At 38.9% G+C, this 129,887-nt stretch overlaps 3 protein-coding genes and 2 long non-coding RNA genes across 7 annotated transcripts; 4 read left to right on the top strand and 1 right to left on the bottom strand.

Moving 5' to 3' along the window:
- The first annotated feature begins 9,924 nt into the window (after positions 1–9,924).
- Positions 9,925–18,380, top strand: LOC146390974 (obscurin-like). 3 transcript variants are annotated; one of them, XM_084923852.1, is made up of 13 exons: positions 9,925–10,101; positions 10,359–10,391; positions 12,541–12,813; positions 13,807–14,088; positions 14,441–14,731; positions 15,224–15,484; positions 15,736–15,984; positions 16,148–16,267; positions 16,520–16,582; positions 16,663–16,722; positions 17,051–17,113; positions 17,332–17,394; positions 17,506–18,380. In XM_084923852.1, the coding sequence occupies exons 1-13, from the start codon at positions 10,062–10,064 to the stop codon at positions 17,511–17,513; spliced, it is 1,806 nt and encodes a 601-aa protein (XP_084779978.1). In that variant the 5' UTR covers positions 9,925–10,061; the 3' UTR covers positions 17,514–18,380. The 3 variants fall into 3 exon arrangements, with proteins under 3 accessions (XP_084779978.1, XP_084779977.1, XP_084779976.1); XM_084923851.1 differs by having other exon boundaries at positions 16,160–16,267; positions 17,332–18,380; XM_084923850.1 differs by having other exon boundaries at positions 17,332–18,380.
- A 4,103-nt stretch (positions 18,381–22,483) lies between these two features.
- Positions 22,484–57,699, top strand: LOC146390973 (Fc receptor-like protein 5). The gene is made up of 25 exons (XM_084923845.1): positions 22,484–22,567; positions 23,162–23,194; positions 24,576–24,833; positions 25,249–25,515; positions 25,908–26,180; positions 26,916–27,182; positions 27,964–28,236; positions 28,796–29,062; positions 35,167–35,430; positions 35,553–35,831; positions 39,111–39,374; positions 39,497–39,775; positions 42,144–42,410; positions 44,429–44,728; positions 45,126–45,386; positions 49,407–49,655; positions 49,838–49,957; positions 50,070–50,085; positions 50,188–50,255; positions 50,874–50,936; positions 51,054–51,113; positions 53,556–53,621; positions 54,718–54,780; positions 56,803–56,865; positions 57,285–57,699. The coding sequence occupies exons 1-25, from the start codon at positions 22,531–22,533 to the stop codon at positions 57,290–57,292; spliced, it is 4,365 nt and encodes a 1,454-aa protein (XP_084779971.1). The 5' UTR covers positions 22,484–22,530; the 3' UTR covers positions 57,293–57,699.
- A 101-nt stretch (positions 57,700–57,800) lies between these two features.
- Positions 57,801–58,210, bottom strand: LOC146390972 (uncharacterized). The gene is made up of 2 exons (XR_014799868.1): positions 58,090–58,210; positions 57,801–58,002 (listed from the first exon to the last, which is right to left on the bottom strand). It is a non-coding gene; the product is annotated as an uncharacterized LOC146390972 (long non-coding RNA).
- Positions 58,211–60,240: 2,030 nt separating this feature from the next.
- On the top strand, positions 60,241–62,092 carry LOC146390971 (uncharacterized). Its single transcript, XR_014799870.1, has 5 exons — positions 60,241–60,348; positions 60,544–60,635; positions 60,812–60,874; positions 61,002–61,071; positions 61,153–62,092. It is a non-coding gene; the product is annotated as an uncharacterized LOC146390971 (long non-coding RNA).
- Positions 62,093–67,284: 5,192 nt separating this feature from the next.
- On the top strand, positions 67,285–128,262 carry LOC146390970 (Fc receptor-like protein 5). Its single transcript, XM_084923873.1, has 22 exons — positions 67,285–67,366; positions 67,726–67,761; positions 67,974–68,240; positions 68,790–69,056; positions 69,179–69,457; positions 98,781–99,047; positions 99,170–99,448; positions 115,971–116,234; positions 116,357–116,635; positions 117,414–117,674; positions 118,306–118,314; positions 120,516–120,806; positions 121,758–122,018; positions 124,096–124,344; positions 124,517–124,636; positions 124,741–124,756; positions 124,873–124,967; positions 125,211–125,279; positions 125,404–125,454; positions 127,398–127,460; positions 127,603–127,662; positions 127,782–128,262. Exons 1-22 carry the CDS (start codon positions 67,330–67,332, stop codon positions 127,787–127,789), a joined length of 3,528 nt encoding a protein of 1,175 aa, XP_084779999.1. The 5' UTR covers positions 67,285–67,329; the 3' UTR covers positions 127,790–128,262.
- The last annotated feature ends 1,625 nt before the right edge of the window (positions 128,263–129,887 follow it).

Genomic DNA, 129,887 nt, shown 5'->3' with positions numbered 1-129,887 from the left:
TTTGTAGTTTCTAAAATATATTTAAAATCTATAAAGAATATATCAAAAAATGTTGTTCTGGTTCAGCACTGATGATTTTGAGCACTGTTGAAAAGGCTGTTGATGGCACGTACGGTCCTTGAGTGTATATTCAAGTAGCTCTACATACAAAGTCTTTAGTTTCAGTTCAACCACACAATGAGTCATTTCCTGTGTTTGGGGTCAAACATAAAAATCCATCACAAAATGAGAACATTAACAGATCTATGTAGAGGTCAAAGGAGCCATTTCACTATTGTATATTTTAAACACATTTGAGCTAGCAGTAAAATAGATATGCATGTTTTCATGTAGCCTGAAGGAAACATTTTAACTTAATTCCTCTAATAAATAATGAAAAGAAAAAACAAATTAATTAAACAAAAACAATTTACTTAAAGTACGAAGTCTAAAGTAGAAACTCAGGCCAACAAAACACTTATAATCCTTCATAAGTTAGAGTTAGAAATTCTGTGATCAGTGAAAAAAACAAACAAACATATATTATCCCATTTGTATAAAGATGCAAAATATGTATTTTGTGAAACTGTAACAGGCTATGATGAATTGCAACAGTTATTTTATTCTGCACTTCTACTGTGTTGTATTGTATGATCAGGATTTGTGGTTAAGGAGATGACGTGATTATCATTGTCATCATCGTTATTATTATCTCAGTACTACTGTTTCTGATACATTATGTCTGCAGAATGTGTCTGAGGACTAGATAGATTTGCATGGGGATTGACTAACATTTATGTAGCTTTGGGCTTCAGAATGTTTATTTAGTATCCTTATTTCAGTTCCTCTGGTGACTCAAAGTCAGAATATTGAGGTTCTAATAGGGCCACTTCAATGGCTCTACCACCATCAACAACAGAGCATGGTAGAGTGCTTCAGAATGTTTATTTAGTATCCTTATTTCAGTTCCTCTTGCACCATCTTGTGTCAGTACAGAACGTGACATCACTGGGTGCTTGCTGCTAATACATTAGTTTATGTTAGTTAACTAATAACAGAACCAATAACTCGGTGCAATATGAGCAAACTAAAAATCTGTTTAAGGGGATCACTGTCGCTGTCCCTGCCTGCAACAATGAATTTTATGTTAAGAAACTAAGGATATACTGTCCACTTTCACTCACTGTCTCTTAAGGTCCTTTGTGATTTGTCTGGCCTGTTAAGCCCCAAAGGGGTTTCGGAGCTTCCTGCTCGAAAATGAAATGCCCAAAATTAATTGACTATTTCTCTGCAATTACAAACCCTGTGTATACAATCTTGGTATCAAAATAAAGCTAACACTTGTGAAATTTAATCAGAGGTGTAAATATTGCAGCAGATATTACTGTGTCAAAGTTACTGAGACTGGAAGACAGAAAAAGTAAGTAGATTTTTTCCTCTCCTAATTTATTTCTTTATTTTCTTTTTAGCATATAACTCTTTTAAATTATGCTTTAGTTGAGATTTTATTCCAGAAATTCGGTAACCAACATGTAAACATCATCTTTGCAAAGATTTAGGTTTCTAAACTGAAACAGTGAAAAATTACAGCACTGTCAATACATAAATATCCAGTCGTGCAAAGATGTCCAATTTTGGCACACATTGGACACCATGTTGAATTTTTTAGATATTAAAGAGCAGAAATGATTTAATTTTATTAACAGGCCTTATAAATGCATGTTTTTGAATATTTTTGAAGAATGAACCACACATTCACATAGCAATGGGCCTTTTGTGCCGTGCGCATGGAGCGTTTAATTGGCCTCTGAGGGGCTGTAACTTTGGTTTCTTTTGTCCAATGTGAATGATTGACACCTCTTTTTAATTGTTTGAGCCAATAGAATCACAGTAATGATGCCCATTCGGGTCACTGCAACCAATCAGAAGTTGCAAGGCCAAACCGCACATGGGCCCAAATTTACTGCATGTGACGTCTGCCCAGTCTCGTGTCTGTAGCTGGATTTAAAATGTTTTTGAGAGAACTGGCTCTGATGCGGCTATTTAGCCGTGGTAACTGCTGATAATCACGGGGCTATTGGCTACCTACGAAAATAACGGAGATAATCGGGATGGTAAGCCAATTCCTGTCTTGACGTCTGTTTTCAAACTATTGCTGAAATAGATGCTCCCGCTAAGTTCTTCTTCAGTACGGAGACGAAAAATGGACAAAATCACCTTATTCACTGTATTCAATCTGAGGATGGAAAAGAGCTGGAGATTATTTTTCAAAGCTTTATTTTCGCGAGTTTAGAGAAGATTCCGTGTCAAGTGAAGAGTTTCTTACAGTTTTTACTGAATGCTTAAACCCTAACTGTGATTCTTGTAGCACAATTTCTAAAACTATTAATAGTTATAGCAAAACCACTCACTGAGTGTGCAAAACTAAAAGCACAAACACTGCTTTGCACTCAGTTTGCAATTTTGTAACACACACTTTGCAAAACTGTAGGCACAACTCACTGCACAACACTCAATTACCACATTTCCAACACACTCCTAGCAAAATTATACACATGTATGGCTATCATTAACACTATTTTGCCAACTGTCTGGCACACTTACACATGTGAAAACTGTGTTAGATAAGTAGTCCACTTTGCAATCAGCCTAAGCACTATAAACAGGCCACAGGTAAGCTGTCTATGTGGAGTACAATGGAAGGAGCAGTAAGAGTGAGAAGAGTGAGAAGTACAGGAGGCCGAGGAAGAGGACGTGGAGGTGAAGAAGTAGGACGAAGAGGACGACAAGGACAAGGAGGAGCAAGAGGAGGACGAGGAGGGGGGAGAGGAGGACGAGGGGGGAGGGGATAGGAGGATGAGGAGGGGGGATAGGAAGGGTAAGAAGAGTAAGAAATAGAATTGCTGATGACATCAGAGCTACAATAGTGGACCATGTAATCAACTGTGGAATGACCCTGAGGGTAGCTGGCCAACGGGTCCAGCCTAACTCGAGCCGCTACACTGTAGCAAGCATCATAAGGACATTTTGAAATGGGAATCGGTTAGTACAGTCACTTTGCACACAGATCTGTAGCACTGCCATATGCCAATGAGAAACACAACAATACCATAGATGTGAAAATACTGAAATTGTTACGTTACAGAATTGCTAGATGACCAGATGCTGGGGGCAGAGGAAGCATGTTCACTGCAGACCAAGAAACCCATATAGTCAATATGGCTACTGCAAATAATCCTATACTTGGAAATAAACACTTGTGTTTGTGTTGATGTGTGTGAATAAACACCAGTACTTGAAGTTTGGATCCCTCTATGCTTATGGATCTGTGACAAAAGTATGAGCTCAAACTGACATAGCCTACCTTGTGCACAGAGTAAGCAAAAGCCAGATGTGTTTTGTATTCATACCATCAGTGTGCAGTTGGCGCATTGTGTGCTTAGTAGATGATGGCTTGTGTGTACTGTTTGATACGAAAACACCATTTTTACGAAGGTGTGAAGAGTTCATCTAGCTGTGTTCACTTTTGCAAGAGAACTACGATGTTTTGATAATTGGGTGACAGGTTTTCTTATTTGTGTGTAGAGTTTTGCAAAACTAGCCAATAGTTACAAAAAATGTGCTTAGGCAATCAGAAAAAACTGTAATAACTTGCCCGAGGTTTCAGAGCAAAGAAGAAAGGAGGGTTGGAAATGCTCGCTGGCAGAGTTGCTGTCAAGTGCCAGACTGGAGCCAACTGATTCTGAGTCACGCTTACAGAAGGCCTTTAAAATACAGGGAAGCAGAGCCAGTTGTTTATACTGAAATCTGCAAAATTGGATATAAACCAAATATAAATGTGAGGGGTAAGCGGTCGAAGTTCTCTTAGTCAAACTGATGGAGTGTTTTTATCATATGATACATGTTTAATGCACTAATGGAAGAACATGCGACACCATCCTGTCAGATGCCTTTGCTGGTTGGGGTCAGTGATGAATTAGGTGAGGAGGATTCAAGACTGAGCCAAGATATAAGTTGGAGCCCCTAATGCTGTGTGCCTTTGTTTGGTTGGTGTGTTCTCCTGAGGGGACAGGGTGACAGTCTGTATGACCCAGTAACTGACCAAAGGAGGCAGACAGCTGATTTAGCACCGACTTGAGCACAGGACTCCACTTGAGGTAACAAAGAAAGGCCGAAAGGCTGAGTATCACACTGGATGGGAAGCTATGGGATAGCAAGCTGAACGAAATGCCTGTTCTTTTGATTCACACATAGAATACGTTTGAAAGGAGGAATTTGTTAAGATTAAAATGATTAAATAAATTTGTTTTTTATGATTTTTATATACTCATTGCTATGTACTCATTTAAGAGTCGGAAGCTTCATTCAGCTCTATGACTGAATTGAATTTTTGAGATTGACATGTAGCGTGCAGAGGGTTTTGCAACATGCTTACACATCATACTAGTTAGCAGTCTTGTCTAAGCTCGAGGTGGTAGCCAGGGGAGAGAAATGTTATTTTCATCTGGATGTAGTGTTTTCAGTGGGAGAAACATTTGGTCATTCATCCAAGTGACGTCTTCAGTCTCAGCTGACACCAGGTTTCCCTAACATTATGAACAGTACATGTGCATAATGCCTGAAACCAGCCCACTGAATCAACAATGGGCTATAAGGTCAGTCCCTTGATCATTAATATGCGAATTGACATGACCATTGATCAACAATCACTGATCAAAGACCATTGATCAATGGCTATCAGTACCATTCACAGAGAGTCGGAGAATGGCTGCAATCACAGCATTGTAAGGTGGTGAGAGGTGAGAGGAAGGTCTTTGCATCCTTGCTTGTGCTGTTGCACCCGCAACCCAGCCCTGGATAAGTGGAAGAGGCTGGATGGATGGATTAAGGAATAATAAATCCATCTGCTTGACTGGGTGTTAAACATTTCCCACATCTGTGATGGTAAATGATAACGACTTTGACTTCAGAATGTATTATTTACATCATGGCATGTTGCGGTGTGATAAGTCTATTAAGTGAAGGAGGAGGAAGTATTATTTTGACAGAGTATCACTGAATTCCTTACAGAATGGTTATGATTGTACTGTGTGAGCACCAACATCACTGTACAGAGTTTGTTTGTACCTCTTCACTGCAGTTTGATTCATCAAGAGAAAGTATCGACCCATCTGTGACATTAAAAGGTGGCCATGAGTATAAAATGAAGGCGTGTGTGTTAGAGGAGGTAAAACATATTTTCAATGTCTGTGGGAAACTGAGGGCTTGCGATTTAATCAAAAATGTATAAACAAGCTTTTGCACAACAGCTTTTGTTGAGAGGGGGCTGAACACATACATACAGGCAATATAGAGATATTGTTTTTTGTCACTGGTGTAATGCAAAGAATGGTTAGCAGGAGGCAGAAGCTCTTCTTCAGAGTTTTTTTGTTTTTTTTTTAACTACACCCTTTCTGGGCTTCCTTCCTTTTAAACTCAACTCAGCAGCTACAAGCTACACTCAGCTTTACCGCAAACATATCAGCCTGTTTCTTGTTCAGAAATTTAAAATAAAACCACATCCTATTATGCTTCTGTAACTATTTTCAGATTATGCCCAGTGTTCTTAAAACCACTGTGCCTGTCATGTGTGCTGTGGATTCAATAGTATGTGGATAAATATACTGTAAAGGCTTGCACAGTACAGTTCATCCTCTAAGTCTGCATGTAACCGGCTATGTTTTGGCTGTATGGCTATATCTTCTGATCAGATATATTTAATTACACAGTCTAAAGGCAGCATTTTAATAACTGCATATAAAATAAATTGAATTGAGGATGGAGGCCCTAGATTAGACACTCTCAAGCTATTGACATTCAGTGGTATGTTGCTGTTTTGACAACACAAAACAACATACATTCATGGGAAACCTGCAGCAGCAACACAACAGACAGCAGCGACAAACACTATTACATAATCTGAGACAAAATTAGCATGCAAACTCAGAGATGGGTGGCTATTTGTAAAGATACAAATAGGTGCCAAACCAGCTTAAATGGCACATAAGATTTCACGTTCAGATATGTACAGCAGAAGAGTTTCAGGTCCGCCATCTGCAGGTGCGGGATGACATCGAGATCCGCAACACAAAGCCTGAGGTTAGCTTTGTGGCCTGCCTGATCAGCACTGTGCTTCAAACTGAAAGCAGTTTATTTCTTGTATCATCTATCAGTCGTTTGGAGAATTGTATTATTTATTCTTTTTCTGCTGCTGTGTTGATACACAGAGTGAGAGGATGAGACTTGATCTTGTTTCATAACATGTTTAACAAACAGAGCACAAAACAATGGAATTAAATTAACCTTTATATTTTTACTGATCCATTATTTAGCACATTGGTACAGCAGCACTCATCCCTGCTTTTGAACATTAAACCTCACTTTACATGTTCTTTAGAGAGATCCAAAGCGACTCTCAGGTTTACTCCTCTCTCCTTCATGATCAGCCACCAGATAATGATGATTATAATTAAAATTTTTATTCTTATTTGTTATCCTTTCCCCAATTAATCAAGATGTAAATCCAGTAAACAGTAAACACAATAAATGTCGTAATGCTCTTTTAAGCAATAAATTGCAAAAAAAGTTAAAATAAAAAAAAATAAAATAAAATAAAACTTAAATACAAATTAATGTTTAGGTTTAAAAAATATATATCAGAAGGTTCAATAAATGTTCCATTTAAAATAAAAAATAATTTTGTGGCAATTAATTTCATGATTCAAACTTGAAAGAGCTAAAGACAAATCTGGCACAAAATCAGGGTTTTTTAAAATACTCTTTGAGGTCATATTTTGAATGATGGAGAAATTTGCTCAACCTCAGTAGAAGATTTGGTAACTTTAAAGCTCTTGAATGAAGCCCAGCAGATTGTTTTTGACATATGTTGATGTCTTTGAATAAACGTCTTTGAAAATTGAGAATGTCGTACAATTTCTGACAGCTGTAAGATGTAAAAAAAAATCTAATAAATTCCAAGAAGGAATTCAAAAAAATTCTATATTGTTTTGTTTTGTTTTGTTTTTTTGTCACAGGCTTGTTTTTATCTACTGAAAGATTTCTGGGCGGGCCACCAAGGAAAGAGGAAATGCAGCTTGTGGTTTAAGTCAAAAGTCTTCCGTTCAGCAGATGTCATGCTTTATGTTATCAGCACACAGCAGAGAGTTAACAAGGAACGCAAGCCAAGAGCAGAGCGAAAATTTGACTTTGCTCTTTGTGCACATTTGTATATGATTTGCCTGTACTTGAATAATATTAATGATTTTTCTGAATTTATATTTAAAAAGGACAAAAACAACTGACTGTGAAATGTAAACTGAGCCTGGCTGACATGAAGTGTCTCTACTTTTAAACTACTTTTAAGCAGGACAATGATGCTGCAGCTCTGAAACCACAAAGACTAGTTTTTTATTTGAGTTTGGACAAAGGTCCCACACAGAGATTGAGTAGTATGATTAGGAAATAAAACTGTAAATAACATAAATAATTTAATCGAAACTAATATCTAAACTCAGTCAGGATTTGTTTTATTAAAAAAAATAACGGTATAGGTATACTATTCTAGCAATAGTCAAAAAAAAAATATTTCTGTATGCTTTGTTCTCATTGTTTACATTATTATTAAAAAATTATTAACTGAACTAATGAAATCAAAACAAGAAGCATCGCTGAATAATTTATGAACATGAAAATAGACCCTTGTTGCACATTATTGTCCTTTCAGATTCATGAGTTTTGAAACCATGATAGGATGGTAAGAATTACACTCAATATCACCCAAATAAACTAATGTGCTAATATTTTTGTGTGGTATAACTGTAAGTTACCACATACCTACAAGCTTATCTGTACCATCGCTTCACTAGGAAAAAAAAATCAGATAACTTGCTTTAGAGTGATAGCTGTTATCAGAGAAAGCTCGACTGCTGCACACATGAAACAACTCTAACCAACCATTCCCGCATGCAAGTAGTTTTATTAAAAACATGTTATATGAATTGTCTTCTCATTTATTAGGGTTGCATGATTATGGTCAAAATTATTTTCACAATTATTTTAAACAATATTGATGACTGATTGAACTGCTTTTATGTAAACATAAAACTGCTTTCACATTCATGTTGTGTCACATTCCTGTTAGTGTACAAAATACAAACACAGTTCTTAAAATGTCAGCACACTGTTGAAAATATAAGTAAAAAAACATAATGCTGTAATTTGCAAATCTCATAAATCCATATGTTATTCGTAATTAAACGTAGAAATAATATTAAATGTACCATTTCAAGAAAAAAGAATATTGGCTCGTTTTGAATTTTATGGCAGCAAAATTTCTCACAAAGCTGGGACAGAGACATGTTTACCATTGTGTTAAAATGTTTTGAATCTTGGATTGTCTCTAATCAAGAATTCAAAGATGAGCCCCCAATTCCTGTTTTTTAAAGTCACAAAAGATGTATGCTGTACAATTTCACCCTGGAATAAGAACAGTTCACAAAAACCATTAAAAGGACAAAATTACCATCACAGTCATGCCCACAATGAGTGGATGCGTATAAAAGTGTGTAAACATCTGCTTACAATTGTAACGTTTTTTGGACTTTTTTTTTCTTTTTTCTTTTAGTTGAGAACAGAAAGGGATGTAATTGAAATCATTATTACATCATCATCTTTGGTAACACGTTGGGCACTGTTATTAAACGTTCCCGTTTTTATTTTCAAACTGTTTTTAATTTTCTCATGCTTTAAAATTCAGTTATCTTCAGGTTGTCTTCAGGTTTTATGTCTTAATGCCATATGTTCCTTCAATAAGTTAAACTAGAAATTAGAAATTGAACTATGAATTTAAATGTTGCCTTTAGTTTGTGAAATATGCAAGTCTGCTGTTTCAGTTCAACCACACAAATTGTTATTTCCTGCGTTTGGGGTGACAAACAAATTTAAAACAGGAACTCAACCACAACATGATAAGATTTACAGATCTATGCTGAGGTTAAGGGAGCTTTGCTCACTATAGTACTGCATGATAATACCTGAGATCACAGTCAAACACAATATAAGCATACATATTTACATATTTCACTGAAAATACAGGCTCCAAAACTCAGTCTAGCAAAGGTGCTATTGTTATTGTTATTTCAAATAACTGAAATATTTGATTGACACATTTCAGAAAGATGGAAAAAAGAAGAAGCATTTGTGAACGACTAACAGCAAATCAGGTGGTATATCATTAATAAGCCATACTCATAAAATGAACCCAAGGACAATGTAAATATGAGGTCAATCCAGCTCTGAAACAGAGAGAGAAAACTTCAGACTAATCTATCAGTGTTAGGGAAAAAAGTATCAGGTCAGACAAGAAAAAAACCCAAAAACAAAACAACAACAAAGAAAAAAAATACGGTAACACTACAATCTGAAGATAAAAAGAAAGAAGCTTGTTGGATATTCGGAGATCAGATCAGACCCAGATACATTTGTACAGATGGCGTCCAGAACAGGAATTATTGTAAGTGAAGAGCACTGGAGGTACACAAGTGTGATGACAATGAGCTATCGGCGAAATGACATTTATAGATGGCAGCATAACTGTCTGTGGATCTACCAAAATACTAACTGATGACTCCCAGTGTCCAAGGCCTGCAGCATGATACAGAGGACACTTCAAAAATCACATAAGAGTTTCTAAAGAAGAATACTGAGAAAAATTATGACCTGGAGAAATATGTCAGCTGACAACACAAAAATAGAGAAATATAACAACACAAGAAACAAATGTTTATGCTTACAATAGACAGGAAATGAAAACACGTCACACAGCTGCTGTGGTCAAAGCTACAGAAGCTGTGTGAGGTTTGTATAAGAAAAGGAAGCTCAGAGGCCACAGTCAGAAGAAGAAGCTGAGAGCTCTGCTCTTGTCTGTATTAAATGCAGCTTCTCATCATTCTGCATTTTTTATTTATAATAAATACAATTTATATTAAGTAAACAGTCAGATTGAGATTGGCGAGGATCCGAGTGGGGCACGGCTAGATGTGAAGATGGGATACACTTTGCACTGCATAATGGGCTTATTATTGTGTAAGTACATTTCTAGCTTCGTTTGAATGGCACTAATTAATAAAAAAAAAAAAGCTTCTAATCTATGAGCATTATAGTCTATAACTGGTTAAAACAGTTTAATTTTATGATTCTTAAAGCAAAATGTTGCTGGTGCCTTTGCTCAGTTTAATCTGGAGCATTATGTTGGATACATGGTTGTTTTTATTGCTTTCATTGCTCGTCTCGTTTGATTTTCTGACAGTTTGATTCTGATGATGTTTCAATCTTTATTTTAGTGCTCAGTACACTCTTCTACATAAATGCTGATGGTGAGAAATTTCTTTTTCTTTGCTTTGCATTTATAGAATATGCATGACATTGCTTTCCAGATCCACACCTCCTGTACCACTCTAAATGATTTCTTAACACATTTTTATACAGTTTATATAACATTTTAAAATACTAAAATCTGATGCAGTTGCCAAAATTGTCAGGAAAAAAGACTATACATGAGATGGACAGATAACAAATAACATTAAATACAAATTTTCATTATGTTAAAATGTTGGAACACTTTAAACGTCCAGAACCAATTAAATTCCCTTTTGAACAGGCTCATAAATATTACATATTTAACTTTTCTGTGCAGTGTTGTTTCGGTATTTTCTTTAGTTGTGGGGAAATAAATAAAACACATAACACACAGATAAATAAATACAAGCAACAAAGTTTTTATGCTTCTATTTGGATTTGTAACTGAATATTTTTATGTGAACATTTGCTGTAAGGAGAATTTTGTTATAGAAATTATCACACATTACACATTCACTCAGTGATTTGTTTGGTGCTTCTAGCACTTCAAACAGAGGTGATCCAGTAATGCTGCACTAATGAATTAGACTAACTATTCACTTTAGCTAAAGTTATTAAGTTAGCTAAAGAGTTGGGATGCTGTGTAAGACATAAATAAAGCTAAAATACAAAGGTTTGCACACAGTTTTCCATGTTTCCCTACTGTAGGGGTCTCTGCAAGCATACAGAGGGGGTACTCTGAGAGGGTACAAGATGACAACTCTGGAATTCTACTAGAAACAGTCGATCATATTTGTTTGTCAAAGCTGAATTCAGGGCAAACTACGCTAAATTAGCGTTTTTAGCTAACAGCTACAATAAGTATAAAAGTTACCTTACGGCTATCATTTGTTAACATGACGCTTGTTCTTATACATGTAATACATTTATTACCAACCTGAGAGTTTATCCGCTGGTCATTCGACATGACGAATGACTTCTGAAGTCTTAATTCAGCTCAAGATGCTGTAGATTCCCGTCAGTAACACTTTCGGTCCGCTAGTAAAACGTAGTTCTATTAATCTGCGCTTGAACCGGAACCGGATGTAAGTTCCAAAAAAACTGAATTGTAGAACTGAAACTGAATGGTGAGAAGTGAAACTGAAATTATTCGAGAGCTGAATTTTTAAAGGATAAAATGCAGTTTCAAAGCAAATCAATTCATTTTCAAAATATAAAATTCAATTTCAATTTAGTGATGATCATTTTCAAACCATAAATTCAATTTCAAATTAGACTAATTCAAATTCAGTTTTCAAAAGCATTTATTCAAGTTACAATTCAGATTCAATCTGAGGACTTCAAATTCAAATTTAACTTATTCAAATTCAGTTTCTGATGGCACAGATTTCTGCCCATAACTATCTCTCACGCCATCCTTCTAAACAGACTTTCCTCTCTTGGCATCTCTGACGCACTTATTCTCACTCACTATTGATGACTCCACATTTTCCCTTCACCTCAGGTTAAGAGCCTTGGTGTCATCCTAGACAGTTTATTATCCTATAAATCTCACATCAATAATCTCACTCGTTCTGCCCATTTCCATCTATGCAACATTAACCGATTATGTCCTTCTCTTTCCACCCAGTCTTGTCCACAGTCTCATTACCTCCCACATTGACTATTGTAATTCTCTCTTGCATGGTCTCTCCCAAAAATCCCTCCATATGCTTCAACTGGTTCAAAACTCCACTGCCCGCATTATTACCAGAACCCCCTCCTACCATCACTCCTGTTCTTCACAAACTTCACTGGCTCCCTTTGAAATTCCGAATAGTAAAGAAAATTCTTCTGCTCACCTTCAAGGCCCGTCATAACCTTGCTCCTCCCTAACTTTCTAACCTGATAAGCACCACCTCTTCTGCCTGCTCACATCCAACTTGTTGTGCCTTCTTTCCATCTCAGCACCATGGAAACCAGTGCTTTCAGGCTGTGGGAATCTCTCTCTCTCGAAGTTGTTCTTTGTTTTGTCATTGTTCTATTATGTGTTTTATTCTATTGTTAAGTGTCGTTGGGTATTTGAAAGGCACTTTTAAAAATAAGTTATTATTATTATTTCTATAACAAAGTTCTTCCTGAAGCAAGTGAAAATCTGATATTTCTCTTTTCCTGTAACCTCAACAGCAAGTGAAGCCAGAGCCACACTGACAGCACAAAGTTCAATCATACCAGCAGGGGGCAGTGTGACACTGAACTGCTCTGTGGAGGGCTCTGCTGGCTGGAATGTTTATTGGTTCAGAAGTGATTCAGTCTCCTCTGAAATCCAGCTCATAAGAGAAGGTGAAACAAACAGAGTTATTAGTGTCTCACAAGGAGGTCTGTACCGCTGCAGAGGAGGGAGAGGAGATCCAGTTTACTACACAGAAGAGAGCAATGAAGTCACCATTACTGAAACCGGTAATTTCCAAAAGTGACAAACTGAAAGACCTGAATCTGTTTGTTCTGTTTCTAGAGCGGTCTGAGTTGAATTTTTAGTTTTCTGTTAAACTGAAATGGATCATTATGTGATCTGTGCTAACAACATTCTCTGTAAACTGTGAGTTTGTCTGATAAGAGAGACCCTGGGTTAACTTACCCTAACTCTGAGTTAGGTTACCAAGTTACCATGGTAACAGGCTATGTGACGTTAGTCCGCTTCTGACAGGTTTTCTTTAACAAACTCAGAGTTTCTCCATGACTCATCCTCTTCTGCTCCAGTTGAACCAGCTGACTAACACTGGGTTTCATTTCCTCATTCACAAAATCAAACCTCAGAGTGGAGCCAGTTAATCTGCAGTAGTTTGTGTTTTTAAAAGCGTGAAAATCAGAATTCAATATTAGTTTGCCATTTTGTGTACTTGTTGAGTGCTTTTACATTTATTCAGAATCTGAACATGTTTTCACTGAAAATCATCTATATCAGTGTCTCAACCCAGATAACTGTGACACTGATCCAGATCTGTCTGAAGGTGTTATAGGCTCTGTAATGGAACAGAAAACTGGGTCTGCATCACACTGCATTTGTACAGCAGTACGATCTAAAATGGATAAGAATGACAGATTCAGACTGGAAAGGACCTTCTTTTAACACGTTTGTCTGATGCAAATTTGCATTAAGACTTGGAAAGCTGCATTTTTGAGCTAAATGTGAAAGTTACTATCTGTGAACTCTGACTATTAATGGTAACTTTGTTATTCTTCTTCTTCTTCTTCTTCTTCTTCTTCTTACTATTATTATTATTATTATCATTATTATTATTATTATACAAATATATAAATAAATACATGGGTCTGCATCAGATGCTATTCACAAGGCAGGAAAAATCCAACACAGGACACAAAATATCTAAAAGCAATTTGTTTGTGCAACATTTGTATTTTGTGATGTACTTTTTCCTGTCACCTCAACAGCAAGTAAACCCAAAGCCAAACTGACAGCACAAAGTTTAATCATACCAGTAGGGGGCAGTGTGACCCTGACCTGCTCTGTGAACCCATCATCATCATCTGGATGGAAATACTACTGGTACAGAGAGGAGAAATCCTCTGAACCTCTGACCACACAAGATGCAGTTTTCCACTCAAATGGACAAATCAGTGTCTCACAGGAAGGACTCTACAGGTGCAGAGGAGGAAGAGGAAACCCAGTTTACTACACAGAGGACAGCCAGTCAGTCAGGATTGGGAAAACTGGTGAGTTTGTATTCACCAACATGTTAAATAGATTGATGACTGAGGATTACTATGAAGGAAAAACAAAATTATATTTCACGGTAACCTCTTTGGCATTGTAATAATGCTCTTATTGGAAATTGTTGAACATGAACAGTCATGTAAAATGTCGAGTCCATGGGAACTGACTAAAAGTGCTCTCTAGTCAAGTAAAATATATTAATTTTCATAAGAATACAAATATGAAACATAAATATCACAGATTAACAGAACATAAAAAAGGAAAACATATGGGGGAAAAAAACACTGAGAAAAGCATTGAGAAAAAAGTGGAGAGTGAGCCTGACGAAATATTATTCATTACTTTCAACAGGATCTGTCCTCACTGTGTCTCCATCATGGCTGAGTCCTGGAGCCTCAGTAACTCTGAACTGTGAGGTTGAACATCCGTCTGCAGGATGGAGCTTCTACTGGTATAAAGCTGTTCCTGATCTATCAGAGAAATCCTCCAGTTATGAGCTGCTACCTGATGGCAGTGGGACTGCACAGGACTCCTACATCATTCATGGACAGACACACACAGCAGGATATGTGTGCAGAGCTGGAAGAGGAGACCCAGAGTATCACACTGATCACAGTCAACCAAAGTTTGTCTGGTCTGCAGGTCAGTTTGTTTGTCTTATAACCAGTGCAGCTGTTGTTTACCTCCAAAGGTCACCCAAAGGAGAATTGAATCTTTTCGTTTCTGATTGTGATTAAAGTCTTTATTTAAAACTTGTTTAATGTTTAGCTCAGTGAAATAAGTAGGCGACCCTATATGCCGTGTGGCTAGGCAGCAGTCTGACCTGTGTCCCTTTGCTGCTTGTCTTCCCCTTTCACTCTCCCTGCTTTCCTGTCTCTCTACACTGTCACTATCAAAAAAAAGTAAGAAGCTTTGTGTTTATTAATTGTAATTATTTTCACTTAGATAAAAGTGCATGTACAGATAAAACAGCCAAAAATACAAAATTTTTAAAAAAAGATCAAGAGAGAACGCTAACTAGTTAACTGCTCTGACAAATATGAGGAAAACACTGACAGATAAGGAGATTATAATTGTTGCCATTAAAAAAAAAACATCTGTGAGCTTTGTCTCTTCACTGCATGTTGTTTCCAGATGTTCGTTCAGCAGCGTCTCTCACAGTGAGTCCTGACAGAGTGCAACACTTCACCTCTGACTCTGTCTCACTGACCTGTGAGGGAAACTTCACTGAGTGGAGAGTGAGGAAGTTCTCTGAGGACGGCCGACTGTACTCTGACTGTAGGAGAATGACTGGATCCACATGTAACATCAACACATCAAAGTCAGATACTGCAGTGTACTGGTGTGAGTCTGGATCAGGAGAGTTCAGCAGTGCAGTCAACATCACTGTACAGAGTATGTTATTATACATTTACTTCTTGGATTTGGATGATTTAAATGTCACATAAACATTTGTCCCAGCTTTGCTGTATGTGAAGTCATTTCATGTGGGAAAAATATGACACATACAGCAGTTTTTAAATTTACAAGATCAGGTCTTGATGATGAGCATTTGTACAATCTGTTCTTATTATTGTTTGTCAGCTTTTTCTAAAAGTGTGCACCAGCTGATGTGACTGAAACAATTGTGTGTGATTGTGTCACAGATGATGGTAATGGTCCTATCCTGGTGAGTCCTGTTCATCCTGTGACTGAGGGAGCTTCTGTTAGTCTGAGCTGCAGTTTGAGAACACAAAAAATACTTTCCAATGTGTTTTTCTATCACAATGACAAACTTATTCAAAATGATCCCCGAGGGGAGCTGAAGATCTCTGCAGTGTCAAAGTCTGATGAAGGTTTCTACAAGTGTCAGTACTCAGGAAGAGAGTCAGCACAGAGCTGGATGTCAGTTAAAGGTGAGCAGGATCAAAACATCTGATACATTTTTCTAAACCAATGACTGAGAAGGAACGTTAGATTGTCTGATTTAATTCTCAAAATCACTTGGCTCCATTTTATGAATGTATTTATTTATAAAATTATAATTTATTAATAATTGATTGCTGTTTGTTGTTACAGTAACTTTGTCAGGAGCTGACAGCTCTTCATCTCCTGTGTGGTTGATTGTTGGACTGGTTTGTGGAGTCTCTCTCATTATTATTCTCCTGCTCTTGTTGTATCGCTGCAGACAGTCCAAGTGTAAGAGCCTCTTCTTTTCACTCTGTATTAGAGAGTTTATTTACTACATACACTTTAATTATTCACACATATACTAATACTACTGTTATCTTTATGTAATCACACAAGTTGAATACAGTGAAATTGGTGTACTCCAGTTTGAAAAGCACGCAACAGCTAGATATGAAAAAGATGTGAGATTTAAGAAGACTATCTCGTGATATGTTTATAAACATTTAACTTTTTCTTTGTCTTTTCTTTTTTTTATTGCAGTTCCAGATGAAACCCAAGATGTCACATATTCTCTCATTAAGCTTAAAGATTTTGAAAAGAGGAGTATGCAAAGCACACATTGTGTGGGGGAAAAAATTGTATTAATTATTTTCTTTTGTGAATTAATCTGATCATCTTAACAGGGAAGCATCACAAACCAGAGGAGTGTGTTATTTACTCTGAGGTGAAGACAGGAGCTGCAGGTACAGTCACAACAGTCTCATTCCGTGTTTGTACTTGAACGTGTCATCACATCATTATATTGCAGGTAATTATAGGTCAACATGGAGTTTAGTTATTCACTTACTAATCAGTGTTTCAGCTTTACTGAATCACAGCATCCACAGATTCTGACCCAGACCTCAATCACAAAACACACACATGCAAAGCTGAAGTGTCACAGGCAACAAATGATTTCACTTAGATTTCTTTCACTGTAGTTGCAAAAAGTTTAAAGTTCATATGTATCCAACATGTTTGTATCATATCTGTGCTGAACAAATGTGTGCTGAGCTCTGACGTCTCTTTCAGAGGACAGTCTGATGTATGCTGAAGTCAAACAGCCCAAAAAAGAAAAAGCCAAGAAAAACAAAGGTGAGCAAAGTCTGCCATCATCTCCACTGAATATTGTTCAACATGTTTATCAGCTCTTAAAATGTAAATCTGTTTATTTTAATATTTATATTTAGGTATTCACAACAAGCAGCTGATTAATAAAATATATCAAACTCTATCTTTGCATTAGTGGAGACATCCAGTTTCCTCCTGGTTAATGATATTATTGTTCTCAATGATCTTCTCTTCATTCACAGGAAAATCAAGTCCTGCAGCTGATGCAGCAGTTTATTCTGAAGTCACATCAGGAAGCTCTCTCAGTAATTCTGCTGCCATGCAGGCTGATTTATTCTTCACATTATTAAATGTCTTCAGCTCATAATATCTTTACATGTTGGAAATCACTTTGTCTTTTTGTGCTTGTCTTACAGGTCAGTGAGGAGAGCTGTAGCAGCAAAGCCAAGAAGAAGCTTTTTATGAAGCCACTCTTGCTCCTCTGATATTTTTTATTTAAATCTATGCTCTCATTTTTATGAAGATTATATATTTTTAAAATACACTTTTTAAAAAATATATATATTCATTGTTAAAGGTTTTGTATAAAACTTTGAATGTATCCTGTTCCAACAGCTGCAAAAAAAAAAAGTTTGAAATATGTGATCATATATTTAGTTTCTTATATAGCGCAACTTAAAGTCAGAGTTGTTTGCCATGACTTTTGTTGCCATGAAAACAGGATACTGCTGGACTTCAAGTTTGCTCTGTCCATTTTACTTTAGTTATTTTGTTTGTCCTGTCTTAGTTTTATTGTCTTTTGTTATTCTATTTGAGAGGGATTTATCTTTTAGCTCTTTTTAGAGTCATTTTATATATTGTGAATAAAATAAATGTTTTTATTTGCTACTCTTTTGGGTGTAAAATACCTTTATTGGTTACTTTCTATTTTGCCTCTGGCTTGTTTTTATCAACTGAAAAGCCTCATGATTTCCCCAAAATGGGGAAACTAAGCATGTGGTTTCAACGAAAAGCCTTCTGTTTATGAGATGTCTTTTTTCATGGTATCAGCACACAGCAGAGAGTAAACAAGGAGTTCAGACAAAAAGCACAGTGGAAATTTCTCTTTGATAATTATCACTGTGACATTTAAGAATGCATGACACTGTGAAAAGCAATGAAAAATAATTGTGGTCATTGTGGTGCTGAGACATGGAAAGTGGAAAAAAAGCAACAAAAAATGTGACATGTTGTAAAACTGAAATTCCTCACACTGAAACAGCCTGTATGAGTCTGTTTAAAAAATAAAAATAAATCTGGTCTTTTCAATATTTTCCCCATGTTTTTTTCAAACCTTTATATGTCAAAGCCACCCTGCTGAATAGCTATTGAAACTTGTATAGGCAGTATATAAACAACAAATAATATACCATAAACAGCAGGTTACATTTAAATGTATTTCCCCATTTCTATTGTTGCCAACAAACAAACTCAAACATCACCAACAGCAAAAATCAGTCTTTGGAAAATCTGTATGTTTCCCTCCCTCCCCTACTCGCTGGCAGCTGGATTGCAGGTCGTGTCAGATAGCTCAGCTATTATTATGCCAGCAAGACAGCATTTAAGTCAGTGAAGTATCATTTTGAATTTGTGTTTGAAAAGGACAAAAAAGAACACCACAGTGAAATGCAAACTGAGTCTATCTTATATGAAGTGTCTCTACTTTTAACCTGGAAAATTTCCTGTTAATACAATCATACTGTGATTTTCATGCCAGATTTCAGTCTTGTCCTTGTATGCAGTTTCTATAGTCTTTGTGAATGTTTAGACATTATGTATTTTTATGATCATATATTCACAGTCTTCACAATTTGAAGCTGACAAAAATTATTCTGGAATGGTTCTGTGTTTTGTAGATATAGTTTTTTGCAAGTTGGTGAAACTCTGCCACTTAAATATTCTCTAAATATTCTCCCTTAATACATATCTAAGGAGACAAGAAGTAAAAGTCAAAAACAGCTTTACTGCTGAGCTCCTTAATAAATACAACGAACAGCAGGTCAGGTCCAAATAATCTGAAACTACACCTCTTGCAACAAAACACAAACACAAGGACAAACACAAACATAAAAGAGAACATGGCAAAGGACAAGGAAGACAGGTGGGAGGACAGCTAAAACCAATCACAGATGACAAGATGGGGAAGTAGAACTAAACACAAAGCACTATGGACACAAGAGATCAAAATAAGACAGGAAGATAAGATGAGACCAGAAAAAGACATACAAGCTTGGCATAGAGACAGAAGATAAACAAACAAGGAGACAAGACTGGGGGGACAGAATGGGAATACTAAAGGGGATAAACAATCATTTAAATAAAGAAGTCAAGGAACTAAAGGCACTGATAACAAACTCATAAGGAAAGCAACCCCCCCCCCCCCCCCCAAAAAAAAAAAAAACCCCAAAAAACTATCATTATAAACTAAAGACCATCAATATATCTATCATACAGAACATAGTACCATAATACAAAGATTATAAAAAATACAAAACTAGATTAACCATAAATATCCTATGAAAATCTAAACCCTGTGTCCAAGACATAGAGATCATATTAAATATTTGAACAAGATAGTAAAATTAAATGAAATAGTAAAATATATCAATTTAAACAGTTAAACATTAAAGTATGCTCGTTTGTAAATAATATATGGATTTATAAGATTTTCAAATCACAATTCTCTCTTTTTTTAAATTTACATTCCATGCAGCATTCCTTTTTTTTTGCAGATGAGTCTGTAAAACTGAATCTTCTTATTCACTTAAATTTAGCACATGCCTTAGAAGTGTGATGACCCCTTGGCCTTTTGTGCCCTCAGTCTTAGATTTATGTTGTTTGTACTGTGCTTTGTTCTGCTGGAGGCTAACTACCTGCATGAGCTACACCTGGACCCAGTGAGCTTGGCTATGAAGGCTTCTCTCTGTCCTGACTTTAGCATCCACATCCTTACTTGATCTTGCTTAGCTGCAGCATGATTTCTTGAGTTATTTTGCTATTTTTACACTCTGCCACACATAAATGCATGCTTTACACTACTGACCTGCTGGCAAACATGTTTTCTTTATTTATATTGTCATTAATCTATTCTTACTTAGTTATCACTTCGGTCAGTCTCCCTCTCTTGTTGGAGCCAATGGGCCAGGGTTGCCAGGGTTTCCATGGCAACAAAAGTCATACATGCTCTAGAAACCATCACAGCAATACAGTAAGCATGTACTCTGTCTTTTATCAGCCTGGCTCTGATGTGTGGTTAGCAGAAAGTTCTGAGTTTATTTAAGCTGCTATAGTGAGTGATGAATTACTGTTGTGGTGAATAAGCTTTCTTTGGCTTGTGATTATAATCAGTCTGTTTGTAGCACATCTCCCACTGTACACACATACAGTCTCAGACAGTTTCCTTCCAGAAATCACACACATATCAGTTCCGGTCCTGCTACTGTGTAAAACAGGATAGAATATTATTTGATGCCAAGCAGTTGTGCTGGTCAGCCTCCTCTGGCATTCCCCCTGAACCCACTGCACCACCCCTTCCCTGCAGCTGAACCACAAACCACACCCAACCACCACGGACTGAAACTTTGCTACCACTTATTCCACTGAACATAATTGTTGGCTGAGGAATTTTATAAATGAATGTGCTTATTTGGTACAGGCCTATTACAGAGTTATTATGCCTGTGAAAATAAATGCAAGTGCAACTTAAAGTGATTGTGTATTGTGTATCTCCTAAGTAAAAAACACAGTAACTTTATCATTTTTTCTCTGGCCTACTAAACTAAAAAGAGGAAGAACAATTTGAGCTGAATTTGTACAGCCTTCCAAAGAACACGATTGAGCCCTGACAGCTGATAGCAGAGATAGATCATAGGCAGAACTCAAGATACCAAGTTTTTAAAACTCCACTCTCATCTGTCATCATGTTGCTGCAGATATTAATTACTGACTAGCTACTTCCTTTTTTTCTGTTTTATTTTGCAAATGATGTGCTTTAGTTACTATATATAATGTCTGCTATATAATTCAAAATAAAAACTGATTGCACATGCACTAAACACATTTGTCGTCTGCTCGCACATAACCTCTAGTGAGTATATGGTGGCATCTTATCCCTGACATATCACATCTTTTTTTGTGTAAAGGGGAACAGAAAATTCAGTCAACTGTTTAGCATAATGAGGCAATACATGGTTTTTGCTTTGTGTATTTCTCAATATGCTTTCAACTTTTAAAGTTAGTACTGCTATAAAATTCAAAACCATAATATTCAATAAATTGTTAATAAAGTTCAAATCTTTTAATAGTGTTGGATCTATAAGATCCTGATTTTTGGTGGCTGCTTTAGAGTCGAGAACCTGGTACTAGAAGCTACCTTAGAAGTGCAAACAAGGAACACGTGAACACATGGTACACGGTAGAATAGCAAAGAAGCATGGCAATGGCTTACTTTTCTGAGTGCCATGCTTTGTTTTCAGTTAAAAAATATATAGTTTTTGGCACAAAGATATTGATTATTGTGTTTTGGTATTTTATTTGGCACATTTACCCACCAAATAAGGTCTGTGTGCATCTGTACCATTGCAATTTAGCAAGCAAGAAAATGAATTTGTGCGTTGGTTTATTTATTCCTCTGGTTTGTAAAAACTGCATCTCATTTCCATCAGTTCAGCCACATAAATAATCCGGTCACAACCACCTTCTAACCAAAATTCAACCACAAGATGAAAACATTTACATATCAAAGCAGAAGTGAAAGGATGTTTTCCATTGTAATAGTACAAAAAACTAGCTAAAAGTCTATTTTTTTCCTGCAACTTAAAAGGGAGTATCTTAACCTTGTTTCCTGTTATAGGCATATTCTTTGGTCTAATTATGTCAAAGCAAGTTTGTTCACCTCAACTAGGGCCCAGCATGTTTTGCATGAATCTGCTCAGGACTGCCAGAAATAAATGATATGCTGCCATCCGGCCACTGACAGTCTCAAAAACCCAGACAAATATTCCAGAATTATAGCAATCCAAATGTATGGGGTTGTATGACTTTTTTTGTATGGGAAAAAAAGTGAGTTTCTAAAGAAGACAGAAGTAAAACTAAACCTAAATGAAAGCTTTGCCTGACTTGAAGTAACAGAACCGTTATTTTATAACCCAGAGAAAGAGAACAACACTGAGAACAAGCTTGAATGTTCTGAATGGACAGGAAACGTAAACACTGATGCGGTTGAAGTTATAGCAGATGGTTGAGCTCAGAGTAAAAGGGAAGGAAGCATGGAAGCCACTGAGAAGAAGAAGTTACGGTCTCATCTATATTAAGCACAGCATCTCTTTCTTCTGCTTATTTGTGAAAAGTAAAACACTGAAAGCTTAGCTGTGCATCAGAGAGCTGCAGAGCTGGATGTGAGGATGAAGCGCTCTTTGCTCTGCATGCTGGAGTTATTCTGTAAGTACATCACTGACTTTCTCTTGTGACCAATTTAAGAAACTATATTGGTGTAAATTAAAGTGTATGAGGTGGTTAACAAGTCTTTGAGAATTCGAATGGTACTACCTTGTGTCCATTTAAAGCAGGGTATTGTGTTGGAAACACTGCTGTTTTACATTACTAGTTTAGAGCATATAAGCAAAGAAATTTGAGGATGAGTCTCCGATCTGAAAATTTACTTTAACCTCCTAAGACCCGAACTCTTCCACAGCATGCATTTTAAAGTTTTCTTTGATATTTGGACATATTGGGGCCAGATGAATGTAAAAACAAAGAATTACCAGATTTTTTTTTTTTACCTAATTTTTTTTTTTAATAAAAATAAGAGCCACATATGAGGATATTCGTTTAAAATTTTGATAGAACAGTAGCAGTATAATGTCGTAAGTGAATATCAGGCCCTTGTAGAGCAAAATTGAGTATTTTGGTCTAAATAACCCAAAATGTGATGTCCACATATGTGGACGCCAGGTCCTAGGAGGTTAAAAAATGTTTTAGTTCATAGTGAGTTGATTTGCTGCTGTTTTGATGATGTTTCAATCTTGATTTCAGTGCTCAGTACACTCTTCGATGTAAATGCTGAAGGTACGACAGTTTTTTTTCTTCCTGTTTACAAAATATGAACAGCATTGATGTATCTCCTGTATCTTTCTGTTTATGTGTTGTCACGGCTGAATCAAAATCCAGACACAGACAAGAACTGACAAAATTATCAGGAGTTTACTTTCACAGACATCAGTAGCTGAGAGAAACAGGTGTCTATGGTAAATGTAGGGGGCTGATTATCCATCGGGAGAGAACCAGCTTTCTGATTTGGTGAACAAAGCCAGGAACAGGGTGAGTTAGAATTGATTTGAGTTGACTGACAGGAAACAGGAGCGAGCGCTGCCCACACATGATGATAGATGAATGTCCAGGAAAACAGAGATAAGGCTCAGTGAGAGCCAGAGAGAATCAGATACACCTGAATCTGTCATGTGGCAGTGTGGAGATACAGGTTCCCAGTATTTAGGGCTGAAACTCCAGTGGCCCCAGCACATCTGAAGCTGTACCCCATCCATCCTGTACTGGAGGATGGATGGGGCTTAGGGAGCTGAACTAGCAAATGTAAAATATATTTAAAATTTCCTAACACATTTCAGTCTTAGAAATGCCAGGTAAGAGCCAAAGAGTGTGACTCACTGATACAAATGTGTCTCTTTCTGTGCATTTGTTTCATCACCTTTACAAATAAAATTAGTGATCCAGCAGAATCCACTCGACAAGGATTAAATACCATGGATTAATACTATTTCAAACAAGAAATAGTATTAATCTTTTCTACTTTAGCTATGAAACATTTTAAACTAATTAATTACCATTTCTGTTTTGCAATGGTTACAGTATTGCAACCATTAATTATGACTACTTAACTTATTTTGTATATTCAATCATGTACTAACCCATATTCCAATATAAATTATCTTCACAAATGTATTTTATGGTGTGTGTAAAAACATGACCTCTCATACACACAAGAAAACATATATTTTCCTTTACTGAAACATCTTTACAAACAAAAAAATACAGTGGTACAGCAATACAAACCAAGCTGAGCTGTAGCTCACACTTAAGACAAAAATGTCCTAAACAATTAAATATATTCCCTTTATGAAAAGTAATAAAAATAAACATCTCCATCACAGCAGTAGCATATTCAAGTTCCACCAGGTGAAAACACACACACACACACACACACACACACACACACACACACACACACACACACACAAACATGCACTTACATACACCCACATATACACACACGGGTCAAGTTTCCTCCCCACAATCAGATCCCAGTACAGCTGTGTAAACTTAGAAACTGAAAACTTTTAAACAGTACATAAATTAACTAAACAACTTAAGTTTCAACCCAATTGTTACACTAGGAACAATTTTCTCTTTTTGTTGCATTTCTAACTTACAGAACATGACAAGGCTGTTGTGATAGCAAACAACACAACCATACCAACAGGGGGCAATGTGACACTGACCTGTGATGTGAAGAAATCTACCAACTTAAAATATGAGTGGTTCAGAGAAACCTCATCCGTAAAACCGTCAGCAATGTCTAATGTATCAGAGAGAGTTATCTCTGTCTTGAATGGAGGAAACTACACCTGTAAACCTGCAGGGGAAAATGTCATCATAACAGAAAGTGACTCAGTCACCATTCAGGAAACTGGTGAGTTTGAATATTTAAACAGAATAAAATGACAAAGTCTTTTTTACACATTTACACATGTAACAGGAGTGTGTGGCGTATTTATTAACCATTTCTAAATCATGTCTCAAGAAGTGTAATCAGTGGGTAAATGATTACTAATGTTCTTCATCTCAATATAAAAGCAAATCTAAAACATACTAATTGCAGATATCCACATCTGTTTTTAAGATCCCAAGTTTCAAATATTAAAACTCTTTTAATTTTAGACAGTTTAATAGAAACAATTTCTCCTTTAAAATTTCAATCAGTTTGCTGAAAAACCAAAACAGATTCAAGAGTCTTATATTGATATTTGAGTTATCTTAGATTCCTGCAAACAAAAAAGAACATTTGCTCACCTGCTACTGAAAACAGTGATGTTTTTCTTTCTCAGTTCGTAACAGGATCACAGTAACGCTGCATCACAGCTGGCCTCAGATATTCACTGGTGAGACAATCACTCTCAGATGTGAGATTCAGGGAGGTGAAGGAAAGGTGTGGAAATATGAATGGACAGCACCCAACACAAACAGCCCTCCAACATCCAGTGAATACAGGATCAGCAGAGTTTCAGTGTCCCACAGTGGAGACTACAGATGTCGGGGTAGCAGTGACTATCTCTTAACAGGATGGAGTGATGCCTTCAGACTGACAGTTTCATGTGAGTTGGACCATGATTCATGCTGACATTTAATGTTTTAATGTTTACATGTGTCTTAACAGGAAAACTCCAACAATGATCCAGCTGTCTGCAGGCAGCTCAGGACAACAGTTTTTCTCACTGTGCAAACAGAAAGGAGAGACACCATGGAGGCTCTTAAAATATCAGCAGTTTAAAGAGGAATGTACAGAGATGACAGTTTGATAAGAGGATGATAAATCAGTGAAATCGTTAGTTTGTTAGACAATCTAATGTGTCACATGCAGGGAAACTAATTAATTTTTGCGTTTGTAGATAAATTACTCTGTGAATGTTTAAAGTGTGATTAGTACTGTAAGAAATGTATTCTTTATGATGATTTAATTTTTTTAATGGTTTTGTTTCTTCAACAGCAAGTAAACCCAGAGCCACACTGACAGCACCAAGTTCAGTCATACCAGCAGGGGGCAGTGTGACACTGAGCTGCTCTGTGGAGGGCTCTGCTGGCTGGAAGTTTGACTGGTTCAGACGTGATTCAGTCTCTTCTAAAGCTCAGCTCATGAGAGGAAATGAAGCAAACAGAGTTATTAGTGTCTCACAAGGAGGTCTGTACCACTGCAGAGGAGGGAGAGGAGATCCAGTTTACTACACAGAGGACAGCAGTGACGTCACAGTTCAGCAAACTCGTGAGTTCCCTCTATTATTTCAATGACTGAAAGATCACACTCTTTGTTTCTGCATCTGTTAAATGAACACTTTGTTTTCCTTTAATGTGAAAGTAAAATTTTATGGATCGTCTTCAAATTTCACAACAATGTATTGGCGTTGTGGGACATAAGTAACTAGGTTGGCTAAGCACTTGAGTTTGAAATTCATTTTTGGGCCCAATGTCAAAGTTGTCCTTAATATATAAATAAAAAATAATCTAGAAACCATTTTTAGTAACATATAATATGAAACGGCATTGAGACAGCTGTACAACACACTATAATCTTTTTTAATACAACACCCTGTTACCACCCCATACATTTTTGCAGCTTCACATGCTGCATGAATATATCTTTAAATCTCAAGTTTTTACAGAAGCCACAGACTTCAGCCAATTCTGCTCCAGTTATTTGGATAAAGTATAATACACAATTTTCTGTATAATGCATCAAGGTCAAAGGTCAGGGTCCCACTTTTCTTTTTCAATGCAACATAATATGACGTCACAATGGCACAACAATATATTTATATGCTACACTATATTTCCATATTACTAATGCTGACATCAGCATAAAACATTAAAGTTTTAGTACAACTCTTGCCCTTCAGAGGGAGCTATGATCTCCGAGTGCTCTTATTATTATATGAAACAGAAATCATGATGCACTTCTCTTGACTTTGATTCTTGTCAATGGATATTTTTCTGTGAACAGTTCCCAGTAAGCCCACTGTGACCCTGCAGCCATCCTGGACTCGGATATACAGCGGTGAGACAGTCACTGTCAGATGTGAGATTCAGGGAGGTGAAGGAGCTCAGTGGACGTTTGAATGGAGAGCAGCCAAGTTAAACACACCTCCAACATCCAATGAATACAGAATCATCAGAGCTACTGAGTCTGACAGTGGAGGATACAGCTGCCGGGGCAGAAGGGACTATTTCTTATCAAAGTGGAGTGATATCATCACACTGACTGTATCATGTAAGTTGAACACATATGAATTCATAACAAATGAATCTGTGAAGTGTATTGTGATAATATCCTTTGTCTTTCAACAATACTGCAGCTTTTGTTTTGTTTTATAGCTTACAAATAGCTTTGAATGTGGTTCCAAAAACAATCACTTACAATGAAACAGCTGGAAAAGGAAAAGAAAACCAATATGTAATTTAAAGAGAAGTCAGATTGTCTCAGATCTTCACCTATATATTTATTTATTTATTTATTAAAGTTGGTACAGATAGATGAAGGTGATGAGTTTTCAATGTAAAATGTTATTTGGCCGTTGTCGCAAGTCTATGAATTATTTAAAATGGAAACATTAAATCACTGTAAATACCTTCTTTGTCACTGATGACTGACAATCGGTGTTCAGTGCAAGGCTTGTTATCTTCCATTCCCAAACAATCACAGGGTATTTAGTTTTTAATAGTTGTTGTAGTAAAATGACTTTATAAACTCTGATGAGGACAAATAGTCTGGGTGTAAGAATAATGACACTCTCCCACGCCAGCAGAAAGAAAAGAAGCAATTCTGTGCGTTGTGACGATTAAAATATGAATCAAAAGGAAACTGAGATGATGCAGTATTCAAAACTGTTTTATTTGATATTTGTCTTTCGGTCAACGAATAATAAACCACAGGAGTAATTAGTCCTGATAAATTACTCAGCGAGTGTTTAAAGTTTAATCACTACTATAAGAAATTTTCTTCGTGAAAAAAGTGATGATCTAATGTTTTACTTTTACTCTAAACTCAACAGCAAGTAAACCCAGAGCCACACTGACAGCACAAAGTTCAATCATACCAGCAGGGGGCAGTGTGACACTGAGCTGCTCTGTGGAGGGCTCTGCTGGCTGGAGGTTTGACTGGTTCAGACGTGATTCAGAGTTTTCTGCAGCTCAGAAAATAGGAGCTGGAACATCAGAGCACACTATCAGTATTTCAGAAGAAGGCATCTATTACTGCAGAGGAGGGAGAGGAGATCCAGTTTTCTCCACAGAGGACAGCAATGACATCATACTTCAGCGAACTGGTGAGTTTAAAATTTTAATTTGGAACAAAACAACAATGTCTGCGCAGGCATAGAGTAAGGAGTTCATTCTTCTTCTTCTTCTTCGTCTTCTTCTTCTTCTTCTTCTTCTTCTTCTAATTAATATTACAGTGTTTGAAAAATGTGATTACCAAAAATGTGAGTGCTTGTTATTGAAAATTATTAAATCATGTGTCATGCAGTCTAATCACTGGAGAAATTATGTCAAAAGTTATTGATCTGAACAGAAAAGTAAAATTACAATTAAGATTTTAGGTTGGATTTTAAAAGAAACTTTCTCTTTTTTTCATTCATTTTGCGAGGGAACCAAAGCAGAATCAGCTACAGAGGTCTATCAAAATGTTTAAGTACTTGGGTCAAACGGCTGAGTGTCTGCACACTGAATGAATCATTATATTATATTATATTATATTATATTATATTATATTATATTATGCAAATACTATATAATATTTTAGTTGCTTTTAAACATTCCTGCACAACAAATCAGCATTCAAATAATTATGATAAAAACCTGCTGCTGCATGTTTTTCTTTGTTAGTTCGTAACAGGATCACAGTGACCCTGTATCACAGCTGGTCTCAGATATTCACTGGTGAGACAATCACTCTCAGATGTGAGATTCAGGGAGGTGAAGGAAAGGTGTGGAAATATGAATGGACAGCACCCAACACAAACAGGCCTCCAACATCCAGTGAATACAGGATCAGCAGAGTTTCAGTGTCCCACAGTGGAGACTACAGATGTCGGGGTAGCAGTGACTATCTCTTAACAGGATGGAGTGATGCCTTCAGACTGACAGTTTCATGTGAGTTGGACCATGATTCATGCTGACATTTAATGTTTTCATGTTTACATTTACATCAGCTGATTTAAAAACTCAAGCACAGCCTGTAATATTGATTGATTGATTGATAATACTTTATTCATCCCAAGGGAAATTGGGTTAAGGCTGCCAGCCTTGCCAGTGCCATCTTACCCTTCCGACCATACATACATTGCACAAACATCACGGGGAAGACAGGTCAGAGAGGTATAACAATGGAAAATGCACAACATGGTGATAGACGAGGAGAAAAAAGAACTCCCCCCAGACTGAGCTCCAACAGGGAGAACAGTTTGAGAACAGAAAAAAACACCTCAGCACAAAGCATATGAATCATCACATCTCACAACATAGAAGACATAAGGTTTGAAGGTGTTTGGAGGGGTGGGGTTGAGTGTAGGTCTGTGTCAGTGTACATGCTTATGTGTGTGTGTTCCGTATTCAGCCGAGAGAAAGTGTCCCTTCACTCAGTCAGGCAAAAGTCAACAATCTTGTGTCGACGTAGGTGGTGTTGAAGGAGGGGGGAGAAAGTCACAACAACAGTCTTGTTATCTAAGTAGAATTTTTGTTATTCCCGTCAGCTTTTGCCTTGAGCATCCAGTGGCGCTAGGGGGGGCGCATGAGATGAAGATGATAGTTGTTTTGGTTAGTGCGAACAAACTGCATCCAATTTTACAGTTGGTCTAATGTCCATCACTTAGGGCTGCACAATTAATCATTAGAAAATCGCGATCTCAATTCATACTTATGTGCGATCTCATTTCCAAATGACAACGATTTAAAAAAAAAGAAAGAAAAGATGACGATTGTACCGCATTTTGATCCGGGACATAATCTGCATGACAACAAGCGCTCACTCTTCCTGCTCAACAAATGACAAGAGCGGAGCCTTATACCACGTGATACAGAAGCCAGCTGGCAGGGAAAAAACAACGGCGAGCACGTGAGAGATCACGAAGCTGGAAAGGCCAAGAAAGTCACAGGAGAAAATCCGTCCCGGTCAACCACCCAAACATCAATAACAGGAACCTTATACAGCACTTCCCCATACCCGTTGAACTCCTGCAGGCACAAAGAAATTACGGAGGCTATCACTTATCACCCGGCTAAAGATATGGCTCCCATCAACACTGTGCAATACGAGGGATTTAGGAAAATGATCAACACCCTAGACAAACGCTACACAGTGTCGTCCCGCAGCTATTTTTCAAATGTTGCACTACCTGCTCTATACACGCAGTGTCGAGCAACGGTGGAGGCGGAATTACAAGCATTACAACATTTTGCGGCAACAACAAAATGTGAGACATTTATTTTTATGTTCATTTATTGCTTTTATGTTCAGTCTCAACTGTTACGAAATTGATGTGCAGTTAATAAGTGCAATAAATATTTATATTGGAAAAGAAAATCGTGAGAGAATCGTGATCTCAATTCTAAGCAAAAAAATCGTGATTCTCATTTCATGCAAAATCGCACAGCCCTACCATCACTGGTCACCAGGTGTCTCAATTCCCATTCTTCTTCTCCAAGATCTTATCCATATTGAGTTCAATAAACGCAGTCTCACAGTACTCACAGCCCTGCCCATCATGTCGACCAGCCTTGTGGGATTTTGAACAGCTGTGAACAGTGTGTGAATGTGTGTGTGAATGGGTGGGTGACTGGATGTGTAAAAGCGCTTTGGGGTCCTTAGGGACTAGTAAAGCGCTATACAAATACAGGCCATTTACCATTTACCATAGCTGTAGCCACTTCTTGTTCTTCGCTAATTCCAGGTCCGAGCCAGCTCCAATCAGCCAGAACTCTATAATCGTGGTTCCGAATTGGTAGATGTCGCTCAATGTCCTCTATCGAGAGTGGCAAACCTGTTCTGGGCCACCAAAGGGCTGTCATTCTTTGCGGTATGTGGGCCATGTGCAGGACTGGACTGGGACAAAAAATCGGCTCCGGCATTTTGACTAGAGACCGGCCCACCAGGTATTATAGGAAAAACCATAAAGCCTTTGAATAAAAACAAACGCTGTTGTCACAGTGATGTACACTGTCTTGTTGGTACATATGTATCAATCTAATAAACTTAAACCTACACCATCCTCCCTATTCTGGTATTCTAAACAGTACTTAGCCGAAACCCAAAGAGTTGGTCGAGTTAACCTCCTGAACTATCTACAACACGTGGTGGAAACCTAAAATTAAGCCAGAGAAGACTAGAGGTGAGACATGATCATTACTGAATATTAAAAATAATAAATGACAGACTTAGTGATATTTTCATAAATTATTCATTTACCACATCAATAAACAGCATGGCAGGGCAAAATATTTTGTCTAACATGTGTAGCTGTTGCTGTTCTGTGAGTCTATCGTGCAAGTGGTGTGATATGCCCATGTAGAAAGGACGGCACTGCAACGCTGGACTTGCCCTTACTCTGGGCTCCCTCTTTATTCTGGCAACTGGTACAAAGTAAACAGCACACAGTCGTCATTAACAGTGTGCAAAGCAACTGCAACATTCAGTTCACCAGCTTGGGAGTATTTTCCTTTTTCTTTCCAAACATAACACTTAACAAATGACTAAGATATATTTATACAACACAACATCAACAAAGTCTTTCTTTTAAAAGTTCTAGCTGAAACCAAACCTGTGATCGTATAGTAGCAGTATTATTTATTTATTTTTCTCCTTGTGGTAAATGAGTGATAAGAGACATTATATCTCCTTTTGCCTAATCAACAACAACAATAACATATAAAAACAGCTTTTCTATTATAAAACAATCATCATTGTTCATCATTTTTTTTCCTATACAACAGCATCAATTAAAACTTATACTTAACAGCGCCTACCTGGTACAAAGAAAACAGCACACAGTCGTCATTAACAGTGTGCAAAGCAACTGCAACATTCAGTTCTGTTAAAAAGAATTAGAACAATGACAATCTCATAGAGAAACATTAGAGCTGAGTGCAAGTCAAAAAGCTAACGAGTACTAGCTTAGCATGCTAACTAAAAATGCTACTCGTGAATAAAGTTACTACCCATGCATCAAAATGCCTGTAGCTTTCAGGTTACATGCTAGTACTGCTTACAATCAAAATGCATGTTGACAATTACCACTATAAGAATGTTTTCATTAATACACATACAAAATTGACAACAGTATCGCTCACAAGCACCTACCACCAGCTTGGGAGTATTTTCCTTTGCTGAGGCATGCGCTGTGCAGCAATTTGAAACCTTAACAGTTGCAGTTGTGGTATTTGTCCAACTATTCACAAAGCACATCAATTTTGAGGAAATTCATTAAGCTATTTTCTAACTCTGTTACACATGGCAACCTTTAAAAAGTGAAAGGAGACAGAGAGACAGGTGAGAAAGAATAAAACTTAATTGAAGTTTCTAGAAAATGTGGGAAAATACTGGCATCATATACAGTGCTTACTTCTGAAGAAATTATGTTGGGACCCTGAAAAAAACGTACTATGTACAATAATGGATTTCTATACATTTGACATCAGATGAAAACTTTGGTTGTAAGATCTGGATAATTATTTGTTAAAAGCTAGAAATTTTAAATGAGAATAAGAAAGAAAAGTATTTTTTGTGCCCTCCTTTTCTTGTTAATGCCCAACCTGGCCCCCTGGCAAAACTTTGCTAGATCCGCCCCTGCACAGTTACCAGCTTTCAGCTACATAGAAAGGGATCCTGGTGTTAGTTGTCTCTCAGAAACAGTTCATAACTTTCCTTCAACCCTTCTTGTCATCTAAAAAGTAAACATGTTTCTCCATCACCTGTTCAGCTCTGATGATTCAGCAAGGACATCTCCTGGTTTCACATTCATGTTTCCCTCTCGCCACATATCCAAACAGATATCATGAGTGATAGGTTTGTAGCGTAAACCTATTCGCTGGAACGTTAAGAACAATTTACTACAAAGCAAAAGCAAAGCAGAGTGTGACCCCATAAACGACTTCCCTAAACCTGCTGGTCTGGAAGTCCAGCAGTTCATCTAAACAAAAGGCACTTAGACTAAAACTGACATAGATATGTTTATCCTACCATGAAACAATAAGAGAAGGTATGACCTCTCCCATGCTCCCAGGGTGTGGGTGTGAATGCCAGAGCACTCTGGAATGCACACGAAGTCTTTGCAGACTAAACCTAACAATGAGCAGCAGCTTTTACAGCTGTGGCTCCAACAAACATCAGCTGATACTAGAATGGTAAATGGCCTGTATTTGTATAGCGCTTTTACTAGTCCCTGAGAACCCCAAAGCGCTTTACACATTCAGTCATCCACCCATTCACACACTAGAAAGTAATATTAAATAAATTCTAACAACAGCTGATCAAGCTTAAACGTGCTTCTGCTGTTTAACTCGACCTCCGCTAGTTTCCTCTTTCTGGCGTAAAGTGGGGGATAAACAAGCAAGAGAGACGAGACTTGCGGCAGAAACGCCGATCAGCTGATCATTGATCAGATTCGTGATTGAAGTAGAAAAGGGAGAGGGAGGGGAAGAGAATGAGAGGAGAAGAGGCAGCTGTGTGGCAAAGACACAGAATAACTCCAGCTTTGTGTCCTTTTTTTCATTCTAGCTGAAGTCCGGGACAAATCGCGTTTATTTTCAGCTCAATACGAAGCGCGTAAAATTTTCTCTGAATACCAGAGGATTCCGTTTTTTATGGGACAGTTGGCAACTCTACTAACTAACCTTATGAATAAAATAAAGTTCACTGTCAGTAACATCATAGCACCCGCCCAGCAGTATAGAAACTCCGTCATGCTAGCTAGTACGCAGTACGAGTTATTGTAACTGACGGTAAAAAGTCAGCATAACGAAAATAAACTCCACCTAAACTTGGTTTATATCTGACCCAGATAGACTGCAGGTCATAACTTATTACCTGAAGCTCAGTTCACCTGACACTCGGCCGCCTAGGGTCTCTGCTCCTCCGCCTCCCCTTTCCCTCATCCACCTGCTGACCTCCAGCACTTCCTAATTTTACTGAATTTGTGAAAGCTCCACCGTAGCCACTACCAAACAATTGAATTATTTTTACACATCTGCCAGCATCTGTCCAATCCGCCACCTTTCACTGTTTACACCGTTACAGAAAAAAAAGACAACAACAAAAAAACATCGGCCCATAAAAACGAAAAATTACCATCGGCCCACCGGGCAAATGCCCGGTATGCCCGATGGCCAGTCCAGCTATGGCCATGTGTAAGTTCTGTGCAGCCACGGGCCAGCTGCAGACACCTGTCTGCTATGTGGGGCCAGGCAGGACAGATAAGGGAAAGGGAGAGGGAGAAGGAGAAAGTGCACCAAGATCATATTATTGGAGACTTTATTTGAATCAGTGAAAATCAGAAAACCATATTTCAATAGTTACAGTGCACTGACTGGCATCTTTTATTTCTTTTGGAGTGTGGGAGAGGTTTATCATTCTTGTACCCAGACTATTTGTCCTTATCAGAGTTTATAAAGTAATTGTACTACTATTAAATAGTACTATTTTAATAGTACTATATTAAAATAGAACTATTAATAGTAGTGTTTTATTATTTTTAACTACTATCAAAAATGTTTTTAAAATAATTGTTTGGGAAAAGGAAGATAAACCACGTTGCATTGAACACTTATGGTTGGCCATCAGTGGCAAAATTCCCACATTGAAACTGACTGGAAGTTATTTACGTTGATTTAATGTTTCCATTTTAAATAATTCATAGACCCGCGACAACTGCTAAATAACATTTTACATTGAAAATTCATGATAACACTCAACAGACTCCAACAGAAATAAAGGTTATTGTTTAGTGCACTGAAACGATTAAAATATTAATGAAAAGGGAAACAGATATGATGAGAAATTTAAAGCTGTTATATCCGATATTTCTCTTTCAATAAATAATAAATCAGAGCGATTTTGATTTTGTAACACAGTCCAATATGTCACATGCAGAGTAATTAGTCATTTCTACTAAAAGTGAATATTTAAAGTGTGATCAGTGCTGTAAGAAATTTCTTCCTGAGACAAGTGACAATCTATTCTACTTTTTCCTGTAAATTACTTGCAGATAAACCCAGGGCCACACTGACAGCAGGAACAACAGTCATACCAGTAGGGGGCAGTGTGACACTGACCTGCTCTGTGCAGAGCTCTGATGGATGGAAATATGAGTGGTTCAGACGAACCCAAACAACCTCTGAAGGTCAAATCAGAGATCAACAAAACAGAGATATCAGAGTATCTCAAGGAGGAATCTACCGCTGCAGAGCAACAAGAGGAAACCCAGTTTACTACACTGATATAAGTGATGATGTCACCATTGAGAAAACCAGTGAGTTCAGTAATTTAGTTTGAAATATACATTCACTCATGATTATCAAACATACAATGTTAAGTTTTCTGTGTTGATTTCATGTTTCTATTTGTATCTCAACTGTTAATATGTGTAAACAGTTTCCAATAAAGTTGTTGTAAAACAACAACCCAACTGGCCTCAGATATTCAGAGGTGAGACGATCACTCTGACATGTGAGGTGCAGGAAGGAGGTGAAACCACTGAGTGGTGGTATGAATGGAGAGGACCCAGACAAACCACATGGTGGACACACAATAATGATGTGACATTCAGAGTTTCTGAGTCCAGCAGTGGAGACTACATGTGTAAGAGTCAACGCAGAGATGACTCATATTCTTCAACAGAGTGGAGTGAAGCCTTCACATTGTCAGGATCAAGTAAGTCATGTTTGTTGTGTGATCTCCATTTGACAAATGTCATAATGGTCAGCACAGGATGAATTCAATGGTCTACAAAGCATGTTACATTGTTAGTCAGACAAAGAGCTGCAGCTGATAGTAGCCTCATTGTAGACAGTTTGTCACCACTTTGTGTCATGAACTTTCAGCTGGTATAGAGACGCTAATGCTGACCTGCTGCTCCATCACCTCAGGACAATAATGGCATAAATAAACAGGATGAAAATATAGTATAGTATCTGCACGTTATGTACAACCGGCAGATAGAGGAAGTGGCTGACATCCAGAAGTCCTACCCGTGGCTGGACAAAGTTGGACTGAAAGACAGCACAGAGGCACTAATCATGGCAGCACAGGAACAAACTCTGAACACAAAATCCATAGAGGCTGGGCTCTACCACATCAGGCAAGACCCCAGGGGCAGGCTATGTAAAGATGCTCCTGAGACAATCCAGCACATAACAGCGAGGTGCAAGATGTTAGCAGGCAGGGCATACATCAAATGCTATAACCAAGTGGCCGGCATAGTATACAGAAACATCTGCGCCAAGTATGGCCTGGAAGCCCTGAGGTCAAAATGGGAAACCACCAATGTTCCCTCTAAGCTGCACGCGTGCACAATTGCGCACTGCTGGCCCGGTCTCTGCACACAGAAAAGCTGCGTTGCACACAAAAAAAAATCTAACCTGAATTGAAATTAAAATAAATACGTTAACAATTCATTCTCTTTTGCAGTGTGAGTCAGTAAGTGACCGGTGACTGGCTGCTCCAGCCAATGATGCGATTCACATTCGTATATACGCAGCTAATCAATGTCGCTGACAGGCTATGACAGCGTCTCTATGTGCCGACACCGGTGTTTTAGCTAGCAAAGCGGCGTGGCTGATGTGGAGTGAAGCCACATTAATGACAACGTGTACAACCATTGGGGATGCGAGGAGGACAGACGGAACAATTGACCGTCAAAGTGTGGACTTTATACCAGTTTTTAAATTCTGTTAATAGGCCACGTAAAAGCAGAGTTATAATAAAAAATATATGCAATGTTTGTTTTTTTTCCTGAATACTATCGTTGTTTATATTTACTGCGGGAAGAAACGCTAAAAACAGAGTTTTATAAGGAAAACGCTCGAAAGCGCTCTCCGCCTGTGAGCAAACTCCCCCCCAAAACCCCACCCTTTCCTATTGGTGGAAAAATGGATCATGTCGACCCATCAAAAAATGATATGGCAACATGGCATTTAATTGTGTAGGAAGTTGGTAATTTTTAGGAGTGACGGTGGTGTTTTGAGATGTGAGAGATTTGCGATGTTTAGTGTGTTTGTTAGTGTGTAGTGTAGTCAATAGTTTTGTTGTGTGTGTCAGAACAATGAGGCAACTGCTGAATGTTACAGGTGTTACAGCAGTGATACATCTCCTGTTGTCAGGCCTGCAGGTATCAGGCTGTTGTTCTCCTTTATCTCATAGTGGACAGAAATTATTTTTGGAGTGGCACAAATAATTTGTGTGGCATCAAATTTGATGCAGAACAGCTGATTGTTCTGTAAATAGTTTTAAATGTTTATTTTAAAAACTACCTTGGCTGCATTTTTAGGTAAACAGCTGCAAAAAACTTTGGTGTTTGCAAAACTCAGTTACTTTTTTGAAGAAGTAACTATATAATTAATTGCCCAACATTGGTCATGTACTGTATTTTGCATACGGAGAGTTACAGGACTCTCTCCCAGACCACAGACTCATACTCAAAATTACAAGTCAGAGCTTTATAAAAAAAAAAGAAAGAAAGTTGTGTTTTCAAAATTGGTGTTCAAGTTATTTTTGGGTGAACCAAATTTTGGTGGACCAGGGTCTGCGTGCAGCCCGTGTCCATCAAAGCATGGCGAATACACCCTTGACATCTTACCGGCACGCAGTACGTCCCTCCTGGACCAGGGGCGGGCGCTGGAGCGCCGGCAACACGGAACACCTGCCCCACCTCCATGAGCGGACATTCTAAGTGCAGGTGCCCCAGCCACCCACACTTCCAGCAGTCCGGCCCCGGCGTCTGTGCGGCTCCCCGTGGCTCCAGGGCAACCTCGGTGGCCGCCGGGCTTCCGGCGGACAGCAGCGGCCGGAACGGGTTCCTGGGGCTCCACCCCGCTGCCTGCTCCGTTCCCACAGGGCCGCCGTCCCTCTGCTGTGACTACAGGCGCTCCGCCGCAGCTCCTCAGGGCTGGGTCCCGGGTTGGCCGCCAGATAATCGCCGCTGTCAGATCTGCCGGGCGGTGGCAGCGGACCCAACGAGCCGTTGCCTCAGGCAGGCCCCCCACGAACTGCTTGAGGACGATCAGATTTAGCAGCCGAGCCTCCCCAGCCGAGGGGCCCGGTCGCAGCCACCTCGCTGCCGTATCCTCCAGCTGCCGAGCCCATCCAAATGGCCGCTCCCCTCCCGTCATCCTGCTGGCCCGGAATTGCTGACGGTAATCCTCCGGGGAGAGGCCCAGACAATCCAGCACCACCCGGCACACATCCTCAAACACCCCCCGTGAGCCGGGGGGCAAGCTCAGCGCCGCCGTCTGGGCCTCGCCCGACAGAAGCGGCAGCAGCCGGGCGGCCCATTCCTCCTTCGGCCAGTGACAGGCCACCGCCGTGGCCTGGAAAGCCTCGATGAACACCAGCGGGTCCTCCCCATCCCTCATCCAGTGCAACGTCACCGACAGTGGAGGGGGGGCCGCAGTCCCCAGCAGCTGCCCCAGAGCCGCGGTCTGCTGCTCCGATTGCTGGTGAAGCAACGCCAGCTGGTGGTCCTGCGTGGCAGCCTGATGAGCCGCCATCGCCGCCATGTCCAACATCATCTGGCCCAAGATCTGCAGCGGTTGGGCGGGTGGCTGGGCGGACGGCGGAGCCGCCGGGAGAGCAGGTGGAGCGGGCTGGGGATTGGACATCGCGCCAGGGTTTTGGCACCAGTGTAATGTTTGTCCTGTAAAGCATCCACGGGACACAGGTGTGGGGACAGCAATACTGAAACTGTACTGAAACTATTAAAATATTAATGAAAAGGGAAACAGATATGATGAGAAATTTAAAGCTGTTATATCCGATATTTCTCTTTCAATAAATAATAAATCAGAGCGAGTTTGATTTTGTAACATAGTCCAATATGTCACATGCAGAGTAATCTACTAAAAGTGAATATTTAAAGTGTGATCAGTGCTGTAAGAAATTTCTTCCTGAGACAAGTGACAATCTATTCTACTTTTTCCTGTAAATTACTTGCAGATAAACCCAGGGCCACACTGACAGCAGGAACAACAATCATACCAGTAGGGGGCAGTGTGACACTGACCTGCTCTGTGCAGAGCTCTGATGGATGGAAATATGAGTGGTTCAGACGAACCCAAAGAACCTCTGATGTTCAAATCAGAGATCAACAAAACAGAGATATCAGAGTATCTCAAGGAGGAATCTACCGCTGCAGAGCAACAAGAGGAAACCCAGTTTACTACACTTATATAAGTGATGATGTCACCATTGAGAAAACCAGTGAGTTCAGTAATTTAGTTTGAAATATACATTCACTCATGATTATCAAACATACAATGTTAAGTTTTCTGTGTTGATTTCATGTTTCTATTTGTATCTCAACTGTTAATATGTGTGAACAGTTTCCAGTAAAGTTGTTGTAAAACAACAACCCAACTGGCCTCAGATATTCAGAGGTGAGACGATCACTCTGACATGTGAGGTGCAGGAAGGAGGTGAAACCACTGAGTGGGAGTATGGATGGAGAGGACCCAGGACACCCACACAGTGGACACACAATAATGATGTGACATTCAGAGTTTCTGAGTCCAGCAGTGGAGACTACATGTGTAAGAGTCGACGCAGAGATGACTCATATTCTTCAACAGAGTGGAGTGAAGCCTTCACATTGTCAGGATCAAGTAAGTCATGTTTGTTGTGTGATCTCCATTTGACAAATGTCATAATGGTCAGCACAGGATGAATTCAATGGTCTACAAAGCATGTTACATTGTTAGTCAGACAGAATTGTAGATTCAAACAATTGAAGATATGAAAGATATGAAGCAAGGTATATGGAATTCAAAGAAAAAAATCATAAAAAACTCTAAATATGTTTTATATTTTAGATTCCTCAAAGTAGCCACCCCTTGCTTTGTTTACAGCGCTCCAAACCCTTGGCCTTCTCTCAATGAACTTCATGATTTTGTCACCTGAAATGGTTTTTACTTCACAGCTGTGCCTTGTCAGGGTTTATTTGTGGAATTTCTTGCCTTCTTAATGGGGTTGGGACCATCAGTTGTGCAGAAGTCAGTTTGGTACACAGCTGACAGGAGCCCAGAGTCCAGATAAATGCCACGCAGAGTTTCAGTAGCAGACACATCTCTACATCAACTGTTCAGAGGAGACTGCGCAAATCGGTCTTTCATGGTCAAATATCTGCTAAGAAACCACGACTAGGGAAAAGCAACAAGCAGAACAGATTTGTTTGGACCATGAAACTCGAGGAATGGACATTAGACCAGTGGGAATCTGTGCTTTGGTTTGATGAGTCAAAATTTGAGATGTTTGGTTCGACCTGTCGTGTCTTTGTGCGACTCAGGAAAGGTAAAAAGATGGTCTCTATACATGCATGGTTCCCACCGTGAAGCATAGAGGAGGAGGTGTGATAGTGTGGGGCTTTGTTGGTGACACTGTTGGGGATTTATTCAAAATTGAAGGCACGCTGAACCAGCGTGGTTATCACAGAGTTGTGCAGCGATGTGCCATCCCATCCGGCTTGTGTTTCTTGTGTTTGACAGAAATATGCAGTAACGCGTTACTGTAATCCAATTACTTTTTTCAAGTAACGAGTAAAGTAAGGGATTACTATTGCAAAAACGGTAATTAGATTACCGTTACTTTCCCGTAGGAACGCTGCGTTACTGCGTTACTAAAACCGTGATTTTTTGCGAGAATGTCTCATGACAGTGACGTAAGCGAGTGCCACGTTTGTGACAACAGCTGTGTGCAGATCAACAATGGATCATATATCGAGTGCGGGAGAGAGTATGAGCGTGCAGCGTTTAAAGCGTGGAAGTACTGACCTTACTTTGAGTTTGATTCCATAAAAAGTGACAAAAACATTAGTGTCCGTTGTGCGTGGGAAGAAAACTTCTTTTTACAGCGAAAAAAAACCCCTAAACTTCCAAGCAAGCACCGAGTGCGCTATGACGTAATGGGAAGTTCACAGAGAAACTCGCGGATTCTTCCACTGACCGCTGCGGCACACCTGCACCAGGGTAAACCTCCGCCTACCCTACTCCTGCTTTACAGGTGAAAATAGAGCAACAGGACCGCTAGTCTTTGATTTTATTTATTTTCTGCTGTGTTTTACTTGCATCTATTTGAAAGAGTGAGTGTTAACACACAAAAAAAATATGTGCTGGAATGTGCAGAAGATAGGTTTAAATATTAAACAAATTTCTTCCAGTCAGAGAATGCTGCATATAATTAAATTTTTGCTTGATGCATAAAGTTAAAAGATTAAAACTAATAAAACAAGTTTTAAAAAGAGACTTTTCCATTTGATTACATTTTGTATGATGGATTATGCAGAAAAAGTAGAATTGGGCTGAAAGGTCTATCGCTTTATCACCTATTCAGGTTGTAAATCGTGTTTTTAAAAAGTAACTAAGTAAATAATTACTTTTGAAAATATGTAATAAGTAAAGTAACGGGATTACTTTTTTGGGGAAGTAATCAGTAATTAGTTACTGATTACTTTTTTCAAGTAACTTGACCAACACTGGTGTTTGATTGTTTGATATTTCTCATCATCTCTGTGAACTCCTTCAAGACTGAAAACCATTTCAGGTGACAACATCATTAAGGTCATTGAGAGAATGAGTGTGTAAAGCAGTAATTGAAGCGAGGGGTGGCTATGTCTTGTGAGAACCTACAGTGTAAATAGTCATGAAAATAAAGAAAAAAACCTTTAAATAAGAACATGTGTCCAACTTTTTGTCTGGTAGTATATGTGTGTGTATGTATGTATATGTCCTTTTCATAAGAGCAGATAAACCCACAGCCACAGTGGCACCAGAAAAGGAAGTCATATAGTCATACAGTTTCTCCTCACGGTCTCACTGTTTTTCTCCATCTGTTAAATCGACACAAAATGATCCTTTTATTTTTGTGCAGGTCCATTCTTCACTATAAAACAACAAATTTACCATTATTATGAAATACATATCTTAATATTTCTCTGTTGATTTTGTTTCTATTTTATGACTATTTTTCTGTGAACAGTTCTCAATAAACCCACTGTGACCCTGCAGCCATCCTGGACTCAGATATACAGCGGTGAGACAGTCACTGTCAGATGTGAGATTCAGGGAGGTGAAGGAGCTCAGTGGACGTATGAATGGAGAGCAGCCAAGTTAAACACACCTCCAACATCCAATGAATACAGAATCATCAGAGCTACTGAGTCTGACAGTGGAGGATACAGCTGCCGGGGCAGAAGGGACTATTTCTTCTCAGAGTGGAGTGATATCATCACACTGACTGTATTGTGTAAGTTCGAGATGTTACATCTATAATAGGTAAAAAAAAATAAAAAGGCTTATTCTATGATACAGCTTTCTAGCTATCTTAGTGCTGCTCAACTTTCAGATGGCAATAAAAGTACTGTTTTTTTTTCTTTGTTGAATAAAAGTATTCACAGTGAAAGATCCAGTATAGAACAATGTGTATCACAGCATCATCTTTCTTATCTGCCCTGTCAACATCTACTGTACAGATGGTGAACCTGTCTTAGCACATCCACTAAGAAAAAATTATGAATTTGTCTAATTTATTATTTATTTCTTTTTCCTTTTATTCTTCTTCTCCTCCATTTCTATATTCACTGGTTTGTCTTCTGAGTATCTGAGCATTTTTTTCCCTGTGGCTCCACATGTGGAGTTTTACCTATTCCACCAACTTACTGTATTATGGTGTAGTTAGTTCAGTTTTTTTAGCCTAAATTTATTTTTAAATGGATTGCTAGACACACTTTTTTTAAATAGAAAATTTGGAAAAAGTCTAGCTGCGATTTAAAACTGTAAAATGGCCTAATTTTATTTAAAGATTTGGCTGGTGCTGATATGATTTATCATTTTTCTCCATTTACATTATTATTATTATTATTATTATTGACATTAACTCTTAGACGAAATCAAAGTACATAAAATATATCCACTAAATGTATTTAGGATTAGAAAGTGTTCATTTCTCTGCAGTAGAACATCTGATTCTTCTAGAGTCTGATCAGTAAATTATGTCACACTTCAAGTATAACATTTACTATTATTATAACAAATATATTCCTAAAACAGTGAATTAAATATAAAAAATTCACATTGGAGCTCACACTGAGTGATCTTTGTGAGTTATGATAGAATTACTTGCAATGAGACTTGAAATCCTTTAAGCCTTGCAATTTTCAACTCGAGTGGACAAAACAGTGTCTCACGGGAAGGTCTCTTCCTTCGTGCAGAGGAGGAAGAGGAAAACCCATTTTACTACACAGAGTACAACAGGGAATAAGTGAAGTTTTGATTTGGGGTTTAAAGAACAATGTAGAATAAATTCACGATCGTGCTGAATTCACGATTCAGCATTTAGATGAAGACACAACAGCACAATATTTCTTTAACCTGTTTGGCATTATTATTATGTGTGTGCGTATATATGTATGTATGTATATATATAAATATATATATATGTATACTATGCCGGCCACTTGGTTATGGAGTTCCATGTATGCCTTGCCTGCTAGCATCTTGCACCCTGCTGTTATGTGCTGGATTGTCTCAGGGGCATCTTTACACAGCCTGCACCTGGGGTCTTGCCTGGTGTGATTCTATGGATCTTGTACTCAGAGCTTGTTCTTGTGCTGCCATGATTAGTGCCTCTGTGCTGTCTTTCAGTCCAGCTTTGTCCAGCCACTGGTAGGATTTCTGGATATCAGCCACCTCCTCTATCTGCCGGTGGTACATACTGTGCAGGGGCCTGTCCTTCCATGATGGTTCCTCGTCTCCCTCCTCTTTCTTGGGTTTCTGCTGCCTGAGGTATTCACTCAGCACTCGGTCAGTTGGGGCCATCTTCCCAATGTATTCTTGGATGTTCGTTGTCTCATCCTGGACTGTGGTGCTGACACTCACCATTCCCCGGCCCCCTTCCTTCCGCTTAGCGTACAGCCTCAGGGTGCTGGACTTGGGGTGAAACCCTCCATGCATGGTGGCTCCAGCAGATCCCAGGAACAGCATCGGAGATCTCTGTCCAGAAGAGTACAGTCCTGGGAACAGCTAAGATACTGCGCAGGACCCTCAAGCTCCCAGGCCTCTGGTAGAGGACCCGAGCTTGAAGGATAAACCGCCCGCAGGGGCGTGCTGGGTGTTTTATATATATACATACACACACATATATATATATATATATATATATATATATATATATATATATATATATATATATATATGGTGAAAAGTTGAATTCAGTCTTAAGAAATGCTACTAGACATGTTTGCTGAGAAAATTGTTTTTCAACAGATAAAGCCCGTCCTGTCCTCACTGTGTCTCCATCATGGCTGAGTCCTGGAGCCTCAGTAACTCTGAACTGTGAGGTTGAACATCTGTCTGCAGGATGGAGCTTCTACTGGTATAAAGCTGTTCCTGATCTATCAGAGAAATCCTCCAGTTATGAGCTGCTACCTGATGGCAATGGGACTGCAAACAACTCCTACATCATTCATGGACAGACACACACAGCAGGATATGTGTGCAGAGCTGGAAGAGGAGACCCAGAGTATCACACTGATCACAGTCAACCAAAGTTTGTCTGGTCTGCAGGTCAGTTTGATTCTGTTTATCCTCACAATAAACCAATTTTATGTCATAACTCTTGTTCACCAATTTTTCACCAAATTTCAGCTCATTAAAATTCAATAACGACAATTAAATGTCTGTGTATATTGAATATTTCCATTTTTCTTTATGATCAAACTGGATTTCTTTGTTTCTTTTCATTATTTTTGCACTTGTATAATGTGATAATATGGAAACAAACATTTTTTAAATGTTTTTTTTCTTTGCAATGAGTATTTTTATTTTGGATATTTAAATTCATTTTATTGTTTATAGTCATTATTTCTTACATAGGATTTGGATAAACAAGGTACATTTTCACTGTGATATTTTGAATCCTAACATCTGTGAGCTTTGTCTCTTCACTGCATGTTGTTTCCAGATGTTCATTCAGCAGCGTCTCTCACAGTGAGTCCTGACAGAGTGCAACACTTCACCTCTGACTCTGTCTCACTGACCTGTGAGGGAAACTTCGCTGAGTGGAGAGTGAGGAAGTTCTCTGAGGACGGCCGACTGTACTCTGACTGTAGGAGAATGACTGGATCCACATGTAACATCCACACATCAAAGTCAGATACTGCAGTGTACTGGTGTGAGTCTGGATCAGGAGAGTTCAGCAGTGCAGTCAACATCACTGTTCATGGTATGTTTTTACACACATTTCCTTAACTGCTTTTTTTTTTTTTCATTTCAACCATTTAGAAGACACATATTGTGAATATTTATCCAATTTTCCCTCTGAATGTTACAGAATTCTGTGTGGCAAAATGGCAGTTTTAGTTATATCTACAAAGTAATTTTATTGATTGAAACTAATTACATCCAAATTTTAGCCAGTGCCAGATTTTACAGTTCAAAGATTTTTTTTTTCTTTTAACATACAATAATATTTCATTCACCATTTTTACACAACTTTACAGCCCTTTAGCATGTCTTAAAAAAACCCGAATTTAAATGGTTTAGTCTTACTTAATAATAAGGTTACATAATATATGTTTCACAGCATTTTTTGTAAGCAAAGACATGTTTCCTTAAAAAATCTGACTCTTTTTACCCTATAAACAAAAAAATGTGACATTCCCAAAAACTGCTGTAAAAATATTGTACAGTAATATTTTTTTTCCACTTTAAATGACTCAGTCTTTTAAAATTACTTTAGCTTAAAATATACATTTAAAAGAATAATTGTAATTCTTTTTATTTAAACTCTAAAGTATGTTTATTTAGGTCTATTGTTTGTTTTTTTATCAAAAACAAAAAAAACAAAAACAAAATAAATTCTATAAACTAAGGAGCTTGGAAAGAAAAGCATCTAGACTTCTCTAAGTTGACTGAAGACGTTTCACCTGTCATCCGAAAAGCTTCTACAGTTCTAGGGTCAAATGGTGGAGAGTCCCACCATCCCATGTCTTCAAGCAACTTAAAGAAGTCCAGACGCTTTTCTTTCCAAGCTCCTTAGACTACGATGACCTGGATGACCGAGAACCTTCATGGACATATTCTATAAACTACATTTCAAGAAGTCTTTGGTTATTATTTTCATTAGGTCCTAAGTTGGGTGAATGATTGGCAACAACACTGACCCATTTATGTTTTCTGTAATGTCAGATTATTATTATTTTTTTTAAATTGACATTCGTGATCCTAAAGGCCTAAAGATCCTAAAAACTGCTGTAAAAAATATTTTATAGTAATGTGGAGGTAAACAAACATGACATAAGAGACCTCACTTCTCACTCCAACTTTATTCTTCACCTGAGAACTGACAAAACTGACTGCTTTCCCGGTGGGGGACAAGACTGGCATGGGCAGTCAGGACAAGCTGAAGACAACTCGAGCTCCACCGGGTGGGGGTGCTCCTGGAGGAAAAAGCAGAGTCTGTCAGCCCGGAGTATCAAAATCTTTGTCTGTGTAAAACAGAAATGTTACTTCCTTAAAATCTAGAAATACCAGTATTCAATGGCCATAATGCATATAAAATCAAAATTCTCAAAATACTACTCTAACACGTTAGTAAATCTGTAGATTAATATAACGCCATTTTAGTGCAGCAATTCTCACACAATTTTCTCCTTTTTGTATGTATTGTGACTTCCTTTTTAGCTTCTATTTAATCAGTGATTATGATCATAAAACAGCAACAATATCTATTTTAATATAGCTCTTACATGGGTGTTTAGCTTTAAATTCTGGCGTAAATGACAGTGCATCACTTGGTACATCTAGTGTTATGATTTAAAATATCTTTAACCATGACTTACAATTAACAAAGTATTTATAAAACCTCTCTTAACCTTTAGCGTTTTGCTCAACCAACTGGTTGAGTACATTTTCAGGCCTTATATCTAACTGAGGCTTTCACTGAAATTGACCTACCTTATTGAATCTTTTCTACCAATTGGTTTACATCTGTAATGCCAAAAAATCCACCAGAAGGCACTGTGAATGTAAACGGTTGGCTCTTCTTATCGCTCTCCCAACCAGGAAGTTAGAAACAAAAACTCATCCAACATATTGGTAGCTGTATCATAGAAGGAAGATATAATTTTTTTGATATATGATAGTGTTAGAGGACTTACTAAACAGATGTATGTCACTTGACAGCATTAAAAATGTGAAATTAAATGTTTAATCATTTAAACATGATTGCCCAACCAAACGGCTGATTTGTCACTTTATGGTGCTAATGCTAACAAAACTTAATGTTATTATAATTCATTATTTGCCATAAAATCATACCACTATACCCATTGTGTTTATCCATTGCTGTTGATAAATCACATTAAGTGTTAGCACAGCAAGAATATGCTGAAATAAATTTCCTCAGTAAGTAATTTTTATAACTTTCTGAGTTAATATTAGTAAATACTGTAAATATCAAGAGTAACATGTGGAAATCACAAATATCACAACTAATTACCTTTTAACCAAAGTACAGTAGCTGGTAAATTAATTTTTCTAAGTAGTCAAAATTATAATTTCATGTTTAATAAGTACTATATGGACGCTAAACAATTATACAGCTAAAAATCACATGGTCCTGTGGCATGACACTCATGATACCATCCACCTTCAACCACAGTGTGTTTGAGGTTATGGTTTCATATGAAGCCACAAGGGCTGGCACTCTCCACCAGTATATTGCCAACAAACCAGATGAGTGGGGCTTTAAATTGTTTTGCCAAGCAAGTTCATCTGGCATCATCCATGACTTGCTGCTGTATCAAGGGAGGTCTACATTCTTCAATGCTCCCCTCAGTGAAAAGGAACAGAAGCTACCTCTAAGGGGCCAAAGTTGTAAAAAACACCATGCAAACCCATAAAAGAACCTCAGCTCTTCACGAGTTTCAGCTTGGTCCAGAACTTGCACACCTCCTTGGGTGTCAGGTGCATTGGTACTCTATGACCAAACTGCACCGGTGGAGCTCCCCTGATGGCAGACAAAGACCTGATGAAGAAGGGCCATGGAGCCTGTTATTACAGGTCTGGTGAAGGTCTGATTCAAGTAAAATGGTCTGACAGCAAATGTGTCTAAAGAATGCCTGTGGGTTCAAGCCTCTTATATCGGTCAAACGGTGGAGCAAAGAGTCCAATGCAAAGATCACCATTCCATGCCCATCACTCATCCCTGTATATAATTAGCATATGGGAGGAATTAAGCTTTCTGATATGCTATTACACCTGTGTAAGACAAGTTAAACATACATCCCTGACTTGAGTACCTGATCTACAAGAGGGACTGTGACCTACTGGACCAGAAACCGATGGCTCTCAAAAGGTTTCCACCTGGCTGTGTCTGAACCGAGTTAACAAGCCAGCATCTAGAGTTGGACAACCATGATTCAGCTCTCAACAACCACAGAATAAATACTACACCCTAAGACCCCAACGACCAAAACGACAAGCATATGTGCTTGATTTGCACTGCTTTTGTTTTATTTTTTTCAAAACAAAAATGATTTTGCACAGTAGAATTAAATCAGAAGTGGCCTGAATGTGTGTATTTTGTCCTGTTGCACATGTTGTTCTTTGATATAATACTTTCCTTTGATGGAATGAAAACCAGCAATGGTCACTGGCATGCTTGTAGAAATAAACTGTATCCAATGCCCTGGATAGTTTTTCTTATTAATTGAATTATAATTTGGCCCTTTATTTGATTTTTTTTTTCAACTGTATTATCTACTGCACTTATATTTGCATGACATTTCATACGTTAACCTTTAAGTGACATCTCAACCATTTAGTAGAGATCAATATTTTAAAAACTACAGGGTCTATTGAAAAAAAAATATTGATTGTGGTTATTACTCACCCAAGTCAATAAGAAATGCAAAGAAAATTTTTTTTTCCATTGCTTTTTTCTTGGTGTGGACCTCAAAGGTTTAACACACTCGCAACTATTTTAACTATTAAAAACTACTATTATAACCTAACCCAATTAATTTGTACTGGTTTGTGCGGTTATTTGTAAGCAACAAAACAGAAAACAGTTTTTAAATATTCAGGATTGGAAATCAGAGATTGATTTTAAAAGCCATTTGTAGCATTTGTGCAATCTATTCTTATCTCTTCCTATATTATATGTCTTCTTTTTTTTTTTTTTTCTAAAAGTGTGCACCAGCTGATGTGACTGAAACAATTGTGTGTGATTGTTTCACAGATGATGGTAATGGTCCTATCCTGGTGAGTCCTGTTCATCCTGTGACTGAGGGAGCTTCTGTTAGTCTGAGCTGCAGTTTGAGAACACAAAAAATACTTTCCAATGTGTTTTTCTATCACAATGACAAACTTATTCAAAATGATACCCGAGGGGAGCTGAAGATCTCTGCAGTGTCAAAGTCTGATGAAGGTTTCTACAAGTGTCAGTACTCAGGAAGAGAGGCAGCACAGAGCTGGATGTCAGTTAAAGGTGAGCAGGATCAAGACATGTGATGCATGTTTTTTTGTAAACCATTTTGATATTTGAGAACTAGCATGATTATCATTAAGTACAGTCATCATAAAGAATAAAGTGATGTGCTGTCCATAAAGAATTTTGGCTGTTTTGAAGTTTGAAGTCATTTGGTTCTACTTTTGCAATTATCTTTGCAGTAGGTGTGTTATGTCCTGGAAGCTCTTCTTTGCCTGTGTGGTTGATTGTTGGATTGGCTTGTGGAATCTCTGTCTTTATTATTGTCTTGCTCTCGTTTTATCACTATAGAAAAAAAAAGGGTGAGACCTTTTCCTTGATTCAAATTTCAAAATTTAAATGTAAAGATAACTGTGACATTTATAACAGGGAATTTTATTTACATTAACAGCAAAACAATTGTCTTTTTTACAGATTCAGGCTTCATCAGGTTGGTATTTTTTTATTATAGTAAATATATTTATTAACCTGCAATGCATGCGTTTATCAGACTTTTTGCATGTAATTGTTATGTTTTTATTATGCCATACAGTCCAATGACCACCACCAATCATGTAGTCAACCAGAGTGAAATTCACAAACACAACTCTCTTGACCATGGTCAGTTCTTCTTTAAGTTTTCATTTACCCTAACTGTAATTCTTTGCTTCAGTTTTTGGTCAGCTGTTTTCAAAAGAATGTTATTTAAAATATATATTTAAAAATCAAAAGCTGTGAGACTTAAACTTTTTCAGTTGAACTTAAAGTAAAATGACAATAACAGATCGGAGTTAAACCATATTTTTTTTTATACCTGATTGTATCCTTTATTACTTGATTGAAAGAATCTACAAATGTTATTGTTGTATATTAATTACACATACTACAACATCATTATGATTTCAATGGATGAAAATGTATTTTTATTTATACAGTATGAATCTAAAATCTTCATTAATCTCTAAAAAGGCCTCAGGATTTTCTATCTTTGTAATTACCTTTAAAAACAAGTGATATCTGCTTGGCACAAAATAACAAGTACTCCTGGCTTGTTATTTTATTTTTTTTAATGTAGGTACTGCTCAGCTCTATGAATCAGTAACCCATGTGGGGAAAAAACTGGAGATGATTTAATATATACAGTAGTTACAAATAAAGCTATTTTCTTGTTGTTAGTATTTTTATTTTTGTTTCTCTAATTTAAGGAAACTAATTCCATGTGATATGTTGGCATTTCAGGTGCAGGTGAAATACAAGATGTTACATACTCTGTAATTCAGCTTAAACATGTTGGAAAACAGAGTGAGTGTGTAAAAAAAAAAAAAAAAAAAAAAAAAAAACATTGAACATGAATATACAATTTTTCATAGTTGAGAAAGTTCAAATTATTAAAGTTTTTTCATATGATTATCTAAACAGGGAAGCATCATAAATCACAGGAGCATACTGTTTACTCAGAGGTGAAGGTGGGAGTTGAAGGTAAAGTCATAACAGTCTCATTGTTTGCATTGCATGCAGTTTCAGGTCAGCTTAGCAGTTACCAAGCTTAGCTACTTTCATAGGATTAATAAATATTACCAGAGTTGAATCTTGCACACATCGAAGATCATTTGGATATTTTGGATATTATTACATTTGCCTGCTTTATATACAGTATTTTTAAACCAATTTGTGATTTATAGTTGCTTTCCATTTGTTTCTTAGATATATGCATGACAGACAAATAGCTTTTTCCTATGTTTTCACTCTCTATTCATATTCCTAGAATAAAATTTATTGGATATTTTATTTTGCTGGTTGTTTGCAGGTTGTACATGAACTCATACATACTGTATGCTATATATATATATATATATATATATATATATATATATATATATATATATATATATATATGAGAAAAAAAGAGGACGTTTTTATGTGGTTGATTATTTTTTGTTGTAAAATGCTTCTTGGCAATTAAGTCTGTTAAATGGTCCCTTAAATGGTACCACATTTGTAAGGAAATTGCATTTGAGCAACAAAGCTGAGTATGCGGGTTGTGCCCATGAAAAACTACTACAGGGGCTGGCAGTCAGGTGACTGAGTGGGGCCTGATTAGTAGCGCCTGTGAGGATAGACTGCTACAGCAGTCAGTTGGTATCTGCACCAAGCATGTCACATTTGACTGATATTGCCCGTGCAATAGGTCAACTTCAAGCTGGAGTTCCACAAAACGTTCCAGTGTTATTCAGATTTGGCCCTGGTACCATCTCCAAATTGAAGAGGAAGATCCTTGTAATGGAGGATGTCTTCCCCAAAAGATCAAACCGCAAGAAGACCGTTTCCCCAGCCAGGGGACTCAGGAAACATCTTCTACAGATTTGCAGTTAAGGTTTGCAGGATGATATAGCTGATAGCTCATTGTACCCAAAATAAATTTCACAAACCAAATCTCCAGTCTCATGGAGCTGCCAGGAGGCCCTGCCATAATTGTTCTTCACCATCAGGCCCACTGGTGTTAGCAACTTGTGCACTAGAACCTGAACATATGGAGGAAAGTTGTGTTCAGCAATGAGTCAAGATTCTACCTATGGATTATAGAGTCAAAGTGTGGAGAAGACACTAAGAGCACTATGCTATATGCTGGACTGACAGGGTAGAGCTATTATGATGGTTTGGGAGCAACCTCTCCCTCAATGGAAAAACAAGTCTTATCATCATTGGCGGTCATTTCAATGAAGAGAGATATCATGATTAGAATGTGCAACTAGTACCTATCCTTTGCTCTCCGATGCATTCATCGGAGTATGTGTGAATGAATGTAGGAAGCACTGACTTTAGAGAAAGTGCTTGTGAGAATGGGTGTGATTGGGTGATGTGGCATGTTGTAATGAGTGCTTAGAGTACTCCTGGAGAGTAGAAAAGCGCTATATAAGAGTCAGTCCATTTACCATTACACTGGCAGAGAACATTTGGCATGGATTTTTTTCATGGACGCAGGCCACATACTCAACTAAATGGTAAATGGACTGGTTCTTATATAGCACTTTTCTACTCTCACTGAGCACTCAAAGCACTTTATACAACTCGTGCATTCTAACCCAATCATACAAGCGCGTTATCTAAGGTTTTTAGTGTTTCTATCAAACATTCACTCGCATTCACACTCCGATGGATGCATCAGAGGGCAAAATGGGTTAATATCTTGCCCGAGGATATTTGGCATGTAGACTAAAGGAGCCTGGGATCAAACCACCAACCTTCCGGTGAATAGGTGACCCGCTCCACCACCTGAGCTACAGCCACCCCAGCTCTGGTGCTGCTCAACTCACAAATACATTTTCCTTACAAATGTGACACCATTAAAGGAGAAATAAACAGGATTCACAATGGTATAATATTAATTGCTGAGAATTATTTTTACAACAAAGAAATCTTTTGTTACATTGTTTTATCTTATATATAAAATCAATAAGCATGGATTAGCTGCGGTGTCAGTGACAAAAAGCTGATTTTCTTTTCAGTGTCTTAAAAATAGTTTTAGTCCATCTCTGAATCTGTCTATTAATTCAACAGCTCTGTATCACATTTTGGATGAAAAAAATCTGACTTTTTTTTTTTTTAATATGAGTCTGATTTATGTTGAGGTCACACACCACCCAAAAAAAGTAAAGAAAGGAAATAACTGGCAACGTCTGTCATCAGTCCCACTGAATATTGTTCAATATGCTTATCTTTTCTTGAAAATATAAATCTTTTTATGCATTTTTATGTCTGTAGTCACAGTTTACATCAAGATTTGTAAATCAGTTGATGCTACCATACTCCTTCTTTATTTTCCTTAGTAGAGATATCAGTTGTCTTCCTTTCAAGTACATTATAATTGGTAATCATAACACTGCAGATCAGTGCTTTAAATGATCTTCTCTCCATTCACAGAAAAATCAAGTCCTGCAGCATCTAATGAGGAACTTTACTCCGAAGTCAGATTAGAAAGCAGTCTCGGTAATAAATATATAAGTCTATATAAAAATCTATAAGTTATAGAAGTGCATTCACATTTAATCACATACATATAAACATACATACATGTATATATACACATACACATATAGCTGTGGTCAAAAGTGTACATACACTCATCAAGGGCATGAGTATCATGGTAGTTCTCAGCTTTTATTAATTTCTTTTGACACAGTTAAGTGTAGTCAACATATTTTCAATTGGGCTAATGTCAGAACTTTGAGCTTCTGGAATGAACTTTCCAATGGGTCAGTCCTAAACAACTGTATGTAAGTACAAGTTATTCAAATTTCTCACCACCTTGCCAAGGTCTGGAAGTGGTTAGAATAATGAAAGGAGGACTACCTCTAAATTCTTAAACTTCACCCTTACTCAGTAGCTAGAGGGTTTAAACTTGGGCACAACTGAGTGTTTCAACAGGACAATGATAACGACCACAGATCAAAGTTATTTTGTTAATCGATAAAGCAGGCTAAAAGTAAACTTCTGGAATGGCTTTTCCAAAAGCTTGATCTCAAAATTAATCCAGAAGCGTGCTTATTGTGACCCAAAGCACTTGATCAAGGTGCAAGTTGCTGAAGGACCTCTTACCAAATTATTTGTAAGAGTGTATGTATACTTTTGACCCTATATGTACACATTTGTGTAAACTGGGGAAAATCCCAAACAAAACATGTACACCCAATTCTCTTTATTTAAAAGCCCAAAAGAAAAAAGAAAAAAAAAAGATTAAATCATCATGTGCTGAGTCTGGGGCGAGGGGGATGACTCACCCATCACTGGGGGCGGAGTCAGTAGTTAAACAGGTCCTTGGTGGCAGGTTCCCTGAGGTGGATGAGATTCACCATGAGTTCCTTGAGGATCTGGATGTTGTAGGGCTGTCTTGGTTGACATTCCTTTGCAACATTGCATGGACATCAGGGGCATTGCCTCAGAACTGGGACACTCACTGTTGGTGGTTCCCCTTTCTAAGAAAGGGGACCAGAGGGTGTGCTCCAACTACAAGGGAATCAAAATTCTTAGTAAGCCAGTGAGCCACTGATAGAAATATATTCTCAAATCTCCTTTCTTATTATAGAAGACATTCCAACATATGCCGAGATCAACCGTCACAATAAAGCAAAAGCTAAGGAAAACCAGGGTAAGTAAAGCCTGCTATAATCTCCAGTGTTGAACTTAATAACTATTATAAAAATAATAATTTCTGATTAAAAATTAAGTCTTTTTTTCTTATTTGTGTATGCATTTTAGTTTATATTAATAATTTACTGTCATAATTAATGATTGTGAATTCTAAAATTGTGAATCTATTTTACTTTTTCTTTGTATGTACTCACAGTTTAAATCACTAACAAAAGCTGTGATATTGATGTTTGCTTGCCTTTGTCAGTTGCCTGATCCTTTTTGTGTTGTGGATGTGTGTTGTTGTTTTGTTTAGGGTTTTTTTTTTTTCCTTTCATTTTTTGGCCAACTGTATGCATCAGTTATTGTTTTAAAGCAATATGATTTCAGCAATGTTTTAGTTTTATTATATGTCTTTATTCTGCGTTAATGGTCCTTCTGAATCTCAAAGAGATTTGTTTGGTAGTTTCTCTTCTATCTGTACCTTACACAAAGAGTTGGTGCACCCATAGATTGTCTTATAGTCTAGCTTCTGCATTATCTAGTGTCTGTCCTGTCCTGTTCTAGGAAACAGGGTTAGCTAACAGCTCTGAGTTGTAATTAGTGAAACTGGGGTTTTCTGTTCCAGAAAGAGTGTTAACTTCAACTCTTAGTCGGTTTCTGGGGTGACAGTCTCTGTAAACCTAACCTGCTCACTGGCAGGTTTTCTTCTATAAACTCTGAGTTTCTCTGACTCCTCCCCTCCTTCTAGACTTGAACCAGCTGACTGACACATTCATTTCCTCATTCATAAAGATGCATTGAGGAGTGAATTAATTTGCAGAAGTTTATGTTTTTACAAGAACTGAAATCCTAGACTTGAATTAGTTTGCTATTTTGTGTACTTAACATGACTGCTTCCACATTCATTCAGTTAGTACCAAGAATAGGTGCATTTTTCGAATTTTTGTGTTCCAGGTGCTGTATGTTCATTTTTCTTACAGGTGTGGCAGTTGGTGATACATTGTGCAATTCTATTTGTACTCTTTCCTTTTATTAGGTCCCCCTCCCCTGCCCGGCTGTCCTGCCTTAGACATTGTCATATTGTGTACCATATACAATGTAATAATTGAAATAACATGGATAGAAATGACAGAATAAACAGATAAACCCTGAAAAGGAAGCGTCCATAGCGAATTTATAGAGCTGATCTTGAAAAACCAAAATGTGTTTGGAACAACAGTTTATCACATTTAGTTAGGAACTGGACCCAAATGCAGGACTTTCCTGGTTGCGGCAGTGAATTTATTTACAGTGTTAGAACAAACAGTGCGATTTCCTCCGTGGCAAAATTCCCGACTCTCGTGCAGTGCTCTCCTCCCGATCCGCAGTGCAAGATTAATCCAAAATGACTTATTTACAGCAGTGCTCACTCCCTGCACTGAGCCACTGGGGACAGGTCAACTGTTGAGGACATGACATTGATTGCAAAAGCTGCCAGACAGGATAGGATTAAGAAAAAAAAAATATATATATATACTGTTGTCTTCTTTTCTGTTTTTAAAGATTGACATTCATATTGTGAATGTCAATCTCTTGTCATATCTTATTTCTTGGTCCTCTGTATTAAAATGAATGGTCTGCTATTTTTTTACCCATTGGCATGTTGAATTGCAGTATTGGGGATCCACTGATGATTGCTTTTTTCTCTGCTTATGCATGTGCTTAACACCAGGTGAACATATTCAGATTTGACTGAACTAACTCTGATCAGCTGTTCTGGAACAGAAGACACAGAGTTGCCAATTTCAGAGTTAATCAACTTATTGTTTGTTTTTAAAGTCAGAGTTTGATGAATATGCTTACTGGAATGGTGCCACACAGGGGGGTTAAAACAAACAAACAAACAAACACACAGCTTTGTGTAATAATAATAATAGTAAAGAATATTATGAAATTCATACGATTTATGTCAACTTCTAAGGCTGTCCACAAGTTCAGCAGCTGTATATCATTGTTTTCTGTGGCATAAATGCATCCTGAGATCTCATTTCTTTTTTAGAAGACAGTCCAACGTATGCTCAGGTCAACCGCCACAATAAAAGAGCAACCAAGAACAACCAGGGTAAGTAAAGTCTGCCATCCTCTCCAGTGATGAGCTTAAAATTTGACTGGAATAAATAACATGAAATTCTGCTTTACTTATTTTTTTACTTGAATGCATTTTAGTTTGTATCACTGATATGTCATACTCTGTATTTGTCTCAGATACAATTGAGAACTAACTTAATTGACCTGTGAGTTAAAGACTTACTTTTTATTATGAGTTTACAGCTAAGCCTTTTAAATAATATTCTCTCCAGTCACAGTAAACTCCAGTCATGCATCAGCTGATGAAGCAGTTTATTCTGAAGTCAAATTAGGAAGTGCCCTCTGTAATTAAGCTAACATGACTGTTATATTTAGTGATTTATTTGTATTCTTTAGCTCATAATATTGTTACTAAATGATAATCCCTATGTCCTTTTTGTGGCTGTTTTACAGGTCATTGAGCCGAATTGTAGCAGTGAAACCAACCTCAAGCTTCTTATACAGAAATGTCTGTAGCTTGTTCAGTATTTTGTACAGTTTTATTTAGTGATAGTCATCATCATTATAATATACAGTATACAATATATGGTACAGACAAGGTGTTTTCATTTAGTGTTCATATTATCTGTATTCACTTAATAATAAAACATGATTTAAAGTTAGCTTTTGCAGTGTAACATAAGATAGGTTCCTCTATGGGTACAAAGAAATACTATAAATGCATGTATTGAAAGTTTTTGAACATTACCTAAAAGAGGACTGATATAATACTGTATGGATTTAAATGTGTGAATAAATGCATTTCTTCATGGAAATTGTATGCAGTTATAGTTTGGGTTTTTATCTTTTTTTTTATTTTGGTCTGAGCAGTGTTTTTGTTCTATCATGATATAGCTGTACAATATAATTGTCACGGGCTGCGACGGCAGACCGTGGAGTTGAAGTGAAAGTAGGGCCCAAACGCCAGACTCTAGTGAAGGACAGTGGATTTATTTATGGTGAGTGGACAGAAACGACAACTATATACAATTCAAGCACTGTGACTCCTGTGGCGATTCCTCTAAGAATCCCACACAGTGCACGTGTCCATAGCAGTGAAAAGGTGACAACTCCAAAAACCCGATTCCACTCCGTGATTTCCCCTCGTGACGAAGTTCCTGACTCCCGACTCCTGGTGACACAAAAACACACACAGCTCAGCAGGCAGCCTTTAGTAGCGAGGCCGATCCCAACACACTAATCTACGGAGGTACTTAACAGGTTCGACTTAGTATAATCCCGCGCCGACTGGGGCTCCGCCACCTTCTTAAATAAGACGCCCCTCATGAAGCCATCAGCTGCAGCTGGTGAGGGCTAATGGGCGGCAGGTGCGGCAGTCCCCAGTGTGGGAACACTTCCGGGTCGCAGTCCCCTCAGTGACCCCAAAACATCCGGGAGCACACAGGGAGAAAGGACAAAAAAGGGAGAGAAAACCACCAAAACATAACATACGGAAAAACAGATACAAGAAATACATGAGCTCTGGGTCATCAGACCCAGACCATGACAATAATTGTAAAAATGTAAAGGATTTATCTTTTGTAACTTTCAAATAAATGACCATGTATACAATATGAATAGCAAATCATAGAGACAGCTTAAAGTTAATAGATATTTAGTACTGGGGTTCTATTATTTTGAAAAATGAGTGTTTAGAAAATCCAATCAGAGTAAATTCTCCGCTATAAAAATTTTCCTCTTTATTGGACCTAATAATTTGCTCATGCACCATTTTTCTTCCGATCTTCACTGAAAATGGGAAAATACTATTTTCAGACCAAGTCTCTCAAAATCTCAAAATTTTGGCAATCTGGGTTGGTCAAAATTCAACCAAGCAATTTTTTTTTCTCGCAATTTTTAGACCAACCGAACAGCTTTATCCTTTCATCTCTGCATATAATGTTGGAACACCTGGGCTTGAGGTACCCCTGTTCTGAGTTAGCTTGGTTATAAAAGTGCCCTCCTTTCTGCAGTCACACCTCTCCATTGCTCTCTGTCTGGATTTTTGTTTAAAGCCTTCTGACTTGGACAAGCCAGGATATAGCATGATTTCTTGAGTCATTTTTGTTGCTTTCTACATGCTTTGCTATGCATCCTGCATTAATGATGGGCAACAACATTTTGGTATTGATCCAATGTAGTGTAGTGTACACTTTATGTAGTCCTGTATTGATTTACTGTTTTATGTAGCACCAAGGTCTTGGAGGAATGCTGTCTCGTTTCACTGTGTACTGAACCACTGTATATGGTTGACATGACAATAAAGCCACTTGATTTGAGTTTATATGTCTGTAATTGTTAGATGTTTTTTTTAGGCTGTAAGCTGTAATCATCAAAATTGTAAAAAATGTAAACGATGAAATATTTAACTTTACACGCAATTCAATTCAGTTTTATTTTTAAAGCATCAAAATCACAAAAATAATAATACAGGAACAAAAAAAAAAGTCAGACCACCCCCTCCAGAAAAACTTCTTTTTAATAGGAAGAAATCTCCGAAATACAAACCTAAAACATAAATAAATCACTCACTCAACTCGACTATACAGCTCTAGCTCTTTGTCCCATATTTCCTACGTCAATCTTATAACACAAAGCACAGTACAATGATGGACTGTGTTTACAGCAGATAGGCAGAGGGTGATATTATGTCATTTATAATTTATTGAATCTATGTTAACCTTTGGCAGAAATCGTTCCAAGACCTATCAGTCAGGACAATAAATACCTCGGAGTACACACTGACAATAAACTGGACTGGATTAAAAGCACAACTCCACTCTACAGGATGGACCAGAGCTCTCTCTATTTTGTGAGGCAACTGAGGTCTTTTAACATCTGTCAGACAATGCTCTGAATTTTCTACAAGTCTTTTGTAACCAGGGCCGTCCTCTAGTACGTATTCTGATGTGACATTGTCTGACTGTTTTACAGAAAGCAATATAATACTTGTGAGCCCGGTCCACCCAGTTACTGAGGGAGAAGCTGTTACGCTCCACTGCAAACTGAGGAACAAAACTTTAAAATCCTCTGTGCTTTTCTTTCGAAATGATAACCTCATCAGCAATGACACCAGAGGGAGGCTGAATATCCCTGCAGTGTCAAAATCAGATGAAGGCTTTTACAAGTGTCAGTATTCAGAAAAACAGTCACCACAGAGCTGGATGTCAGTAAAGGGTAAGTTTGTTTAAAACTCTTCTTCAGCCCTTCTTTTTGCAAATACTCCCTGCAACAACACTTTTGGTGTTTTTATGTGAATATGGGTAATTTTAAATCACATTAATGTACTAATAGTTGTGAGTATTCATACTTTGTGAAAACAACTGAACATAAAACTTAAAAATAAAATGTATTTGTTTTTTATTGTAGCGGTATCCAGGCCTTTAAAGTCTTCATTTACTGCGCAGATGATTATTGGATTTGTTTGTGGGATTTTACTGATTGCTATCCTACTCATGATTTATCTGAAAGTCAAAGGGTGAGGCGTTTTCAATTGATTAAAGTCTGATTCTGCCTTCAGTTTCTAATGCAAAATAATATATTTTCCTTATAAAATTATTGAGTAATCATCTTAAAGAGCATACATGTTTATTAGTTATCAATTATTTCTATTCACTTTTTTTTCAATATTCTTAACATTATTTTCTTTCAATTATTATACTACATTTTACAGAACACAGTGCAAACAAACCCATGTTGATTCTGCAGATTCTGAGGTTAGCCAGAATGCATGTCAGCTTGAAGCGCTCTACTCTGAAGTCCATGGTCAGTTTTGATTAACTAACCCAAATCTTCAAAAGTTTTTAAAAGATACTGACAAAAAACCTTTATGATGTCCCTTTTTTAAATGTACGGACATATTTTTTTTAATTAGATTCCACTTTTGCAGCATTTCAGTTTCTGAAATATTATTACACTGTCTCCTTTCTGTCATCTTTTAGATGATAATCTGCTGTATGCCCTGGTAATGCACAAAAACAAAGGTGAATCTCAGAACAATGCAGGTATTTTAAACTAGCACTCAATTCAATTTAAGTTCTCTGTTCATTTTCGTTAAACTTGATTGTTTTTGTATTTTATGTAACATCTAACACACATAATCTGGACCTTAACTGGTTTCTCCATTCACAGGTAGACCATCACAGGCAGCAACGGAAGGCGCTATCTATTCTGAAGTCAGAAAATAGGAAAACAACTCTTGGTAATATAAGCATACCAAGTCTGTTGTGTGTTTGTGTGTGTGTGTTCATCTATATATAATATATGTCATTTTTTTGTCCAGATCCGTAGAAAGAAGCTTCAGCTTTACAGCAAGATTTTCCTGTGTTTGAATTGGCCGGCCTAGTTGGACCTTTCTGTGTTCAGCTTGCATGTTCTACTTGTGCCTGTGCGGGTTCTCTCAAAGTACTCTGCTTCCTCCTACAGTCCAAAGACATGCATGGCTGCGTATGTGAGTGTCCATAGTCATCTGACTCTGTGTTAGCTAAAACATTCCGCGTGTATCCCACCTTTTGCCATGTGACAGCTGGGGGTTTGCATCTGAAGTTCTCATAGTTGTCTGAATTGTTGTTAAAGCTGCTTCTTTGATTTTTTTATACTTTTGCACTTATCCACTCGAACTCTGCAGTCCTCCAGTCAGATTATTTTACTAGTCCCACACTTCCACTTAAAATCACAGGTCACAGGTCTTTCTCAGAGTCTTCCCTCTTTTGCAAAGTCCCCCTCCTCTTTGGAAATTGTTTAATCTATCTTGAAGGTCTAGCTATTTTCACAGGCTTTTGGGTCACTTTGAAACGGGCTACGGGTCTGTTCTGTCTTAGTTTATCTTGGTTCTTTATGTTATGTGTGCATGTGTGTGTATATGTATATATGTAAACATGCACATGTGAGTGATCTGTTTGTATATACTGTATGTGTTCCCTGTCAATGAATGACGCAATAAATAGTAACTGAGGAATGATTAAAGGTGATATCACTGCTACAGGAGACTTTACATTTTACTTCATGTGCCATTTTGGCTTGATGTTATTATGGTGGTTATTAAAGAAGTCAGTACCATGATTTTAAATGTATTCTGCAAATAGCTAAACTTTAAGTACATTATCTGTGTAGAAAAACAGTTTGAGTTATCTGACACGGTACTAAACAGTATACAAACTCAAAGAGTCACCCATAAAATTTTGTAAAGTGTATGACAAAAGTTGTCTGCTCATAAACACGTTAGTTCTGGTGTGGTGTGATGTCTGATTCCTGACTGAAAAACAAAGTGAAAAAGTGCTAGAATCAACACTGAAGGGCTGAAACGCCGACACATTACAGTTAAAAGTACAGCTACAAGTATTACATATGACTTTCTATATGTTTTAGTTGAATATCCTCCCAAGAGCCAGAAATTCATTCTAGTCATCTGTGGGGAGAATATATTTGCTTTTAAGGAGGAAAAATGGTTGTCCAGTACGGTGGCACCGTGGTTAGCACTGTTGCCTCACAGCAAGAAGGTCCTGAGAAGATCAATTCCACCATCAAGTCTTTCTTTGTGGGAAACTGTTACGAAATCAGTTTTACCCCGGTTCTTTTTATTCCTCGAGCATCCAGAGATGGCACCGGACTCAGTAGTCATTTCACAAAACCTTTATTCATCTTTAATCATCTTCATTTAAGCATGCACTTCTAGAAGGGAAGACGAGGCCGGTGTGTCCCTCTGCAAAATCTTCACCCCTTTGTTAGTTACAGCCAGCTTTATAGAGGCGTCCCCATCATAAAACCCCCCACGGTGTGCTGCAAACTCTATGTCTGTGTCTATGTGCACGAGCACATGACTGTGTACGCATACCTGTGTGTATGTGTGTGCACGTGAGTGAGTGTGCGTGACAGTTAAAACACTGTGGGTGTAGGTGACTCCCTAGAGGTCATAAAACCCATCTCCCTTCCAGACCACAGTTATCCAGTTACAAATGTTGAGACCTTTCACAGTTCAACTGGGGGAGGGGTCTCCTACAATCTACTCCTAAATTCATGACACAGTCAGGCCTTTATTACATTGAGGGCAGTGTCAGTGTCTCTACAATAATTCTACATTCTATGTTAACACATTTCTAAACTCTAAAATAAGCTAAACATTTCTACAGTTCGCATGTTCTCCCCACGTTTGCGTGGGTTCTCTCCAGGTACTCCAGCTCCCTCCCACAGTCCAAAAATATGCAGTTAGTGGGGATAGGTTAACTGGTAACTCTAAATTGTCCGTAGGTTTGAATGTGGGTGTGAATCTTAATTCAAATGGTTGTCTGTCTCTGTGTGGATAGATATCCATAACCCAAACCTATATCAATAACAAAATTGCTCCAAGATATTTTTCAGATTTTCTCCCATACAGGACCCATAGATGTGATTTGTCATATGTTTTTCCAAAAGCCAAAACACATGGACAAAACAGTCATTCTGTGCATCAGTTTGTAAAACACAATTGGTTTTATGTTTATCTAAATGACATTATGAGTGAAAGAATATAAAATACAAACACTTGCATCATAAGCTACATAAATATTTACTGAGTTGTTTTGCTGCTATTATATAACTTTTAAAAAAAAATCTGCTAAATTAAAAAATGTAACAAACATGAACAAATCAGATGGTGTTGTTGGGCAAATTGTGAGGAAATGCTAAAAGTTTTGTAGCATTTGGCTGCATTTGGCGTGTTGCAGTGAACTCAGCTGTATTTCAGTAATAACTATTATGATCAGATTGCCACAGCAACTGTGGGGATCTTCTTGCTTCGCCTTATTGCTTTAGGCTTCACTGTGATACATGCAGCATTGATTCTGCAAGAAACTGTCAAGTCTTATATGGCATGCTTACATCTCTGTTACTTTGCTGGGCTGGAGTTTATTATCTATAAAAACACATGCATCAGAAAATCAAAAAAGAAGCACAAATGTACTTACAGTATTCCCATAACAGTTGTGTTTGCAGTTGTGCTCTGTTATCCAAATGTTGGAGATTCAGTGTGTTTTTTGTTTTTTTTAAAAAAATGTAGTCAGAGATTTAACATCTTTATTTCCTTTAATCTGCTGTGTGGTTACTGAATGCTATTACATAATTATATAAATAGTTATCTATGAATGCCTTAGTTTTAGAGCTGCATTTTAAGCAGCCGAGAAAAGCTGAGAGAGGGAGCAGGACTTCATCTTGCTTCACACGTTAGTTTCACTTGCTTCCTGTGGGTGAATTTATGACCAAACCACAATTTCTTCATAATGGAAAAACATGGTAAAAGAGTCTGCATTGATGTAATGGGATACCTCACATTAGTGAAGTTCAGCTTTATCAGTTAACATGAAAAATTTCACTTTTTTAGACACACATTTCACTGTTGTGTGAAAAAGTGCCAGGATCATTAACAGGTGAAAATTTAGCCCGGGTATGTATGGCACCTCTCTTTATCAGTATAATTTGATACGTTATTCATCTATTAATGATTTTTTAAAGTGCCTAAAAAACTTGGTTTCGTTGGTTGCAGTCTCTCCCAGCTGTCTTCAAGTCAAGTCAATTCAAGTGGCTTTTATTGTCATTTCAGCCATGTACACTTGTACAGTACAGAGTGAAATGAGACTGCATTCCTCCGAGACCCTGCTGCTCACATATAACGGACAAACACAGAACTACGTAAAGTGCAATGTGCAAAAAACTGCAAAAATAAACAAGACAAGACAGTGTAACACTAGACAGAGCAGGACGATACAGACACAAGACAGTGCAATGGAAGTAAGCAAAATGCTGAGTATTGTGCAAAAGTAACTTGGTGTGTGTGTGTGTGTGTGTGTGTATGAGTGTCAGAAACTGCAGATAAGTGCTTGGTAGTGACGTGTATGAAAGTGTGCATGTGTGTGTCAGTCCAGTCACTGAGTGTTCAGGGGTCTGATGGCTTGGGGGAAGAAACTGTTCTGTAGTCTGGTAGTGAGGGCCCGGATGTCTTAATGTGAAAAGTACTGTGTACACCCTGTTACTTTGTTACAAAGTACTTTGAGGTTACTTTGTATACTCTAAAAGGAAATAAAAGTATAAAGGTGGATTTATTAATCAAGCAGTTTAATATTTTTCTTTCACAGCCTTTAGTGTGTCATCAGCGGTTTGTGGCCCTCAGCAATGTCCTTCCCTAACCCGGCAAGGACAAAATAAATGTACATTCTTTTAATTACGTTTCTTAATTTATCCATCTACATCAGTTCCAACCCATCATTTGAATAAGAGACTAACCATATACCATAAAAATCTGAGTGTACAGTAGTTATGCCTACAATCACTAATGATGGTTGTGAAAGTAATTATTATTGCTGGTAAACCTTGTACCAAACCTAACATGCAGACAAGTAGCAGACAAAGACAACAAAATGTTCTCAGTGAAGTTTTCAGGCATTATTATTATTTTTAATCATTGCAGTTATTTCAGTATTTAAAACACTTCCAGGAATACAGCATTTCAAAGGTTTTGTCTGGCCTTAAAGTTTGATATGTTAAAACCCTTAACTATAACTAACAAAAAAAAAGAGTCCATCGATGAGACTCTCAGCAGCCATAATAATCACATTACTAACTTATAACATTATGACTTGGTATTAGCTTAGTTAATAATTTGAAGACCCATATGAGTCTACAGGAAAAAAAGTAAAATAAAAACTTTTCACAAACTTACGTCTGCCTGTTCCTCATCTCCCAGCATGCTTAAATTAATTTACAGGGATCACAAACACCTGTTATTAGTTCCAGTAGAGTAACAGCATGCAGGTAGAACAGAGTTTATTTTTACTGTTTAGATATTTGTTGTTATTTACTGGGGTTTTTTTCAAATAGTTTTGCAATAAAGTTCTCAAACTTTTACACAAAACTTCCAATTTTGTTTCCTGTGAATGGTATCTATTCAAAACCCTGCAAGAATACCACAGACCTCGTGTGTTAACGTTAAATACATGGCGTTCCTCTGCTACAACCTGCCCCATTACTGGGGTGTGTTGTAACACATGCTACAGAGAATTGTAACAATTAGAAAAAAGAAGCAAAAACTGAATCCACACCAGAGAAAGTACACAAGAAGTGGTTTAGTGGAATAAAGGTTTTTGTGTTTATTTCCCTACGACTGACCATAATCCAAATTCACTCTTTTGGCTGGGTGTGCAAATTAGTTTAACAGAAAAAACTTTCACAACACCACAAATACTTAATAAACATTTTTTTTATTATTAGTCCCATGCGAAAAAGATAAGTTTGTGTGATGGGGTGTGGTCTGCGGTGTGGCTGCAGGGGATGGGTGGACCAGTGGGTTCAGGCTGTAGTGTCACTGGAGGTCACTCGATCCTATCATTATGATCATCCATCCCCTATTTTTAAGGTAGCTGCCAGGGCTGGAAGTGGAGACTGGTAGCTGAGCATGGGTCATACTTGCTACAGTCTCATTTAAAGCTTATATATTATCTGTATCAAAAATACAATAGCAGTGTGCATGTAACCCTATAGTGCAGGCTTGGTGAGCCCAATGACTGCACAGGGTAATTTTACCCAAACTTCCTCCGGCTTTGAGCTGCCAAATGGCTCCATACAGACAAAGGTTTTTATCATCTGAGGTCAGAGTCTTTAGCGTTAGTTTTCATTTCTTTAACAAGTTTCTCTTTCTTTTTCTTCTGATTGCCTTCAGTTTTTCCTAAGACATTCTTTTTGCATTTTTTTCTGTGACTCTGTCAGCCTTTGCAATGATTTGTAGAATTAGCTCAGTGTTATGTGGCAGATCACATGTTCTTTAGTCACTGATTTAACTGACTCGCCCTTCTTTGAGACCTCATCAGATGCTTTTTTTGTTTTAAATATCAGCAGGCACACCTCAATCATTCTTTCTTTTCCACTATCTAGGTATGCTGTAAAAGTACAAGTACATGCAAAATTAATAAACTATTCATACTTTGGGGAAGGGGGTGTTGGAACACTTTTATAACATACGTTAGAACCCACCCCACCCTTGTCAGTCATTGTATAATTAACTGTATTTGCGTAGTGCATTAAAATAAGCAGGGGAAAAAAGCTTCACAGTTTAATATAAGTCATTTTATCTGTAGCTGTTTAATTACTAAACAAAGTTTAGTGCTGGTCAAAAAAAATACTTTCGTAATGCAAATTATCATCGGTGTATTTGTATTGTTTAGTTTCACTATATTTGTATAACAGGTCATTTGATAAAAACTGCTTGATAAGTTTGTGCAGCACCAGGACAGTATAAACATGTCACAGTATGCTGTGGACAGATCTTGTTAAGGTGTGTTAGTTCTGTTGAAAAAGGGAAGGAAGCTGAAAGAAGAAGTGTTAAAACCTCTTTGTTTCCTTCACAGTTCTTTGGTATCTGCTGTGCTGCTGCTTCACTCTCTCTCTTTACAGAAAGTTGTAGAAGTTTTCAGACGTGTCACTGCTGGATGTGAGGATGGGAGCCACTTTGCTCTGTGAGCTGGGCCTATTCTGTGAGTACATCACTGAGTTCTATTGTTTGATTCATACTGATCCATAAACATGTTTTAGTAAGAAGAACAGAGCATCAGTCATTTGTACCATTGCAGGTCATGTGATCAGAGGACTCTCATGTTTGTTACCAACATGGTTGTTTGTAGACTGGATTAGATTTTAGTGCACTGACTCAGATCAGAGTGGAGCAGTTTTAGTTTATCTAACAAAGGTTTGTTTCTCCATCAGTGATAATTTGATGCATTTAAAATCATAATTTAAAACCAATCATAGTAGACACTGCTAAAACCCCAAATGTTTTATTTATGCCATACTTGATTATTTGAACCAATGTCTGAAGTTTCTGTCTTTATTGTAGTGCTCTGTACGCTCCTCTGCACTGGACACACTCAAGGTGACTGAACAGTTGTTTTATTTTATTTATGATTTTTTTATCTCCACATACTGCATCACTCTTTAGCATTTTATCTTTCTGTAATTCTGTATTTATTTATTTAGAACTGACATTTTAACTAAAAAAAAAAACATTTTATGAACACAAACACAGATTGTTTCGTGCGTAAAAGTGTTTCAGATTTCTAATGGTGTGATTGTGTTGGATTCTAGATGCTGTGCTAGTTATTGAACCCAACTGGTCCAGTGTTGTTATTCAAGAGTTTGTTACCTTCATATGTGACATGAATGAAGGTGAAGACGCTGACTGGGAATACAAAATCAACAAGGATGGTCGAGAATTTATCCCCTACAACACACACAAAGACTATACATTAGAAATTAGCTCTAAGGGTGACAGTGGTGAATATCAGTGCTCTGGTCGCAAAAAGAGCTCACATAAAACAAAGAACAGTAATACTGTCTCTATAACTGCATTAGGTAAGTCCTCTGTGAACAATAGCATGAATTGTTCTGTTCAAATTCTCATCTGAATAATAAAGTAGATTTAATTAATGTTGCTACTGAAACTTTTTTCCTGATGCATGAAACGTGAAGCTTCAAACAGGACCACTGTATTTTACCTGTTATTTTGCTCATGTAATGCTAACATAATGCTAAATACTCCCTCACTGTTTAATCCATCATTACTAGATGTACCATAGATACAAATAATGACAAAACAAACACAAAATAAAATAAGAGACATTAGGAATTTCCAATAATTTAAGGTGAAAACTTATGATGCTTCCAAAAATTGGACTCTTCACGAATCAGTGTGTATCATTCAGCATTAGATTATAGTGGGACTTCTTCGGGCCAGAAAATAGACAAACAGTTATACTGATCTTATTAAGAGATCTGGAACCTGAAATGCAGAACATTAAAACATAGTTTAAAACATAGTTTAAATCTAGATCTTTTTTTTTTATTTATGTTTTTTATTAATGGATCACAATGCATATTTCCTTCCCTTCTTTTTCATAACAGCAGATATACCCAGGGCCACACTGACAGCAGGAGCAACAATCATACCAGTAGGGGGCAGTGTGACACTGACCTGCTCTGTGCAGAACTCTGATGGATGGAAATATGAGTGGTTCAGACGAACCCAAAGAACCTCTGAAGTTCAAATCAGAGATCAACAAAACAGAGATATCAGAGTATCTCAAGGAGGAATCTACAGCTGCAGAGGAACAAGAGGAAACCCAGTTTACTACACTGATATAAGTAATGATGTCACCATTGAGAAAACCTGTGAGTTCAGTAATTTAGTTTGAAATATACATTCACTCATGATTATCAAACATACAGTGTGAAGTTTTCTGTGTTGATTTCATGTTTCTATTTGTATCTCAACTGTTAATATGTGTAAACAGTTTCCAATAAAGTTGTTGTAAAACAACAACCCAACTGGCCTCAGATATTCAGAGGTGAGACAATCACTCTGACATGTGAGGTGCAGGAAGGAGGTGAAACCACTGAGTGGGAGTATGGATGGAGACGACCCAGGACACCCACACAGTGGACACACAATAATGATGTGACATTCAGAGTTTCTGAGTCCAGCAGTGGAGACTACATGTGTAAGAGTCGACGCAGAGATGACTCATATTCTTCAACAGAGTGGAGTGAAGCCTTCACATTGTCAGTATCAAGTAAGTTTATTGTGTGTATATACAATATTATTATTATTATTATTGTAGTATTTTGAGGCAACTGAATCTAGTGAGTTGAACCACCTAACTACATAAGCTAATATATTTTATATTTGGAAGTATTGAAAGTTGTGATTTTCTTCTGGACCTTCTTCTTGCATTTTTGAAAAAAGGGTCCAAAGCTGGGCCCAACTCAATCCAACAGTACCATAAGACCTAAAAGCCCAAAAAGAACAAAGTGTTGCACTTTGCAGAGAATTTAAAGACATAAAAATGCTTAATTGAATATCATAAAGAATAGAATAGACTAGACTAGACTAGACTAGACTAGACTAGACTAGACTAGAGTAGAATAGAATAATCCTTTAATTGTCCCACAAGGGGGAATTTGGTTGTAACAGCAGCCAGAAGGACACATATACAACAAACAGTACACAGGACACAGAACAGAAACACAATTTTTCTTACATATTTACATTAAGGACAATGGTTACTATAAACAGAGTACTGTACAGTTATTAAATTAAATAAAAATAACTGCAGATAAGAGGCAAACCAGGTTGTAGTGCGAATCGGTTGATTAAATTATTGCAGTTACAGCGCAGATGTAAACATCTATGATTGTTGGGAGCAGTTTTGATTGTACAGTCTGACTGCTGCAGGGAGGAAGGACCTGCGGAAATGCTCCTTCATGCATCTAGGATGAAGCAGTCTGTCAGTGGATCTCTGCAGTTCAGCAACATTTACATGCATGGGGTGGGAGACTCTGTCCATCAGAGATGTTATTTTGGCCAGAGTCCTTCTGTCTCCCACCACCTGCACTGGGTCCAGGGTGCATCCCAGAACAGAGCTGGCCTTCCTGATGAGTTTATCCAACCTCTTCCTCTCAGCTGCCGATAAACTGCTGCTCCAACATACAACACTGTAAAAAATGACGGATGCCACCACAGAGGTCTTTAAAAGCGCTCCCTGGACTCCAAATGACCTCAGCCACCTCAGCAGGTAGAGTCTGCTCTGACTCTTCCTGTACAGAGCATCAGTGTTGTGGCTCCAGTCCAGTTTATTATTCAGGTGAACACCCAGGTGATTATAAGAGTCCACTATCTCAATGTCCACTGGTGTCAGTGTGGTGGGTATGCGTCTCCGGAAGTCCACCACCAACTCCTTGGTTTTCCCGGCATTGATCAGCAGGTGGTTCTGCTGACACCAGTCCACAAGTCCAGAGTCCACTGTCTGTACTCTGAGTCGTCCTCACCTGTGATGAGGCCGACTATGGCAGAGTCGTCAGAGAACTTCTGTAGGTGGCAGCGTGGGGAGTTGATGGAGAAGTCTGCAGTGTAGAGGGTGAAGAGTAAATGGTGCCAGCACAGTTCCCTGTGGGGCCCCCGTACTGCAGACCAGCATATTAGAACATAAAGAACATCATAAAGAAAGCATAAGGTCATAAATTGCTGTTAATGTGTTTTTGTTTCTACTTGATGAAACATCATGTGCGTCTTCTTCTTCTGTATTAATGCATTCTATAATTATTGAATTATGTGGCTACTTACTAGATAATAAAAAAGACAGAAATGATGAAAGTGTCATGGTCCGGGGTCGAGTGACCCAGTATTTGAGTTTTATGTATCTTTTGTATTTATTTGTGCCTTAGCTTAGTTCACCTAGTTAATTTCTAGGTTGCTGTTTAGTCTTGTTGTCTCCCCCTGTACTAAGTCTCCCTGGTTCATGCGTCATGTCTGCGTGGTTATGTTTAGTTCATGTCATGTCTAATATCCATGTTTCCTGTTTTACTCTGAAAGTCTGTATTCAATGTCAGTGTATTTAGTTTCACCTCTCCTGTCGTTAGGTTCATGTGTGTCAGCTGTGCTCCCATGTGTGGCCACTTCCCCTGATCATCCCTCATGTGTATTTAGTCTCTGTGTTTCATGTAGTCTGTGTCGCGTCGTCTGTGTTCCCACCCTCCATGTTGTCACAGCCAGTCTTAGTATTCATAGTTACGGTTTCCTGTGTCTTCATAGTTTTTCCTAGTTATACTTTCCCAGTTTAGTCATAGTTTAGCTTGTCACTGCGTTTCTGCCTTGTCTGCACTCCTTGTCACCAGCCACAATAAAGGCTCGCTTTCAGTTAAGTTTACTCCAGTCTACTCTCGTGTGTTCGCACCTGGGTCCACCACACACACCACCGCACGGTCTGCCTCCTCAGATCGTGACAGTAAGAGTGAGTTGAAGTAAAGCCATCAGTGTTAAAGCTGCTCGGAACCTTTAAATGTGTGGTCACAGGAAATGGAAGTAATACTGCTAGAGCATCATACACTGAAGAAAAGGTCAAGGTCTAATTTAAAGGCAGATAATAGCCTTGCGTGCCTCAGGTAGCACAGATCAGGGCAGTGTGATCCTGACCTGTAAATTGTGATGTTGAACAATATGTCTTTTTTTTCCTGCCTTTGTTCTACATACAACAGCAGTTAAACCAAAGGCCCAACTGACTACTAACAGCAGAGACATTCCAGTAGGAGACAAAGTGACTCTGAACTGCTCAGTGAACCTGTCATCTGAATGGAAATACTTCTGGTACAGAGGTAATAAATCCTCTGAACCCCTGACTACACAAGATGCTGCTCCTTCAGACGGACAAATTAGTTTCCCTGCATGTGACACATTGGACTGTTTAACAAACTAAATATTTCACTGATTTATGATTCTCTTATCAAACGGTCATCTCTGTACGTTCCTCTTTAACCCTCATGTTGTGTTCATTTTCTGTTAAACAGTTTTTTGTTTTTTTTTGTTCTGTCAAAAATGGCCGTTCCATTAAGATCATCATAAAAATTATAATAACATAAAAACTATAATAATAGATTCATTATCACCACTTGTTGTGTTTGGTCTTTGTATCAACTTAAGTTCTTGTGAACATTACAGTTTTTGAACGTCTGTTATTTCTGGTCTGTCTGTCTCTTAATCTGAGTTTATGCACCTTTGAGTTGTGAAAAACATCATTTTCAGGTTATTTTGACTATAATAAATAACCAGATAAAGGATAATATGCTGTTTATCACAGACTCATTTGGGTCAAAGTTACCAAGAACATTTGTTTTGAAACCATTTAAAATGTATATACAGTCACAAAGTGACACCTGTGGTGTTGCTGGTCAAACTGATGAGGCATATTTCATTTGTTTGTAGAGGAAACGATCCCAAAGTTAAACTTGCTTCTGACACAGCTCCTGACCAAGAGCGCAGGAGATGAAGAAATTATCATCTTATGTCACTGAGACCTCCAATCATCTTCAGATCCACATACTTCACTTGGTTCTTTTCAGCAACACCGTCTGCAGGTTTCCCAGTATAAACCTGCATGTTCCAGGTATAATTTGTCCTGGCATCACATGGTGCCCAAATCTTTATGCCATATTTAGAAGCTTGTTTGGCATATACTGTTTGAAAGGGCAGCATCCCCTAAAGCAACCAGACCCAAATCCACTGTCACATTTAGACTTGGGATACGGATGAGTGGCTGCTGCTCCACACACTTGTCCCAAATTTCTCTGATCTCTGCAGATTTGTCTTGTCAACAACGCCATGGTCTTGTATCACTGTTGTCAAAGTTAATCACCCGCAACAACATGTAAAACTTCTCTAGTGACATGATGGCCTGAAAAATTGTCCCACTACTCTGCATCTCATAAACTGCTGGTAAATTAATTTCTGGATCTGTACACATCACTCAAAATCAAAAGACCCATATATGCTGTAACAGTCACAATGGTGTGGTGTCTCTTTAAGACAACCCAAGTCGAGGGTTAATGTTGTCATCAGTATGCGCCACTGCTCTCTGTGATTGTGTGGACATGTGCTTGCACGCTAGTGCATGAGGAGGGACGGATTTTATGTTTTACCTCTCCAGACACCTTTGTTTGCAACGTTATGGGTTGTACGAACACTGCACGCTATGTTTGTTAAGCTGCAGCCGTTCAACCGGGCTTATATGGTTGACAAGAGAAGATATATTAAAGAACACACTGTGGAATTCCCAACGCCAGTGTGAGTGTGTATTCTTTTGACTATCCTGCTAAGTGTTTTTGCCGCCTCCTCTCAACCACTAAACACAACCCGACGTTACAATGCTTTGGTGTCTTTCTGGGTTACCTCCTTCCAACTAGCTTTGTAAATCTGTTTCCTCTCCAAGTTGCTCAAGTTTACCTCTTTGGTTTTGAAAGACAGTTAGAAACCATTCAAAGGGAGATTTGATGTCCTCAAGGATACAGAACATTTTGTAGGTCCTGTAATCATCCTGATGGGATTTTCAGCTGAAAGTCCATCTTGAATTTCAGGTGGGGACAGGTGTGTGTGTGTATATGCATTGTCTTGTTGTGTCCTCCATCCATTTGTAATGATTGAACATTTTTGACCAGGAACACATGTAATGCAGATTTTTAATGTCTGCTGAAATCCTCTTTGTGGACAAAGATATGGAATTTTAGGTCAATCTGCTCAAATTAAATAAATTTCCCAGCGATAAAACTTTCAATTCGGTAACATTTGACCGGAACACAACATGATGGTTAAACTGCTGATACTTTAAGAGCCTCCATGGTGTCTCTCCTTTCTGTTTGCACAGTGAGTAAAACTGTTGTCCTGAGCTGCCTGCAGACAGCTGGATCATTGTTGGAGTTTTCCTGTTAAGACTGTCACGGTCCTGAGTCTGTGGACTCAGTGTTTTCCTGTTTGTATTAGTTATCCTTGATTTCATGATGTGTTTTGATTCTCTTGGTTTTGATTTCTATCGCTAGTATTCCTAACTCTTTAGTTCCTTGGCATTTTTTGTTTATGTATTCCCAGTTTTGTCGCACCAGCAAATAAAGCTGCCCTTTAAGTTAATGTTTTGTCTCCGAGTCCTGCACTTGGGTCCAGCCACACAACTCATCGTGACAAAGACAGATGTAAACATTAAAACATTAAATGTCAGCATGAATCATGGTCCAACTCACATGAAACTGTCAGTCTGAAGGCATCACTCCATCCTGTTAAGAGATAGTCACTGCTACCCCGACATCTGTAGTCTCCACTGTGGGACACTGAAACTCTGCTGATCCTGTATTCACTGGATGTTGGAGGGCTGTTTGTGTTGGGTGCTGTCCATTCATATTTCCACACCTTTCCTTCACCTCCCTGAATCTCACATCTGAGAGTGATTGTCTCACCAATGAATATCTGAGACCAGCTGTGCTGCAGTTTCACAGCAGCCAAAACTGTTCAACAAACAAATAAACAGAAACAATAAACAGAAACAAATCATGTGGGAGCAAAAATAAATTTTAATATATCAAGTCTTACTTTAATTTAAACATGAATTTGTTTTATTTCACAACAAAATTTAACCCTCACCTTGTTTCTGAATTGTAACTGCAGCACTGTCCTCTGTGGAGAAAACTGGATCTCCTCTCCCTCCTCTGCAGTAATAGATGCCTCCTTCTGAAATACTGATCGTGTGCTCTGATGTTCCAGCTCCTATTTTCTGAGCTCCAGAAAACTCAGAATCACGTCTGAACCAGTCAAACTTCCAGCCAGCAGAGCCCTCCACAGAGCAGCTCAGTGTCACACTGCCCCCTGCTGGTATGACTGAACTTTGTGCTGTCAGTGTGGGTTTACTTGCTGTTGAAGTTACAGGAAAAGATAAACATCAGATTGTCACTTGCTTCAGGAATAATGTCTTTATAGTGAATTAAGTTTTAAAAGAAAAAGTAAGAATTCAAGAAAAATAAAGAAGTTTGTAATATGTTGAATTCAGTAAGTGCTTAAGAGCTCACAACTGTGTGTTAAGAAAATGGATGGATGGAAGGAAACAACTGTCTTCAAATCAAATTTGATGAGAATCAACAACTGGCAGCAGCACACATGAGGACAGCACAGGTATCTCAGCTAACTGTTAGCCAGCTAGAGAGCCAGGAGCTAACGCTGGATGTATATAACATGATGAAAATCAGAGTGAATCAAGAATCAGGTGAGAGTGTTTTTATGCTCTGCCACCAAACTGTTCTCCTAAATGCAGAGATAACTGTTAGCTGATCTGAGGCCAGTTGATCGTGGATGCTCTTAGCATCAAGATTTTTTTGTTAATCTGCCTTTTTGTTAAATATCCGACTTGTTTTAAGGATCACGATCACATGTAAAAGATGCATAACCAATGCACAGTCAGCAGCATTTATCAGTCATCATAATTCATACAGATGTTTTTCATACTGTATGCTATCCCCGACCCCAACCAGGGCTGTGATGTGATAACAGAACTCTTCTCTGTTGATGATCAGCCTTTTCTTTTTTCAGCATCTGTATTTTCAGACAGCAGCTCTGCTCATTCTGTATTTATTGATCATGTTTGTTCAGCTTAAAATAAATTTTAAAAACAAACAAATAAAGTAATTGTGTCATAATTCAGAGCTGCAGTGGTGAAAACCACACACATGCAGATATTGAAGACACTGAGTTCATTACATCCGTGTTTAATATTTATGTTACAAAGTTTTTTCACTCTGGTGATAACTGTGTTTTTTTATCACCACATTTAAAACTGTTTCTCACTGATCTTGTTACTAAAATAACAATATTACCGAATGAAATGTGTCCAACTTACATGATACAGTCAGTGTGATGATGTCACCGCACAATGTAAAAGTGCAGCATTTGTATTCTCCACTGTGAGACTCTGTAGCTCTGCTGATTCTGTATTCAGATGTTGACGGTGGTTCTAACTTGGCTGATGACATTATAAACATCGAATGGCTTCCATCACTTTCCTGAATCTCACATCTGACAGTGACTGTCTCACTGCTGTATATCTGAGTCAAGGGTGGTTCGAGGATCACGGTGGGCTTATTGGGAACTGTTCACATAGAAATATCAAGTTAGAGATTGATGGAAGCATAAAGTCATTTTGAAGATGTCCTGATTTTTATTGCTGCTGTTAAGAGTCAAAAGATTTACTGCATCCTTGTGATGTTTGGACTTGAAAATAATAAGATGTGTTTTCATGAAACAAATGAAACAATATAAATATTCTGAATAAAACAACAGAGTGACTGCACAGATCTGTGAGGCTGAGATCAACACATAAACACACAAAGTCAGAGTTTGCTATTTGTCCGTGTGAGCTGTCCACTTTTAAATTGTAACAGGAAGTTTTATTTTATTAACGTTGAGCCGTTATTTTTGCATTTTCATCTTTACATTTATGACCACAGTTTTCATGAGTTCTTTAGGATTTATTAAATAAATAAATTATTAATATTATGAGGATTCAGTTACTGAACAGTGTCTCAGCTAATCGAGACACTTGCCTGTAATTTAAACATGATAATCCCCTGTAGTTGCCTTTTATGTCTTATCCTGAACACTTCACAGCTGAAAACACATGATTGAATATTTTCTGTATCAGGGAAAGGAGCACAAATAACACGAGAAGTGGCTGCAGATATTCAAATGTAAAATTCTTGAAACAAGTAAAGTCATCCTCAAATACACAAATGTGTCTACGCATGAACTGAAGATAGCATCAAGAAGATTTACTGAGCTTACATCATTCAGTGAACTGTGCACATTTACAGCTGGTATAAACGCTGGTTTCTAAATCAATCTCCTCGTCTGTTTGGAGAATCTTTTTTTTCTGAATTTATAAACTCAGCAGTTTCCTGAATGATGATTGCATCACTTTATTCTATGACTGACCCTGTTGTGTTCCTGTGCAGGTGTACCCATGCCTGTGTATCCTTGGAAAGAGCAGTGGCCACCACATCAACACATGTCATACCATGAGCTCTATGAACTCTTCCAATCTGGCTTCAGAACACGACACAGCACTGAGACTGTTCTTATCCTCATCCTCCTGGACCTCTCTGCAGCCCTCACACCATCCTTCCTTCCTGCGTAATCAATCATCGTCTTCTCACTGGTACCGTGCTCTCTTGCTTTCAGTCAAACCTCTCCAACAGAGCACAGTTTGTCTTTGTCACCATGGGAGACTTCAGCTCCACCTCTGCTCCAGTTAACCACTGTGTGCCCCAAGGTTCTGTGCTTACTTACAAATCCCTCAATGCCCTGGCATCTTAGTATCTCTGACCTGGGGTCCGTTCTTCGTACATCGCTAAGTAAGTTAGCTGGATTTGATTGTTGACGATTTCGCGTGATCTTGGATCGTTCGGTTCTCCGAAGCTCATCCGGGACTTGCTGTCATAGCAACAGATCCGTAAGCGTAAACCTGCTTGGGAGCAGGCTTACTTTATGTAAACAGGATTAGATCGCGGCCACTCAGGTATGTCCGCTTCATTTATACGAAAGCAACAGCGATATTTTTCCACTGTTTTTCCATAAATAAATATTATCAATGTAACTAAAGATAATGCAGTATTTGATTCTGTTATTGATTTCATACAGATACATACAGGTCATTTCCTAAAAAAAGGGAAATGTACTATTAATCATTCTATTTCATGTATTTGATTATGTCAGATGTAATTCATATTTTAGAGTTGTAATAGTAAATTACTTCGTGTAATCAAGATGAGAGACCACGGCTATAAAAGCGAAGGTGGATTTGGGAAGTCTGTCGCAGCCATGTCCTGTCCGTTTGTACGCGAGCAACCCATTGCGGAAGGTGCAAGATTGATAAGGAGAGTTTTCAGAATTCAGCGTGTATTGCGGGATAGACAGGATCCTTTAGCTCAGCGCGACAGTGTGCTCATAGAGAGATATCGATTTTCCCGTGAGGGTATTATTTACTTAACCAACTTGTTGACGAGGGGGTGCAGGACCACCACCTGTCTTTTTTTGCTCTGCCCTTTTCTTGGTTGCTGTTATAAACAAACAAACAGATTATTTCAGGGTCTCTTTTCAAGAGACTAAAAGCAATATAAGTGATAAATATTACCATTCTGTAGAATATTCTTATATTTCACTTTTACTTGTTCCCATGTTCTAGTGGGTCCTGTTGTGGCTCTAATGTGAAAGAGGATATAATGTAATATAATATAATATGATATAATAAATTTACCCTACCGCCTACTGGTGTTGGCCAGAGGGGCCGATGGCGCGATATGGCAGCCTCGCTTCTGTCAGTCTGCCCCAGGGCAGCTGTGGCTACAACCGTAGCTTGCCTCCACCAGTGTGTGAATGTGAGAGTGAATGAATAGTGGCATTGTAAAGCGCTATATAAATCCAATCCATTATTATTATTATTATTATTAAATTACTTACGAGTTTAATTTGTCAGCAACTTTCTGCCAGCCCTCTCTCCTTGCTTTTGCAGCCTTTGCAGTGTTCCCTTGCGTTTTAATTAAACTCTGAAACTCCTGAAATCCCTCAATCAAGAGTTCTTGCTCTGCTGCCGAAAAATACTGAGCGCGCTCCTTCGACATTTTCGCCGACCAATCAAAGGGTTGCCGATCAATGTTTCTACTATCGATGCGTAGCCCCTTTTAAGCCACCCAGTGATCTCACATTACTTCATCCAGCTGTACTAATCGTCAACAACAGGTGTGTTCGGAGAACCGGAATAGCGAGCTCAAAGTTGGCGCGATGATTTGATCTTGGATGTGTCATTTGATCTTGGATGTAGTAAGCGAGGTACGAAGAACGGACCCCTGGTTCAGCCGTGTGAGTGATTAAGAGTCTCTGGGCAAAGGCACTCCAACAAAGGGAAGAATTATTAATGATTTGAGAGGGGAGAGAATTAGGAAACTAAGTAACACAGGTGTGGAGGTTGGCTCACTGGTGTCTGTAGGTGAGTGGATGTGAGAAGGGCATGCAACTGCCAACCTGTTTTTCCAGATGTACCAGAACCCAGTAGGCAGGAGGACAGGCAGGTGAGTGTTCCACAGAGTGAGATCAGTGGCCACGGGCTCGTGGTGTGGCTACTTTAAAACATGGAACATAGGGTGTTCTTAATAAAAGCTGCATTCCTGTAGTTGAGTGATGTGTGAAACACAGGAAATGCAGATCAAAATAGAGATCCCTGTCTCCTAAGATAATTAACAAAGCCAAAAAAGTAAATAGGCAGACCAATAAAAGCTCTATAAACTAAACTCAAAATAACAACTAACAAAACCTCAAACAAAATGGCTGCCATATAGCCAACTAACACAAAACAATTAAAAAAACTCCAAACACGCGCCAGGCAAGGAACCATGTGGTTTAGTCAGCACTTTGCCACACCTTTTGCCAACCAGGAAGGAGATACCCAACCCCCAAGTAACTCAAACAAAGAAAGATGTATTAATATAACAAAACAGAAATTTGATAATATATGTGTGCACTCCATATAAACAATGTAAGGTGTGATGGAAAAAGTAAACTAATTAAATAAAGAAAGAATACATTGGACAATAACTAAACAATATTTAAAGTAGCGACTGCAAAGTAAACTAAAGTGAAGAAAACGAGTGGTGAGGTGTGGAGCTTACCATGTGTGGCTTGCCATCACAGAGTGTATTAAATACATTTAGTCTACGTTGACTCTGGCTTTTTTCTTTTTTTTTTATGACTGACTGGTTGTTTAAGGAGCTTGGAAAGAAAAGACTGAACAGCCACTTCATAAATGCATGGCACAACATAGAAGAGCCACCTCAACGGGACAAGACTCGGCTGACCATCTCCATCAAAAGGTCAAAGGTCACTCTTTCGAGGATGCCAGTGTTCACATTTTGAACAGAGAGGACAGATGGTTTGAAAGTGGAGTGAAAGAAGCCATTTATGTCAGGAAATCACATGATAGGGTTGGGCCAGGTTTCACAATGAGCTCACCCGAAACCCTGGCTGATTGTGACCTACACCCATTTTGGCCACCTTGGCTCATGTGATTAGGTAGAGAATCATTAGGGGGTCCTTTTGTCCCTCTTTGGGGGGGATACTCCCACAGGGTTTAAATCTGGGACTCTCCACCATTTGACCTTAGAACTGAAGAAGCTTCTCGGGTGAGAGGTGAAAGTCTTCAAGCAACTTCAAGAAGTCCAGACGCTTTTCTTTCCACGCTCCTTAAGCTTCAATGGCCCGGATGACTGAGAACCTTCACAGACAGACAGACTGGTCAGAATTGCTTTGCATCACTTATTTGGAAATATTACTGTGGCGGGGCGTGATCACTGGTGCCGCAGCAGGGAAGGCAGATGCATCTGTGCTGCATCGCAATCATGCTTAGCCAGCTTAAAATCTGTGTAGGGTTCTGTGTTTGGGGTTGTTATTGATGTGTTAAGCTGGCAGTGGCACAGCTGCAGCCGAGTGCGTACAGGAACTGTGACAGTGATGATAAAAGATGCAGCAAAACATGAATGTACACCCAAGTCTGCTGTGGCTTTCACTTGAAATTCGTAAGAAACACACACATCAAAAAGGAACACTGTGTATAATTCATGTGCATGCAGTCTGCATGTGTTTTACACAGATAAACCACACTTAGTTTTCAGTTTGCTAGTATTTTCACTCGTGTAATGACACTGTGCAGCATTTACAGCAATTCACCTATTTGAGTCCCTTCATTATTGTAATTTTAAGTTTAGATTCTAGTTAAGTCTGAATCTAGAATCTAGTTCTAAATTGATTAGTAGTTATTAATCGTTATATTGATGTGTAATGATAAGCCTGATAAACTGCAGTGACAACAGATTGTAAAGATTTTCACAGTACTGCAATGACTGAACTTTGACCTGGCTAGTTCTGCCTGCCTACCAGATGCTGATGGCTGTGGACCTGTCACTATTCTCTCTGATCAGAAGTCAACAGCGTGCATTTCTGTGAAACGTTTTAGCAGTACAACTTCAGTAGACTGAATGTGGGCAGAAGGTTAACTCAAAAGTGATTTTTTTGAAGTACAATCAGGAACATGATTGATTGAAGGTAGGATGCTCCAGTGTTTATTTTGAATGCCTGCTGTTGAGGTATGATTTGGTTAAACTAATCCTATTTATTCGTGAGATGCTCCAAAATCATATTGCAGATCCGCCACTGATTTGTTTTTAAATCATCTACTTTAAATGGTTTTGTAATGTTTTCTTTCTGTTAGTTTTGGTGTTATCAGACACCATTAAAAGTTAAAGGACCTTTGGTGGCCCAGATCTGGTTTGCTGAGGAGAGGGGAGAGGAGAAAAGTCTTCAAGCAACTTAAAGAAGTCCAGACACTTTCCTTTCCAAGCTGCTTAGACTATGAGTAAACCATCACTAGGTTTTGGATAAAGTGTAACCTCACAAACCTGACAAACCTGCATTTGAAATGTTGGCTTCCGTAGCAGTATAGTATTGTAACATGGCATTTGGGTCTTCTAATTAAAATAGGAAAATAGGAACATGAATAGTGCCATCACTGCCAGACCTGACCCACATCTGGTTGACATACACCCTGCAATGACACCAGTCAGTCAGACGTTCCTCGGCTTGATGCTGGATCCGGACCAGACCTGTTTTCTATGAGCCTGGGCCACATAAACCAAACCACAATCGGGCCAGATGTGGCATGCCATCACATAAATAGTGCCATCTGCACCAGGCCTGGCCCATATCTGGATGACATACCACTTACCATGCCAGAAGTCAGCCAGCAGTGCCGGCTTGACACCAGATCTGGGCCAAACCTGTCTGCTATGTGGGTAGTATATCTACTTCTTGTTATTGTGCCTGGTTTACATGCTTTTGCGCTCTCTTTCTCCTTTACAGAACAAAAAAAAGAAGCAGAAAAATTGAACACTTGCTAGATCTAAAGATAGGTCAACTGCAGCTTGTGAATGTCAGAGCAGAAATGTGTGAAAAGGTTTTGAGTATTCTTAGACACGCTAGCCAGTGTGTGGATGCTTTGTGTCACCAAAGTGTGAAATAAGCATGCACGCAGAAGCTCCAGTAAGCTGCAGCACCAGCAGAGGATGGTACTTTTTTCATGCTGACTCAAAATAAAGTCATGGAAAAACATTTAAAGAAAAATTAATTACTAAGGAGCCTGGTATGTACTTCATACCTTCCTTGGTCACTAGTGACTTGTTGGCTTTAAATCTATATAGCTCTTCTGCATGTGTGTCCATTTGATGCTTAGGAGACTCAAGACGTGACATCCGCAAATAGACCTACGTGTCTATTATATACTTTGGTGTGATATTGGGTTGCACTTTGATGTAGAAAAATATGCTTGTATGAATGGGTGTGCGACAACAGAGGTGGCAAAACAACAGATATTTTGTAATTAAGCAGAAGTGCAGATACTAGTAATGAAAAATAATCCAGTAAAAGTACTGATTCAATGTCTTTAAAAAAGTGCAATCTCTGAAATGTACTCTAGTAAGAAAATAAGAAGTGGGTCTTTGGAGAATATTACTACTAGCTATTTTTGTGTGAAGCTAACGGAACCTTGTGCTACATCAATGTAATAATAGAATAATACCAGTAGATGGGAATGCAAACTTGATTTTTTGTCTAATTTTTAATTCTAATTTACTCAGCTCAAATCGTTTAGAGAAAGATTGAGCAGAAAACAAACAAACAAACAAAAAACAAGGAAAACAAATTAAAAATTCCATTGCCTCCAAACAGGATAATGAGTAGGGAAGATGTTAAAGTCAGATTCAGCAGGTGGGAGAAACCTAAAATCAGTTTTAGTGGCTGAGCGTGGGCAAAAGAATCACAATTTACAAAATTTCTATCAAGCGCTGCAGTAGATTCTTGTAATCTACTTAATCTTAAACTGTGATCAGCTGACCTGCTGCTTTTTGTGGATTTACATAACTGAATTCAACAAGATGTCAGATGTTTTATGAGTTGTCCTGGCTGATTTCCATCCTCTTCACTGACAGTATACTGTTTATGCTGTCTTTATATTATACAATAGACAGTCAGTATAATGGTGGAATTCAATCAATGCATCTCAGCATCATCAGCTAAAATTCATATGACTCCCTGCAACACTTGATGTAAGTCTGACCATGAAAAAACATAATGTCACATGCACAGACCTAATATCTGATTTAAACATTTACATTAGGTTGTTTATTTCTTGCCGTTAGCGATTATGTTTTACCTCCCTAAGTGTCTAGCCGTGTCTTGTGTTTTGTGAATCTTGTCTCTGTTTCATTCCTCCAGTCCGTAGTGTTAAGGTTCAGCCTGTGTGTTCTTTTTGTTCAGTGTCAAATCCATGCCTCTGTGTGTGTTTCCTGTTTTATTTTGATAGACGACAACCTGACACGTAAAATGTTACCCCCTTTAATTTTGCTGTGACGCCGAGACAAATCCTGCTAGTGGAACTGGTCACAGCCACAAAAAAAGCAATTTGAAACAACAATATTACAGACGTGGAAGCAGAGGAACTACGGATGAAAGTTTCGGCCTGTCTCAGCAATGCAAAGCCCCCAGCATCCAACATCACCACGGAGGAGAGGAAGGCACTCACATCACTTAGGCTACGTTCACACTGCAGGCGAAAGCACATCAAATCCGATTTTTTTGACCCTATGCGACCCATATCCGATCATGGTGTGAACGGCGCAAATCCGATATTTTCAAATCCGATCTGGGTCACTTTCGTATGTGGTACTGAATCCGATACATATCCGATGTTTTAGAAAGCGACTGCTGTTTGAACGGTTATGTCGCATTAAATCCGTCTTTTACGTGACTGACACAAGACAGACGCTAATTATCAGCGCTGGAGAAGCGCCCGATAAGACATCGTGAACGCTTCCTGGCCATCCAGTGTTGATGTCAGTGAAACTGTTGGGAAGACAACGTGAACATTTTATTTATACTGCATAATCTGCAGATTCTGACAGAAATCTGCAACTATCCTTTGAAGCACCGCTCCTCTCTAAAACAGCAATAAGGATAATTATTAGGTTATTTACATTATTATGTAAATAACAAAATAACTTAAAGCAAAAATTGGGAAACGTGAAGTCCGAAGTCTTTATATTAAGGGCCATCAGTCAAACAATATTGTTTGCTCTGGGTCTAAACAGAGCGCGTTGTGTGTGACGTCTTCTTTTGCGCATGCGGGCCGCTTTGAGCGTTCACACTAGAGCGCGTTTGCTGTCACATTTTATTTGTAGTGTGAACAAGCAGACAAAAAAATCGGATTTGATCAAAAAATCGGAATTGAGCATTAAGACCTGCAGTGTGAACGTAGCCTTAGTGGATCTTTGGAAGTCTATAAATACAGGGTATAGCATCTCCTGGGTACAGACGATAGTATGTAGGGCAGTCATTGACTTTAAGCTGTTGCAGGTAACTGATACCTTTCTTTTTGTGGTTGCTTTTGGGGTCTCATTTTAAGGCTTCATTGTTGTCACTAAGGAGTGTGATTTTTTTTCTTCTCAGTTGTGTTTAGAACAACAGTGCACCTCCCCATCGTCAGCTGGTGATATGGTGATGTTTTCGTCTTTGCTCAGGGATTTGAAGGGCTTCTTTTCTTGTGAGGCTAGATGGAGGATTTTTTTTTTTTTTTGTGCATTAGAGAGGGTGGCTGAAACCTTCATCCTGATTTGCTCTGCTTGTACGTGCTTTGTCTCCAGGGGCCACCGTAAATATACTTTTATTTATTCACTCCACATAAAATGTAATAAATAAATCATATATTACAAAAACCAACTAGCAGAGGTGGGTAGTAATGAGTTACATTTACTCCGTTACATTTACTTGAGTACGTTTTTGAAAAAAATGTACTTTTAAAGTACCTTTTTTGCACGATACTTTTTACTTTTACTTAAATTTATGAAGAAGAAACGGTACTTTTACTCCGCTACATTTGCAAAATTCGACTCGGTACTTTTTAAAAAATAATTAGTTTAACACATTAGATAACATTCCGCCAGTGGAGTTTCCGGTTAGAAACAAACCAACTTTTCAGCGTGAAACAACTCAACTCGTGTAACCAGAGGAAACGGTAAGTTTTCTCTAAATATCTTTTCAGCTGTGGTTAGCTGGATGTCAGTCTTATGTTACAGCAGCTGTGTCGAGCTCGAGCTGCGAGTCATATTTTCGGTGCTACGTTGTAGTGAGACAAGTTTGTGGGTGTTTTGTGCAGCTTCGGCTGTCCTGTTAACTGCTCGCTGGTTAGCTAGCGTGAGCTATAAGCTAACAGCTAGCCTGGTTAATGACGCTGGAGTTCAACGCACATGTAAACAGCTCGTCTCTACTGCTTTAACTGTTAAAACAGAACACAATACTGCGGGTGACAGGGTTTATTATGTGAAACAGCAGCTTGTTTAGTTTAAACAGTCTGCGTTAAGCTGGGCAAACACTGCGATTTTTTTCAGTCACGTTATTCCGCTCCTGCTCAAACTGTACAATTAAATCTCAGGGGTTAGAAGTTCATAGGTCACGATGCAGGGTCTCACACTATACGGCCTGATGCTCTGATGCGACCTGAGTGCTCACACTGTGAGTCCATAACATGAAGCTTATCATACAAAATCTGTCCCTCGCTCTCCCTCTCTCTGTCTTTTACACACAGACACACACACACACACACACCATCAACTTTGCTAAATTACTAATGAAAAACATTGACCAGGCAGCTGTGATTGAGCAGCAATGTCCATCCAACTCTTTTCATGGTTGTTGTAGTCGTGATAATTTTGTGAGGCCACATTGAAAAGCCTCGGATACGGAAGCGTAGAGCTGCCACCCAGGCAAAAGAAAAATAGAGCTATATCACGTTATAACATGAAAAGTTTATTGTTCTAACAATATACTTTTCATGTTAGTACAATATACTATCATGTTAGTACAATATACCTTTCACGTTTGAACAATATAATATCACGTTATTACAATATAAATATATTGTACGAACATGAAAAGTATATTGTTAGAACAATAAACTTTTCACGTTATAACGTGATATAGCTCTATTTTTCTTTTGCCTGGGTGGCAGCTCTACGCTTACTTACTCGGATGAGCTTTCCTCATCCTACAAGTTGTGCCTCCATCGCTTCTGTCCAGATCACACGCTGCACTGCCGTGCTGCTCCACCTTTTCTCTTTCATTTCTGTGTTTGTGCGTGTGCAGTGTGAGAGGCTGCGTTGAGGGGCGACAGGATTTCAAACAGGTTTGATTATCATGCGACCATACGATTGATGATTGGGAGCTGGTCGTGAGGTGTTAACTGCTTTTCGTTACCCCATGTATACTACACGATGCACACACGATTAAGGCAAAACGCGGCCGATCCCCAAAACGGTTGCGCGACTGAAAAATCGGCTCAAAATGGGCCAAAAATTGCACAGTGTATGCCCAGCTTTTGGAGGCTAGCTCCAAACAAACATCTGCAGCTTGGCAGTGTATACAGCACTATAATGACCAGACCTAATTCTTTTGAAAACCATACATCTTTCCACAGGTCTCCACTTCATCAGACATCACCTAGACACAGAGCTGGATGAGGCCAGCACAAACGGCGGCCTATTCGACGAAGATGATGGATCCATGGGGTCAGGAAAGCCAGAAGCAGGGGAGCTGGAGAGGTACCTTTCATGTCCATTCACTGGAGGTGTGGATCTATTGCATGGCGTTCCTCACATCAGGAAGCTGTCGAACAAAGTCAATACAGCTCTTCCTGCATCTGGAGCTTGTGAAGGACTTCTTAGTCATGCAGGACTCCTGTTCACTGCTGAACAGTTACAGCTTCACAGAAAGAACCTTGAGAGCAAACTGCTGCTGAAGCTTAACCATCACTTCACTGAGTGAAGGAATGGCACATTTTTGCTAAATATGCAGAAATAGATGCACACCCATACAATTTATGGTAAACTGAGCTGCCTTGTATGTACATATGTTGAAGCTGCCTCGTTCTAATGTTTTCTCTGAGGCTGCTGTGCCCTTTGGAGAAAAAATGAATATAAAGTTTACAGCATATCTTGTCACTGGAAATTGTTTGCACTGTTTATATATTTATATTATTTACTGTAGGTATTGGTGAAAAAAGCTTTATGTTGTGAAAAACTGAAATCTGGATATTAGAATTGTTGTGCCTTATTTTGTTGATCTTTTTACATATATTCCTTTTGAAAATGGTAAAATTTGTATATTTATTTATTTTTGTTTGTCTGATAGCATTTATTTAAAAAATAAATCGGACATTTCAAACAGTTACTCGCTACTTGAGTAGTCTTTTCGCCATGTACTTTTTTACTCTTACTCGAGTAACTTTTTTGACAACTACTTTTCACTTTTACTTGAATAATAATATTTTAAAGTAATGCTACTCTTACTTGAGTACAATTTTTGGATACTCGACCCACCTCTGCCAACTAGTCACAGTTCAACTTTTAACTATTTAAATTTTCAGCTTTTTCCTTTTAAACAAATTTAAAATGAAACAACACAAAACACTGCAAACCACAACACAATTAAATATAAATTAAAATATGAAAACAAAAAGAACATGCATATTCTCTGTCATATGGGCCTGCATGAATAAACTTTCTGAATCCTTTATCATCCACAACTGAAAATAGTTGTGGATGATTACTATACCTTTCTAATGTGACGTTGTTGTCCCTGGCTCTCTTTCTCTCTCTCTCCCTCCTGCTCTGTTGCTGTGCTACTGCGAGTGTAACTACCGCCCCTCCCCCCTCTGCCCAGCGCAAAGCACAAGGCTCGCGTGTGGAGTGAAGCGGAAAAAAAATGCGAGAGAGAGGGTGAGAGAAAGAAAAAAAACTCACGGCTCGTGATAAGGAGCCGGCTCGCGTCGTTCACGTCAAAGATCCGGCTCTAAGAGCCATTTCGTTTGCGACCGACACATCACTAGTGGGTAACAGGCATCTCCGAAAACGTTAGAGCACTTATACAAATATGTGATGTCTTGATGAATCGAGCAGATATTTGAAGTTTACACCACACCATTCTTGCATGAAAATATCTTAAAAGTTTATTTTGTGACCCAGAAAGAGTAATATTTCAAACTCCGCCACTCTGTGTTCCTCTGCCACTCCCTCGTTTGAGTTTTGGACAAAAAGGGTTCTGGGATATTGCATTTCGTCATTTCGAGCTGATTGGAGACCGAAACAGCCAATCAGATTTTTTTGCATCCAAGTCTGTTATTGGCTGGTTTTGTGGCACAAATATAACGGTGTACAGCACAGAAAGAGTTGAACGCGCATGGGCAGAAATGTTGAGAGCGCAAGCAACACACTGCGAGCAAGCACAAATGCAAAAACTGAGCGAGAGGTGCTGCTATTGTGTGTCTGTATGGATAATAGCAAACACTGAAATACATTTTTTACATGCAGCAATGAATTTTGTTCACTCAAATTTAGCTTTTCTTCGCTCAAAATAAATTTTCCTCAAAATGCTACACTTGCACCTGCAAATATTTTTGCACTCAAAATTTTTTTTATGTGCACTCAGAATAGTGGCACAAAAATAACGCCATAGAAGACCGAGGACTTAAATACACACATAAGGTGATCAGGGGAAGTGGAGACACATAAGGACACAGCTGACTAGAATGAAACGTAATGACACAGGGGAGAGTAAAGCTAACCACATGAACACAAAACACAAGACCCTTTCCAAAATAAAACAGGAAACATGAAGATTTAGACACGACAACACACGCTTAACAAACCTAACACACATGACAGACTAGACAAGGAACCAAACACAGAAACCAAGGAGACAGATGATAAATAATCACTAACCTAAATCTCCACTAAACCCTAAATAAGAATAACACACATTTTAAATGTTGTCTTTGAGACTTGTGGTATTGTTTGTCTTTTGCTATTTCCATATTGGGTTCCTGCCTCTGTTTTTGTTCGTTAGTGGTGTATTGGTTTTATAGTCTAATATTTGTGGAGTTTCTTATTTGAGTTTTTTACATTGTGCTTTCTTCACTGTGTTTTTTGTTCTGTGCATTTTCTCCTCTCATTGTATTTAGTTCCCAGCGACTTACTTAACAAATTGCATTTTTTTATGTCCTGATGATTTCCTGTGGTTATCCTTTAGTTTCTGCTTGGTGGTTTGTTGAGCTAAATAATTATTGTCGATGCTTCTGTGAGTGCAAGCAAGAGTGGTCCTTTAATCTTTGTATGAGTACAATGTGAATAGCAACATATCGGTGGAAAAATATGCTTTGCAGGTGTTGTTTTGGTCTTTTTGTGATAATATGAATGCATTTTGCAGAAATCCATAATTACAACAAATATAACTTGGTGGAAACTTTATAGCGAGATATATTGATATACATGATTCAACTCTGTGTGGGATTGTAATCTTTAAAAGGAATTTCAGGGATTCTTTGACTGGTCAGAATTGCTTTGCTCAGTTAGAATTGCTCAGAACTGCATAAATTATTTGGAAATATAACCAAACAGGTTTTAGACTTCATGGTTTCAGCAGTCAAACAGTTTATTTTGCTGAATGATCAACTTCATAATGAAGCTAACGATGACTGTAAAAACATAAAACATGGAAACAGTTAACATGTTGATTAAGATTTCAGTTAAGAAACTATAGACTTCTCTTTGAAGTGGTAACCAAACGGTGTGACTGTCACAGTTTTGTGAGATGTTCCTTTAAGTTAATAAGAGACACAAAAAATAAAAGTGTATGCAATTCACACACATGCATTTCACTCAGAACAAACCACATTGAGTTTCAAACTGCTAGTGTTCTCTCACTTCCGTCACATTAACATGACAAGAGACCAGTGAAACCACGGCGCTGTTGGCTGATGAAACTGTGCAGCAGTGACAGCAGTTCAGGTATTTGAGTCCCTTCATTATTGTCACTTTTAGTTTAGATTCTAGTCAGGTCTGAATCTAAAATCTAAATCTAAATTGATCAGTAGTTAGCAGTTAGTTAAATAGTTGTATTGATGTGTAACTATAGTTTACTGACAAGTCTGATAAACTACTGTAACTATACTTTATATATGTATACAGATGAATGGTGTGCTAAAGGCTAACCTTTTATACTTACATATGCGTCGTTGTGTTGCTGTTGTGTTGATGTATGAACAGAAACTGAATTTGGGCAAAAGGATAACTCCAAAGTGACTTTTTAAAACTTTTTTCTTTTTCTAACTCTTCACAGCTACATCATGATCACAGGTTAGGATGCTCCAGTGTTTTGTTCTGAATGCCTATTTTTGTGGCATGGTTTGGTTAAGTTACTACTATTTATTAGTGAGATGTTTCAAAACCATTGTAAGGGTCAGCCACTGATTTTTTCTTTCCATTGGTATAAAGGTTTCTTTCTGTGAGTTTTACTGTTATCAGACACCATTAAAAGTTAGACCCCCCTCCACCAAACAGCTGCTGGGGATTCTGCATCTAATCTTGTGCTGCGTTGTAGCCTCTTTGATGCTTGTTGAATATCCTGTTGATAATTTCCACCTGTTTATATTTGATTGTAAATGTTACACATACTTCTAGAGTATATCTACTAGCTTGCATGGTTTTGCGCTCTTTTGTCTCCTTGACTGTGGCCACAGAACAAAAAAGCAAAAAATCGAACACTGGTAGCACAGTCATTTTGTGGTTGACCATTGTAGATCTAAAGATAGGTGAACTGCAGCTTGTGAATGTCAGAGAGGAAACCTGTGAACAAGTTTTGAGTGTTCTTAGTAATTTATCTGTGATTAACACAGAGTAATTTGGTCTGTATTATTATTATTATTATTATTATTATTATTATTATTATTACTTGACATATACACAGTATGTGGACACAGTCTTGTGTCATCATGATATTTTAAAACAAAACAAAACATGTGCTTCCTGTTCAGTATCAGTGAAAAACACACACGGCTCAGGCATGTCTGATGTTTCTTGTTTCTCATATAAACAGTTTAAGTGTCTCACTTTACATCATGTTCTTCCAGTTTGTCCACTGCTGTGAGTGCTGCAGGACCCAATCTGTAGTCACTACTTAAGATTCCAGCAGAATAGAATAAATACCTGAATTATCACCTGCCTTTTTCCTCTCATCTATTAATGAATCATATCATTAATTATGTTAAAGATTAACTTAAAGTATGAGAATCCTGCAGTAGCCCTGGTTCACAACAGTTACTGCAAAATAGTTCAACAGCTGTCAGTTATGACATTACACCTGAGTTTTACAGCGTTATCTGCTAACACAGGGCAGGAACACAGGATGGTGTAGATATCTGTTTCATGTAATCAGATTCTTACAAGATGGAACAGTTGGGCTGGTCTTTTTTAGAGGAATTACCAGTGGCCTATCAGTGTAAGCTTCCTCTGTGGAGATGAAAATGGATGAAAAAATTCAGAGGTCAACATCAGACGTCAAGTTAATGGAAGTGATCAACAGAGAGATAAACCATAGCTGTGATGTCATCTTGCTTTAAAATGGTGAAACAATACTGATGAAGTGATTTACTTTCTTATTTCTGAGCAAATCTATTTAAATATTAAATCTGATGTTACTGTCAAATCAGGTCTAAGATAGGATAATAATTTAACTACAGACACATTTTTAACATATCATCTTGTCGCAAGGAGATAAATGTAAATGAAATGTTCCTTACATCTAGTTTGTGAAACAAAGAAATACCTCGCTTCAGTTTAACCATCACAGACAGTTGTTTCCTGTGTCTGTGTTCACAACAAAGCTCAGGCCACAGAGTAAAATTATTTATAGATCTGTGCTGCTGAGGATAAACTGCAAGATCAGACTCAAGCAAAAAGCAACCCAAAAACTTGCTTTTATGAAACATGATAAAAAGAAAGAAAAAAAATTCTCATGAGAAAACAAACAAACTGGCTGTGTCTGTCTGCACATCTGTGAGTGTGATGTTAAAAAGATGGAAATGAATATGGAAAGATCAGTTGCCAACTAAGTGTCAGCTGAAACACACTCTACAGCAGTCACCAGAAGACTGCTGAGGTTTAGTGCTGCTAATTAGAGCTGTCCTCTTAAAATGATGCCAAGAATGATGCCACCAAAGTTCACTTCACTGCTGAAAAACAGATAGTGACCTCTGTCATTTATGAATCTGCCATCTAGAGCAGGTCAGCTACTAATGCAAGGTTGCTGGTTCAACCCCAGTTCCAGTCTTCATGTTACAGTATCCTTGGGCAAGATACTGTTACCAAGTTACTTCTGATGCTTTCATCATTGTGTCATTGTTAGATAGAAAACACTTTCCAACCCAGTATCATGACAAACAGTGGCGGTCCTAGCCTGTTTGGCACGCCGGGCGAACACTCCCTCTGGCACTTCTGGCATAGAAGGAGTTTGGTATGTACTTCAAACCGTCCTTAGTCACTAGCCACTTGTTGACTTTAAGTCTATATTTCGCCCCCTGCTGCTAGTGCAGCTTCTGCATGAGTGTCCATTTCACGCTCAGGAGAGGCAAAGCTTCATATCCATGTGGTCGACCAGCGTGTCTATCACATGCTCTGTTGTGACAGTGAAAAAAAGTGCTTATATGAATGAGTGTGTGAATAATTGAGACTTGTTGTATTAAGTGCTTTATATATATATATATATATATATATATATATATATATATATATATATATATTTAGCCCGAGTCATTATGACATGAAATAAATATCTTCTCTATTAGAATTGAGCACTCAAAATGCTTAATGTACAGAATTTAATGGGCAGACTTCAAAATCATTTACATTTTTTTAAATTTATTTTTTATATTTATTTTTAATTTATATTTTCAAATTCTGCTTATTCCAATATTTTATAAACAATAGAACTGGGTCACAGACCCAGGATCATGACAGTAGCTCCAGAACCCTGGGCACATTTTAACTTTACAGGCAGGGGAGAGAAGCACCTGAAATCTTATTTACACTAAGTGTAACTGCTCTTTCTCCAAAGTAGAACACTTTGAGATCATCTGTGGATCAGAGTACTACAGGACTGCTATTATGGGGAAAACTTTGCTGCCATTATTCTGTAAGTAAACTCTGTTTCTGTGTCACTAATTAAGAAAAAATATTTTATCTATTTCTCTGAGAATTTGATTGGATCCAGTTGGTATTTTTTGTTTGTTTTTTTTTTGTTTCTTATTAATACAGTTTTTTTAATCAGTAGGACTGTTTACGCAAATTACCTGATTATTTGACTTAGTTTAAATGCACTATTGCAGTAATTAAACTTACTGCATTTGCATGTTTTTAAGGTACTCTGTTGGAGTTTCTTTTAATTCTTTCTTATTTTACAAATTTCCTGTCAGTTACGTGTTTGTCATGTATCCAGCCTGTTAGCTTATAGAAAACTAGCACAAACATGTTGATGAGGCAAGAACTGTGGCATCTGAAAAAAAAACAAAAAAAAAAACGTTTTTGCCATCAGTTCATAATTTTGATTTTCTGATAATGTATTGATATTAATCTTTGTTTTAGTCCTCAGTGCATTCTTCTCTGGAAATGCTGAAGGTGAGATATTGTTTTCTTTGCTTCCCGCTTGTGTGATGTGTTTAGTATTTGAAGTACAAATAGTTACAATATTACTCTTTGTTGTTACTTTCTAACTGACTTTCAATAGCCTTTGAAACATACAACCCGAATTCCAAAAACGTCAGGACGTTCTTAAAATTTAAACACGATGAAAACTAACTGAACCAATATTTTATTCACAACAAGAGATAAATAAAATAACACACATTTAAATCCAGAAATTGTACAATTTTAAACACAAAATTAGCTCATTTTAAATTTGACGCTTGCCACATGTCTCAAAAAAGTTGGAACAGGCACAACAAATAGCTGAAAAAGTAAGAAAGTTCAAATAGATTCAGTTGGAAAAACATCTAGCAAGTAGGGGTGCAACAATACTCGTATCGATATTGAACCGTTTGATACAGTGCTTTCGGTTCGGTACACATATGTATCGAACAATGCAACATTTTTAATATATTTTATCAACTTTTCTTCTGACGATGCTGTCTGTGTTGAGCGCTCAGTGGATCTGCGTTCAACTACTCCGCCTAGGCTGCTCTATTGAGTGCAGATCCACTGAGCACAGCACAAGCTAGCAAGACAGAAGTTAAGCTCGTTGCAACATGGCAACTGGCTCAACGCTACCCGAAACTGAACCTCCCCACCCTCATTCAGATGTGGCCTTTGGAACTATCTTGGTCTTCATGTGAAGTATGACCCTGAAGGTAAGCGCGTCATGGACAAAAGTAAAACAGTATGTCGGATGTGCAATGTTCAATTGGTGGGAACTAGTGCGTTAGCGCATTTAGCTCGTTAACGTGTTGACGCCGTCCAGCCCCACGCACAGGGCGATCTGCGGAAACTAGTTAACGGAGATTTGCGGCGTTATTGCGTTAAAGTTATTTTAACGAGATTAACGCTGACAGCACTAGTGGGAACACAACGAATATGACTGCACATTTACGCCGACATCATCCTAGTGCAAAGACAAGTGGAAGCAGACAAAAACAACAAGCACGCATGCTACAAACTTTACCCGAGTCATTTAGACAGCCGTTAGCACATGATTCTCCTTATGGGGAAGTGGTTTAGGTTAACTGATATGTTCTCCAACATCATTAGCTATAAAAGGGATGTCTTTGAAAGGGAGAGTCTCTCAGAAGTAAAGATCAGCAGATGCTCTTCAATCTGTGAAAGACTGCATAGAAAGATTAACCTCCTAGGACAGGGGTGGGCAATCTTAGTCCACGAGGGCCGGTGTCCCTGCAGGTTTTAGATCTCACCTTGGGTCAACACACCTGAATCACATGATTAGTTCGTTACCAGGCCTCTGGAGAACTTCAGGACATGTTGAGGAGCTAATTTAGCCATTTAAATCAGCTGTGTTGGTTCGAGGACACATCTAAAACCTGCAGGGACACCGGCCCTCATTGACTGAGATTACCCACCCCTGTCCTAGGACCTGGCGTCCACATATGTGGACATCACATTTTGGGTTATTTAGACCAAAATACTCAATTTTGCTCTACAAGGGCCTGATATCCACTTACGAGAACATTATACTGCTACTGTTCTATCGAAACTTTAAACGAATATCATATATGTGGCACTGATTTTTCTTAGAAACAAAAATCAGGTAAAAAAAAAAATCTGGTAATTCTTTGTTTTTACATTCATCGGGTACCAGTTTGCCCAAATATCAAAGAGAAATTAAAAATGCATGCCATGGAAGAGTCCGGGTCTTAGGAGGTTAAGGAACATTATGTGTGAAGTATTCCACAATGTCAAATTGCAAACAATTTGCAACTTTCATCATCTGGAGTGCATAACATGATCAAAAGATTCCCTGCCCTTGGTCTTCAGATGGCATTGTATCACTCATTGGCATGACTGTGTCACTGACATTACTTAATGGGCCCAGTAACACTTCTAGAAACCTATGTTAGTTAACACAATCCACTGTGTCATCTGCTGATGCCAACTAAAGCTCTATCATACAAAAAGGAAGCCATATTTGAACACGTTGCTGAAGCCCTGTTGTGTTCTGTGGGATAAGACTCATTTGAAATAAACTGTGGAAAGTGGGAAAGTGTTCTATGGTCAGATGTGTCCAAATGGGACATTCTTGTTGGTAATCGTGAACTCCAAATCCTTAGATCTAGAGAAGAGTGAGACCTCCCAGTGTGTTATCAGCATTCAGTTCGAAAGCTAGCATCTCTGATGGTATAGGGTGGATAAGTGCATACAGTATGGGTAGCTTGCATGTTTTGGAAGAAATTGTGAATCCTGAAAGATACATAAAAGTTTTAGAGCAGCATATGTTCCCCTCCAGACAACGTCTATTTCAGGTAAGGAAGGCCTTGTTTATATCAGTAGGACAAATCAAAATCACACAGTGCAGCTATTACAAAAGCATGGCATCAGGTGAAGAATCCGTGGGTGCTGGATTGGCCTGTCTGCAGTCCAAATCTTTCACCTATAGAGGACATTTCGCAAATCATTAAATGAAAAATACACAAAACAAGACCATGAATTCTTCATTAGCTGTAAATTTATATCAGGCAAGACATAAACCAGAGTTCTCAATCTGGCCAGACACGTGGCAGCACTTCTGCTGCAATTTTTTTTGTATTTAACAAAACAAAAGTGCGGGCATAAGTGTACACATTACCTTTTGACTCTCTCACTGATCTAACACAGCCAATCCTTCAACATGTTTGCACTTTCTTGTTACCTCGGCCTGGTCCGCTGCTCCAAACAGTGGTAAAGAGACCTCTAGCTAAGCAACTCGTCCTTTTGAACTCTCCTTTTTCTCCCTCCCTCGTGCTCAGACACAGAACGAGAGGTTTTCTCTCTTGATTTCATATTTCTATTTATTTTAAAAGAAGTTTAAAGAAGTTTTAAAATAAACTGCTTACACCAGGTGAGCATGATTTGAAGTGGTTTAATACCATGCTGTAGCACGGAGAAAAACACTCTAGTCCAACCTCAGAGTGGTCTCTGCAATGGGCCACCACCCTGATCCTTTTATACCTTGACCAAACTCACAGACAAAGGAAATTCCTCTACTCTTACATGCTGCCCCATATCACTGGGGGGCTATACCTTCAGGACCATCATTAAAACCTTCTCTTCAGAGAAAGAGAATTATGACACTGTTTTCCTACTTAGCTGGCGCCGAAAGAGTTACATCCCGAATCCTCCCTTTTTTTCTCTGAGATAAGGACGTGAGTCTCACTGTCTGTTTAAAGTCTCACCAGAGCTCACAATGGCCCCACTCTGTGTGTGTGTGTGTGATAGAGCATAAGGCCCATTTGTGGTACATGCATATAACTAGGGCTGGGTATCGTCACTGATTTCTAGAATCGATTCGATTCCAATTCACAAGGTCCTGAATTGATTCGATTAATTTCGATTCGATTCAATTCGATTCGAATCTGGGAAATTTTGCCTCAGACAGTCAGAAATATTATAATTCAGATCAGTACATTTACATATTTTTGTATCTATAAGAAGGAAGCTGACACTTTCGAAACTTTATCAAAGGTGTGAGCATCACAGCAGATGCCTTTGTGTCAAAGTAGCTGAAGATAAAACACAGAAAAACATGAAGGCGAGTTTCCTGGCCTGGGATTTTATAAAAATATTCTGCAGTAGATTAATGGTTTTCTTTCATTTTTAATCAACATATGAACATTACCTCTGAAGTTACAACGGTTTTATTAGAGACACGGCTAAGCGTTTTGCATTTTGCATAATTTTAAAAAGTTTACATTTGTTCAGAAGCCTATTGAACAGCAGAAATTAGGTTTTCTTTTCGGAAGTAAGTAAAAGGGAAAAAAACAGCGTCCAACAGCACTGTAAACAACGGTAGACTTGTGCGTAACAAGCAAGCGAATAATGCAGAAAACAGATTTCGGGGATAGACGGGAAACTGTTCTTGAAGTACACTGAGAAAGAGAGAGAGAGAGCTGTGCATGAAGTGTGATTTTATCGTGGTAGAAGCAAAACAGCAAAAGTAAGAGGGAATTCATGACGATGTTTATGTGAAGCTTAGTTTGGATCTTCTTTTGCTGCTGGTTTGGTCAATATTGTTTGCAGAGAGATCAAACTAACAGCTTTAGAATCAGCGCAAAAAGGGCGTAAACACAAAGTGCGGACCCGCCGAAACATCAGAATCAGCGAGCTGTCGGCTTTCAGCCCCGACCGTGTCCGTGCCGTCGGGTGAGAAAGGCGACATCTCACTGATTCTGATCCGCGGGTTCAACTTAAAATACTGCATCCTCACCCTTAAACACTTTCCATTTCTATTTTTATTTATTCATTTCTCAATTTATTTTTCATTCTATGAAAACAACAACACAGATGTTGCCTTTATAGTATATACAAGTGTTTCAAATTGCTTATATTGTTCTTGTGTTTGAATCTACATGCTGTAGCAACTATTGAACCCAGCTCCTCCAGTTTTTTCTTTGCAAACAATACATTTAAGCACTATTCTGCAGGATAAAATACAGTGTACATTTAATTAATGTTGTCACTTTGACCATGACCACTCTGGTCATGGTCAAAGTGTACAGAATGCTAATGCACTCTGTACACTCTGTAATGCATCATATATGTTTTAATGTGTAACAACAGCACTTGTTGGTAAAACTTTGAAAAAATCTGTTATCAAAGCCAAAAATCATACAAATCCCTCACAACCCATCGTTGTGTATCCTTCAGCAGTGAACTGCATTAGTTCACTAATTAGTTTAGAAGTAGTTTACTAATTGTGTTTGTTTATTAATTAAGTGTGATATCTTCATATAATCAAAAAGAAATATGTAGATTTTAGCTCAAGTCAGAAATTGAATTAACTTAAAACACATTTTAAACTGTAGGTTTATGATAGATCATGATGTTTATGTTTTCCTTTTTTCATAACAGCATATAGACCCAGGGCCACACTGACAGCAGGAACAACAATCATACCAGTAGGGGGCAGTGTGACACTGACCTGCTCTGTGCAGAGCTCTGATGGATGGAAATATGAGTGGTTCAGACGAACCCAAACAACCTCTGAAGTTCAAATCAGAGATCAACAAAACAGAGATATCAGAGTATCTCAAGGAGGAATCTACCGCTGCAGAGGAACAAGAGGAAACCCAGTTTACTACACTGATGTCAGTTATGATGTCACCATTGAGATAACCTGTGAGTTCAGTAATTTAGTTTGAAATATACATTCACTCATGATTATCAAACATACAATGTGACGTTTTCTGTGTTGATTTCATGTTTCTATTTGTATCTCAACTGTTAATATGTGTAAACAGTTTCCAATAAAGTTGTTGTAAAACAACAACCCAACTGGCCTCAGATATTCAGAGGTGAGACGATCACTCTGACATGTGAGGTGCAGGAAGGAGGTGAAACCACTGAGTGGGAGTATGAATGGAGAGGACCCAGGACACCCACACAGTGGACACACAATAATGATGTGACATTCAGAGTTTCTGAGTCCAGCAGTGGAGACTACATGTGTAAGAGTCGACGCAGAGATGACTCATATTCTTCAACAGAGTGGAGTGAAGCTTTAACATTGTCAGTATCAAGTAAGTCATGTTTGTTGTGTGATCTCCATTTGACAAATGTCATAATGGTCAGCACAGGATGAATTCAGTGGTCTACAAAGCATGTTACATTGTTAGTCAGACAAAGAGCTGCAGCTGATAGTAGCCTCATTGTAGACAGTTTGTCACCACTTTGTGTCATGAACTTTCAGCTGGTGTAGAGACGCCAATGCTGACCTGCTGCTCCATCACCTGAGGACAATAATAATGACAGAAATAAACAGGATGAAATATACTATTGTTCAAACTCCCTCAACAACTCTACATTTTATATAAAGAGTAATAAAAGTAATTCTGGCCTATCATCTTATCAAATATGTCTCTGTTAAAATAAAATAAAACACAGACACAAAAGTGACTGGATTAAATTGAAAAAACAGTGAAAAAAAACTCAATTTGGAGCTTTAGTGAAAGTATTTTACAATTGAAGCCACAACAGCTTCACCCCAAAAATACTTAAGAGCAGAGGGGCTTAGCCCTAAAGGGTAGTATGAATGTGGGACGGGGCGGTCGGGCGGGGGGTTATTAGACTGTGTTTTTTATATATATATATATATATATTGTGGAGGTATGTAATAACGACAGGAGAGGTCTCAGTGTCTCACTCCAACTTTATTGACTGACTCTCAGAACCTCACATATATAAAGCGCCAAAATCTCCACCCCAGCACTTCCCTTCAACTTGGGTGTGAGTGGAGCCACCTGGTGGTCCGCCACACATACCCCCCCCCCCGAACACACAGTTAGGTCTCTATTCAGTCCAGGACCCTGGGCCTAAGCAAACGACCCGAACGACTGAACCTGGGAGGGAGAGAACAGGCAGAGGAAGGTCCATCCTGTGAACGAGGCTGGTGAAGGCGAGCAGGAAAGGCAGGAGGAGGCTCAAACGCCGGTGGTCCGGGGGTAGTCCTGGGGAGAAAACCAGAGTCTGCCAACCCCATCGAAGGAGGGCGGCCACGGCGAGGGGCCTGGGCCGGCACTACATTACTGTCCGGAAGAACATGTGCAAGTCTGTCAACACACACAGTCTCCCTTCGACCCCCAAAATCCAAAACAAAATGTTTCTGGCCCGGTTCGATAACCCTGAATGGGCCGTCATACAGCGGCCGCAGCGGTGTCCTGTGGGCATCGTGCCTGACAAAAACAAACTTAGCAGTCTCTAAAGTCTTCGGAACAAAAGTGTCAGGCACGCAATGGTGCACCGGACCAGGAACCCGAAGCGAGTGCAAAAGCGGGTTGAGAGATAGCACCGATGGATCGAAGCAGGGAGGAGGATTTTCGGGCAAGAATTCTCCAGGCACGCGGAGGGGCTGACCAAACACTAGCTCAGCTGGGGAAGCGCCGAGATCCTCCTTAACCGCAGCCCAAGCAAAACCCACGGGAGGCGGTCAACCCAATTACCATCCTTTAAGGAGGCACAAAAAGCAGCCTTAAGCGACCGGTGGAACCGTTCACACATCCCATTAGCTTGCGGGTTGTATGCGGTTGTGCGGTGGACTTTAGCCCCCAGTCCATCAGCCATGGCCGACCAAAGCTCGGAAATGAACTGGGGGCCTCTGTCTGACGTAATGTCCGCGGGTGGGCCGAAACGCGAGACCCAGGTTGACAAAAATGCCTTGGCCACCACTGCTGCGGTAGTGGACGCCAGGGGGACCGCCTCCGGCCACCTGGTGGTCCGGTCAACAACAGTTAAAAGGTGCGTAAAACCTTGTGACTGCGGCAGAGGACCCACCAGATCGACATGCACATGATCGAAACGTTTGCCGGGTATGAAGAACGGCTCCAGGGGCGCTTTGGTGTGTTTATGAACCTTCGCACGCTGGCAGGGAATGCACGCCGACGCCCATTCCTTAACAGATTTGCGAAGGCCTGGCCAAACAAATTTAGAGCTGACCAGTTTAACAGAGGCCCGGACCCCCGGATGAGTGAGAGCATGTACCGAGTCAAAAACTTGACGACGCCAGGAAACGGGAACCACTGGGCGAGGGCGGCCGGTGGAAACGTCACAGACGAGGAGGGGACCACCGTCCTGCACGGGTCTGTCCTCCAATATGAGGCCCGTCTGGGTGGATTTAAGCGCGAGGATGTCCGGGTCACCGCTCTGATTGGCAGCCATGGCGGAGTAGTCTATGCCGAGAAAGACGGGAGAAACCAGCGCACGGGACAAACAGTCAGCCACATGATTGGATTTACCAGCCACGTGCCGAATGTCCGTGGTAAACTCAGAAATGGCTGCCAACTGGCGCTGCTGGCGTGCACTCCATGGATCAGAAACCTTGGACATGGCAAACGGGTTTGTGGTCCACGTATGCGGTAAAGTGACGACCCTCGAGAAAAAAACGGAAATGACGAGTTGCCAGGTGGAGCGCCAGTAGCTCCCTGTCAAAAACGCTGTAATTGCGTTCGCTGTCACGCAGCGTACGGCTGAAAAAGGCGAGCGGTTGCCAGACACCCGAGATTCGCAGTTCCAGCACCGCACCCACCGCTATGTCCGACGCATCGGTGGTCAACGCAATCGGCGCTGAGGGGGATGGGTGGGCCAGAAGGGCAGCATTAGCTAACGCTGACTTAGCATCAGAAAACGCTTGGATGCTTTCCGGAAACCAGTCAACGGAGTCATTAGCTTTCTTACCTTTTAATGCCCCATAAAGGGGCTTCAGCAGATGTGCCGCTCTGGGGAGAAAACGGTTGTAAAAATTCACCATCCCCAAAAATTCCTGCAGTGCCTTAACATTCGTGGGACGCGGAAATTCCGAAACAACTCGGACTTTGTCAGGCAACGGAACCGCGCCCTCGGCGGAAATACGGTGCGCAAGGAAATCGAGAACCGGCAACCCAAACTGGCATTTAGACGGATTAATAATCAGTCCATGCTCCGCCAAACGCTGAAAAACCTGACGCAGATGGAACATGTGCTGCTCCTTCGAGCTGCTGGCCACCAGTATATCATCAAGATATACAAAAACAAAGGGCAGCCCGCGCAAGACCGAGTCCATCAACCGCTGGAAGGTTTGGGCGGCACCTTTCAGGCCAAACGGCATGCGCAGAAACTCGAAAAGGCCGAAAGGTGTAATTACGGCAGTTTTGGGGACATCCTCCGCGCGCACGGGAACCTGGTGATATCCCCGTACCAAATCGATCTTCGAAAAAACCGAGGTCCCCGCAAGATGGGCGGAAAAATCTTGGATGTGGGGAATGGGATAACGATCGTTCTCCGTGACATTATTAAGACGGCGGAAATCCCCACAAGGTCGCCACCGACCATCAGATTTAGGCACCATGTGTAAAGGGGAAGCCTACTGTAGTTATGTAATGCTCCACCCCATGCTTCGTCACCGTGCTCGAGAAAGTGGGGACAGTGAGTGAGGGAAACTCAGAAAGCAAACACTGAAAAACGTCACCCGAATCTACTGAGTTAGCATGCACCACGGGCTGAGCACCCCGAGTCAAACAGGGTAATGAGGAAAATGACACAGCATCAATTAAACGTCTGTTAGCAACATCAACCAGCAGTCCGTGAGCACAAAGAAAATCAGCGCCTATTATAGGCACAGAGCTAGCAGCAACAACAAAGTTCCACTGAAAGTCACGGTCATGAAAGCAAACAGTCACCAACCTTTCACCGAAGGTTTTGATGGGAGAGCCATTAGCCGCTGTTAGCAATGGCCCGCAGCCCTCAGCTAGCATGTCCGAGCCAGCCGGGGGAAGAAGGCTCTTCTGTGAGCCGGAGTCCACCAGGAAACGCCTCCCCGAGCGTGAGTCCTCTAAGAAAAGCAGCCTTTCCTTGTTGCCAGCGGTCGCGGCTGCTACAGAGCGCTGACATGCCCGTTTCCCTGGGTCTGGAAACTGCAAGGCGGGAGACAGCGCCGTGCCTTCGCTCCAAAACGCTGGTGATAAAAGCAAAGCCCTTTCCCGCGGTGCAGCGATTCCGGCCACCGTGGACGAGTCGGAGGGCCCCTGGAGCATCGGTGAGGGGGCGGGGGAAAACGCTGGTGAGTCCTGAACAATCGCCTGGACGCCGAAACTCCTGGTAGCCAGGAGGATGCGATCCGCCTCTTCCGCAAGGGAGCGGTAATCCTTCGTGGCCAATAGCGGGGAGTTGGCAAGGCCAGCGCGCACTGGAGCCGGCACCTGTCGGAGAAAGAGGTGGGTGAATAGAAATCCTCCGTCATCCGCGCCCAGCAAGGACAGCATGCTCTCCATGAGCTCGAGAGCGGTGCCGTCGCCCAGGCCCGCGAGGGGAAGGAGTTTCTCGGCCCGCTCAGCATCAGAGAGAGAGTAACGCCGCAGCAGCAGCGCCTTGAGGGCGGCGTACTTGCCTTGGGCTGGGGGGTCCCAGAGGAGAGTCATCACGCGGCGGGTTGACAGCGGGTCAAGTGAGGCTACCACATGGTGGTATTTAGTATCGTCGGCTGAAACTCCACGAAGAGCAAACTGAGCTTCTACGTGCACGAACCATGAAGGAGGATCGTGAAGCCAAAAATCCGGCAATTTAAGCGCCACAGCAAACGCAGCCATCGGCGGAGGTGAAAGTCCGGCGGCAGCCGATGCTTCCAGGCCGGAGCTGGCTTCGTCGTCGAGCCTTAGCATGTTCGCTTTCGGGGTCACCAATGTGGAGGTATGTAATAACGACAGGAGAGGTCTCAGTGTCTCACTCCAACTTTATTGACTGACTCTCAGAACCTCACATATATAAAGTGCCAAAATCTCCACCCCAGCACTTCCCTTCAACTTGGGTGTGAGTGGAGCCACCTGGTGGTCCGCCACAATATCACATATGCAGGACACCTTAAACTAGTTTTTTAATTAAGCGGCAAGGCAGAACAAAATCCGGGCTGTATCAAGACATGAGGACTAAACCCCAATTCAACCAGACCCAGAACTGATCCGGAATTAAAACAGGATTACAACAGTTCAAAATCAGGACTACTTAGGACCTAACCAAAGCAGAACCAGAATTAAAACTAGATGATAGTAGCACTAAAAATCATCATAGACCTGCACTACATTTATTTTTTAATTCTACCAAAGTACACTATTTAGATTCAGAAAAGTTTATATGTTTTAACTCATGTTCTGATGAGTTTTGGTAAACAACCATTTGACTAACAGGTCTGTCTCACCTGCTCTTGTTCCATCTCTGTTCTGTCCTCATTCTCCATCTCTCTCTCTCTCTGTTCCTCTCTCTCCCTCTTTGTGCTGACAATCAAGCCAAACACCAACATCATCAAATATACAGTTGAAACCAGATATTTACATACTCTTCAGATAAAAACACAAACACATTTTAATTGTAAAACATCAAATCAGACTAAATGTTTTTTATTAATAAATATAAAAAACATATTTGTTAAATTTAAGAGTAAAGAGAGAAACTATCTGGATTTTTTAATAGCAAATGGACCCAAATTGTATTCAAAGTTGAGCCACACTTATGGAGCTCCACAATTCTTTTCCTGGTGTTTTGGTTGATATCTCTTGATTTTCCCAAGTCAAAGAAACAGGCTCTGTGTTTTGCCTTATATGCATCCACAGGTGTGCCACCAATTTACTCACATGGACTCTACTAACCTATCAGAAGCTTCTTAAGCTCAGAATGGAATCGTCTCGTTTTCTTATTAATTAAAGACACAATAAACTCAGTGTATATGTACTCCTAAATTTGATGAAAGTGATAAAAATAGACAGCTCTGTCTCTTTATTCTGACATTTAAGTAATTTCAGTATTTATTTATCTAAAACAAAAAAAAAAAGTTTACTCTAAATTGATGTTTAACACTAAAAAATGTTCTTGTTTTTTCCCTAAAGTGTATGTAAATATCTGGTTTCAACTGTGAATATACTGCTGTGTATCTTTTGTGATACACTGTCATATTTACATTATTTAGATTAGATTAGATTAGATGAAACTTTATTAATCCCTCGGGTGGGTTCCTCCGGGAAATTCAGTTTCCAGTAGCAAAGCACCGAAAGAAGTTGCATGTTACAGATACATTAAGGGGAATGAGAGTAAGGATATAAGCATAAATACACCATATATACACATATATAGATACAGAATATACAATATGGATAAATAGGATTGCTCATTTGAGTGAGTATATTGCACAGTGATTATTGCACAGTCAAATATAAGAAAAAAGACAAAACAAAAACAAAAAACAAATATTGCAAATATTGCACAGTGTAGAGAAGCACCTACAGCTCAGTTGTTCCCGCCCTCCCTTGTCCCCCTGTTTCTCCTCCCTCTCCCCTCCAGTGAGGAGTTAAACAGTCTGATGGCGTGTGGGACAAAGGAGTTTTTAAGTCTGTTGGTTTTTGACTTTGGGAGAAGCAGCCTGTCGCTGAATAGGCTCCTCTGATTGTTTACGACCGTGTGCAGAGGATGCCCGGCATTTTTCATAATGTCCATCAGTTTCTTTAAGGTCCTCTTCTCTGCCACTGTCACCAGAGTGTCCAGCTTCATGCCGACCACAGAGCCCGCCTTCCTGATTAGTTTCTCCAGCCTGGATGAGTCCTTCTTTGCTGTGCTGCTCCCCCAGCACACCACGCCATAGAAAAGGACTCCTGTGACCACTGACTGGTAAAACATCCTCAGGAGCTTCCTGCAGATGTTGAAAGACCTCAGCCTCCTGATTTGTACAGTACGAATGATTTGCTTTGGTACCTGGTCAAACTTAAGCGCTCCTCTGTCTGCCTGTCTGCACAGCAAACTCGCAGGCAGCAGCTTCTCCCCCCTCGCTCACATGCGTAAGTGCTGTGCTCAGTCGCCTAGTGCCTGAGCTCGGATCATACCAAAATTAGGGGAAATTTACAACTGTGCCCTATGTGCTTCGAATATTGTGTGTAGTTTTTGTTTTATACAGTTGTCAGTCAGGCATCTAACTATGAAACAAATTACACTCCAAAAGACCCCGGGCTTCTGAAAAAATGACCCTGGGCTTAAACTGTGGTACCACTAGTGGTACTTGAGCTCTCTCCGGCGGTATGTGGGAAATCTCCATTTTTTTTTTTTTTTAAAGATTAAATAATATTCCTATTGGGGAGGTATACAAAGACGACACGAAAGTTCCCAAGGCTCTTCTGGGAGCTGGAGTCGACCAGAAAATGTCTCCCTGAGTGAGTTGTCTATGAAGAGCAGCCTGTACTTATCGCCAGTGGTCGCAGCCGCTACAGAGCACTGGTGGGCTCATTTTTCTGGGCCTTAAAACTACAAAGACACAAAGGCACAACGCTTTCATGCTGATGGTAAAAACACATCCCTTTTCTGCGGTGCCGCCGCGCCACGATCTTAGCCACCACTGATGAGTTGGAAGCCACCGGGAGAATTGGTGGGGTTACGGGAGATACCATTGGCATCTCCAAAGAGCAAACTGAGCTTCGACGTGCACGAACCACGAAGGAGGGTCGTGAAGCCAAAAATCCGGCAGCTTAACCACCACAGCAAAAATTTAAACATACAGCTCTGCTATCACTTCCGACATAAATGAAGACAGAAAACTAAACAGCAGTGGCATTTGTAAGGTTACCAGTGTTGGGCAAGTTACTTTGAAAAAGTAATTAATTACAGTTACTAGTTACTTCTTCAAACAAGTAACTGAGTTAGTAACTGACTTACAAGATTCTAAAAGTAATTAATTACTTGAAAAGTAACTATTGCGTTACTTTAAAAAAAAAAAAAAGTTTAATCCTCTAGGGTCCAGGGTATCACTCCTAAAACTTCCCCCTCTTTCTAAACAACCAAATGTCATTCAAATCATTTTTTGATTGGTCGACATGGTACATTTTTCCACCAACACGAAAGGGGTGGTTTTTTTGTTTGTTTGTTTGGTCATAAGCAGAGAGTGCTTGCTAGCGCTGTCCTTAGACAGTAAACGTGACGAAAGTATTCAGGAAAAATGCCACGTATACATTGTTTATCATGACTCTGGTTTTACGTGGCCTATCAACACAATTTGTCATATATGTCACCTTGTTGCTTTGTCTTTAAGTGGTCATGTGATTGGCTTACCACGACTACTTTATTCTTCCTCAGTCAAAAAGCAGCACTCATGCGATTGTTTTCATCGATGAACACAATTTAATCATGGCACCTTTTTCCACGCAATTTAACCAAGTACAATAAACCATTTTTGATCATGTCAAACCAACACATTTGGCATTTGGTGGTTTAATGTAATCAGATTACGTTGGATCAACGTAGTATACTTACATTGATTTGAAGTGATTTATTTAAGTATGTAGAGTGAAATTTGTTTTAATTCATTCTACACAATTTAAAAACTTTAGGAAAACACAATGAAATCTTGTTGTTTGAACAACTACTTTATTAAGCAAGGCAATTACTGCTAGTCTTGCTTAATGAACCAATATGGGGGTTGATGATTTCACTCATTTCAATCGAATTATTTCAGTTAGATTTGTTTTCATTTGTTACACATTTAGAAACCCACAACTTTACAATAATAAAAAGTCACATTCAGATTATGACAACATTAACTTTATTAACTGGAGCTGAATATAAGGCTACGTTCACACTGCAGGTCTTAATGCTCAATTCCGATTTTTTGATCAAATCCGATTTTTTGTCTGCTTGTTCACACTACAAATAAAATGTGACAGCAAACTTGCTCCTCTGTGAACCCTCAAAGCGGCCCGCATGCACAAAATAAGACGTCACACTTGGTCTGTTTAGACCCAGAGCAAACAATATTGTTTGACTGATGGCCCTTAATATAAAGACTTCGGACTTTACGTTTCCCAATTTTTGCTTTAAGTTATTTTGTTATTTACATAATAATGTAAATAACCTAATAATTATCCTTATTGCTGTTTTAGAGAGGAGCAGTGCTTCAAAGGATAGTTGCAGATTTCTGTCAGAATCTGCAGATTATACTGTACAAATATAATGTTCACGTTTCTCCAACGTTGTCTTCCCAACAGTTTCACTGACATCTACGCTGGATGGCCAGGAAGCGTTCACGATGTCATCTCCGGCGCTGATAATTGGCGTCTGTCTTGTGTCAGTGACGTAAAAGATGGATTTAATGCGACATGACCGTTCAAACTGCAGTCGCTTTTTAAAACATCGGATATGTATCGGATTCAGTAACACATACGAAAGTGACCCAGATCGGATTTGAAAATATCGGATTTGTGCCATTCACACTGTCATACCATGATCGGATATGGGTCAAATAGGGTAAAAAAAAAAAAAAAAAATCGGATTTGATGCGCTTTCGCCTGCAGTGTGAACGTAGCCTAAAAACTTACCATTTTTGTACACCTGCAAGCATTATGCCACTTTAAAAGGTAAAACATTAGAATACTTATTTAAATAGGTAATGACATCTGAACTATGTTGGAACCAAAGCTTCCACAACTAAAAACGGATGCAAAATTTGCTCTATAAACTAATATGTCAACTGTATTTTAAAAAAATAGACTAAAAGATAAAAATACATTTCCCACGTGGCAAGTTAGAACATTTGACAAAATAGAATTACTATTGTGTGAATATGGAAAAAAAAAAAAAAAGTATAGAAATAATTTGGGTGCAATACAACAACAACAAAAATCCATAGGGAAAAAAATACAGGGATTTCAAAAAACAAAAAAACAACAAAAACAACAAAATTTTAGGAAGTAAAACTATCCATATCCTTATCCATATAAGGACAAACAAAAAAAAATATAATATAAACAACTGAAATATTAACATTATATACTGGAAATCCCCATTGCACCAATAAACCATTCAAGACCTTCCATCAGTCATTTTCAAGTGCTCTCACCCCTTAAGCTTGTTTTTCAGAAACTGTGCCTTTGAATAGAGCTTTTGTCCATTAAGATTTAAAAGTATCTTCTGGAGGACTTCAAAGGTGCATTCAAGTTCTGGTGGGTAGCTCAGGTTCAAACAGTATATGAGTCCAAACAACAGAGCAATGTTACCCAAATCAGTGAGAGCCTCCACACCCTCAATCAGGACACCAATGTCCTCTGGGTCATTTTCAGGTTCAGCACCCTCCTTCTGGATGACTTACACCCCAATCACAGTTTGCTCCATGGAGCTTTTTGCCTCACTGTCCGTATCCTACATGAAAAAATATAAGACGGCAAAGTAAAATTTGCAAAAGTAAAATAAGACAAGTAAAACTGTTTCTATGCTGTTCATAAAATCTAAGTAGTCAAAATAATAAACAGGAAATTACACCACGAAAGTAGTTGTTAGCTAAAGGAAAAACATAAAACAAAAGAGGTGGCGAAATTGACTTCTCACCGGCCCCTCCCCTGAAAGAGCCATTGTCCAATTACACATCATAGCAACCGTTACTGTGTCTGACAAACATCGACTTCAAGCAAGATGATGAAGTGGTGCGCCCACCGATACCCCGAGAGATTGTGTCTGGAGGAGTTGTGTTCTTTCCATTCACAAAGCCAAAAACAACATGAATGGACTAAACAGTGTGGATGGCCCCACTCCCAGGTAAATGTACCAAACATTATGAAGCATGTCTGCTCGCACATCTGTTGCACTGGTCATGTTTCTCAGACGTAGCAAGAATAACTTAGGGAGACGGGACTTGACAAAAGGCTAATTCAGCTGCTAAAATAAAAAAGGTATAGAAGTGTTAGTACTAAACAGCTCAAAGTTCATAGACATTTCTATTTACAAATACTGATGACCATTTCCTTCCAATACCAAATTCCAGAAATTCTTTATTGCAACGCTTAATACTGTTTGGTATTCAAGACATCCTTTCCTCAATACCAGGTGTCTTGTTGCTAATCTCAAAATTTTAACGATTTGCATTTGAGGCAACATCACAATTTGTATGAGAATGTTACAGTCAACATGCTGTCACAATGACTTACCAAGTACTCCTTTATTAACTTCTCATAGTCTTCGTTTAGATAGATGCACAAGGACTTCAAGATGCATGCTCGTCTGGTATGGATGTTGTCATGCTGGAGAGGAGGAGGAGATAATATGAGCCAAAACCAGGCTGTTTTGTATAAAGCTAGGGTAATCAGTTAACTTGCATAATTATTCTTTAGGTTAGAACCTGGCATGTACCATTTGTTAAGCCGAAACAAAATGGACAACTTCATCTGCAAATAAAAGTTATTTTGCTGCCTATGACAAAGTCTACTCAATTCTAATACAAACCTTGGAGATGGCAAGCATGAGACCTCTTATTTTCTTTCCAGGTCTCCCTCCTTTGCCCAGAAAGATTTCCATCTTTCTGGGCAAAGCTCGGCAAAGAAGGTAGATAGCAGAGGCTTTGTGGTGATTCGCAGAAACTTCTTGTCGATCTGCAATAGAGAACAAATACATTGATTAAAAACTCAACTGTATATTTCACTCACTTCACTTCCAAGCTGACTAAAGCTGCTTTTAGAAGACAATGCAGACATCAGTGCTGTCATTGATGACTGCTTCTGGGAAGCTTTTGGTCAATTATAAGAGCTCAGCTGATTTTGAACTCAAGATATGATATTGACTCATCACAGTGGATAGGGGCAACAACAGGTTCTACTATAACCTTAAGATCCAAAAGAACATGCCAGGCCTGTTCACCTTCTGGAACAAGGGGACCAATAATAAAAGGCAACAAGCAAAGCAGAGCCCAATTTTTGTGTGCATTCCCCCTATATGTTTTTTACTTGAGTAGGTATGTGGTATGACGTGAGGACAATTTGTCTTATCTTCCCATTTGTAGTCAAAACTTTGGATTGAACTGTTAAGTTTTTCTAAGGTGAAATATTTTATGGAGATCAAATCAGCCAAGCATTCTGCTAGTTCTACAGATATAATGCCCTCAAATAAACCATGTAGTATATCCAGGGGAAAGCCTGCAATAACATCAAAATGACAGACTTTTAGTCAAAACACAGTCACGCTTAACCCCACAACACAGGCTTGAGGTTTCCAATGCAGATTGTAAGTGAGCCTGATGGAGTACACATGCTCTACACTTAAAAACGTCTGCAGTCAAAAACTGAATTTCATTTTTTCTTAGCAACACAGAATCTACATACGTATTCCCCAGAAAAAATTTTCAAAAAAACCTACAAGCATGTGAGCAGCTAGGTTATCAGCTATTACGTAATTTACAGTGCCTTTAACAAACTCGTTCAACTGAGAAATAAACACATTATGTTGTTCCAAGATCACAAGATCTTTTAACAGGGGTTCCAACACCTTTTCAAACCCAAATGTCTTTAAATCATCACTTTTACAAAGAACAGTTAGGTAAATAGAGGAGAGTGCTGAATGAGACCCTGGAGGCAAATTATCCAAGACCCAATAAACACCACAAAGCTTGTGTTTTTTGCGTGAGGTTCCAACAGGATTGCAAACCTCAAAATCATCAATGTAAAGTGTAATGGAGATTCTCAACACGTCAACAGCTAAAAAGCTATTGGTTCTAAAGTGCTTTCCATCTCGAAAAGACCTGTAAACACTCAGACCATCAGCCAAATCCTCACTTTTTTCTTGTCCTATATGTTGCTCAATCACTTTATCAAGTATGTGATTGTGACTCAATAATTCTTCCAATAACTTTAATAAAGGAATGTACTGAAATGACTTTCGTTGATCAACAGATAAAATGTACTCAACAGGCTCTACGACCCTAAAGTTAACCTTATAGTATTGTTTTCTTTTAAGTGAAGTTCCTAGAGGGCCACACTTAGTTAAAATTTTTGATACAGGGTTAGAAATGCACACGTTATTGGCAAGGTCCTCAACAACAGCTTAACCGATATGAAGGTTATGGCTCTTGAATACCTCTTCAACAGTTTGTTTTGTGATTGAAGTACAAAAGGAAAAAGCTGAAAATTTAAATAGTTAAAAGTTGAACTGTGACTAGTTGGTTTTTGTATTATATGATTTATTTATTACATTTTTGTCACGGCTGCGGAGGTGAGCCGTGTGGTGTTGGAGGGAGAAAGGACCCAAAATGCAAGCAGTGGATGATAATGCTAGTGATGTTTATTTACAAAGTGGAGTGGTGGCAAAACAGGCAATGAGGGAGGACAATAAACTAAAGAAACCTAAACTGGGAAAACTAAATAACTAACCTGAGAAGATACCAAAAGGGATGAGAGGCAGAGAGACGCAGATGAGGAACAGGACACCGTGGAACACAGACTGACACAGACGAACCGGCAACAGGCAGGAGAACACACAGGGCTTAAATACACACACCAGTAATCAGGGGATGAGAGACAGGAGGGCAACACAGCTGGGAGAAATCAGAGCTGACGGGACAGGGGGAAACGTAAACTGAACACACTCACATCAGACGGAGACCTTCACAATAAAACAGGAAACTCACAGACACAGAACCAGACAAGACACAGAACTAAACAGATTCACAAGCAGACAGTGTGACACCATGGACAGACGGAGGGAACACAGAGAAATGGGAGCAGGCAGGCAAAGAACAGAAACCTAACAAATGGCAAATCACCACAGAATACATACTCGGAATGAACAAAAGCATAAGGAAACACAAAACACTGAGTCGGCAGGCTCAGGACCATGACAATTTTATGTGGAGTGAATAAATAAAAGTATATTTACGGTGGCCGCTAGAGACAAAGCAGCACGTACAAACTTCAAAACACATACGAACTCTGAAGCACGTAAAAACTCCAAAACACGTAAAAACTCCAAAACACATATAAACTCCAAAACACGTACAAAACACAACAGAAGTGCTCCAGAATGCTAGGTGCAGTGTTGAGCTTTTGTTACCTAGAGGCTACACAAGCCAGCAAGTACCAACGACTGGATTTGGTGTGTGGTAGTAACAGGTAAATTAACATTTTTTTTAATTATTTGAATATATATGAGTGCTTGTGTATAAATACACAAACAATACACATATGCTTTCAATTGTGTAATTTAAGTGATCTAGGTTCAGTTAACGCTAGAAATGTGTTTTGGAGTTTGTACATGCTTTGTCTCTAGGGGCAACTGTATATATTTATGTATAAACATATATAAATAAAACCACTTTTTTTTTTTTACATTAGTAATTCCTTTTGTGCATAATTTTATATTATTGTTAATAATAAATTAATTAAAGCAACAAAACAACCTGAAGAGCCGGTTCGGAGCCGAAAGAGCCGGTTCTCTAAAAGGAGCCGGAAATCCCATCACTAATTGCCGCCTGCGGGAGCGTGCAAAGCTGCTTAAAGCTGTAGCACCCAGATTACTTACAGCTACTTCCATGCTACTGATATAAGGTGCTGTAAGCTGAACACAGCTTCAACCGTCTGTTTGTTGACAAATAGTAATGCGACCGCACTGCATTTTCTTGTTAGTAATGGTAACGGCGTTGTAACGATAGGAATAGTATTTAGTTAGTTCACTCGTTACTGAAAAAAGTAATGCCGTTAGTAACGCCGTTACTTGTAATGCTGTTATTCCCATCACTGGTTAGCAATAACATAAACACAGTGAAGCCGAGGATGAATGCTAACTTTTTCCTCTCAATAAAAGTTGATGCGAGGGTTCCCGATGGTTAGGGACAAATGCAATCCAGTCTTTAAGTCTGACGTCATTAGCCGTGTCTGGGCCCAAACTCTGCTGCAGGTCCATAAGTCAAACAATCACTGCGGGATCACTGAGAGTTGAAAAACTGTCTCTTCTTCTCTTGGCTCCTCTTCTTCTCTAGGCTCTTGATGGAGGTGGTCGCAGTTTCTCCTTCTCCCTCTCCTTCTCCCCTATCTTTCCTGCTTGGCTTCTCATGTCCTTTGTATAGTCTTGCTTATTCTCTAACCCTAAGAGGGTCTCCCAGACTTGTTCTCTAAAAACATAAAGAAGAATTATGGATTTGATCAACTGGTCCCTTAACGGAATTGACACCCTCCTGGGCTTGGGAGAGCCCGACTGTCCTGCGGAGACGTTTGCTGCCAGATACTCGATGGTCGGTTGCGTCGTGTGTCTGGCGACACTCTCGATGGAGGACATTGAACAACATCTACCAATTCGGAACCACAATAACAGAGTTCTGGCTGATTGGAGCTGGCTCGGACCTGGCTTATCGAAGGACAAGAAGCGGCTACAGCTGTTCAAAATCCCACAAGGCTGGCCGACATGATAGACGATGGGCAGGGCCGTGAGTACCCAGACTGTGTTTTTTTTTTTTTTTGAACGCAACATGGATACGATCTTGGAGAAGCTCATGGCTCTGCTATATGGATAACATCTTGAAGAAGAACGGAAATTGAGAGACCTGGTGACCAGTGATAGACATTAGACGAACTGTAAAATTCGATGCAGTTTGTTCGCACTAACCAAATAACTACCATCTTTATCTAATGCGGCCCCCCTGGAGCCAGCTGGATCCTCAAGGCAAAAGCTGACGGGAATAACAAAAATTCTCCTTAGATGACAAGACTGTTGTTGTGACTTTCTCCCCCTCCTTAAACGCCACCCGCGTCGACCCAAGATTGCTGACTTTTGCCTAACTGGGTGAAGGGACACTTTCTCTCCACTGAACACGGAACACACACACACGCACATGCACACATACGCGCATGTACACTGACACAGACCTACACCCACCCACTCACCACCCACCCCCTCCAAACGCCATCGAAGCTTATGTCTTCTGTGTTGTGAGATGTGATGATTCATGTGCTGAGGTGTTTTTTTCTGTTCTCAAACTGATCTCCCTGTTGGAGCTCAGTCTGGAGGGAGTTCTTTTTTCTTCTCGTCTTTCCTTGTGTTGTGCATTTTCCATTGTTGTTCGGTTCCGGGTCGCTGCTCGTGTGGCTGACTGGCCAGCTACCTAGTCTGACCTGTCTCCCCAATGTGATGTTTGTGTATTGTATGTATGGTCGGCAAGGTCAGTCTCTTAATTGCCCCTTGGGGATAAATAAAGTCTTCTGAATCTGAATAAATCCTTTCATCTTTAATAAAATGATCAGTGTTGCTGCTGTACCAGGTGTAACAATTAAGTTTAACATCCAAACTTGCAAACTTTAACCATAACTACTATATTTTACCTGTTACTTTGGACCCAGACTGTAACCCATCATTACTACATGTATTTCTTTAATGTATAACAACACCAATTGTAGATCTAAATATAAATTATAAAAAAGGGAAAGACTGAAACATTGAAAGCTTAATAAAAGGTGACTTTTTTCTATTAACCAAAAACTAAACATATCTCTATAATCATAATCATGTGTCCTTCAACTGTGACCGACTTTAGTTTACATTCAGTATGAGTTCTTCAGGCCAGAAAATGGACAAAAAGTTTTACTGTGTTAACTCTGGGATGTACGAGTTACTACAGCTCTGGCACTGTGTAGAGATAAACACAGTTCATTAAAATAACTCAAAATGTCTCAAACTACAGGGAAGGAAAATTAAAATGTATTGTAGCATCGAAGTTTCAAAAACTCAAATGTCTTCATTTTATTTTTGTTTTTTTTTTATAATGAATGATTTTTATTTTTCCCTTTTTCATAACATCAGATAAACCCAGGGCCACACTGGCAGCAGGAACTACAATCATACCAGTAGGGGGCAGTGTGACACTGACCTGCTCTGTGCAGAGCTCTGATGGATGGAAATATGAGTGGTTCAGACGAACCCAAAGAACCTCTGAAGTTCAAATCAGAGATCAACAAAACAGAGATATCAGAGTATCTGAAGGAGGAATCTACAGCTGCAGAGGAACAAGAGGAAACCCAGTTTACTACACTGATGTCAGTTATGATGTCACCATTGAGAAAACCAGTGAGTTCAGTAATTTAGTTTGAAATATACATTCACTCATGATTATCAAACATACAATGTTAAGTTTTCTGTGTTGATTTCATGTTTCTATTTGTATCTCAACTGTTAATATGTGTAAACAGTTTCCAATAAAGTTGTTGTAAAACAACAACCCAACTGGCCTCAGATATTCAGAGGTGAGACGATCACTCTGACATGTGAGGTGCAGGAAGGAGGTGAAACCACTGAGTGGGAGTATGAATGGAGAGGACCCAGGACACCCACACAGTGGACACACAATAATGATGTGACATTCAGAGTTTCTGAGTCCAGCAGTGGAGACTACATGTGTAAGAGTCGACGCAGAGATGACTCATATTCTTCAACAGAGTGGAGTGAAGCCTTCACATTGTCAGCATCAAGTAAGTCATGTTTGTTGTGTGATCTCCATTTGACAAATGTCATAAGTGACACGGTTTTGTAAACGGACTCATGCACAGACCAGGGGACCTTTGCAAAGCTGACAGTGCGTTTATTTACAGTGGTTTCACCAGGTGAATATATATACAAAGTGTTTGGGAGAAGGGTCTGGGGTACCAGGGTCCGAGGGAAAGGGGAAGGGTCCAAAAACACACTTCACTCTCTCAACAACAATCCCACTCCTTTTCTATGGCGTTATTTTTGTGCCACTATTCTGAGCGCATGTAAAAAAAAAAATTGAGCGCATGTAAAAAAATTTGCAGGTGCAAGTGTAGCATTTTGAGGAAAAATTTATTTTGAGCGGAGAAAAGAAAAGCTAAATTTGAGTGAATAAAATTCATTGCTGCATGCAAAAAATGTATTTCAGTGTTTGCTATTATCCATACACACACACACACAATAGCAGCCCCTCTCGCTCAGTTTTTGCATTTGCGCTTGCTCGCAGTGTGTTGCTTGCGCGCTCAACATTTCTGCCGGTGCACGTTCAACTCCTTCTTTACACCGTTATATTTGTGCCATCAGTATGCATTTAAATAATTATGATAAAAAACTGCAGTGCTCCTGCTACAATTCAGAAACAAGGTGAGGGTTAAATTTTGTTGTGAAATAAAACAAATTCAAGATTACATTAAAGTAAGCGTTATAACTTTGAATTTTTTTTATTTTTTTGTTCCCTGTTGATTCGTTCTTGAAAATTTGTGTTTATTTGTTTGTTAACAGTTTTGGCTGCTGTGAAACTGCAGCACAGCTGGTCTCAGATATTCACTGGTGAGACAATCACTCTCAGATGTGAGATTCAGGGAGGTGAAGGAAAGGTGTGGAAATATGAATGGACAGCACCCAACACAAACAGCCCTCCAACATCCAGTGAATACAGGATCAGCAGAGTTTCAGTGTCCCACAGTGGAGACTACAGATGTCGGGGTAGCAGTGACTATCTCTTAACAGGATGGAGTGATGCCTTCAGACTGACAGTTTCATGTGAGTTGGACCATGATTCATGCTGACATTTAATGTTTTCATGTTTACATTGACATCAGCTGGTTTAAAAACTTAAGCACAGCCTCTAATGTAGATCATTTTATTGGAGATTTTATTTGAGTCTGTGAAAATACGAAAATAATATTTCAATAGTTACAGTGTACTGATCGGCTGTCATGGTCCTGGGTGTTTCCCAGTGTTTTGTGTTTAAGTTCTATTTCCTGATTATTGGTTATTCATGGTTTTGTTCTCTTGATGGTATTTGTTGTTCTGGTTTCTAGTTTACATCACTGTCTTCCTTGTGCGCCATGTGTCATATTCTTTCAGTCTGTCTCTCAGTGTCAAGTCCGCGTCTTTGTGAATTGTCTCTTGTTCCCTGTTTTATTTTGATAGTCCCAGTCCTACATTCAGTTAGTCTAGTTTTGCTTCCCCTTGTCTTGTTATGTATAATTAGCCCCAGCTTTGTCTCCCTCCTGTTTCTCATTCCTTGATTGCTCCTGTGTGTATATAAGCCCTGTGTTTTCTCCTGCGTGTTACTGGCCTGTCTGTGTTCATCCATGCTGGTCTCGCTGCTGGTCATGTTTCATGTTACCCCTGCTCTCCCTCCCCTCGTTTTCAGGTTGTTGTTTAGTTCTTCCCAGTTTTAGAGTATTTCTTAGTTCTGTTTCTCAGTTGGTTGTATGTCACTCTCCTTCAATAAAAGCTCACTGACATCTCAGCCAGTGCCTGCATTTTGGGTCCTTATCTCACCTCCTTACTGCCTGCCACCACAGCCGTGACACCAGAGTCTTTTAATTCTGTTGGAGTGTGGGAGAGATTTATCATTCTTACACCCAGACTATTTGTCCTCATCAGAGTTTATGAAGACATTTTACTACCAATTAATAGAACTATTTTAATAGTACTATATTAAAATAGAACTTATTAATTGTAATATTTTAGTTTTTTTTTTTAAACTACTATCAAAGACGTATTCAAAGACCCTGTGATTGTTTGGGAAAAGGAAGATAAAAAGCTTTGCAGTTAATACTAATGGTTGGTCATCAGTGACAGGGTTCCCACATTCAAACTGACTGGAAGTTATTTATAGTGATTTAATGTTTCCATTTTAAATAATTCATAGGCCTGCAGCAACTGCTAAATAATATTTACTTTGAAAATTCATGATAACATTAACCACTCTCCAACATAAATGAAAGATGTTGTTCAGTGCACTGAAACTATTAAAATATTAATAAATTTAAATTAATGGCAGATAAACCCAGGGCCACACTGACAGCAGGAACAACAATCATACCAGTAGGGGGCAGTGTGACACTGACCTGCTCTGTGCAGAGCTCTGATGGATGGAAATATGAGTGGTTCAGACGAACCCAAACAACCTCTGAAGTTCAAATCAGAGATCAACAAAACAGAGATATCAGAGTATCTCAAGGAGGAATCTACAGCTGCAGAGGAACAAGAGGAAACCCAGTTTACTACACGTATGAAAGTGAAGAAGTCACCATTGAGAAAACCAGTGAGTTCAGTAATTTAGTTTGAAATATACATTCACTCATGATTATCAAACATACAATGTTACGTTTTATGTGTTGATTTCATGTTTCTATTTGTATCTCAACTGTTAATATGTGTAAACAGTTACCAATAAAGTTGTTGTAAAACAACAACCCAGCTGGCCTCAGATATTCAGAAATGATGATTAGTTCAATGGTCTACAAAGCATGCTATGTTGTAGGTGTGTTTTTAAACGAGATATAAAAACAGCGAGTGAAGGAGCCTGCCTGATGTGCAAATGGTAAATTGTTCCACAATTATGGAGCTGTAACTACAAAAACCCGTATCACCTCTGCCCATCTTTGGAAGGCATCTGGTTTGCTGACCTGAGAAAACGAGGCGGGACACAAGGGTGCAGAAGCTGAAACAGATAGAATGGGGCATAACCATCAAAAGATTTAGGTACAATTAAAATGATTTTAAACCGGATTTGTAAACGAAAAGGAAGCTTGTGAAGGGAAGTAAAATTGGAGTGCCATGCTCCTGCTTGCTTCCACTTGATAAAACTCATGGGGTGGCTTTTTACAGCTGAAGGCAAGCAACAGAGGCCTGTCTGATTCTGACTACATTGCAGTAGTTGAGACAAGAGGTTATAAAAGCATTTTGTTGTGTTTCAAGTATGTGTTTGGCCACGAGAGGCTTGATCTTTGACAGTTGCCACAGTTGGAAAAAGCAGGATTTTAACACATTGTTCACATGAGAATCATGTTTAACATATTTGTATAGCAAAAGCTTGTAAATTATAGTCACTAAAGTCAACTGGACATGTGCCAATGTTCTCATTGTGGGGAGTCAAGTTGGGATTAAGGCAGAACCCTCCGGAGTGGTGAAGATGGAGATAGAGGGTTGAATGGAGACTGAGTGACGCAGGAAAGGCGGTTATGTGGACGAGGTGGATTGCATGAAGACATCTGCAATGAGGAATGACAGCTTCACAATGAGATTTAAATTACGTGGTGTGACGGTTGATTGGCCTGAAGAAGGCCAGCAGAAAGATGATTAGACTAGACCAGTGAACTCACAATCAGCTTGCATAAGCTTCATTTTAAAACAGCAGGATTTTTTTAAGTGCTTTCTGATATGAAACATAAACATAAACATGTGAAACATAAAACCCACATGAAGATAACAGATAAATACAACAAACAAAAGCAAAAAATCTAAATTAAAAATGATTTCTCAACAAAAAAATCTTCTAATAGAAACAGCCAGCTAAAAGAGCAGTAAGAAAACACTCACAGTAAACTTAACAAAAACAAAAAACGATCCACTATTTTCTAACAGGACCTGTCCTCACTGTGTCTCCATCATGGCTGAGTCCTGGAGCCTCAGTAACTCTGAACTGTGAGGTTGAACATCCGTCTGCAGGATGGAGCTTCTACTGGTATAAAGCTGTTCCTGATCTATCAGAGAAATCCTCCAGTTATGAGCTGCTACCTGATGGCAGTGGGACTGCACAGGACTCCTACATCATTCATGGACAGACACACACAGCAGGATATGTGTGCAGAGCTGGAAGAGGAGACCCAGAGTATCACACTGATCACAGTCAACCAAAGTTTGTCTGGTCTGCAGGTCAGCTTGATTCTCTCTTTCTACTTTCAAGTAGTGAAAATGCAAGAAAATTTAAAAACTTAATTTGCTTTTTGTTAATATACTCATGGTTTACTTTTGTGGTTTACCAATCAAGGTGAAAGTTGACCAATACAGACATTGCATCTTTTAGCAGACCTTAAAAAAACATTTAAGTAAAATAATATTTAATCTATTAATATTTAATATCAGCCAGAAAAGGGTGGAGTGCCCACTCCGTGTCGGGGATGAGTTCCTGCCCCAAGTGGAGGAGTTCAAGTATCTCGGGGTCTTGTTTGCGAGTGATGGGAGAAGGGAGCGGGAGATCGACAGACGGATAGGTGCTACGGCCGCAGTGATGTGGACGCTGCACCGGTCCGTCGTGGCGAAGAGGGAGCTGAGTGTAAAAGTGAAGCTCTCAATTTACCGGTCGATCTACGTCCCTACCCTCACCTATGGCTACGAGCTGTGGGTAGTGACCGAAAGAACGAGATCGCGGATACAAGCAGCGGAAATGAGCTTCCTCCGAAGGGTGGCTGGCCTCTCCCTTAGAGATAGGCTGAGAAGTTCAGCCATCCGGGAGGGGCTCAGAATAGAGCCGCTGCTCCTCCACATCAAAAGGAGCCAGTTGAGGTGGTTCGGGCATCTGACAAGGATGCCTCCTGGGGTTGGTGTTCCGGGCTTGTCCCACTGGGAGAAGGCCCCGGAGCAGACCCAGGACATGCTGGAGAGATTATATCTCTCGGCTGGCCTGGGAACGCCTTGGTGTTCCCCCAGACAAGCTAGAGGAGGTGGATGGGGAGAGGGAGGCCTGGGCTTCTCTGCTTAGGCTGCTGCCCCCGCGACCCGGCCTCAGATAAAGCGGAAGAAGATGGATGGATGGAATATTTTCACTGTGATATTTTGAATCGTAACATCTGTGAACTTTGTCTCTTCACTGCATGTTGTTTCCAGATGTTCATTCAGCAGCGTCTCTCACAGTGAGTCCTGACAGAGTGCAACACTTCACCTCTGACTCTGTCTCACTGACCTGTGAGGGAAACTTCACTGAGTGGAGAGTGAGGAAGTTCTCTGAGGACGGCCGACTGTACTCTGACTGTAGGAGAATGACTGGATCCACATGTAACATCAACACATCGAAGTCAGATACTGCAGTGTACTGGTGTGAGTCTGGATCAGGAGAGTTCAGCAGTGCAGTCAACATCACTGTACACGGTATGTTACATGGTTTTTTTGCTTGTTTTATTTTCTCACTTTTATGTTAATCATCAACTCATTAATCATATACAGTACCACCTTGCTACATTTAAGTATATCTATCTGTTAAAAATAGACAAAAAAAAAATGGGAATTTTAGGCAATTTTAAGTATCTCAGCTAAGCAACTATGTCTTATTTTAGCTCCATCTTTATCACTAAATTTAGTGATAAATTTATACTTTATTTTTGCAATAAACCACTAGCAAGTTCAAGATGTGTGTCAAAGTTACAAACAAAAACAACTAGTGATGGGATGGGATCTTTTTAGAGAGCCGGCTCTTTCGGTTCGGCTCACTAAAAAGAGCCGGCTCTTTCGACTCCGAACCGGCTCTTCAGGTTGTTTTGTTGCTTTAATTAATGTATTATTAACAATAATATAAAATTATGCACAAAAGGAATTACTAATGTAAAAAAAAGGGTTTTGTTTTTATTCATATATGTTTATATATAAATATATACGGTGGCCCCTAGAGACAAAACACGTACAAACTCCAAAACACATTTCTAGTGTTAACTGAACTTCAAAACAGAGCTACCCTAGATCACTTAAATTACACAATTGAAAGCATATGTGTATTGTTTGTGTATTTATACACAAGCACTCATATATATTCAAATAATTAAAAGAAATGTTCATTTACCTGTTACTACCACACACCAAATCTGATCGTTGGTACTTGCTGGCTTGTGTAGCCACTAGGTAACAAAAGCTCAACACTGGCCCTAGCATCCTGGAGCACTTCTGTTGTGTTTTGTACGTATTTTGGAGTTTTTACGTGTTTTGGAGTTTGTACATGCTCTGCCTCTAGGGGCCACCGTAAATATACTTTTATTTATTCACTCCACATGAAATGTAATAAATAAATCATATAATACAAAAACCAACTAGTCACAGTTCAACTTTTAACTATTTAAATTTTCATTTTAAATTTAAACATGAAACAACACAAAACACTGCAAACCACAGCACAATTAAATTGTATTCAATTAAAATATGAAAACAAAAAGAACATGCACATTCTCTGTCATTTGGGCCTGCATGAATAAACTTTCTGAATCCTTTATCATCCGCAACTGAAAATAGTTGTGGATACCTTTCTAATGTGACGTTGTTGTCCCTGGCTCTGTCTCTCCCTCCCGCTCTGTTCCTGTGCTACTGCGAGTGTAACTACCGCCCCTCCCCCTTCTTCCCAGCGCAAAGAACAAGGCTCGCATGCGGAGTGAAGCGGAAAAAAAGTGCGAGAGAGAGAAGGGAAAAAACCCCACAGCTCGCGATAAGGAGCCGGCTCGCGTCGTTCACGTCAAAAATCCGGCTCTAAGAGCCATTTCGTTTGCGACCGACACATCACTAAAAACAACTGTAGACTCACCGGAAACCCAGAAAAGTAGATTATAATTTTTACTACTTATATAAAGTAGTAAAAAACATATTACTCTGTTCCTGTGTGGCTGTGGTTGTTCTGTGCTATTGCAGAAACACAAGCTGATGAGTTGATACGCCAGCCAACTCCACCTTGTTCTGCTCCATGTAATACTCTGCACCACCGCTCCCTTAACATTTCAGCTATCACCATACACAAAGCCACAGCAGTGAAATATAAGAAAGTCTAATTTAATCAGGCACAGAAAACATCACATCAGGTAAACATCACATTACAATATTTGTTATTATTATTTTTTAATGTCACTCTTGAGACCAGGACACAATTCCTGTAATTGTCTCCCTAGAGCCCAAAGTCATCCAGCTGTTACTGACTGAATTATGGAATTATTTTCATTTGGACATTTCAAACAATAGCCCATGTTCTATGATTATTATTTTATTAATTATTATTTTGTGTCTATATGTTTTATATATTTTATAGGACAGCTGTATATTTGACTAAAAAAAGTTCCTTGTAGGACATGTACAGTAGTTCATAAACACAGAAGAGCTAATATCAGATCTTCATGTTGCTTTGGTTCCCGTCAGCTTTTTTCCTGAAGGTCACCAGCTGATGTGACTGAAACAATTGTGTGTGATTGTGTCACAGATGATGGTAATGGTCCTATCCTGGTGAGTCCTGTTCATCCTGTGACTGAGGGAGCTTCTGTTAGTCTGAGCTGCAGTTTGAGAACACAAAAAATACTTTCCAATGTGTTTTTCTATCACAATGACAAACTTATTGAAAATGATACCCGAGGGGAGCTGAAGATCTCTGCAGTGTCAAAGTCTGATGAAGGTTTCTACAAGTGTCAGTACTCAGGAAGAGAGTCAGCACAGAGCTGGATGTCAGTTAAAGGTGAGCAGGATCAAAAGATTTTCTGCATTTCTGTAATGATTATCATGGTCACTATAGAGTATGTTATTGAGTATGTGTTAAGTCTTGTTTTTCATCTGATTCTTGTTTTGTAAGAATATTTTTTGAAAAATGTCTCACATAAAGTGTTTACTGTTAATGTTTACAATCACAGTAGCTCCATCAGGACCTGAAAGCTCTTCATTTCCTCTGTTCCTGGTTGTTGGACTGGTTTGTGGAGTCTCTCTTCTTATTATTCTCTTGCTCTTAATGTATCGCTATAGAAAGGCAAAGGGTAAGACACTTTTACAAATACACCAACATGTGATGATGTTCTGGCACAAAATAGAAGTAAAATGCACTGAGAGAAAAAAAATCATTTTTTTTCTCTTTTAACAGATTTATGCTTCACTGGGTTGGTATAAAACTTTATATTCCTATTTTCACTCTAAACATTCAGTAGTATTTTTCTTACTGTGCTAAATTTAGTGTATTATGTTATTATCTGTACATTTGTTATGTTTTCATTAGGCCGATCCAGTCAGATATCAACGGTCAAGACTCCACCAGAAATCATGGAGACAATCAGGATGAAATACAGGATGAATACAAATCTCTTCACCCTGGTGAGTCATAAAACCAAACTTTAGTATTAATTATTAGTCTTCATAACCCCCAGGAGTTCTGGTCAACTGTTTTTCAAAGAGCCTGAATCAAAGGCAAAAATCCAGAACACAAAAACTTAGGACAAAAAAAAAAAAAAATAATTCAAGTGAAATTAATTTGGTGTCTTTGCACTTTAACAAAAATATGTAGTTGCTGTAATACATTAAACTCTAACATGATACTCTGACCTTGTCTTTTTTAAGGTGAATATGAACTCTATGAAACAGTCCATCACTCAGAAGACACTGCAAATGGTGCAAATGGTACAAATGGTACATGGTATATTTTGAATAGCACAGAGCAGTTAGAAATAGAAATAATTATTTTAAAAGTATTGAAATTATACTCTGACCCTGTCTTTTTTATTCATTCATTTTTTTATTTTTTTTTGTCAAGGTGATCATCACATCTATGAAACAATCCAAGACCTGGAAGATACTGAAAATGGTACACATTATCTTTAAAATATCACAGTGGTTACCAGAGGTGGCAAAAGTATGGGTATTCTGTACTTGAGTAGAATTACGGATACTAGTGTTTAAAAATACTAAAAAAGTTGAAGCACTGATTCAATGTCTTAAATCAAGTAAAAGTGAAAAAGTACAGGCTCTGAAATGTACTCAAAGTAAGAATGTAAAAGTAGCTCTTTGAAGAACATTTCCACCAAATACTTTTGTACAAAGCTGAAAACAGAACCTTGTGCTATGTTAATGTACTAATAAAATAATTTTGGTAGATGCAATTAAATCTTTATTTCAATCTAAATGTTAATTCGAATAAAGGAATCACAACTCACATTAATTTCTATTGAGAGCTCCAGTAGATTTACTTAATGTACCTGCTGCTCTTTGTGGATTTGAATTCAACAAGATGTCGGCAGATGTGTTAAGAATCATCCTGCTGATTTATATCCTTTACACTGTTTATGCTTTCTTATATTATACAGTATACAACCATTCACTGCTTAATTTCAAATTCATTTCTACTCCCCTTCATGTAACCTAACTCTGATAATGAGCACCAGTCACACACTGTTCTATACTATAAATCCATCACATTACACTATCTAACCTGCTTAATCTGTTACGGTCCGCAGTGGCTGACCGTGTGGAGAGTGTTTGGAGGACCCAGGTGCGGACACAGATGAGCAGACAAAATTAACTTTAAACAAAGGCGAGCATTTATTTGAGGCTGGGGTACATGAACTAAACTAAACAAGAGCTGAACAGGGACAACAACTAAACAGGAACCTAAACTGGGAAGAAACTAAGAACAGTGAGACTATAAACAAGACTGTGCCAGAACATGAAGGAACTATGAAATATAAGAATAAGCAACATGACTCATGACCTGCACAGAGACTTGAAACCTGACATGACATAGGACGTGGAACACAGACAACGTGACACAGACTGAATGAAACACAGAGACTAAATACACATAAGGGATGATCAAGGGAAGTGGCCACACATGGGAGCACAGCTGACACACATGAACCTAAAGACGGGACAGGGGAAGTGAAACTAAATACACTGACATTGGACACAGACTTCCAAAATAAAACAGGAAACATAACAGACGTGGACTTGACTTGGGAATACACAGGAACCAAAAGACTAGAAAAGATAAACTATGACAAAATCAAAATTCAATAATGATACAAAACTCAAAACACTGGGTCACCGACCCAGGAACATGATATAATCTGCACTAAACCACAGTGGATTTTCATGCAACCTTTAAGCAATACAGTTAGTCTACCTCATTTTGTTTGCAGCAGGTTCCACAATCTGAGTAACATAATTTCTTTATTACAGACCTGATATCTGATTTAAAAACATGAACACTTACATGTAAGCTTTAAATTTCCAGTTTATTAAAATTTCACTGAACAGTCCTTGCCTTTAAATCTAACCCTTCTTCTGATAGAAACTCTGCATTTGCAATCATCTATCACTTAAAAACTTCTGATAAAGTGCCCCCCCAAAAACCCATAAAAAATAAAGCTAAAAAACACCAGCCTACTGTAACCCCTATGACACATGGTTTTGCCTCTTAAAAAATACAAAAACAGGATTTCCTTTCATGTGTTACTGTGAAGGCACACAGTAACAAAATAATAACTCCCCTCAAATGCATAAAACCATAAGTAACAAACCTGTTTTGGAAATGGTAGTGGAACGTACAGATGTTTGTCTAAAAAAGTAGGGAGTAAAAGTAGAAAATTGTCAGAAAAAAATACAGATATAGATGAAAATTGTACAAGTGCAATAATGTATTTGTACTTCGGTACTTCTGGTGGTTAGAGATGTATAAACATTTGAATTAAAAATAGTAACTCAAATGATATTTTATTATAATCCTCTAACTTAACAAAATGTACATTTCAGAGGAAGATGAATCATCCGAAGCCACATACTCTCTTATTGAGGTTAAAGACTTTGGAATGGAGAGTGAGTATCCAACATGTGCAATTTAAAACAACAAAGGAAAATAAAATACATTTAAAAATCTAGTTAAGAAAGGTTTTCACCTGCAGTGCTGAAATGTGTATTAATTATTTTCTTTTGCTCATTCATCTGATTATCTTAACAGGGAAGCATCATAAACCACACAAGAGTACTCTTTACACTGATGTGAATACGGGAACTGCAGGTAAACTCACAACAGTCATGCACTGAAATGTCTCATTACATTGACAATATTCCTTGACAAGATTAAATGGCCTCACCACATAACATCCTTACTTTTTGTCTTTTGTGTTTGCCTTACAGGTCAGTGAAGAGAGCAAGAGTATAGCAAAGCCAAAGAGAAGCATAGTATAATCATACTATAATGATCAAAGCATATGCACGCTATATATGTTCCCTACATCCTCTGAGTGAGACACTCTTGATAAAACTTTGCATAAGCATTGCATAGGGCACTGTGAGTGACCCATGAATATGTAAATATTTGAAGTCTCAGAATCGTATAGAATTGTGTATTTGACAGTTCAACTGAGCAATAATGGAATATCAGATTAGAGTGGTGTGTCTAATTTAATGTATTTTAGCATCATATTATAGCATATCATTGTATCTTGTTTATTGTAGTATATAAATATTTCTAGTCCCTGTCTCCAGTGCAGGGTGGAGGGATTTGTAATAATATAGACCCAATACTCTGTTTTTACACGAGGGCACCAATACATTTTTGTACAGTATGACATATTATACATTATGTTAAAATAAATAAATGGTGTGACTAATGGTGTATGGAGTTGAATGAAAGCACTTTTTGCACAGTTTTGAGAAGTTTATTCTTCTATGGATTTTTTTTTAAATTTCCAGTCTGTCAGCAGTATTTTTCTTACATCATGCTGCTTTATATCATATTTGTAAACTATAACTGTGAAATCCAATAACACTGAGGTTTAAAAATATGATAAATCGTCAAGTGTAACAGCCATCACTAGGGGGCAGTGCACTGTTAATCGTGAGATTTCCAAATTCACTGTGCTCTATTTAACTGCTTGCAGTGGCAGTTTTTGGATATGAGTGTTAGGATGCCTGGGTCGTTGACCCAGGGTTTTGAGTTTATATATTATTTATCATTTCTATGCTTTGGTTTCTTTGTTAGAGTTATGTCTTATGGTTTGACTCTGTGTAATCCTTAGTTGCTGTCTCCCCTGTCCGCTATATCCCCGTGTCCAGTCAGTGTCTGTGTCTGCCCTGGTCCCACGTCTCTGTTCCCTCTGTTGTAGTGCCTGCATGTGAGTCTGTGTCTTTTGTTCAGTCTGTGTTATGTGTTTCCTGTTTTACTTTGAAGGTCTGTGTCTTATCTCAGTGTGTTCAGGTTACACTTCCTTGTCTCGTCAGTTCTGATTTCCCCCAGCTGTGCTCTCCTTCTGTGTCTCATTCCCCTCGTTACTTCCCAGTGTATTTAAACCCTGTGTTTCTCTGAGTCAGTGTCGCGATCTACCCTTATCTTGCTGTGTGTTCGGTCTGTGTAGGTGTATTTTGTGTTCTTAGTTTTGTTACCCTTTTGAGTTCAGCATTAAAGCTGTTTTGAGTTACTTTCTGTCTCCGGACTCTGCACTTTGGGTCCTTCTCCTGCCTGCACACTGCCGTAACATAACAATGAGTGACAGCGGCCATTGCCAGGGCTTTTCCTGGGTTACAGTTACAGTTTCTCCTAGAAGGAATTGTAAAAACTGTAACAGTAACAGACTAAACTATTTAAACAATACAATATGTTACAGAATTTACAAATTTAAGAAATAGAACTAATATATAAAGATCACTCAATTATAAAGATCAAGAATTAGCAGAAGTAATTATAAATAAAACTGACAAGAATTTTACAGAGTAGAAAGTAGCGTGTGTAAAAAGGGTGCAACTATTGCAGTGTTTACAGTGTGTTAGATGGAGGAGTTGTACAGGGAGATGGCCACGGGCAGGAATGATTTCCTGTGTCGTTCAGTGGTGTTTTTTGGTCATCTCAGTCTCTCACTGAACGTGCTCCTGTGACTAGCCAGCACGTCATGGAGTGGGTTTGAGGTATTATCCAGCATTGTCCTTATCTTGGACGACATCCGCCTCTGTTCGCCCAGGGTACCAAACATGCTAGGACCGCCCCTGACTGCTTTCATACCTTTATTGCTGCTTTCAGTTTTACTTAAACGCCAAACATGTAGCATAGATCCTATAAGAAACTATTAACTCTAGCATGGCACAATTAACATTTCTTTTGCTACAACTAATTATTTATAAAAAAAAAGATTGATGAGGAAACCAAACAAGAAGTTCAAATGTTGAAACTGCGTTCTTGTTTATTCACCACTTACCTAACCCATACTGTTGTTTGCAGCTTTGCTGTGCTCTCCAAAAATCAGAAAT

This window comes from Perissodus microlepis, chromosome 3 (genome assembly GCF_051167445.1).
Source record: "Perissodus microlepis isolate ML-2025 ecotype Zambia chromosome 3, ASM5116744v1, whole genome shotgun sequence".
Lineage (NCBI taxonomy): Eukaryota > Metazoa > Chordata > Actinopteri > Cichliformes > Cichlidae > Perissodus > Perissodus microlepis.
The sequence above is the reverse complement of the archived record's forward strand: the minus strand, read 5'-3'. Positions and strand labels throughout refer to the sequence as shown.

Bases quoted from the DNA above. Each gene is read 5' to 3' on its own strand.
- LOC146390974 (XM_084923850.1), top strand. From the start codon at position 10,062: ATGGGATACACTTTGCACTGCATAATGGGCTTATTATTGT. The intron at 12,814-13,806 runs GTAATTTCCAAA...TCACCTCAACAG, and splicing joins AGTCACCATTACTGAAACCG to CAAGTAAACCCAAAGCCAAA. The intron at 16,268-16,519 runs GTAAGAGCCTCT...TTTTTATTGCAG, and splicing joins TCGCTGCAGACAGTCCAAGT to TTCCAGATGAAACCCAAGAT.
- LOC146390973 (XM_084923845.1), top strand. From the start codon at position 22,531: ATGAAGCGCTCTTTGCTCTGCATGCTGGAGTTATTCT. The intron at 22,568-23,161 runs GTAAGTACATCA...TCTTGATTTCAG, and splicing joins CTGCATGCTGGAGTTATTCT to TGCTCAGTACACTCTTCGAT. The intron at 23,195-24,575 runs GTACGACAGTTT...TCTAACTTACAG, and splicing joins CTTCGATGTAAATGCTGAAG to AACATGACAAGGCTGTTGTG.
- LOC146390970 (XM_084923873.1), top strand. From the start codon at position 67,330: ATGGGAGCCACTTTGCTCTGTGAGCTGGGCCTATTCT. The intron at 69,458-98,780 runs GTAAGTTTATTG...TTTTCATAACAG, and splicing joins CTTCACATTGTCAGTATCAA to CATATAGACCCAGGGCCACA. The intron at 99,449-115,970 runs GTAAGTCATGTT...TCATAACATCAG, and splicing joins TTTAACATTGTCAGTATCAA to ATAAACCCAGGGCCACACTG.